General features: G+C 39.7%; 3 protein-coding genes across 7 annotated transcripts; 1 reads left to right on the forward strand and 2 right to left on the reverse strand.

Moving 5' to 3' along the window:
* Positions 1 to 433: 433 nt before the first annotated feature.
* Positions 434 to 10,402, forward strand: SPX (spexin hormone). 4 transcript variants are annotated; one of them, XM_055566162.1, is made up of 6 exons: positions 434 to 583; positions 983 to 1,063; positions 1,275 to 1,332; positions 1,838 to 1,900; positions 3,553 to 3,706; positions 8,915 to 10,402. In XM_055566162.1, exons 1-5 carry the CDS (start codon positions 578 to 580, stop codon positions 3,681 to 3,683), a joined length of 339 nt encoding a protein of 112 aa, XP_055422137.1. In that variant the 5' UTR covers positions 434 to 577; the 3' UTR covers positions 3,684 to 3,706; positions 8,915 to 10,402. The 4 variants fall into 4 exon arrangements, with proteins under 4 accessions (XP_055422137.1, XP_055422135.1, XP_055422138.1 ...); XM_055566160.1 differs by having other exon boundaries at positions 3,553 to 3,636; XM_055566163.1 differs by lacking the exon at positions 1,838 to 1,900 and having other exon boundaries at positions 3,553 to 3,636.
* A 5,001-nt stretch (positions 10,403 to 15,403) lies between these two features.
* On the reverse strand, positions 15,404 to 73,750 carry GYS2 (glycogen synthase 2). 2 transcript variants are annotated; one of them, XM_055566164.1, is made up of 16 exons: positions 73,633 to 73,750; positions 59,436 to 59,617; positions 54,181 to 54,372; positions 51,873 to 52,055; positions 49,960 to 50,104; positions 46,356 to 46,473; positions 46,052 to 46,172; positions 42,512 to 42,618; positions 41,279 to 41,338; positions 38,658 to 38,736; positions 37,340 to 37,453; positions 25,076 to 25,202; positions 21,675 to 21,770; positions 20,267 to 20,430; positions 18,905 to 18,985; positions 15,404 to 16,336 (listed from the first exon to the last, which is right to left on the reverse strand). In XM_055566164.1, exons 1-16 carry the CDS (start codon positions 73,748 to 73,750, stop codon positions 16,115 to 16,117), a joined length of 2,109 nt encoding a protein of 702 aa, XP_055422139.1. In that variant the 3' UTR covers positions 15,404 to 16,114. The 2 variants fall into 2 exon arrangements, with proteins under 2 accessions (XP_055422139.1, XP_055422140.1); XM_055566165.1 differs by having other exon boundaries at positions 51,873 to 52,032; positions 54,164 to 54,372.
* Positions 73,751 to 114,398: 40,648 nt separating this feature from the next.
* LDHB (lactate dehydrogenase B) lies at positions 114,399 to 133,177 on the reverse strand. Its single transcript, XM_055571664.1, has 8 exons — positions 133,021 to 133,177; positions 130,177 to 130,311; positions 122,870 to 122,987; positions 121,233 to 121,406; positions 119,235 to 119,408; positions 118,210 to 118,327; positions 116,039 to 116,162; positions 114,399 to 114,770 (listed from the first exon to the last, which is right to left on the reverse strand). The coding sequence occupies exons 2-8, from the start codon at positions 130,303 to 130,305 to the stop codon at positions 114,603 to 114,605; spliced, it is 1,005 nt and encodes a 334-aa protein (XP_055427639.1). The 5' UTR covers positions 130,306 to 130,311; positions 133,021 to 133,177; the 3' UTR covers positions 114,399 to 114,602.
* Positions 133,178 to 144,179: the final 11,002 nt, after the last annotated feature.

Raw genomic sequence — 144,179 nt, forward strand, 5'->3', positions numbered from 1 at the left:
TTTTTGATTCATGTTTGTGTCCCATGGGATGTCTGATACACAGTAGGCATTCCATAAATATTTGTTAAATAACTGAATTGATAATTAAGTGAATGACTGATGTCATATTCCATTGAGATTCCCTAACCTTTTCATTCCTATCCAAATGACTCATCTTTACTCACTGGTGATAGCTTGATAACTAGTTATCTAAGACAAGTTTTGTTCATTTACTTTTGATTCTGCCTGGGGTTATTAAACATTCTTTTAATGATAATAATAATAATGCCTTGAAAATCTAGTAAGAAAACCAAAGATTATGATGCTGATATACTCAGAATATCTCCTGGCTGATGTGGGCAGTAAATGATGTTCACCCATCAATCATTTTTCCACTTCCTGCAACTGAATCTCCCTGGAGGAGTCATCAGATGCTCTCAATCTTGAAGATTGACAGGAAGTCCCTGCAGACACCAACTCTATGCAACATCAAGAGGGATCCTTGACACTGAGATTTAAAAGCCCCATTCTCAGAACAAGATTTAGAAAACTCACAGGCTAAGTTCTAGTTATCGCAGCTTCTGGAAAGGTGCAGAACATGAAGGTAAGGAAAAGTTTTATTTGAGACTTTCTAGCTATTTTATAAAAAGCTGTATAGTGTTTTTTTTTTTAACTTTCATGTTTAATGTGTTTCAGAGTCAAACATTATGCCCTTAAAATATCAGATTCATTTGATTTTACAAAGAAAAAAATTCACTTATTCTCTTAAATCCTCGTTTGGGTTAAATAATTAAAATAAAATATTTCTAAATAATTTTTTAAAAAGATCTCTTTGTGAATTAACTAGATGATAAACTGGGGAACTCCCTTCCCCCCTACACTCTGAGTGCTAAAACAGAACATAGCAAATAAAAAAAAGGGGGGGGGGTGTAATTGTCCAGGAGCGAAGGAAAAAAGTAGAAGATTCTATAGGCACAGAAATAACTTTGATCTTTTCATGCAGGGATTCAAAAGTCTGGTGGTAATGACCTTGACCCTCTTCCTGGTGTTTTCTTTCATGGGAAATTGCAACAGTGCTCCGCAGGTAATCACAAGCAAAAATTGGGGCTCCTCTATGCGCTGGGTACGTCCTTCCTTCCTTCTTCCCTCCCCTCTATTTCTTCCCTTCTTTTCCTTCTTTCTTCTCCTTCCTTCCCTTCCCTTTCTTTCGTTCCCTCCCCTCCCTTCTGGTTTATTTCTAATGCTGGGCTGGGCAGCAACGCCTCACTAACTGCTTTCCTCTTCTTGGGTTGTAGAGACTCTTTGAGAGAAGGAACTGGACTCCTCAAGCTATGCTCTACCTGAAGGGTGCACGTATGTTCCAAACACTTTGCTCTTCTGACAGTGGTAAAGGGAGAGCCTTAGGGGCGCATGAATCCGTGGGACAGATGGAGACCTGCGGGGAGAGAATACTATCGAGGTTGTTCCCATAAATAATTGAGGTCATCCTGGTCTCAGTTAATCAAGGAGAAATGTCGGGGGTGGAGGTGGGGGTGGGGTGGGGGGGATAATCAGAAATCCTCTAACCAAAACCGGAAGGTAGTTGGCTCTTGCTCAAAGAAAGATTGGGGTTTCCCAGGCACACCGCCCTGGCTGGTGAGCGAGACCGCCACCCCTTCCGAAGCGCTGGGGGAGGCGCGCGGCTTTCCCGGTGGTCTCTTTCCCCTACCGCGCTGGGGACCCGGAGGCCCGGAGGCCCGCAGCCCCGCGCGCCCCGGGTGGGAGCACCGGCCTCGCCGCCCCGGCTCGCCCGCTCCTGGTCCGGAAACTCCCACCGGTCGGGCCGGGCGGGCGCTGAGCCCTTGTCTCGCCTTGGCAGAGGGGCGCCGCTTCCTTTCCGACCAGAGCCGGAGGAAGGACCTCTCCGACCGGCCGCCGCTCGGTGAGTGCGCCGGAGCCAGGAGGCCGCGGGCGCCAGAAGACCGCGCGGGTCGGGAGGGCGCACTACGCCCCCGGGAAAGCGGGCTCCGGGGCCGCCCAAGGGAGAGCCGGCCCCGCCCAGGCCGGCTGACCTTAAGGATAGAGATCCGGTGGCGGGAGCGGGGGTTCCGCTCCAGACAGCCGGGGATGGGGGGAGTGGCGGGGCGGGGGGAAGGGCGGAGAGGTCAGGATGGGTATGAGAGCTGTGCGCCTGCCCCTAGAAATGTGCCTGCCGTTTAACGCAGGGTCTTTTCAAGATTTCCTTTAAACTCTGTTGTTACAAATGTTATCATCGTCGTCATTATTATAATAGTGCTTTGCCTAAAAACTTCAAACGCCTCTGTTTTATTACTGAAAAGAACTATCAAAAGGTTCAAAGCCAGAAATAGTGAAGAAGTGGGGGGCCTTTAAGGATGGAGCCGGAGACTCTTTCATGATAAACTTTCCACGCCGTTGGATTAAAAAATAGCAATATCATTCATTTTGATAAGCATTCAAGATTGCTGAAAATTACCAAGTCTACTCGTTTTGAAAAATACCAAACACTGTTTTGAGCACGTAGTAGGTGCTTATCAAATTTTGATTTACCTTCTTCAAGCCGGCACCTTATTTACTGTAGGAGGGTAAGGTTTGTTTTCCCACTTCTGTAGATCCCCAAAAATCGTGGTTTGTGTTGAATCAGGACGGTCTGTCTTCCATCAACTTAGGTTTGAAATAGTTTTGAATATTTTTCAGATTCTCTTTCAGTCAAATAATTTCCTTATATGTGGCCCAAAAAGTAGATTATTTTCTCAAACTGCTTTGGAAGGAGTAAAAAAGAACTAGACTCCAGGCAGTGTGTGTGTGTGTATGTGTGTGTGTGTGTGTTAGTCATTCAGTCGTGTTTGACTCTTGCAACCCCACCGGGCTTCTCTGTCCAAGGAAATCTCCAAGCAGAAATACTGAGTGAGTTGCCATTTCCTCCTCCAGGCGATCTTCTTGACCCAGGGATCAGACTCCAGGCAGAGTCCCCTCTAAACTTTTCCACTCAGGCATCCCATTTTAACCTCTGAGGGGGAAAATTCCTCCTGGGCTCTTTATCTTAATCCTCCTTGCTTTAGTGAAATTTGCTGTAGTATATAGTTTAAATTCTCTTCCATTCCCTGTCATAATATAACCAACTGTAAGTAATGTCCAAGGAAAGTGTGAAATGTTTCAACTTGTAAAAATCAGTCTGTGCAAGGGGCTCTTTGCTGAGCAATCAAAAAGCTATTTCACAGAGATTTTTCTAGTATTATAGCATAGTGGAATAAGACTTATCTATATAAAAAAAAAAAAAGACTTATCTATATGAATATTTAGGATTCCCTGGTGACAGATGGTAAAGAATCTGCCTGCACTGCAGGAGACCAGGATTTTATCCTAGGGTCGGGAAGATGCCCTGGAGAAGGGAATGGCAACCCACTCTAGTATTCTTGCCTTCTAGTATTCTTGCCTGGGGAATCCCATGGATAGAGGAGCCTGGTGGGCTCCATGAGGTTGTGGAGTTGGACACGACTGAGCAACTAACAGTTACTTACTTATATGAATGTTTAAATGCTAATAGAACCTGTATATGTTTTTTCATTTCTCCAGAAAGACGAAGCCCAAATTCCCAACAACTAACTCTTCCAGAGGCAGCAGCTGTACTATTGGCTTTTTTGCAGAAACCACAAGAAGGTACAAGCATAGTGAACTCTTTTACCTGCAGGACAGAGAAGCTTTGAGTGCTTTGGAGATTCTGTGTTGAGTACGACAACGTTGCTTTTATTTATTTAGATTTTAAAAAATAATTAACAGTTGCCCAGGCCATCAGAAATTCACAGAGATGTTTATTATTTACAGACTACCATATTTCTCATTATAGTGAGTCCCAAGAATGTAAAAACATTTCCTTGATGAGATGGTGGGATTTCATGTTAATTCCATAATCCATAGCCTTTTGGAACTTTTATTTCTCTTAGAACCCTAGAGACTCCAACTTCATTATTTTATATTGGAAAAAACTGAGGCCAAGTAATCACAAATACAATTACTTGCTATTAAAATTTGAAGCAAATGAAATAGCTGAAAATCATTCATGTTTAACTTACAAACAGGGCAGTTTCTTATGGTTCACCCTAAGAGATACGGGCTAGTTCTGATGCTAAATGCTAAACTTGTGTGATTTGTGTTTCACTATTCAACTTCTTGGATTTTCCCAATGGCTCAGTGGTTAAAGAATCTGCCTGCAGTGCAGGAGACACAGGGATACTCAGGTTTGATCTCTGGGTTGGGAAGATCCCCTGTAAGAGGAAAATGGCAACCCACTCCAGTATTCTTTCCTGAAAATTCCATGGACAGAGGAAACTAGTGGGCTACGGTCCACGGGGTCGCAAAGAGTCGGACATGAATGAGCAACTGAGCATGCACACATACAGCTTCTTGCATGCCAGGATTAGGTGTGATCTTCAAATAGAGATTCTCTGTCCCTGTGGCATTAAAACCACTATTTGCATTAAGGCATCTTGTAACACATTAGCCTGGACTTTGGAATATAACAGAACTGGGTTCAAATCCTGGCCTGACTGTTTTTCTATCTGGGTGGCCTTAGTGTCATTATTGCTAAAAAGGAATAATGACATCCATGGGCAGGGTTGCTCTAAGAGCCAAATGAAACAAAGTATGTAATTTTTTATTAGTGTTAACAATAGAGGTCATCAAAGCATAATAAATAGACCTAGACATTTTGCTCTCAAAAACTGTAATGATGCCATATTTATGATATGATTTAAATGATAAAATGTATTTAAAAAATACAGTGAGTAGTGTGTGCTCAGTCGTGCCTGACTCTGAGACCCCATGGACTGTAGCCGACCAGACTCCTCTGTCCATGGGATTTCCCAGGCAAGAATACTAGAGTGGATTGCCATTTCTTCCTCCCAGGGATCTTCCTGACTGAGGGATCGAGCCGGCATCTCCTGAATTGGCAGGTGGATTCTTTACCACTGAGCCACCTGGTAAGCTCCCTGGTGGGTCAGAGCACAAACTGCTGGTCTGCTGCTCTGACCCTTGTGCTGATGAAGAAAACCCTGTGCTCACTGCCTGGTATTGGATGGGCAATGTCTGGGAAAGGAAGAGAGCAGGAGGTTCTTTCTGGCTTCAAACTTATGGCTTTGTTGTGGAAAAACAAAATAAAAACAACCCTACAAGAAGCAAATTGAAGAGACAGGGATAAAGAAGTCTTTTGAACTCAGAGCAAGGTGGGAGTTGACTTGGTTGCGTGGAAGAGGTTATACTACTCAATTCAGCAAATCTGCATTGATGTCTGCTAGGTTCCAGGCACTGTGGCAGATAGAGAAAAAAGTAGGTTAAACAAAAAAGTAAAATGAGTGGTGGTGGTCCAGTGGTTCAGACAGCATCTCCTGCATTGGCAGGCAGATTCTTAACCACTAGCACCACCTGGGAAGCCCAATACATTTATTAATAATTGATTCATCCATACTAAGTGAATACCTCCTAAGATTACCCACCACTATCATCCATACTTTACAGATGAGGAAACAGAAGCACAGAAAGATTGAGTAGCTTGCCCACTCTCAGGAGGCAGGGACATACTAGAACTGGGCTGAGAAATAGGAGGTAGCTGATTCTTCATCAGAGAATTAATCATACGGTCTATGGATTTTTAGCAGAGAGAGAACATGGTAAAGGAAGATGTAACTGGTTATGGCTTATAGGGTAACCATCAGAGCAGGAACAATAGCTATAGTATGAGAACATCTACCGTGTGTCAGATGTTAATGTCATCCTTGAGGCTCGGAAAACTGAACCTTTCTGGGGTGTATAGCCTTTCCTAAGGCCACGCGGTTATTAAGAAGTGATATGGGGAGTTTAACTCACGGCTGTGGGCATCTGTAACTCTTGCCATCTCTCAAATGGATGGTGATAAGAGGAAGGCTGGAGAGGGGAGTCAATGAGAAACTAAGGCAGTCATTCGGGAGCGGAGTCATGAGGTCAGCAGGAATGGAGGCTCTATGCTGAGGCATACCACAAGGAGAGCAGATAACACAGGGTAACTATTTGCTAAAAGCATAACACAGAATGGATAAGCAACCAGGTCTTACTGCATAGCACAGGGAGCTATCAAATATAGCAGAATGCTTAGTAAGAGTACAGAAATCAAAGGAGGAAGAAGATTGTGTTGGGTAGGAAGGGTCGTTAAAGAGGAATGGGATGGGGGCGTGGGAGGGAGGCTCAAGAGGGAGGGGATATATGTATACTTATAACTGATTCACACTGTACAGCAGAAACTAACACAGCATTGTAAAGCAGTCATCCTCCAATTTAAATTTTTTTCAATTAAATAGTAATAAAATAAATTGTAGTTCACAAATCTTTCCCTTGCCCTGCCCAGTGGTAAGATTTACTGCTGCTATGCCCATTCTGAAACCTTGTTTGGAGGGAATTTGGGAAAGGAAATTAAACTGCAGAGTTAAGAGAAAGTGGGCGCTTGCTGGCATGGCCTTCAGAATTCTTGCAATGAAAAGATGAGAAATAGTTGAGTCATGGGTAGAAGATGCTGCATCCAACATTTGGCATTCTTAGTGATTTTTGAAGTCAGTAGGAGGACAGCACAAGTAGAGATGAGGGGATCATGAAGTCTGAGATTTCATTGCTGGGAAGATTTGCAGAGCCAGAAAGGAAAGTGAGCTGGAAGGGAGAAAGGAGAGCTCGTTTTAAAGAGAAAGAGAAGGTAAACTTCCCTGACAGTCCAGTGTCTAAGACTTTGAACTCCCAAGGCAGGGGGCTTCTGGTCAGGGAACTAGATCCCACATGCCACAACTCAGACCTAGCACGGCCAACTAAATTAATAAATATTTTTTAAAAAATAAAGAGGAGGAGAAGGATCTTCATTAAAAACTACAGAAGGATTTGACTCTAGGTCTCCATTTCAAGTCTTTTGGAAAAATAAATTCAATTTAGTTCTTTAAGTTTCTGAAGTGGCTTGTCTCTGATGATGAAATTAGAAAACAAAATTTTATTAGTCTAAATTGATGGGAAATTTTGGATTCTTACATGATAGATTAATCAGTGTTCATCTTTATATTTTTATTCTGAAGTCCCTAGATATGATTTGGACTGACTCTTTGCAATCCCATGGGAATTCTTCAGGCCAGAGTAGATAGACTTACTGGAGTAGATAGACTTTCCCTTTTCCAGGGGATCTTCCCAACCCAGATGAGCCACAAGGGAAGCCCTTATTTTAAGTAGTGGATTATTATTTTAATGGTGGATATACAGGGATGATTCCTTTCTTGGCTTATTTTTCCTTTCCTTTAAATACACTGCTGCTGCTGCCACTAAGTCACTTCAGTCGTGTCAGACTCTGTGTGACCCCATAGATGGCAGCCCACCAGGCTCCCCCGTCCCTGGAATTCTCCAGGCAAGAACACTGGAGTGGGTTGCCATTTACTTCTCCAATGCATGAAAGTGAAAAGTGAAAGTGAAGTCGCTCAGTCGTGTCAGACTCTTAGTGACCCCATGGACTGCAGCCGACCAGGCTCCTCCGTCCATGGGATTTTCCAGGCAAGAGTACTGGAATGGGGTGCCATTGCCTTCTCCCTTTAAATACACACTACCCTATATAAAACAGATAACTATTAAGGACCTACTGTATATCACAGCGGAGAAAGAAATGGCAACCCACTCCAGTGTTCTTGCCTGGAGAATCCCAGGGATGGGGGAGCCTGGTGGGCTGCTGTCTATGGGGTCGCACAGAGTTGGACACGACTGAAGCGACTTAGCAGCAGCAGCAGCAGCAGTATAGCAGAGAACTCTACTCAATACTCTGTAATGACCTGTATGGGAAAAGAAGTGGATACATGTATATGTGTAACTGATTCACTTTGCTATACAGAAGAAACTAACACTATAATAAATTTTTTTTAATGTTTTAATTTAAAGAGTAAATAGAGCAGCTGATTATCTGCAGTACTTTGAAGTTTGATAGCAATTCAGATTAAACTAACTCAGATATTCCAACTATAATGTTACTAACTAGAGGAAAGTGTTTTTCTCTAGAGATGACCTTAGACAAAATGAACAGTGAAATTTTGCCTCTGGTAACTTCCTTTCCCTTCTGCATTGTCAGTTTCAGCCCTTAGACCCAGTTTTAATTCTAGGAACCTAGTGTCCCCTCAGTATGTTCCCACACAAGAGGTGATTCCTCCTGCTCTGAAGTTTTGCAGTCCCATCCAACTAACAAATGTCCCTTCTTTTTGTCTTCCTTCCATCCCAGGCCTCTAGTTGAGCTAATAAGAGAATATGTGTTCCTTTGGCATCTTTCCTAACCAAAGTGCATTTTAATAGGAAATATAGAAACAGTGGGACTTCCCAGGTGGTGCTAGTGGTAAAGAATCTGCCAGCCAGTGCAGGAGATCTAAGAGACTCAGGTTCGATCCCTGGATCAGAAGATCCCCTGGAGGAAGTCATGGCAACCAACTCCAGTATTCTTGCCTGGAGAATCCCATGGACAGAGGAGCCTGGCAGGCTACAGTCCATAGGGTCGCACAGAGTCAGACATGATTAGCATGCAAATTAGCATGCATGCATGCATAGAAACAATACCTTGCTTCGAGTGCATGGTTCCACTAGGGAATATTTTAGACACGAGGCATATTTAGAGAAAGACATGTGGCCATTTTGGATTTCTACTAAACACACCATGTAAATTCATTCACTGTGGCGACCCACATGTTAGATATGAATTCTATGATGGGTCCCAAGCTGAGGGAGGAAATTTTTTAACAAAATCAATCAGAATCCAATTAGGGGGCATTCCGTAGCAGAGGCCATGAGTTGACATAATGTAAGGGGGGCAAATCAAATGTTTACTTCCTGAAATTCTCTTCATCTTGTGTCTTCTTCTTGTAAAAAAACAGGATGTGTTTATGTTATGTATTTTTTTCCCTTACAGCTGGAGATGAAAACTTGGATCAAACCAGATTCCTAGAAGACAGTCTGCTAAACTGGTGAAAATATAACAGATTCCATTCAATTATCATTCTATTCTTGTTGAAAACATGAACCATGTAAATAAAGCCTGTGGACCCTTTTCCCTTCATTTGTAATCTTAGGAACATGTGCAGCCAGTTTTATTCTTCCAGAAGGTAAAGTGATGCTGCGTTCTTAGAACATCACTGCTTTCTCCATGATTTCAGGTCCTATTTAGATCACCTGGTGTCTTACTCTTGAATTTAACCCATTTATAGTTATTAGGTTGAAGACTCTTTAGAGTGTTCCTTCTTTTTGTTACAATACCCATCTTGATTTAATCATTCTTAGTTGTGGTTTTGTTTTTTTTTTTTCCATTTTATTACCCACTTGCATTGTCTTAGCACTCAACAGTGAATCTCTTCTCCTTTCCCCACTTTCTTCACCTCCAAGGAGAGAGAGGTGGGAAGCATGGGAGGATGAGAAAGAGTGAAATGTGATTGTTAGTATCCAGGAGAGGTGAGTTGTCAGGAAGGGAACCAGGGGGGATGACTGGGAAGAAGCCCTGTGATCAGACACGACACTCTGGTTGCTGAGGGAGGGGGACCCTTGGTGAGGCAGGAGCCAGTGGAAGGTTCTACAGTGGGGTGCTCTCCCTGTGCTCTCTGGGGATTTCCGTGAATTCAGTTTAGAAACGAGGATCTAAAAGTTACTGGAAAATAAGATGGAAACATACTCCACTCCTGGATATATTGTACAAAAGAAATGAATCATTTTTTTTAGAGCCATTTTCCTTGGCTAAGCAGATTCAAAGATTGCTTACTCTAACTGTCTAGAACTTTAGGCTTTATTTGCCCCTGGAGGAGGAAACAGCAACCCACTCCAGTGTTCTTGCCTGAGAAATCTCAAGGACAAAGGAGCTTGGCAGGCTGCAGTTCACAGGGTTGCAAAGAGTCAGACATGACTGAGAGACCGAGCACGCACTAGACTTTATTTGCATTAAAACATAACATAAAGGCACTCCGAGAATGTAAGTGCATGATACAAGGCCTAGTTTATTCAGTTTTTAAAGTCAACTATAAAGTCGACAGTTTTTCAGTACTGTCTGAAAAATAAAATATGCACTACCTACAGCAAGCATATGGTATTTATTTGGAATTACAATATGACCAGCATGTCAATTATTTATGACTTAATTAATTGAAAGTTGTTACTGATAATTGTCATAAGTGGAAAGCATTGTCAATTCTTATTATCACCAGTATATAAGCTATTAGTGAGTAGGTAAAGAATATCATTATATGAATGTCTCTGTAACTTGGAATTACAGTTTTACTGTATTAAGTAAACAAAACCCTATATGTAAGATTTGTCTGTATCTCATTTCATAATTGAATAATGAAACTGTTTTCAAGTTAATGTAACACGGATCTCTGCCAAAAACGTAATATGCTAGCATTAAAAAATTCTTTGTGGCATTAAAATAGACGCCTGTCATTAATTATTATTTGATTTTAAAGTGGATTTTCTAGACAGTATAAATGTCCAGTCTGTTGAGAATTATTTACTCAGCTGACATAGACTTGCACATTTGAACTACTTAAATACTACGTCTATTTGGAGAATACATTTAAAGTCTATCTTACAAAGTAATTCTTCCACCTAAAACAATCTCAAGCATTTCTCACTAAAACAGAGCTTTTCAAAGCTGTCTAAATGGCCAACAGCTGTTAAAATATTACCAGCTCCAATATTAGAAGTATTTGAATTTCCTGAACATTTTTCTGTTATAAAGATGTGCTCATTAACACAGTAGTTGCATAAAGACCCCTATGCCTGGTTTGCTATAACTTTGTATCTCTCCTGGAGTGTCTTTGCAATTCTCTTCATTTCTGCCTTTTCAAAACCGAAATGAATTAAGTGATCAGTGGTCAAAATCTTTCACATTGTATGACTTGTATTTTATTTACAATTTTTCAGAATTATTCAACTTTCTGCTTTACTTTTTAAAAAATTTGAGTATAGTTGCTTTATCCCTAAAGAAGGGTATGGCAACCCACTTCAGTATTCTTGCCTGGAGAATCCCATGGACAGAGGAGCCTAGAAGGTTACAGTTGGTATGGTTGCAAAGAGTTGGACACAACTGAAGCGACTTAGCACGCATGCATGCATAGTTGCTTTATAATGTTGTGTTAGTTTCTGCTGTACAACAAAGTGAATCTGCTATATATATATGTATATATGTATATATATATATATATATATATATATATATATATATACATATATCCCCCCTCTTCAGCCTCCCTCCCACCACCCCCCATCCCACACCTCTAGGTCATCATATAGCAACTTCACACTAGCTATCTATTTTGCACATGGGTAATGTATATACATGAGTGTTACTCTCTCAATTCATCCCACCTCCCTTTGAGTAACTCATCTCACCTCTCAATTCATTCCACCCTCCTCTTCCCCCTGCCCCTCATGTCTACAAGGCCATTCTCTACGTCTGCGTCTCTATTCCTACCCTCCACGTAGGATTGTTTGGCTTGTACTTTAAAATTGGGAAATATTTGCCTCCTATCCATGTCCATGTCCTAAAATACCCCACTTGTGGATTGGCCTCGCAGCCACTTTCACACCATCCAGTTGCTCTCTCCCTCTTTGCCTCTATATCCTTCTTCCCCTGTGGCTACGTGGCCTCCAGGTGAGCTCTCAATTATCTTCTGTTTCCCTGGGTTTCCCCAGTGGATGTTTTCTCTCCACCAATCCACACATCACCATGGTGATCCTAAGCAAGGAGAGAAGGAGATAGGTCCTAACAGGTTACCTCCAAGTAGCATTTCTTCTTTATCTGCTGATGAGAAATAAAAGTCTATATCCTACCAACCCTGAGTTACATTATTTTACCTTGGCCTCAGGACAAAGGGCAATTGGGACTGCAACTTGCTGGCTTCCTCTTACTGGACTATAAATTCCTTAAGGAAATGTTCATGTCCGATTTGATTTGATCCTTACAACCACAATGTGAAATGGGCAACTGTGTCTCCCACATTACTTCAGAGAAATTTTGTCTCCCCCTAAGATGTCTCTTTGAATATCTTCAAGTATATACTTAACCAATCCCTCTTCTGAGACCTCCTGAAAAGCTATTTGAATAGCACTTGCAATATTTTATATTCCCATCTGTATATGTAAAGCCAGTTCTATTCACCCTTCTTCCTACCATAGAAGAAAGGGTCGTACAATGCATAAAAAAAAATTCTTGCTGTCAGCTGTTCAAGCACACAATTTTCTATAGTTCCTGACCTCCAGTTTATGGATACATACATTTTTTTCTTTCTTTTTTTTTTTTTTTTTGGCCTCGCTCCATGGCATGTAGGAATGTTGTTCCATAATCAGGGATTGAACCCACATCTGCTGCATTAGAAGCGTAGAGTCTTAACAACTGGACCACCAGGGAAATCCCACACATTCTTTATTTTTTTCTTTTTTTATACATAGATTGTTTAAGAACATCAACTTTCTTATCTTTGTTTCTTTCATTAAAATCGTGTATAAGGCACTGTGATAGGCACAGAGTCATCTAATGATCCCATTGGTTGCTCCTCACTGAGCTTTGACAAACTTGGGAAAATGACAACTAAACACTGAGTTTTGTCAGTCTTGGGGGAACAACAACTAAACACTGAACTTTGTAAGTCTTGGGGAAAGAACAACTAAGCACTGAGCTTTGTCAGTTTTGGGGAAATGACAACTAAGTGCCTGGAGCAAGGGGTTGGAGTCAGATGGCAGCAGCTGTCTGAACAGAGGACCAAATGCAGGGTAGAAATCGATTCCTACACATGCCACTGGAAGCCAAGTGTTTGCAAATCAGTCTTTCCCCATGACCTATACCATCTGTACTCATTTCTAATCAGAAAACTATTCTTTCATTTTAAAAACAACTTGAATTTTAAAGTTTTATATTAAGAAGTTATATCTTCTATAGAGTTCATGCTTTCAACCACTTACCAATCAAGAGGATCACTTGAATACACACATCACAACATCACATCACTTTACCAGGGATATAGTCTCATGGTTATTGCAACAGTGAAACCCATTTTTATCATGAGATCTTTCTGGTGCTTCAGCAAATGGGTATTTGAATTGTAATACAAATCTATTTCATATTTTGTTTTTCTAATCTCCTCTGCAGAGCTTTCCAAACTGCTCTGCAGATGCTGGGTTAGTTGGAATCCATTGGGCATTTTTTAAGGAGTAGGCTTTAGGTAACTTATTTTCCTTCCCCACAAACCTCTAAGTGAGGGAGTTTGCCATGATCTTCCATTTTGGTCTGAGATGTTGCTAATGTCTGTCATTCTTCTACTCTCCTCTAATTATGGGGCAATAGGAGAGCTGGAATTCAGTTTCCACTGGTCTTGCATAATCTGATTCCAGCTTGAGCTTCATGTAGCCCAGCATTTCTCATGATGTACTCTGCATACAAGTTAAATAAGCAGGGTGACAATATACAGCCTTGACGTACTCCTTTGCCTATTTGGAACCAGTCTGTCGTTCATGTCCAGTTCTGTTTCTTCTTGTCCTGCATACAGATATCTCAGGAGGCAGGTCAGATGGTCTGGTATGCCCATCTCTCTAAGAATTTTCCACAGTTTGTTGTGATCCACACAGTCAAAGGCTTTGGCGTAGTCAATAAAGCAGAAATAGATGTTTCTCTGGAACTCTCTTGCTTTTTTGATGATCCACCGGATGTTGGCAATTTGATCTCTGGTTCCTGGCCTTTTCTAAATCCAGCTTGAAGATCTGGAAGTTCTTTTAACTTATTTAACTTATATACAGAGTACATCATGAGAAATGTTGGACTGGATGAAGCACAAGCTGGAATCAAGATTGCTGGGAGAAATATCAATAACTTTAGATATGCAGATAACACCACTCTTATGGCAGAAAGTGAAGAACTAAAGAGCCTCTTGATGAAAGTGAAAGAGGAGAGTGAAAAAGTTGGCTTAAGTTCAACTTTCAGAAAACTAAGATCATGGCATCTTGGTCACATCACTTCATGGCAAATGTATGGGTAAACAAGGAAACAGTGACAGACTTTATCTTTTGGGGCTCCAAAATCACTGTCAATGGTGACTGCAGCCATGAAATTAAAAGATACTTGCTCCTTGGCAGAAAAGTTATGCCCAACCTAGACAGCATATTAAAAAGCAGAGACATTACTTTACCAACAAAGGTCCGTCTAGTCAAAGCTATGGTTTTTCCAGTAGTCATGTATGGATGTGAGAGTTGGACTGTGAAGAAGGCTGAGCGCCGAAGAATTGATGCTTTTGAACTGTGGTGTTGAAGACTCTTGAGAGTCCCTTGGACTGCAAGGAGATCCAACCAGTCCATCCTAAAGGAGATCAGTCCTGAATGTTCGCTTCCAACGAAGGACTGATGCTGAAGCTGAAACTCCAATACTTTGGCCACCTGATGCAAAGAACTGACTCATTGGAAAAGACCCTAATTCTGGGAAAGATTGAAGGCAGGAGGAGAAGGGGTCAATAGAGGATGAAATGGTTGGATGGCATCACTGACTCGATGGACATGAGTTTGAGTAAGCTCCGGGAGTTGGTGTTGGACAGGGAAGCCTGGTGTGCTGCAGTCCATGCGGTCTCAGAGTTGAACATGACTGAGCAACTGAACTGAACTGCATGATCTGATACACTCTCATTGTTTCTTTTCCTTTTTTAAAAAATTACAGGTTATGTATTTATTTATTTTTGGCTGTGCCGGGTCATGATTGCTGCACACAGGCTTTCTCTAGTAGCAGCAAGTGGGGACTACTCTTCTTTGTGGTGCGTGGACTTCTCATTGCAGTGGATCCCTTTGTTGTGGAGCATGGGCTCTAGGCACTTGGACTTCAGTAATTGTGGCCCATGGGCTTAGTTATGCCATGGCATGTGGAATCTCCCAGACCAGAGAACGAACCCATGTCCCCTGCATTGGCAGGAGGATTCTCAACCAATCTCAACCATTCTCAAACATGGACCACCAGAGAAGTCCCTATTTCTCTTCTTTTATTGCCATCAACAACCCAAAATTGAGCAGACCTAAAGAGTCTACAGACCTGGGCCAACCAATAAGCCAACCAAGGCGTTCTCTGTTATGGAAAAATAATCCACAAATGAATTTGGGGTTGGTATGTTTTTTGCCAATTTAGGTTTAACTACATTGAAAACATTAATATGTTTAACTACAACCATTCAACAATGTCTCAGAGACACTGTCCTTATTATAATAGACTCTCTATTTTCTTTTGCTAATATTTTTTAAAGATAGTTTTAAATGTTATCCTTCATAAGGCACTATTTTATAGTAAGTGTTTTTGAACATATTATTTAAATGCCTAAAAGAATTTTAAACAAGACATTATCAATGCAGTTAAACTTTAAATATTCATATATTTATTCATATGGATTTAACAATTTATCCCCTATGGAAGACTAACCAAGTTTTCAAAAAGACTTCCCTTTTACACAGTAGAAAAAACTGACATAGTCAGGTGGCACAGTACAGATGATAACATCTTCCCACCATTAATTTGAGAAGTGACCTTGTACATTAACATAGCAATATCTGGATTTTGGATAGCTATTGTCTTATGGAATTTGATTGTCTGCAAAAGTAAGCTTAAATTCATGGTTCTGATTCATGTGAAAAATAAAAATAATCACTAAAGACCAAATTATTTGAAATATATAGGTAGAACACATTCATGGCTAAGGTCAGGATCCTTTGGGGATGGGATGGCAGACTTGTTTAGCAGGTATAGAAGCTGTATAAACACTAACCAAAGGGTTATGGTGATGATAATTAAAAAATCAACATTAGGAAATGAAAATTCTTACCGCTTAAAGTAACCATTTTTAAAAACACTTCCAGTCTTCTTCCTATAATTAACACTCTTCCTCATGACCTAAATTGATTGGAGAAAAGGAATTGGGGAAAATAACTGGGATTTCATTATAAATTACAAAATTGCCATTGACTTAACCTCCTCCACTTTTTAGGCAAAGAATAAGTCCCAATGTAACACTGAGAGGAAGAGAATGAAACGTGTGGCATTTCCATTTCTATCAATAATCATTCTTACTACGTTCTAAGTTAGCCTGTTGGACTAGGGCGGAATTCAATTCTTGTATTCTCCGTGCTGCTTCTTCTTCTCACGAGGAACCTGACTCAGAGAAAACGGCGACTTGATATTTAACCGATCCCTTTCGGCCTCTTCCTCCTCGTCGTATCTCTCATCCTCATCGTCATCCTCCGCATCGCTGCTCTGAGGACTGGAGGCCTGAGATCCCGACGGAGAAGGTGGTACCGAGGGCGGCCTGGGATACTTAAACCCTTCAGTCTGCCAAAGCCAAAAATAAGACACGAAACATCAGAACGACTTCTTGATTTTTCAGTGAGGTAAACACTTGGCATGTGCATTTAATACAATCACAGCTGGATATTTTTTGTGGTCTGTTCAGGGGCTATTAATTTTTACTTAATTTGACTCTGGTACCACCAAGTTCAAGAGAGATTCTTTAAATAAATAGCTTCATTTTCCTGAGCACTGAAATGTGCCAGGTGCTATGTGTATGTGTGAGGGTATTTAATCTCCAACCAATCTGTTCCTCCTATTTACAGAAGAAAATTGAGGGTCCAAGAGGGTCCAAATGATTTGCTCAAGGTCATACAGCAAATGGTAGAGCAAAGATTGGTTCCAGAAGACCTGAATATTTTCAGAGCCTCTACAGACCTGGGCCAACTAATAGGTCAGTCAAGATGTTCACTGTGATCTAAGTGTAACAATTCTCAATTCTGGAAAAAACTAATCCATGGGTGAATGTGGGGTTTTTTCGGTCAGTTTAGGTTTAACTACATTTAAAACATCGTGCTGCAGTCCATGGGGTCACAAAGAGTCAGACATGACTGAGCGACTGAACTGAACTGAAAACATTGATACGTTTAACCACAATCATTCAGCAATGTCTCAGAGACACTGTCCTTATTATAATTAAGTAGGCTATTTTCTTTTTGCTAATATTTTTAGGATGATTTTTGGGATGATCTGGCTGTGATTACCCGAGAGCCCTTAATATCTACTGCCATGATACCCTGTTGAGATTATCAGTCTCTATTTCATCCTTCAGATTTATTCAACCAAACTGTAGAACATGGGCAGCCTGGATATCCATGGACAGCCACCATTAGAAAGATTCCTGGAAGCCAGGCCACTTCATTGACCTTGACATTCCACCGGTTCCATTTATTTCAGTTAATGAGCATTTATCACTAGGTTTTAATCAATTGCCCTTCTACCTAAGATGCACTGAGATAACTCACTGGATAGACAGGCACTGAGCACCACCTGTAGGACAGACACCCTAATGCCACTGGGGAAACAAAGACGAAAACCATGAGGCTTCATCCATCAGGAAGACAAATGTAACAGCACTTGCCATTCTGAATTTCAACTATTTTTAGACACTATTCTGTCATATATGTACAACCATTTCAAGACTCTGATACTTTACCTGAAAGCAATACAAAACAAGAGAAAAAAAAAAGCTGAGTCCTCTACTTAGCATAGGAGTTCTATACTTATTTAGTTGAATTAGTTGAATAAATGGATGAATATAGCTGAATTATTATTCAGGACAGTGACCGCCTCTAAATACTCTAAGCAAGTCACTCTGAGGACATGGACATGGGAACGGAAACAATCATGGACATGGGAACTGAAATTTATAAACTGAGGGATTTATGAAGCCCTTTCATTTTCTCTATTAGCAAATTTTACCTCAGGTTAGCTTTCTAGATCTGGTCCTAAAATCCCAAATAAAGGTGAATATAAGGTATTGGGAAAAATTGTTTATGGTAAAAACCACTCCTGATTGAAAAACTACATCTACATTTGGAGTATCTATAAATACTTGACAAAGATCTCTAGCTTTTAGAAATCCTTGAATTTGATGACTCGTATAATTGCTCACAATCCTTGCAGAGGCCACAGAAGCTTATCAATGAAGATTTACACGAGATGTTGGCTCTTGTGGGGCGTGGAACTACTAACTAAGCTAAAATAGATCCCATGATCAACGGCAGAGGTTTCATTTTTTTTCACCTAAGTGTTCACCTGATAGGGAGGGGACAGAGAAGTTTAGCTCTTGGACCACTGTGTAGACTTCTGTAAGGACTTATTCCACTGAAGAGAAATGTCTGATACTGCTCTACTTAGAGCTGTGTTTCCTTCTAAGTAAATGGATGACAAGTAGTCTCTTCTAGTCTCATGAATATAAATGTCTAAGGTGACTTTAGAGGAAGACTCCCTGGTGGGCATGGCTGAATGGAACAGAAATGGTCATCTAGTCCAATTTTTCTATGGTGCTTGAAGTCTCTCTATTATTCTTGCTGAGTCATCAACCAATATTTAAACATCTCCTTGAATAGCAAATTCACTTCTGATGAAAGTAGGCCAGTTTACTTTTCGACAGCTCTCAGTAGAACAGATGTCTCAGAGAAGTTTCAGGCACCAAAGCACGAGAGTTTTCATTTGAAAGTGCTTCTCCAGTGACACAAAGTAGCTGACTGCTGATCCTAGGTATGCTGCTACTGCTGCTAAGTCGCTTCAGTCGTGTCCGACTCTGTGCGACCCCATAGACGGCAGCCCACCAGGCTCCCCCGTCCCTGGGATTCTCCAGGCAAGAACACTGGAGTGGGTTGCTATTTCCTTCTCCAAGAGATCCTAAGTATAAACTAACTGAATTGAGGGCTTAGAGATGGTCTGACTTGTCAGTTTCTCTACTTGTTCTGTTGCAACACTATGAAAAAGCATAATAATTTGTGAGTTTAGCTACTTTCAAATAAAAGGACTTACTACACATAAACCATTTAGCTTTTAAAGCAAATAAACAATACATAAACTATTTACCGTTGGTGGTGATGTGGGTTCCATGTGGAATTTTTCTGGAAAGGCTCTGCTTAATGTCAGGTGCCTGGCATGCTGGTAATACTGTGATAGAAAATCAATCCGTGGTTAAAAAAACATTTATAGTTATATATTTATATCTCAGTGGCCAAATTATTATATAAAAATCTTATTCTCCCTCTTATAAATATATATAAAGTGGCAGATATTAGTCATCCTAAACTTAAGAATCAAAAAACCATGACATTGCTGTGTAATACTGGGAACTCAACCTGGTACTCTGTGACAACCTAGAGGGATGAGATGGGGGGTGGGAGGAAGGTCAAGAGGAGGGGATATATGTTTACTTATGGCTGATTCACATTTTATGGCAGAAAGCACCACAACATTCTAAAGCAATTATCCTCCAATTAAAAATAATTTTAAAAATATGGTAATTTATAGGTTTATTACTTTTCAGTGAAAAAGTAAAGAAATATTACCAAAAATTTGAAGGGAAGGCCATCCTTCTAAGTAAATGACTCTTACTTGAACTCTGAATTGAGCACAAAGGTGATTGAAAACACTTGTTTTATTCTCCAGAGAAGCAGTATGGTGTGGAAAAAAGCTGGGGCCTGAATAATCAGACAAAATTTAAATTGTGCTTCAGATATTAAGAAAGAAACATAACTTTTGCATGCCTTATCATCCTGCTTTCATTATAAGATGAAGACAGTAAAATTAATCTTCCAGGTAATAAGCGTAACTGTCAGCATTGGTGTGTGTGTATCCTCAGCTGATGGCTGCATCGTCATTTGTCAGCCAGAGTTCAGCAGTATATAAGCAGCTGCATTATGTGAAGGCAAAGTCAATTTAGTTTTTATTAAATCATCTAGTGCTAAGATGTATGAACATCTATCTGAGTATTTATAAACTTACTTCAGAATAGAAACGAGGTATTTCCTGTACCTGTCATTTGGAGAAACAAGATTAATCCCACTCCCCATTGTACTTGAGAAATGTGGTCATATTATCTCTTAGAGTGAAACAAAACAGGGACTTTCTTCTTGATGTTTTCCTCATCTTCATGAAACAATATCTGTCATGCATTAAGTTAAGCCCTAGCAATAGAATAATTGGTAAGATCATGGCTAGATCTCCCTGAACTGGCTGCTCTGGTCTCAAACTAAATATGCAGAATTGGAGTTAGGACTTTGCAAACTCACATCAAGTTAAAAGTAGTCATAGTAAGTACATGAGAACATCAGTGAGATCCTAACAATGATGATACAGATTGACCTTATAGATGGCAACTCAAATCAGATCTTTTATAGTCCAGGGGGGAATTTTAAAGTGGTCCTCTGTGTAGATCACAGACTTGCTTACTCTGCCTAAGTATCTCCAGTCCAGAAGATCTGAGAGCCTCTCGGTTCGATTCCTTTGAATAATCCTCTGGCGGCGTGACTGTTTGCAAAATCCATAGAGAAACTGAGTCAGCTGATTGCAAGAATCATCAGGTGAGCGGAACCGCCTGTCAACGATGTAAATTCCTGAGGGACACAAATACCAGAGCACAGGTAAAGGCAAGGCTAACCTTGGAGCATTTCTACTCCTGTTCCTTAGGATCCATCATGGACCGCATGCTTGTCCACTCCCTGACTCCCCTGCTGCTTCTGCTTCATCCTTTCCCTTCCAAGACTGTGTTTCTCCTGTGATTTCCTTCTAATAGCTCACAACTGTCACTAACACACAGCCAGCCAAATGAACGTTGCCATAAAAAACCTGGCACACCAGGGCTACCCCAGATCAGTGGTCATCCTTGGGGCTGCTGGCTAACCAGAGTCTCCAGGGTAAGGGCTGAATCTCGGTGCTTTTCAAGTTCCCCAGTGTCCCCACTGTGCACCACGGGGGTGAGACTACAGCTGTCACCCAAGGAAAGACAGCGCTGACAACAGGACTCTAAAAGACCAGAGAATCAGCATGTCCAGGCAGAGCATCCAGCCCATTCTAATTTTTCTTGCTGCTAGGCAACATGGACACAGAGATGGTGACACCATCTGCCATCTTAAATGTGAATTTTGATAACTCGGTAGTTGGAACTTACAAAATAATTATGCTGACCAATACACATACTCTAAAGCAATGGTTATCATAATATCACTTCCAGGTAATACAAGACCAAACCAGTTCAGAAAAATTAAAAGGTGAAAAGGAAAGATTTGTCCAAGTTTAGCACTCCTTTTGGAGAAGGGGATGGCTACCTACTCCAGTATCCTTACCTGGAGAATCTCATGGACAGAGGAACCTGGTGGGGTACAGAGTTGGACACGACTGAGCAACTAACACTTTCACTTTCACACTTTGTAGTTTGAGGCAATATATTCAATATTAATATCATCCTTATCTTTTCTATGGACCATATAAGTAATCTACTTTTAATCAACCAAGAAGTGTAAATATTAATTGGGGTTTCCCTACTGACTCAGCAGTAAAGAATCTGCCTGCAATGCAAGAGACCCAGGTTTGATCCCTGGATCAGGAAAATCCCCTGGAGGAGGGCATGGGAATCCACTCCAGTATTCTTGCCTGGGAAATCCCATGGACAGAGGAGCCTGGCGGGCTACAGTCCATGGGGTCACAGAGTCCAACACAACTTAGCGACTAAACAACAGCAAAAAAAAAAAAAAAACAATCATCATCGGGATAGTGTTAGAGTTGGGCTCTGTAAAGACTCTGTGCTTTGTTTGGTGAGGGGTCCCTTCTCCCTGGTTGGGTTCATGATGAAAAGCCTCACCATATGCAGTGGGGTCAGCCACATGCTCCTGCATGAAACAGCCAAAGCCAGAGAGATTGGTGGTCACACTGGGGATGCCCATCACAGTGCATTCAGCTGCCAGGGGAAACAGAAAAAGGCTTGGCTTCAGACCAGCAATTATACCCTCTTATACATCCAGAGAAGGAAAAAGCTCCAGTCCTAGTAACAGCAATGCTTGTTTTGTGCCAGGCACAGTACTAAGCTCCTTACATGCATGAACAAATTTAATCTTCTCGAGCAACCTGTGAAGTAAGGCTATCATTATCCCCATCTTACAGATGAAGACACTGAGACCCAGGGAGGTTAAATAGCTTGCCCAGCTTCACAAAGCCAGGGGATGTGGTGGAGCTGGGATTTGTAGCCAGGTGCCCAGCCCCAGAGCTGCTCAGAACTGCTACCTTACACTGCCTCTCTCTTTCCAGCTGCTTTTCTTTTGCTCTGTTCTAAGCTTGTGTCTCTAAATATATGGCAAGTTTATGCAGTAAGCCAACTCATTGGGAAAAGACCCTGCTGCTGAGAAAGACTGAGAGCAGGAGGAGAAGCGGATGACAGGAAGAGATGGTAGGATGGCATTACCAACTCAATGGACGTGAGTTTGAGCAAGCTCCAGGAGATGGCAAAGGACAGGGAATCCTGGCATGCTGCAGTCCATGGGGTTGCAAAGAGTCGGGAGACGACTGAGCGACTGAACAACACCAAAATACATTATGGACAAGACCAGTTCCTCCCCTCATTTTCATCTCTTTTGCCACCAATCTCTTCCACTTTCTTGGGTGCTCAGTAAAACCATGGTTTATTTCAATCTTCTATCACCTTTTAGTCAAAACCTTTTCTTTAGACAGTCTCAGATGTTACCACACTCAAGGATGATTGAATTGTTAACATGAAATTTATATTTAATTATGGAATCTTTCTTGGAATTTTTCTTAGTGGGGATGGGTGGATAAAAAAAATTTCCTCATGACCTATGTACTCCTATTCTGCAAGTATTTCCTCTTGGTTTGGCTGCAGAGAGTAGGGGTTTTCAAATTTGGGGGAAGATGGAAGAGGAGAGGAAATTGAATTAGGGATTATTGACTCATTTGAGAATGTGATGAAACCCTAGAACTCCTCCCCAGAAAAATTTTGCCTACAATTCTACAAAACTTCACAGATCCTTAGTTTTATTAAATACTCTTTTACACACAAATAATACAATTTCAGGCACCTTTATAAGCACCGTATGTGTCCACTGAATGAAATTAATGAAGTCAGTGTTTATCGTCATTGGGTTTTCTCAAAACATAAAACACAGATTTTAATACTTTCCAAAGTGAGAGTTAGCACCACATAAAGCAATTTTTCTAAAAAATCATCTAATATGCTAATACCAAACTTATACCACCAGAGTTTCTGCTATTTCTGTAATTCAAGTTAGGAAAGGAGGGGCCAACTTCTTTTAGTTAATTTAAAACAGAGAAGGACTCATTCACTATTTAGGATGTATTTCTCATACCCCCCTTTCCATCTACTTATCTTTTATAACACCTTTACTGGCCTTTATCTTAACAAACTAGATATAGCTCTTCAGGTTAAGTTTACCTTTGTCCTGTAATATTCTGGTGGGAAATAAGTTAGATAACCTTCTCTTTTTCCAGTATAAATGACTTCCCACATTCCGGCTGTCACTCATGTTTTGGTTTTGTCCTTTTTTGTCCTCCATATTTACATTTGAAAATTATATTACTTACTAGAAAGAACAGGAGTAACAAAATTGCCAGTTCATCAAGTGAATTGTTTCAATGTATCTCAAAAGATAGTTACTTTATTAAAAACAATTTAAGGTAACTGTGTGGGCATTTTACAAGTAAGGAGATACTGCCTTCAGGAAAGTGGAATTGGTGCTACAAGAGAAAGAACTGGAGGAGTCAGATTAGTAACTTTACTATGTCGTGTTTCAAGAATGGGTAATTCTTTATCAATCTTTCCCCAAACGTTCTAATGGTTTTACAGCTGCTGGCAAATTATTCTTGCTGGAGCCTAAGGTAATAAAAAAGGAACTTTATCAAAAGATGCAGAGCCTTGTCATTCCTATTGTAAAGATTATAGTATCCTATTTATATAGAATTTAAAATTCTATACTTAAATTCTGGGGTCAGAATGCAAAGATTAGAAAAACCTTTCTCATAATTCAGCCTATGACCGCTCCCACCCTTGCTGCTGCCCCTTACTTAGACCACGATGACACGGAGATGCAGAAGGCAAAATGTATTCATTATAAATAAAAATGTTTTCTGAGCCTTTTATTTTCAATTATAAATAGAATTATAGCTGTACTAGGAGGAAAATCTCTGATTACCAAAAAGATGGAAAAGTCATCAATGTCTTCTTTGCATTGGCATACAAAATAAATGTTTCCTTTTTAATTAGGCATTTCAGTACAAATACAAATTGATGGCTCCTGATGCCATTGACAACCAAGTTAGTAGGATACAGAAAAGAAAAAAAGACAGTGGATCTGAGAATCTACCACCTGTGGAAAAAAAGGGTCTGAATAGAATTACGTCATTGGCATAATGCCTATCACCAAACTGACATGCTATCTTTACCTCTTTTTCTGAGAGACAAGGGTGTGAAGATGACTTTTCACCATACATCTCTTTATACTATTTGTGTCTTTAACCATGTGAATGCATTACGTAATTAAAAGACAAATATATCCTTAACTTAAAAAGGGATTCTTCTGAAATAAATTTTATAACAATTTCAGAAACAATTGTTTCTCATATTAATCTCCTTGTAGTTAGTTTCTCCTTCATATTAATGGATAAGATTGGTGAATTTAACTAAAAAGATATATTCTTTATAAAATAGTCTTTTTCTTTGGAATGCAATAAGGCAAGAATTCAGATACAAAAATATGCCCAACCACAACCTCTTACACTTATATAAAAGATTACGTATTATGTTCTTGGGCTTCCCATGTGGCACTAGTCTTAAAGAACTTGTCTGCCAATTCAAGAGACATAGGAGAGGTGGGTTTGATCCCTGGGCTGGGAAGATCCCCTGAAGGAGGGCACAACAACCCACTCCAGGATTCTTGCCTGGAGAATCTCATGGACAGATGAGCCTGGCGAGCTACAGTCCATAGGGTCACAAAGAATTGGGCACGACTGAAGTGACCTTAGCATGCACACACGCGTTATGTCCTTATGCTTATGTCAGAAGCAACAAAGCGTAAATCTGACCTCTGGGATAGATCCAACCAAAATCACTTTAAAAACAAACAAAACCAGAACCTTAGTAGAAATGACATATCAACTTGGAATACTACATACATGTGTGTAGAATAATATTCTAATACAATTTAAAGCATCTCACAATCTATACATGTCACATACCTGGAGTATAACCCCAGGGTTCATAGTAAGATGGAAATACTCCAAGATGACAACCTCGGACAAACTCTTCATAATCCATGGGTAGCAAGGGGCTGGTGGAGGACAGGAACTCTGGGTGCAAAATCAACTGAAAGAGAAAAAAAATCTAATGAGAAAAAAGAGAAAAGAAAGAAGAAATTAGAGCAAAAAAATCTCCTAAAGTTTTTTTATTTCAGAATTTTGATACTATAGAATCATTGTGTTATAGACTCAGGGGAAAGAAAGAGAGATAAGGAAAAAGAAAAAGGAAAAGGTCTGGGTGCTTTTTCCTCCCTTCTCTATTCTCTGTGGTTATCTACTCCGAGGACTGATTTTCCCTTAAGTTCCCAGGCCTGGATTGGAGGATATAGAGTTGTGTCCATTTTTGTTCTCATGCTAAATTCATCCAACCCAACCTTTATTGACAGTAAAGGTTTTATTTGCTTTTCTAACTGCTGGCCCCTGTCTTGTTTTTCAATTTATTCCCACCAGGAACAGAAAAGAAAGGAGCTACCCTTCCACGCCAAGTGAAATGGAACTGAGGGCCAGTTGCAAGCTACCAAGGCGATGTCCCTGAACTGGAGACAGGAAGAAGAGCAGGACATCCTGATAGGATATTTTCACCATGTGAGTACAATGGTCAAAAATAACCTCCAGAGCAGAGGTTATAGAAAAATGCGGTAAACAACTAAGATGCAATGAATTTGAGCATTGCCTTTCCTTTTAGCATAATTGATTTAAGTTTATGCAATTTGATTTTACACAACAATTGTGTTTAAAACTGGCCCACAGCATTCTGAACAGTTAGCAATTGGCTCCCGGGCACTGGTGTGAGCCTTTTCTTGGACTGCGCAGCCTGTGCATGTGTGTATGCTAGTCACTTCAGTTGTGTCTGACTCTTTGCAACCCCATGGACTGTGTAGCCTGCCATGCTCCACTGTCCACGAGATTCTCCAGGCAAGAATACTGGAGTGAGTTGCCATGCCCTCTTCCAGGGGATCTTCCCAACCCAGGGATCGAATCTGTATCTCTTACGTCTCCTGTATTAGCAGGAGGATTTCCACTAGCGCCACCTAGGAAGCCCCGCAGCCTTTAATTTTCTGCCAAGGCAGAGACCAAACTGCAGCTATACTTGGACAGCTATGACTAGAATAGCTACTTAGCTGGTAACCTAGATAAATGAGTTCTATTTCTCTTATTTGTTAAAATGATGAATTATGAATTTTAATATAATTATCATATATAAATTATATTACTCCAGTACTACAGTACTTTAAAATCAGATTTTTCTAATTCATTTATTAGAATTTAACTTTCATAACTTACTTAGCTATGAGGAGAGGCTGATAGGTAACCTAAAATTGGTTTGGTGAGAACTTTAATAAAATGGAGAAATATAATTATATATATATAATATATATTTTCATATATAGTATGTTTTATATATTTTTATTTGTTTATATGTAAACATGTTTATATATAACTTGAAATAATGTCAAATTTACCGAAAAGTTGCAAGTATAATGTGAAGAGAATTAATATTTTTCCAGATCCATATGAGTATAAATTGCTGACTAGATGCTCATCATCCACAAATACTTAATGTGTGTTTCCTACAAACAAGAATATTCTCCCTTAAAAAACTAAAAATAGAGTAACCATATGATCCTGCAATTCTACTGCTGGGTATGTATCAGGAGAAAACTCGAATTTGAAAAGATACCATGCACCCCAGTGTTTATAGCAGCACTATTCACAATAGCCAAGACATGGAAGAAACCTAAATGTCCACTGATAGATAAATGGATAAATATGAAATATTACTCCATTAAAAAATGAAATAATGCCATTTGCAGCAACATGGATGGACCTAAAGATGATCATATTAAGTGAAGTAAGTCAGATAAAGACAAATATATGATATCACATATGCATAGAATCTAAAAGATGGTACAAATGACCTTATTTACAAAATAGAAATAGACTCATAGCCATAGAAAACAAACTTATGGTCACCAAAGGAAACAGTGAGGGAGAGGGGAAGAGAGATAAACTACAAGTTTGGGATTAACATATATACACTGCTGCTGCTGCTGCTAAGTCGCTTCAGTCGTGTCCGACTCTGTGCGACCCAATAGACGACAGTCCACCAGGCTCCCCCGTCCCTGGGATTCTCCAGGCAAGAACACTGGAGTGGGTTGCCATTTCCTTCTCCAATGCATGAAAGTGAAAAGTGAAAGTGAAGTCTCTCAGTCATGTCTGATTCTGTGCGACCCCATGGACTGCAGCCTTCCAGGCTCCTCTACCCATGCGATTTTCCAGGCAAGAGTACTGGAGTGGGGTGCCATTGCCTTCTCCAATATATACACTACTGTATATAAAATAAGTAAACAATGAGGTCCTACTGTATAGCACAGGAAATGAGACTTATAATACTAATAACTTATAATGGAAAAAACTAAAAAAGAATATATATGTATATAGAGCTGAAACACTTTGCTGTATGGTTGAAATGAACAATTGAAATAAGTGTGCTACTGCTACTGCTAAGTCACTTCAGTCGTGTCTGACTCTGTGCGACCCCATAGACGGCAGCCCCCCAGGCTCCCCCATCCCTGGGATTCTCTAGGCAAGAACACTGGAGTGGGTTGCCATTTCCTTCTCCAATGCATGAAAGTGAAAAGTGAAAGTGAAGTCGCTCAGTCGTGTCCGACTCTTAGTGACCCCATGGACTGCAGCCTTCCAGGCTCCTCTGTCCATGGAATTTTCCAGGCAAGAGTACTGGAGTGGGTGCCATTGCCTTCTCCGGAAAGAAGTGTATATTCTTCCAAAGAGATTATTTTGAAGAAAAAAAAAAATCTAATTTGGGATATACAGCAATAATGATGACAATAGTTGTCCAATACTTTATATATTATAAATCAGTTTCACATATATTACCTCATTTAATCTTAGCAACATTGTGTGATAAGGAGAGTAGACATTCTGATTGTCCTTATTTTATTCTATTTCTAGTTTTAAAAATAAGGAAACTAAGACTTTGCAAGCATATCTCAATAGATCCATAAATAGGAGATATGAAACACTGAAGAAGAAATGAAATGGTAAAATGTCCAAAACTAGTACCTATAAATGATGGTTTATTCAATCACAAGAGTCACAAATTGGCAAAGAAAATGGATAAAGTATTTTCTTCCACAAAACATGATTTTAATTCCTATTACATGCAAAGTGCTGCACTAGGAAAAGAGACCGAAGAGACAGACACTTGGCTGTGTCTACGTCTACAAGTCCGAAGCCCACTGTACTCTGTTGGCAAATATCAGCAAAGAGAGATTTGAAAGGCATTGTGCCTGCTTTTCCAAACTTAGGAAGATTTGTTCTCTTCAAAGCCCATTTGGAAACATGAAAACATCATGGCTCATTCGTTTTGTTCCCAGCCAAAGAGAATAACAGCACAACTAAAATAAGAACACAGCTGTTCTACATCCTAAAACAGCCAATGGCAGAAGCCCAGGGCAGAGGAAGGGATGTTAGAGGTCAGCCCAAGGTCATAGGGAGGATTAAATGAGATCCTGTGTGCAAAGCCCCCCAGCAGAGCAGCTGGTTCACAGCAAGACCTGGATCAGTCAACAGACAACAAAAACTTGTCAGGCTGTATTTTTCCTGGGAGGGAAGCAAGGTCCCCGGAGGTTAGTTTGCTTTCACAGTGAGCAGCACGGAGTCCAGATCTGAAATCTGCAGTCCACTTTTCTCACTATGCCTCAAAACTGAGGCAGGATCAACGATAAATTCAGATTCAAAATTATCTGCAATGCTTCCTGAGTCAAATGGTCACATTAATATAAAAAACTTGTCAATTCAGTTGGAGAGTTAAGAATCACTCTATAGCTGTCTATAAACATGCAGGTAATCCAATAGATACTTACACTGTCAAACTTTTAAAGGGCACTATTAATAAAATAAAATACCTAATTCTTCCAAAGTTTATCACAGTGCTTTGAATGTATATTGTTAGAGCTATTCTTTAGAAAACAAACTTACAGTTACCAGGAGCTAAGGCGGGGAGGGATAAATTTAGAGATGTAGATTGACACATACACACTACTATATAAAAAATAGGCTTCCCTGATAGCTCAAACAGTAAACAATCTGTCTGCAATGCAGGAGACCCGGGTTCGATCCCTGGGTCAGGAAGATCCCCTGGAAAAGAGAATGGCGACCTACTACGGTATTCTTGCCTGGGAAATCCCATGGACAGAAGAGCCTGGAGGGTTACAGTCCACGGGATGGCAAAGAGTTGGAAACAACTGAGCAACTGACACTTCCACTTTCATATATAAAATAGATAACAAGTAAATACCTATTCTATAGTACAAGGACTCTACTCAATATTTTGTAATGACCTATATGGGGAAAGAAGTTTTTTAAAAAAGATCTGATACATGTGTATGTATAACTGATTCAGTTTGCTGTACAGCAGAAACAAACACAACACTGTGAATCAACTATACTCCAATAAAAATTTAAAACAGGTAAAAAGAGGCTATTCTTTTATTTCTTTTCTGTGTGTTTGTCTTATATTGAACAGTGAATATCTGAAAATATTCATGAGCTTAACTACATAAACACAATTTCTTTGAGAAGCCTGCTAAACAGGGTACGTATGATTTATTTAGGGCTTTCTGGTGGCTTAACAGTAGAATCTGCCTGCCAATAGAGGAGACACCGGTTCATTCCCTGGGTTGGAAAGATTCCCTGCAGAAGGAAATGGCAACCACTTCACTATTCTTGCCTGGGAAATCCCATGGACAGAGGAGACTAGAGGGCTATAGTCCATGGGGTGGCAAAGAGTCAGACACGACTGAGGGACTAAACAACAACAGCCTCTTCTTTCCACTTTGCTCTCTCTTCCTTGTGTCTGGCTGCACCTCTCTGCCTGCTCTTCCTTTCCACTTCTTTATCCTTCACAGATATTTCTGTCAATAAGTTTTCATAACTACTCCTGTCTTGATATCTGCTTTTCAGAGGACAAAAATTGAGAAAACAGATGAGACATGATCACCAGCTCAAAAAACCCACAGTCTCTGGAGAAATGGACACATTAAATTAAAATATATAGAATTCAGTGTGATAACTCCTATAATTGCAGGAGATACAGACAAGGAAACAATTGTTCTGTCTGGAGTAGGTAAATGTATATTAAAGAAAAGTGTAAGAAAGAGATGACTCTGAGGTTGGATTCCAAAAGAATTGTTCAAGTAACAGAAATAAGATTATTTCAGAGGGAAAAAATATCAGCAATTACATAGAGGTATCAAAGTGTTTCATATGTTTAGGAAATAAGTTGCTTGTCCATTCCTAGCAATTGCTTGACTGTTATCATACTTTTTTAAAAACATCAATCTGTGTTTATTGTACATAATAAGCATCAAGCACAGACAGATCATCAGAGGAAGAGTCAAAAATTTAGATATGGATGTGACAAGAAATCAAATCACACTGGCCTCCAAAATCAAGTCCCCTGGGGGTTCTCAGTCCCTTTGCCAGATCCCCAGGTTGGGAATTCTGTTGTGGGTCCTAGAACTTTCTTAACAGTGGAGCATTTCTTTGGTATAATTGTTCTGCAGTTTGTGGGTCGTCTGCTCTATGGCTCTGTGGTGGGGCTAATGGCAACCTCCTCTAAGAGGGCTTATGCCACATGCTGTGTGACCCAGGTCTGCTGCACCCAGAGCTCCTGCCTCTGTGGCAGGCCACTGCTGACCCATACCTCAGCAGGAGACACTCAAACACTCAAAGGCAGGTCTGGCTCAGTCTCTGTGGGATCTCTGGGTACTGATGTGCAGAAGATTTTGTTTGAGCCCTCCAAGTGTCTCTGGCAGGTATGGGGTTTGATTCTAAATGCAATTTCACCCCTCCTACCAATCTGTTGGGGCTTCTTCTTTGCCCTTGGATATGGGGTATGTTTTTTTGGTGAGATCCAACATTCTTCTGTCGATGGTTGTTCAGCAGGAAGTTGCAATTTTGGAGTTCTCACAGGAGGAGATGAGCGCATGTCCTTCTACTCCACCATCTTGCTTCCCTCCAGGGAATTTGATTTTGGAGGCCAGTGGGATTTGATTACAGCACTTACACAGGACCAGGGAAACAGACTCTTGGAGGGCACAAACAAAGCCTTGTGCACATCAGCAGCCAGGAGAAAGGAACAGTGTCCTCACAGGAGACTGAGCCAGACTTGCCTGCGAGTGTCCAGGAGTCTCTGGCGGAGATGTGGGTCGACAGCGGCCTGCTGCAGGGTCGGGGCACTGAATACAACAGTGTCTACACACATCCTTTTGAAGGAGGTTTCCATTATCTTCATTACCCCTACCATAGTTTGGCCTCAGTCAAACAACAGGGAAGGAACACAGGCCGACCCATCAAAAGAAAACTAGAATAAAGATTTACCAAGCATGGCCCCATCTATCAGAACAAGACCCAGATTCCCCCACAGTCAATCTCTCTCATCAGTAAACTTCCATAAACCTCTTACTGAGCATGGCCCCATCCATCAGAACAAGACCCAGATTCCCCCACAGTCAATCTCTCCCATCAGAAAACTGCCATAAACCTCTTATCCTTATCCATCAGAGGGCAGACAGAATGAAAACCATAATCACAAAAAATTAACCAAACTGATCACATGGACCACAGCCTGTCTAACTCAATGGAACTATGAGCCATGCTGTGTAGGGCCACCCAAGACAGATGGGTCATAGGGGAGAGTTCTGACAAAACATGGTCCACTGGAGAAGGGAATGGCAAACTACTTCAGTATTCTTGCCTGAGAACCTCATGAACACTATAAAAAAGCAGAAGGATATGACACTGAAAGATGAACTTACCAGGTCTGTAGGTGCCAAATATGCTACTGGAGAAGAGTGGAGAAATAACTCCAGAAAAAAGGAAGAGACAGAGCCAAAGCAAAAACACCCAGCTGTGAATGTGACTGGTGATGGAAGCAAAGTCCAATGCTGTAAAGAAGAATATTGCATAGGAACCTGAATGCTAGGTCCATGAATCAAGGTAAATTGGAAGTGGTCAAACAGGAGATGGCAAGAGTGACAACTGACATTTTAGGAATCAGTGAACTAAAATGGACTGGAATGGGCGAATTTAATTCAGATGACAATTATATCTACTCCTGTGGGCAAGAATCCCACAATAGGCAAGAATCTATTGCTTCTAAGGAAGCAATAGAGCAGACCTCTTAGTCAACAAAAGAGTCCTAAATGCATAAATTAAGAGTCCTAAATCTAAAAAATGACAGAACTATCTCTGTTCGTTTCCAAGGCACACCATTCAATATTACAGTAATCCAAGTCTATGCCCCAACCAGTACACTGAAGAAGTTAAAGTTGAACAGTTCTATGAAGACCTACAAGATCTTCCAGAACTAACACCAAAAAAAGATGTCCCCTTCATCATAGCGGACTGGAATACAAAAGTAAGAAGTCAAGAAATACCTGGAGTAACAGGCGATTTTGGCCTTGGAGTACAGAATGAAGCAGGGCAAAGGGGAACAGAGTTTTGCCAAGAGAACATATTGGTCATAGCAAACACCTTCTTCCAACAACACAAGAGACAACTGTACACGTGGATATCACCGGATGGTCAACACTGAAATCAGATTGATTATATTCTTTGAAGCTGAAGATGTAGAAGCTCTATACTGGCAGCAAAATCAAGGCCAGGAGCTGACTGTGGTTCAGATCATGAACTCCTTATTGCCAAATTCAGACTTAAATTGAAGAAAGTAGGGAAAACCACTAGACCATTCAGATATGACATAAGTCATATCCCTTACGATTATACAGTAGAAGTGACAAATAGATTAAAGAGATTAGATTTGATAGACAGAGTGCCTGAAGAACTATGGACAGAGGTTTGTGACATTGTATAGAAGGCACTGATCAAGACCATCCCCAAGAAAAAGAAATGCAAAAAGGCAAAATGGTTGTCTGAGGAGACCTTACAAATAGCTGAGAAAAGAAGAGAATCTAAAGGCAAAGGAGAAAAGGAAAGATACACCCATCTGAATGCAGAGTTCCAAAGAATAGCAAGGAGAGATAAGAAAGCCTTCTTCAGTGATCAATACAAAGAAATAGAGGAAAACAATACAATGGGAAAGACTAGGGATCTCTTCAAGAAAATTAGAGATACCAAGGGAAAATTTCATGCAAAGATGGGCACAATACGGGACAAGAACGATATGGACCTAACAGAAACAGGAGATATTAAGAAGAGGTGGCAAGAATGCAGAAAACTATACAAAAAAGATCTTCATGACCCAGATAACCACGTTGGTGTGATCACTCAGCTAGAGCCAGACATCCTGGAGTGTGAAGTCATGTGGACCTTAGGGAGCATCACTACAAGCAAAGCTAGTGGAGGTGATGGAATTCCAGTTAATATATTTCAAATTCTAAAAGATGATGCTATGAAAGTGCTGCACTCAATATACCAACATATTTGAAAAACTCAGCAGTGGCCACAGGACTAGAAAAGGTCAGTTTTCATTTCAATCCCAAGGAAAGGTAATGCCAAAGAATATTCAAACTACCCCACAATTGCACTCATCTCATATGCTAGTATAGTAATGCTCAAAATTCTCCAAGCCAGGCTTCAACAATACGTGAACCGTGAACTTCCAGATGTTCAAGCTGGTTTTAGAAAAGGCACAGGAACCAGAGATCAAAATCAAGAGAGCTCCAGAAAAACATGAACTTCTGCTTTACTGACCATGCCAAAGCCTTTGACTGTGTGGATCACAACAAACTGGAAAATTCTTAGAGCTGGAAATACCACACCACCTTACCTGCCTCTTGAGAAATCTGTATGCAGGTCAAGAAGCAATAGTTAGAACTGAACATAGAACAACGGACTGGTTCCAAATTGAGAAGGGAGTACGTCAAGGCTGTATATTATCACCCTGCTTATTTAACTTATATGCAGAGTATATCATGAGAAATGCTGGGCTGGATGAAGCACAAGCTGGAATCAAGACTGCCAGGATAAATAGCAATAACCTCAGATATGCAGATGACACCACCTTTATGGCAGAAAGTGAAGAGGAACTAAAAAGCGTCTTGATGAAAGTGAAAGAGGAGAGTGGAAAAAGTTGGCTTAAAACTCAGCATTCAGAAAACTAAGATCATGGCATCCTGTCCCATCACTCCATGGCAAATAGATGGAGAAACAATGGAAACAGTTACAGAGTTTATTTTGGGGGGCTCCAAAATCACTGCAGATGGGGTGACGGCAGCCATGAAGTTAAAAGACACTTGTTCCTTTGAAAAAAAGCTATGACCAACCTAGACAGCATATTAAAAAGTAAACACATTACTTTGCCAACAAAGGTCCATCTAATCTAAGCTATGGTTTTTCCAGTAGTCATTTATGGATATGAGAGTTGGATGATAAGGAAAGCTGAGTATTGAAGAACTGATACTTTTGAACTGTGGTGTTGGAGAAGACTCATGGACTGCAAGGATATCCAACTAATCAATCCTAAAGGAAATCAGTCCTGAATATTCATTGGAGGGACTGATGCTGAAGCTGAAACTCCAATACTTTGGCCACCTGATGTGAAGAACTGACTCATTGGAAAAGACCCTGATGCTGGGAAAGACTGAAGGCAAGAGGAGAAGGGGACGATGGAGGATGAGATGTTTAGATGGTATCACCGACTCAATGGACATGAGTTTCAGCAAACTCCAGGAGATGGTGATGGACAGGGAAGCCTGGTGTGCTGCAGACTATGGGGTCACAAAGAGTCGGACACAACTGAGTGACTGAACTGAACTGTGACATGAAAGGTTCTGAGAAAAACAGAAATCAAAAGGGAAATAACATGCTTTCTTGCTCCCACTATTTTCTTTCCAAGATACAAAAAACTGAGAAGGACCAGTCTGGAGTAAACTACATGAGAATGATGACAAGTGTGTGTTGACATACTCTGTGGATAGAATCCTGCTGAAAAAATGTAGAGTGGTGCAGTCTTGGCAGCAATAGTCCTGCATTTCCAGGGGGTAATGTGCAGTCTGGCTCTTATATGTGTGCGATGTGTTGAAAATTTGGAAATTCATGAACACAAATGAGAAATTAAAAATCACCCATAATTCTATAGCACAGGGCAATATACACATATATGTGGGTCTATGTGTAGATTGTTTGAAATGAAAGGGTTAACACAATATGGAACATTTTATAAACAGCATGGATCATGTTCTACTATGAGCTCTTTCTACTATTATTAAAATTTCTCCTGCCTTGATTTCTTATGTATTTTCCTCTTTCTTTCTTTCCCTAATCTTTCATCTTTTAATCCTCTCTTGAGGTTTCCTTGTGTCAATATTTTCTTCATTCTTTCCACCTAGTCTTCCAACATGGCAAGGTCATCATTCCTTGGCCCCCACTACTGCCCACATACCAATAGCTCCCCTCACAACTGTCCTTATAAACCCCAGACCTATGTTTTCTAAGTACTTCTTAAGCATCTTAACTTGAATATCCCATATGTAACTTAATCTATGAAAAATTGAACTTCATTTGAGATATGACCCTCAAACCAACTTCTTTTAAAGCTTTTCCTTAGGTTCTAGAAAGTGTGGGTTACATACTGAAGCCTTGCTTTCTGCCTATTTCTCACTATATGTCTACTGGTCACTTAAGTATGGTCTTTTTCTGCAGGCAACCATTTCTTCCATTGTTTCATCCTCTCCAGAACTTCTGAGAAGGCCTTTGGTAGTGGCCCTCAGTATCTCTCACCTGGACTGTTGCTGTTGCTGCTGCTGCTAAGTCACTTCAGTCATGTCCAACTCTGTGCGATCGATCCCATAGACGGCAGCCCACCAGGCTCCCCCATCCCTGGGATTCTCCAGGCAAGAACACTGGAGTGGGTTGCCATTTCCCTCTCCAGTGCAGGAAGTGAAAAGTGAAAGTGAAGTTGCTCAGTCGTGTCCGACTCTTAGCGACCCCATGGACTACAGCCTACCAGGCTCCTCCATCCATGGGATTTTCCAGGCGAGAGTACTGGAGTGGGGTGCCATTGCCTTCTCCGGACTCTTACAGTAGGTCCTTAACTTGTCTCCATGACATCCACTGATGCCTATGTCAACGATTGAGTGCAGGATGAGAAATACATTTAAGAATAGATTGTATTTTCCCAAGAGGCTTTACAGAGAAGAGTAGAAAAACATTTAAAAACATCAAGAGCGGGTAGAGTTAAGGCAAAGCTTGTTTTTTCATGTGGAAAAATTTCAGAAATATTTGTAAACAACAAGGGAAAAAGCTAGTAAGCCTACAATATAGAAAAGGATAAACAGGGTGCATTTCCTAAGAATGTGGGAGGAAATAAGGTCCCAGAAAAACTTACAATCTGAAGGAAAAGAAGTAAAAATGAGTCAAAATCTAGATGTGAGGCCAGTATGAAGGGACTGTGAAGGAATTAGAATTCATATCATCTTAGAATTCATATCATCTGCTAAAGGCAAAAGAAAGAAGGGACACTGGGACCTTCCTTTCGAAAAGATAGGTAAATTCTTGTGACAACTTGATCTTGAATGCTGGTGGATGGAAGTGAGTAGGAATAAGCTATGATCTGTTGACACATTTACCCTTGTCTCCCACACCTAACCCCATGCCTAGAACATAACACACCCTCAGTAAACATCATGGAGATTAAGCTCCACTGCAGCAGAAACCAGGTCTTATTCAACACTGTGCTTCATCACTGGAGAAACTCAAAGAGTCAAAAGAACAAATTAGTCTATAGGAAATTACATAAAACCATCATTAGCCCCATTCTCTGAAACTTGAATCTTCTCATACTATGCCCTTAAATTGAACTTTATGAGGAAGAAACAAAGACAATTTATGTTAATCTCTGAGATTCATTCATTAAACAATTCTTAGACCATATGTGTTTCCTTAAAAATGAGGCCATTTCCTGACAGTATTTTACAATGAAAATGAAAGCTGCATTACAACTCAAAGCCATAAATAGTATTCAATTATTTTTAAGAATGATACCAACATAGTCACTTTTTAATTGCTCAAGACAGGAAACAGAATTAATTTTCCTTTAGAAGTATCATTTACAATATTTCCGATAGATGTTAAAACAAACAAGGGATGCTTCTAACAAATTCTCAAAAACCTGTCCTCTATGATTTTGAAATGTCCTGCATAAACAATGAGTTGTACCTTGACTCTGTCTGTGCGGCTATTGAAGAGCCCAATACGTCTAATGGTGCTGAGGATGGGATCGGTGGAATCATCGATCATGTTGTGAGTGGTCACTGGGGGCAAAGACTGCCGCTGGAGGAGCAGAGGGAAGAAAATGTCAGTTCAGGAAAAGAATTACTAAGTGTGACTAATTTCAGCAATAGGTCATCGGTGATATGTCATCCAACCTTTATGCCTTTATGGTCTGAGATGCCACTTAATGAGGGGTTGTCTGTGTATGTCATAGGAAGACAACAGGTTAAAGAACTTCCTTCCATACTCTGAACACCCGATGCTTTTGTTCACCAGCAGCCACTCTATGGAAAGCCTAGACTTCTTGAAGCTTCCTGAGACTTGAAGTAAGTCCCCAACATACGAACCTTCAAGTTGGGAATTTTCAAAAAGATGCAAAAGCACATTCCATCAGCATCAGATGTGTGTGAAATTGCAGCTTGCCCTCCGTCTCCTATTGCTGGTGGTCCTTCAGCTCTACCATCTCCCACCTCTTCTACCTCCTCCAGTCAGTAACTCCTCTTGCCTGTTCATTTGATGCCAGCCCCCGTACACCAGCTGTTGGACTGTCCTACTTTCAAGGTACTGTATTGTGAGATTAAAAATGTTTATTTTTTGTGTTTGTTTTTATGTGTTATTTGTGTGAAAAGTATTATAAACCTATTACAGTACTGTACTATATAGCCAATTACATTAGCTGGGTACCTAGACTAACTTCATTGGACTATTGAACAAAATGGACTTACGAACATGCTCTCAGAATGTTAGCTCATTCATATGGAGGGGACTGACTGTATTTGGAATAAGAATGGAAGTCCTGGTGAGCTACTCTGCTGGTTCCCACTAGGGGGCTGTTCTCCAATGCCTCCCTGTTAATAATAAGATGGCTATACACGGCTAACACAATTATCTTTTTAACAATTCCACTCGACTGAGAAACATTCACCTTTTCTCTAGAGTGACTCCGAAGTCTATGCTTTTTGAAAACTTTAGGCACTTTTTTTGTCATTGGAATATACATAGTTTTTCAATTGGCATAGAGGTTCCAAATGAATTTTTAAAGTAGATATGAAGACAAGTTCCATGAGATTTGTTTATAGGAGCCTTGAAAAACCACTGGTGAAAGAGAACTCTCAAAGGTGTCCTTTAGGTAAATACCTAAAGATGATTTTTCTAGCTCTTAGGTTTAAAAATTTCCCAAATTAGCCCATTTCAAAAAATTAAGATATTGATCTAAATAGACTAACAATTATGGGAAGTAATGGGCATTTTTTTCCTTTATTACCTGAGTTGAAAAGATAGCTCTTTTCATAATTGTCATATCATCTCGATCCAAAATATTGTTCATGTCAGGAATTTCTCCTCTGTGGGGAAAATAGTTTTAAAAGTCAAAATAAAAACAGCTAGCACTAACCGACTGTTTCCTATGCGTCAAACACCATTTCAAGCAATTTTAAAATAAATCTAAAACATACATAGTTTCCTGATGAAGCTCACAGGCAAATTCCAAAGGGCAAGGAAGTTCGATAAAAGAATACCTTTGCTAGCATAAAAGAAAACTGAAATTAATTTTTAAAGCATTACTGTTGATGACCAGGAGGATACTTTCATAATATTTTGCCTACTTTAACAATTATAGGAAGTGAGTACTATGTTCTACAGTGGCCATAACTTTTCCATCTGTAAGTTGATATTTTAAAAAATTATGTATTTATTTTTGTCTGTGTTGCTGTGCGGGCTTTTCTATTAGTTTCAACGAGAGGCAGCTACTCTAATTGCAGTGCATGGGCTTCTCATTGTGATGACCTTCTCAATGTATACTAACTATACATTAAGTAATGTATATTACTTAAGTAAATGTTACTTAACATTAACTAATATGTTCATTAATAAATATATGTTAATATGTCAATATATATTTTGACTTGAAATCTTTCACAGCTTCAAATTGACATATTAACTCTCAATGAGAATTCCACTGAGGGAGACCCTTATCTGCGGGCTTCCTCAATGCCTTAGCAGGTAAAGAAATCGTCTGCAATGCAGGAAACGTGGGTTCGATTCCTGGATTGAGAAGATCCCCTGGAGGAGAAAATGGCACCCTCCTCCAGTATTCTTGCCTGAAAAATCCTGTTTTCAGGACAGAGGAGCCTGGTGGGCTACAGGCCAAAGTGTCGCAAAAAGTCAGACATGATTGAGTGACTGAGTTCACACACAGATACCTTACCCGCGTATTTAACTATGTTCTCATTTGTACAACCTGTACCTGTCTACAAATATTTGTCAGATGAAGGATTAAACAAAGCCTGCTCATATGATGCAACATATCTTCAGTTCAGTTCAGTTGCTCAGTTGTGTCTGACTCTGCAACCCCATGGACTGCAGCACGCCAGGTCTCCCTGTCCATCACCAACTCTCAGAGCCTACTCAAACTCATGTCTATTGCGTCAGTGATGTCATCCAACCATCTTATCCTCTGTCATCCCCTTCTCCTCCTGCCTTCAATCTTTCCCAGCATCAGGGTCTTTTCCAATGAGTCAGTTCTTCACACCAGTTCAGTTCAGTTCAGTTTAGTCACTCAGTCGTGTCCAACTCTTTGCAACCCATGGACTGCAGCATGCCAGGGCTCCCTGTCCATCACCAACTCCCAGAGTCTACCCAAATTCATGTCCAATGAGTTGATGATGCCATCCAACCATCTCATCCTCTGTCATCCCCTTCTCTGCCTGCCCTCAATCTTATCCAGCATCAGGGTCTTTTCAAATGAGTCAGCTCTTCGCATCAGGTGGCCAAAGTACTGGAGTTTCAGCTTCAGCATCAGTCCTTCCAATGAACACCCAGGACTGATCTCTTTTAGGATGGACTGGTTGGATCTCCTTTCACTCCAAGGGACTTGCAAGAGTCTTCTCCAGCACCACAGTTCAAAAGCATCAATTCTTCTGTGCTCAGCTTTCTTTATAGTCCAACTCTCATATTCATACACGACTACTGGAAAAACCATAGCCTTGACTAGACGAACATTTGTTGGCAAAGTAATGTCTTTGCCTTTTAATATGTTGTCTAGGTTGGTCATAACTTTTCTTCCAAGGAGCAAGTGTCTTTTAATTTCATGGCTGCAGCCACCATCTGCAGTGATTTTGGAGCCCCCCAAAATAAAGTCAGCCACTGTTTCCACTGTTTCTCCATCTATTTGAAGTGATAGGACTGGATGCCATGATCTTAGTTTTCTGAATGTGGAGTTTTAAGCCAACTTTTTCACTCTCCTCTTTCAGTTTCATCAAGAGACTCTTTAGCTCTTCTTTGCTCTCTGCCATAAGTGTGGTGTCATCTGAATATCTGAGGTTATTGATATTTCTCCCGGCAATCTTGATTCCAGGTTGTGCTTCATCCAGCCTGGCATTTTGCATGATGTACTTTGCATATAGGTTAAATAAGCAGCATGATGATATACAGCCTTAATGTACTCCTTTCCCTATTTGGAACCAGTCTGTTGTTCCATGTCCAGTTTTAACTGTTGCTTCCTGACCTGCATACAGATTTCTCAGGAGGCAGGTAAGGTGATCTGCTATTCCCATCTCTAAGAATTTTTCACAATTTGTTGTAATCCACACAGTCAAAGGCTTTGGCGTAGTCAATAAAGCAAAAGTAGATGTTTTTCTGGAACTCTCTCGCTTTTTCTACGATCCAACGGATGTTGGCAATTTGATCTCTGGTTCCTCTGCCTTTTCTAAAACCAGCTTGAACATCTGGAAATTCAAGGTTCAAGTACTGTTGAAGCCTGGCTTGGAGAATCTTCAAAGGCTATTAATTCTTTTATATATGGAACAAAATTAGTATAGTGTCTAAATACTTGTCTCAATAGTGAAGCCCTAAATGTTTGAGCGGTCTAGTGTTCCAAGCTCCTACCTTAATAATGCATCATACAGTTTCTTTCCAAACTTTTCCTTCACAGAATGTGCAGTGTCCCTGTATGAACAGAAAGATATACAACTCAAACAATGTCACCCTTTTAAGTCTTTCTTTGCATGATGGTGTTCTGTCAATGTATTCCTTGAAATTGCAGATCTCTTTTATATAATCTCTTTTGTTCTTTTCTTATTTGCCAATTTAGCCTGAGTTAACACCTCTAGAGCTGAGGCAACTGAACACCCTGACCAGTGCGGGGAGTGTAACTTTCTTTGGCTTGATGATAATCAGAAGGTTGAGGGAAGGGAAAGGGAGTGTATGGTGGTATTCATATAATATGAGGAATTTGTTTATGAGAGATGGAATATTTCCTGCCACATCAGTAAACAAGGATGTCACAGTCATCAGCAATTGCAGTCCCCAGTGTGAGATGGTTGCTGCTAATAAGGAAACTCAGGAAGGAGAAGAATACCTGCTATCTAGCAGCCATCAGACTGCAGTCACTACCTACTGTGAGTCCCAAGGGGGCTCAGAATGTGAAAAACACTGGATACCAGCCACAAATAGGTTGACGTTTCTATCAAAGGAATGCTTTCAGTGAGTCCAGACTCCTGCATCTTCCCATAAAAAGAAAAGCACTAAGTTCCTTAACTGGGGATATCTGATTTTCTTTAATTAGCAAATAATCTTTTGATGTTCAGACTACCTGCCCTTTGTTGCAAAACTGCTATATAACCTGGCTCCTCTCCTGGCCTCCTCAGAGCAGTTTTCTCAGGGCTACTTGAGATGCTGTCTCCTAGACTCAAAGTTCTAAATATTCCCAGCAAATAAAACATAACTCTCAATTTTTAGGTTGCAACAATTTTTTAAGTCAACATTTATCATTGTTGAGTCTGGCCTATGGGGAAGAGGGGGAGCACGATACTAATTTCGTTACTTTGGCATATGTTTTAACATTTCCATAATAAATTTTTAAAAAACCTGACCCATCTTTAAAGATTTCTACAAAGGCCTTTCTTTCCACAGTAGCTTGTTCCAACATTTTTATACGAACACAGTTTTATAGACATGACAAGATTTAACAAAGGAGCCCAAAGAGAAGAGAACCAAGTAGTATGTAAGCTATTATAATCTTAAGGGGGAAATAGTTCAAGGAAATAGATCAGGAATCATGCACTTAAAAAAATCCCTTTACATCTATTGCTTGAGAATATTTACAAGAGGTGAGGTTACCATAGCTGTTTGCGCACTGCCTGGCCTTTCAGGGTTTCCACATTGAAATTATTTGTCTTGGCAGGCATAATGAAAAACACCACCACGGTGACGTCACTTTTATGCATCTAATGAGGGGTTAGAAAACACAACAGAGTCAGCTATCAAAGATAACTGGACATGTGACAGTTGGGCCTTAAACTGTGACAAATAGTGCTTTGAAACATCTTGAAAGAATAAGAATACTTATTTATGACTGACAAAGAAATTATACACCACTGTCTTGAAGCTTCTTCAGAAAATGTAAATATGATGTTCAACTAAGATCTGACAATTAACAATTAAAAATCCACACAGAATAATTTCATGGCATCCATCATCTGAAATATATAGCAATTGCTACTGATATCACTGTGGTTTTCTGTGGTTAAAAAATAACATAAAAGATAACACAAATGTTAAAATTCCAGATTGGAAAGTGAATGAGGATTTCGTTTGGGTTTATTCTACGTCTTATAGCTAATTTACATGGATTTGCACAAATAGATTATTAACATTTTTCCATTAAATGTCTTGATTCTCATGATGTTGCATTTTGATTTTTTTCCGACCATAAAGGAACCAGAATGGGAACTCAGAACTTTTGGTGTAGCAGTTACTGTGTTGGGTGCTTTAAACATGTAAGTTAACCCAAGCCTAACTATCGCTCTCCTCATTAATTTCAAAAGAGAGGCGCAAGAGCTTTGATTCTTCTTCTGAGCTCCTATCACAGGTTATTGGCAAAGCTGGGAGTCAAACTAGTGTTTTGTTTTGTTTTTTTAAAACTCATGTTTTTTTGACTCTACAACCTGTTTACTTTTCGTATTCCAAAATATTATTGACCTGAAGTTTCTCAGAAAGAAATGACATGCCAAACAGCTGTGGGAATGAAAGCGTAAACTTAAAACTGTGAACTGATGAATGCTTTTATATTCTGAAATGACTGACTCTTGAATGTGGGGCACCATCATCTAATCTGTGGTCTCTGCCCTCTGGGACCTTATATTCTATTCAAAACATCTATAGGAACCATAAAACAGGAAACACCCCAGGAGTAGGCAATGTGCTTTTATTAAAGACTAAAGGTACTATATGGAAAGAAAATGTCTTATTTTGATTTTTCCAAGGATTGTAATTATCTTTGATGTCTAGAATAAGAGAAATTCACTTTTTCTTCACATCTAAAAATAAAGCAAATATTTAATAAATGTATGGATAAATTAATAATGTCTCTAGACATGCTACATTTTTATATAGTTGTGAGTCCATCTATAAAGCTTGTTAAATAGATACATATTAGAAAATAGTGTGAAATAAGATTATTTCAGTTTATTCTTGAATAATCTTTCTGATCTTCAATCCTATTTTATAAGCGTGGATGTTTATTAATGTGATTTTAGTAATCTCTTAAAATACTTGGTACAGTGTATGTGCTTAGTCTCTCAGTCATGTTTGATTCTTTGCCACCCTCTGGACTGTAGACTGCTATGTTCCTCTGTTCATGGGATTTCCCAAGCAAGAATACTGGAGTGGGTTGCCAGTTCCTTCTGCAGAGGATCTTCCTGACCCAGGGATCAAACCTGCAACTCCTGTCTCTCCTGCATTTCAGGCAGATTCTTTACCCTCTGAGCCACCCAGGAATATCTGGGCTAAGACAGTGATAAATCTATGTCCAAGAAATAAAAACTGAACGGGAGAGTTATACAGAGCTCAGGAAAATTTAGATGGCCTCAGCATCTCAATAAAATTAGACTTCTACACTGATCTCTTCTATTTTCCTTATGTATTCTATATTTTCCTATGATGGGACAAGAATATAAGCCAATAACTTTCATCAATATCTATGATGCAGTACTTTCGTGGGCACAGGTTTTATTGCTGGATTAGTTCAGAACCTATTTTAAGAATACGCCTGCCAATGCAAGAAACACAAGAGACGTGAGTTTGATCCCTGGGTCGGGAAGATCCTCTGGAGAAGGAAAGAGTAACCCACTCCAGGATTCTTGCCTGGGAAATCCTATGGACAGAGGAGCCTGGTGGGCTACAGTCCATGGGGTCACAAAGAGTCAGACATGACTGAACATGCACACACAACAACAATTCTCAACCTATTTTAAGATTCTGGGCAAATCTAACCTATTGAGCAAAAAATCATTCCATGTTTGGGAGTGGGAAACTCCTCTATGTTTCTGCGTGGTGGGACCTCTCCTAGTTTCATGGTTTGGGGCTTTCGGATCTCAGAGTAGAGGCATGGCTAGTGAGTTGGGAGAGGAATAGAGTTTGTGTGCGTCTTCCCCATTCTACGAGGGCAACTGCTTGGCTGTCAGTCATGTAGCACATGTTTTTCTGAAGGCTTCTGGTTGGAGGGGATGGAAATGGCCAGGGCTGTCTGTGATCAGATGTCTAATACCACAAAGTTTAATACCAAGGCCCAATATTAGGAAGCCTATTAATGCCATGCAACCAAGCCATATCTCCCATTATAGTATTTTTTAAAATTAATTTTATTGGAGTATAGTTGCTTTACAATGTTGCATTAGTTTTTACTGTATAGCAAAGTGAATTAGCCATACATATACATATATCTTCTCTCTTTTAGACTTCCTTCCCATTCAGGTCACCACAGTGCATTAAGTCTATCGATTTTAAAAAAGGCAAGGTTTTGTTCTCTTCACTCTCTGTTTGCTTGATTTCTCTGTATCTTTCCATTGTTTACAAACTCTTGGGGGATAGGTGGGAAAGAGGATGCTATGTGGTCAGCTTAAAACATGGCATATATATAACATATAAAGGAAGAGAATGTAAAATATGAATATATACATTTATATATATATATATGTATAACTGAATCAGGGCTTCCCAGGTGGCACTGGTGTAAAGAACCCGCCTGGCAATGCAGGAGACACAAGAGATCTGGGTTGATCCCTGGATCAGGAAGATCCTCTAGAGAAGGGCATGGCAACCCACTCCAGTGTTCTTGCCGGAGAATCCCACGGACAGAGGAGCCTGGTGAGCTACAGTCCACAGGGTCTCAAAGAGTTAGACACGACTGAAGCGACTGAGCACGCATAACTGTATCACTTTGCCATACACCTGAAACTAACACAGCATTGTAAATCAACTATATATCAGTAGAATTTTGAAAAAAAAATTTAAATTAACATAAAATATCCTTTGGGGTGCATTTCCAATAAAATTTTGCTTCTATGATTCTTAAAAAAAACCCATACTATTATATTGGCTATATACCCAATATAACATGATACGTTTGTAGCTCTCTTTAAAAAATACCTGACATCCTAGACAAATACATGAGCAAAGAATGTGGCAATCATATTTATCATTTTAAATATGATAATTGAAAGACCAAAAGCATTTTAAAAATAAAGCTATCATTTTAAGTCTTCAAAATCATATATATTTTTAAAAGCCATTTAAGAAGCCAGGAAGTTCTTTACTTTCCACAGAACAAAGTTCTCTACAAAAGCATTCTTACCCTCTTGTGTTCTAGAGCATTCTTACCCTCAGCAGGAAGTTTAACCTGGATAAGGATTCTAAGAAGATGTCAGCTCCTTTGTTTGAAAACTCATACCTCCCAGCAATGAAGAGGAACAACGTTTTTTCAAGATCAAAGTCCAGATGACTAAAACAAAACAAAACAGTTTCCAACGAAAAAGAGCAACAGCAACAAAATGTACACATGAGTTCTGTTAAAGTACAAAGGGGACTGGGAAAGGTAAACATTTACTTTAACAATCCTGTTTTCTCTGTACCCCAGATCCCTAACATCACAGGATAATTTTTTTTTTAATAAAGAAAAGCATACCCATAGAAATGACCTCGAACAAACTCTTGGATCCTGGCCTTGTACATAGCATGGAGATTTTGAAACTCATGTACAGCTGAAAATTTCTTAACGTTCAAGCCATTTGGAGTAACTACATCTGGAAAAGCAAAGTAAAATCCTCATGGAAAAATCTCTTTTGAGAGAGGGTAGCATTGCAAAAACAACAGTATTTTGCTAGAGAATACTCTTGAGAGTCCCTTGGACAGCAAGGAAACCAAACCAATCACTCCTAAGGGAAATCAGCCCTGAATATTAATGGGAAGGACAGATGCTGAAGCTGAAGCTCCAATACTTTGGCCACCTGATGCGAAGAGCCCACTCATTAGAAAAGACCCTGATGCTGGGAAAGATTGAAGACAGGAAGAGAAGGAGGAGGCAGAGGATGAGATGGTTGGATGGCATCACCGACTCGATGGACATGAGTTTGTGTAAGCTTCGGGAGTTGGTGATGGACAGGGAAGCCTAAAGTGCTGCAGTCCATGGGGTCACAAAGAGCTGGACACGACTTAGCAACTGAACAACAATAACAAGTTAGGTGTCTATTAACATTTCTAGTTTCTGACTATCATAGAATTGGAAGTTTATAAAAATCCATAATGAATTGCTGACATAGAAAATCAGGAGGATCTGACTGAACTAGCATTGAGTAATGGGTATTATGTAATAGACCAATAGCAAAAATAGTCATTGTTAAGAGTTTTCAGTTACTGATCACTTACTATGCATTAAGTACTGCTCTAAACGCCTTGTAACTCATTTAATCCCTGCAACAACCATTGAAGCAAGGTGATATTTCAGAGGCAGAAACTGAGACACAGAGTTGTTCCAGAATCTGTTCCGGAACACATGGGTAGAGTCCATGCTGTCTGTCTCCACCTGTTTTACTCTTTACTGTGCTGTGTGCTAAACTAACTCCTTTTTGTTTCAATTTTTATTGGCGTAAAGTGGCTTTACAGTGTTGTGTTGGTTTTACTGTATGGCAAAGTGAATCAGCTATATGTGTAAAAATATATTTCCTGTTTTTTTGATTTCTTTCCCACTTAGATCACCACATAGCACTGAGTAGAATTCATGTGATATACAGTAGGTTCTTATTAGTTATCTATTGTATACGTGCATGTGTGCTAAATCACTTCAGTCATGTCCAGCTCTTTGCTACCCAGTGGACACTAGCCCATCAGGCTCCTCTGTCCATGGGATTCTCCAGGTAAGAATACTGGAGTGGTTTGCCATGCCCTCCTCCAGGGCATCTTCCTGACCCAGGGATCAAACCCAGGTCTTTAATGTTTCCTGCGCTGGCCAGTGGGTTCTTTACCCCTAGGGCTACCTGGGAAGTCCATCTGTTTTATACACAGTAGCATAAATATGTCAATCCCAATCTCTCAGTTCCCATCCTCTCCTTTCCCCCTTGGTATCCATATGTTTGTTCTCTATGTCTGTGTCTCTATTTCTCTTTCCTAAATAAAATTATCTATACCAATTTGTCTAGACCCCACATATATGTGTTAATACATGGTATTTGTTTTTCTCTTTCTGACTTACTTCACTCCATATGACAGCCTCTAAGTACGTCCGTGTTAAACTACCTCTTGTCATTTTATTTTAGTCAAATGTGTGAAGTGTTCTGTCCATAAGGAACGTTGGAAAAGTAGCCCTTTATTCCAACACATAACTGATTCTTTCTGCCTAGAAGATTTTGTTGTTGGGTAGGGAGACATTTTTGATTTTTCAGAATATTGGTCTGTGTCAAGAAAGATAAAGACTGCTCAGAATACATGATGGAACTCACCTACTGAGTTGAATCCATGAGTTATTGTATTTAGAAGCAGTAAAAACAGTCAGAAGTTAGTAGAGAAACTATTGAGACATTAGAAAAGAATATTTGAGAAACCTCAAAATGTATAATGTCAAGTAAATAAGGAATGATAGAGGTATCTGCCACCTTTAATTGCTAAAGAATGTCAAGGAACAAAAAAATTACAGAACTGTGAACCTGGTGATTTTTGAAAAAGCAATTTTAGATCAAGGGTTGGAGGTTGGAAGTTAAAGTTGAATAGGCTCTAAGTGGGAAAACTATGGATTATTTTTGTAAAATACTTGATAGCAGAAGGAAGGATGAGATTATGTAGACGTCTAAGAAGGAAGTGGTTTTAAGAGAAATTTTTATTTCAGAATAGGAAAAAACAAAGCATTTTTGTAAGCACAGAAAGGATACTGATGACAGGAAAAAAGTAAGATCCAAGAAACAAGTGAGCATATTGAAGCAAACTCCTGCAAGAGACATGAGCGTGAGAAGCAAAGTGGATTCAAGAGAACCTTTGGAAAGGAAAAAGAATAGCCCAGGATCTTTAGGCTGCCACTATTCAAATTACTTGCTTCCTCTGTAATTATGTAGAACTTTGTTATGCTTTCTCTAGATGTTAAACTGGTATACAGAAGAAAGATTAATTAACTAGAGATAAGACCACAGGAATTAAGCAAGGAAAATGTATTAATCAGGACTGTTTTGTTGCAAGTAAGAGAAATCCGGGCTTCCCTGGTAGCTCAGCTGGTAAAGAAACCGCCTGCAATGCAGGAGACTCTGATTCGATTCCTGGGTTGGGAAGATCCCCTGGAAGAGGGCATCTCAACCCAATCCAGTATTCTTGCCTGGAGAATCCCCATGGACAGAGAAGCCTGGGGGGCTACAGTCCATGGGGTCACAAAGAGTCAGACATGACTGAGTGACTAAGCACAGCACAAGAGAAATCTACTAACACTTGTTTAAGTATTACAAGGAGGAATTATTATTAGGATGCTGGAGTGTTTGATGGCAAAGATGTAGCTGGGCCGCAGGAATTAATTTAAACCTTGGTCTAAATCACTGGAGAATCTAGAGTTCTCTCAATCTGTTTCTGCTTCTTTTTGTACTTCACTGTAGTTTATCTTTCTTTGCATCTCATGCAACATAGGAAGTGGACTCTACCAACAGCTTCCAAGCTTCTATTATACAAGACTATTGAAACAAACTCATCTGTTTAAACTCATTATGAAAGCATTCTGATTGAGCCAACTTATACCAGGTATCCACCTCTGGACCAACCAGCTGTGGCCAGGTGACAGGGTCATGTTTTATGAACATACCTCTTGGCATTGCAACCTTTGAATGGGTCTGGGGCTAGTTCCCAGAAAAACCTGCAAGAAAATCTTGGGAGAAGTAAAACAACAGGTTTCTACTAAACAGGACCAATGAGCCAATGTTCTAAGATGTAGGACTGGTGAAGTCTCACACACATTTCTGATATTTTCCTGACATTCATTTTCTTAAAATAGAGAAGTCAACTCAGCTTGCTTAAACACAGGAAGTCATCATGACAACCCAGCTCAGAATTAGAGTATTTTAAACATAGACTATTCAACAAGCACAGATTGTATACTATTATGTTCCAGATATAGCTTAGTGTTCAACAAAGCTACTGAACATGAGAATTCAAATACATGTAAAGATCTGAGTAGTGATAGTGCAGTTTTCCTCTTATTTTATGCATTTTTGTTTAAAACAAAACTATCGCAGATTGGTGACAAACTCAGGGATAATAATTACCAGGTTTTCTCTTCAGCATGTGTTCTGCCTCTATTGCTGTAATTTCAGAAACTGTGGTGAAAACATGAGCACAGTGGACGGACGCGCGCTCCATGCAATACCGGTGATAAATCTGCCTTTCCCCAGCCTCTTTGTCTATGTTAAACTGTGAAAACAAAACAAACACACACACGTAGACATGTGCTTACACCAATTCTTCTACACAGGCAAAGCAAAACCACATATTTCTCACACTGTTTTTCCTTACGGCTATGTGGAATTTTATGACCACAAAAAAGAAGTGACAAATTTTTATTAAACCCACCACTGAAACACAAAGCCACTTATGCTTACAAAGAGTGCTCTTTACTTTAAGCTGGGGAGATATGCAATCATATTTGAAGACAGTGGGATATGAACACTGACATTTTATTGAAAGGATAAAGTTATAATATTGATATATAACTATATATTATGATTTTGTTTCTTAAAAACAACTAATAAAACCTGATGAATATTATTAGCTGTTTTTATTAATTGCTATATACTATGCTCTTAAGTATTTTGAAGTGAGATATTTGATGTGCTTGAAATATTCGCTATGCCTCTGTAATATTTTCTCTTTCACAAACATCAAAGCCTGCTCTTCTCCAGGAAACACGGTGGTTGAGCTTATCACAGATCACTGGTTTGCCCTTATTAGTCTACTATTAGGAAATCTCCCTGACCTCTTGACCTTTCTGAATTCCTTGGTGACTTTATTTTGAATATACATGTTATGTTTACAATTTGACCTTCAGGTTCAATTGACCTTTTTATAGGCAAGCTCTCCTTAGGACCACTCACTGTTTTGCAAATGTTAAGTTTTGTCCCAAAGAACTTTCCTGCATTCAAAATGCCTCTGAGATGGTGGTATAACTTTCTGCTCTCATTCTCTGAGTAGTATTAATCATGTATTACAAATAGGCACAAAAATACACTCAGAAAAGTATGCAGTCTATTGCATAGACTCCTAGAATTTTTTTAAACGGGAGGGGGGTCAATTTTTCAACTTCCCTAATGTTTCCTCATTTTATAGTGAGACAAAACTATAAAATGCTAAATTGACTTGACTGGCAATATAGACACCAAGTCTGCAAAACTCCTGACTGTATGTTATTCAAATGCTTGACCATGATTTTTTTATTTTAACTTTTTTACATTCTTTCCTTATTTATTTTTAAAATTTGTTTGATTTTAATTGGAGGATAATTGCTTTACAGTGTTATATTGGTCACTTGACCACTACTACTGACAGGATAATATGAAAAACATAGTTACATTAATCTAAACTGATGAAAACTGGAAGAAAGAAGTCAAAACTTTAGGTCATAGAATAGGGCAGTCTTCTAAGATAAGCAAACCCAGCTGTTTGATCACCAGGGATCTACATTCCTGTTTTTGGTAACTGTCTTAACTGGACTCCCCACAAAACTCCACCTATAACTCACTGCAGAGTTACAGCAGAAATCTGACCTTCCTTCACTTGGAGGAGGGAGGAAGTGAGGCTCATAGTACAAGCGGATGCCTAGCGTCCCTGTGGGGTACCTGCCACTCAGAGCTGCGTGAGGATCCCGGGGTCCTCACAGCATTTCCCAAGCAGCTCAACCTCAGGGCCACAGTGGCTGATGTCTTCCAGGCCCCTTTGGATCTTGGGTCTGTTACTTCAAAGTAGACAGACATCTGGCCTGTCCCCGCTACACTCTGCTGCACTCTGAACAAAGTTAAACTTTATGAGCTCTCAGTCCCCTCAGGGGAAGCTGCGTCATGAATATTGATTGGTCAAAAGGGCATTTCTGGCATCTGGATGACAGATGAAAGGTGAAGATCAATACTTCCCATCCTTCAGCTTCAGAGTCGGAAAGAAAGGTGGCGAGGGTGGAAGAGCTAATTACCTTATCAAGGCGGTTGTAGAAATCGATGTTAGCTGCACAGAGATACCGCCCAAGCAGTGTGGCGTGGGTGGTAAAGACTGTAGCAATGGGCAGTTTCCGAGCTCGAGAAAGGATCAGTCCAATCCCAGCTTGCCATTCATGGAACTGGACAATGACATGTCTCCCATCAGCATGGTCCGTCACCTAGGTCAGAAAAGAAGCTTGTAGAAAAGTTCAGGATGAAGTTTGATCTTGCTCATGGTCCACAGAATAAGGAAAGTTGTTATGCTTGTAAATTTTAGCACAATTAAAAGGAATCTAAATATAAACCATGCAGATTTAGCAACTATAAGGGTTTTCTAGAATTTAGCTTCCTGTTCATAAAGCCCATATATGTTTATGGCTTAATCCTCTTTTTCAATATGGATCAGATTTATTTTTGCATTCACAGAGGGGACTCCTAGAATAAATTTATAGTAGATGCTCAATAAATATTCATTGAATGAATGAATGATTAATAGCAATAAAATTTTTGAAGTTTAACTGAGCAGCTGAATCAACTGGGACAAGCCACTTACAATCTTCTTTTTTAAATTAAAAGTAATGACTTCATGTTTTAAGTCAGTCTTACTTGGATTTTCTGCTACTTAGAGCCAAAAACATTTTTGCTGATATATTATTATTATATACATCAAGATTTTATATTATAATAATATTATTTTATATTATTAATATTATTTTTAATATATCTTATTTTGTATATTATTAAGAATATGGGACTGGGGGAAGAAGAGATTTGCTTAGAATCAAATAGAAATTTAGTAACACACTGAGGAGGCAGATCTAATTCCAGGTCTAACACTAGGCAAGGCACCAATTTCTTAGCCTTAAAGTTACTTTGTTTCACTAAAAATAGAGCTATCATAAGATCCAGCAATCCCACTCCTGGGCATATGTCTGGTAAAGATGAAAACTCTAATTTGGAAGGATACACACACCCCAGGGTTCATAGCAGCACTATTTACAATACCCAAGACCCGGAAGCAACCTAAATGTCCATCAGCCAATGAATGGATAAAGACATGGCATACATATACAATGGAGTATTACTCAGTCATAAAAAGAATGAAATACTGTCATTTGCAACAACATAGATGCAGTAGAGATTATCATACTAAGTGAAGTAAATCAGAGATATCATTTATAAGGGAAATTTAAATATCATACACAAATGAATTTGTTTACAAAATGGAAGCAGACTCACATAGAAACAAGCTTAGAGTTACCAAAAGGTAAACAGTGGTGGGTAGGGATAAATTAGGAGAATGGGATTAAGAGATACACAGTACTATATATAAAATAGATAAGCACTAAAGACTCACAAACTGTATTTTATATCTCGCAATAATCTACACGCCCTTTATGGCTGTTGGCTTCGTCAGAAAGAAGTTATACTGGTAAAGGGGCACACAGCCTATACACAGCTCTGTGATTTGTTCTTAGAACACAGTCCCACTTGGCCAGAGATGCTCTTAATTTTTTGATTTTTAAGCAAGGCATAATCATCTTGAGGTAATGCAAGGAATGTGAAGAAATCCTACTGCCATCCTTTCAGGAATTGAGTACAGACTTGGCTCATTTAACAAAGACTGATTTCCAAGGCTCTTATTGTTTTACAGCTACAGCATATTTCACTGCTGTGGACTTAGCAACTGCTGAGATCACTTCGCCCTTTAGTAAATGATTGAAAGATCTAAGGGCCACTGCAGTGACACAAGCACTCATGCATGAACAAAACCAAATATTTCGAGCCATTTTCGACTCCCCTGATGCTCGAACGCATGTACTTAGTCCATGATGTAGAGTATTTTTTCTTGCATATATACTGAATATTACCTAAGTAGCAGGAAATATAATTGGGTGTTTTACCCACATGGTTCTAGTTAAACCTGACATGAGGTAAATATTAATAAGTATGATTATCCCCATGTTTCAAAGACTGGTATTCAGTTACAGGGCTTCCCTGGTGGCTCAGACTGAAAAGAATCTGCCTGCAGTATGTGAGACCTGGGTTCAATCCCTGGGTTGGGAAGATCCCCTGGAGGAGGGAGGGCATGGCAACCCACTCCAGTATTCTTGCCTGGAGAATCCCCATTTAGTTACAAGAAGGCATTTTCTCAGAATCCTTTGATATGTCAATAAAACAATTAATGAAAAAAAAAACAATTAATGATGGTACCATCTCAAAACTAGCTTAAAAACCAGAGGATCATTGCTGGGTACAGCAATGTGCTTCTCCTGTATCATGGGACTCTACAGTAAACAGTACCTCTTTTAAGAACCAGGCAGTTAACGACCCAAAGATCAGCATATCGTTGGCTTCCTGGTCGTGATAAGGAATGCCAACGCTGCATGCTTCCCAGAGGTCTCCTTTCCACTTGTCCAGGTTCCAAGCCGAATAGCCAATGTCAAAGAGAACCACGTAAGGACTCCCTTCTATCAGCCATCTTCCAAAGCGCACCTGCCACAGAAAGGACACACAGCCATGGAGTAACACTAGGCAATGCAGGGGAGGAAAATGTATTTGTACTTAGAAGCTGTACTTGATAGAGACTGTATTTAGAACTCCGGAGATTACACAAGCCATATAGGAAACAATAGCGGTAACACGGAGCATCTCATGTTTGAGACTGAAGAGGAAATGGGCTGCCACCCATTCATCTAGAATTTCCAAGTTCTTGCTTTTCATTAAATTTAGTCATTCAAATGAAGTATGTAGATCATATGATCTTTGTTCTTCTGTCTATCATTACCTTCCCATGACCTTGAGCTCATGGTTTTAGGTTGTTTCTCTAGACAAAGGTATATGATTTCTCCTATTCCTCCTATCCAAAAAAAAAAAAAAAAAGTGATGTTAAGTGTTTCCCAATATGGTTACTGCAAGAAATCTTAACTAAATATATTGACCAAGACATATTTTGGGGGGTTCCCAGGTAGTGCTAGTGGTACAGAACCTACCTGCCAATGCAGGAGACATAAAATGCGGGTTCAATCCCTGGATCAGGAAGATTCTCTGGAGGAGGGCATGGCAACCCACTTGAGTATTCTTAACTGGAGAATCCCACGGACAGAGGAGCCTAGAGGGCTATATGGCCCATATGGTTGCACAGTTGGACACATCTGAAGTGACTTCACGCACACAGGCAAAACACATTTTCTCTTTAAGATAACTACTCTATTATATTCCTCAAATTGATTATTTTATTCCAAAATATTTTACTTTGTAGATGTTTTAATGTAGTAGCTGTTTCAAATTTTTCCAATTAAAAACTATATAGTCATTTGTATGTTTAAATTTTAACTTTCCTTTTGGTATCTACTTTTCTATAGTAATTTACTCATGGTTTTAATTTTATGTTTCTTCTATTATGTGCAAGGCAATTCCATAAATGACTTCAAACCCTTTTTGAAGTTGGCAGAAACTAAGAGCCTCTCTCATTGGGTATCTAGTCCTCTCTAGTAAACTGAATTTACATTGCCGGCATTGACCTTATGACTCCTCCCAAGGCTGAATTTTCCAGAGCGTGAAAGCCCATTTGATCACCATTCCCTTACTTGGGACTCAGGAATTCATGGTGATTTCTTTCTTCCATCCATGTCTTGGTCAATACTGAAAGATCCTCATTACTTGTCAGTTTCATCCACTGCAATTCAGTATTTATAATCATAATTTCCTATTCAGATTTAGTTTTCCTGAGCTCCAAACAACCTTTCAATAGATTCTTTTGGGACATTCATTGATTTATGCATTCATTTAACAAATAGCTCCTGGCTGCCTAATATGGGGCATATGATGTAGTGAGCTATGAGCACAGAGAAGTGTTGAAACTACAGAAAATGTAAGCTAGCTTGTCTTGACTTCCAGTGCATTCTTGCTCATGACAGGAAACATCTTTACATCAGAGATCCACTTGGAATCTTGAGTGCAGTCAGTTTCATCATGACTTTCTTCTCCCTCTTCTTTCACAAGAGCTTCAAATGTGAGGGGCTTCCCTCATAGCTCAGTTGGTGAAGAATCTGCCTGCATTGCAGGAGACCCCGGTTTGATTCCTGGGTTGGGAAGGTTCTCTGCAGAAGGGATAGGCTACCCACTCCAGTATTCTTGGACTTTCCTTGTGGCTCAGCTGGTAAAGAATCCTCCTGCAATGTGGGAGACCTGGGTTTGATCCTTGGGTTGGGAAGATCCCCTGGAGAAGGGAAAGGCTACCCACTGCAGTATTCTGGCCTGGAGAACTCTATGGACTGTATAGTCCATGGGGTCGCAAAGAGTCGGACATGACTGAGAGGCTTTCACTTTTACATTTTCAAATGTGAACCCTTTCTAACATCTCACTCATTTCATCCTAACGGTATAAGCTGCAACTTTTGCTATTCTAATTCTCCACACCATTCTCACTCTGATATGCTTTCAAAGTACCCTCTGGGACTTCAACTTCCCTTTTAAACTAAATGTTCTACACCCTAAACCTCCTAGACACCAACACTCCCATCAACATCTCAATGAAAACTCATTTTTCCACTCTTAGAACTATATTCCTCAGGTGAATGCGAAGGAAAGTTAAGATTTTTTAACATTATACTGAAGCTTTTAAAACCTTATTCTTTCTTTGTATATAAAGACATCTCTGAAATTTACATTATCCAAACATGTTACCTTTCCCTATTCAATGAATCTCCTGGGTACTTTTCTACCTTATTCTGGGAAATTTTAAAATCAGGATTGTATCCTACACACTTACCTCATAGCTATTTGACCTTACTGACTTTAAAGAACTTCATGTCCGCTGCATGTCAGCCACCCAAGCTCAAGGCTGCAATCTTATCCTTGTCAATAGCCAAACTGTTACTCCTCTGAAATGTTTATCCTTCAACACAACTTCCATAACTTCTCTCACTGAGTTTTTCCCAGTGTATGTATTCTTTCATTTTCCTCTTCAGCATCTCCAGTTTCTAGGATCCTCCTTCTTGTCCTACATTATCACCATTTTTTTCCTTTCATCACTTCCTTTCCTGTCCATTTCAGACCCAACCATCCAGCAACTCAACCATTAATTCAGTCAATTGCACAGTTACCTCCAAGACTTACGCGACCTTGCCCTGTTGCACACCTGCTGAAATTAAATGACACTGAATCTCCAACTATTTAACTTCTAACACTTTCACTCAGGCTGCTGACTGCAGTAAAGCCCCTCTACATATCAACCTTCAAGTTGTGAACTTTCAGAGATGCAAACGTGCATTCACATGTCCAATCACATAAATTAGTTCACATGTGTGGCATACATTGCCATGTGTGCCTCCTCTACAAGTGGTTATGCTTTTGTGTACTTTACTGTACAGTACTGTATAGAATACACTAGTCTAGTACTTTATTTCAGGCCCCAGACCCTATGCCATCAACATCAGGCATGCATGAAATTGCAGCTCACCTTCTATCTCCTATTGCTGATGATCCTTCAGCTCTACCATCTCCAACTTCCCTCCTCCAGTCAGTAAATCTTCTTGTCTCTTCACCTGATGCCAGCCCTTGAATGCTAGCTGTGGGACCATACTACTGTACTTTTCAAGGCGCTGTACTGTAAGGTTAAAAATGTTTTCCTTTTTGTGTTCATTTTTCACGTATTGTTTGTGTGAAAAGTATCATAAACCTATTACAAAACAGCGCTATATAGCCAATTGTGTTAGTTGGGTACCTAGGCTAACTTTGGTGAACAAACAATTGAACTTGAGAATGTGCTCTCAAAACAGAACTCATTCATGTATAGAAGACTGCTGGAGAAAGTCACAGTTGTGTATATTTGTGCCATTAAAAAAGCAATGACTATACCTTAAGGAGGGGCTTCTCTGGTGGCTCAGTCGGTAAAGAATCTGCCTACAATGCAGGAGACCTGGGTTCAATCCCTGAGTTAGGAAGATCCCCTGGAAATGGCAACCCACTCCAGTATTCTTGCCTGGAGAATTCCATGGACAGAGGAGCCTGGTGGGCTACAGTCCATGAGGTCACAAAGAGTCAGACACGACTAATCCACTAACACACACATATACCTTAATGATGTCTGGAAATTCTTTTCCCTATTCCTTAAACACTTTTCCAGAATTTCTTTCTTCACACTCTCTTATATTAATACTTGCATTCTAACTCTCAGAAGCTTGTCTTGAGCACTTAAGATCACTGAAAACACGGAATGAGATGATCTTGAATTCCTCAGTAACTCATTTCTGTTTGCATTTATCCTTTGTTTCCAGTTTGAGCAAAAGGAATGAAGAACAATCCTTTCAACAGGGCTTTGGATCTCATTTCTTCTCCTGTTCTCAGTGACCTTACTCTCTTTCATCATCTATTCCTTCTAAACTTTCAGTTTCTCTCTGTCCTCTGGATGCTTCTTTTTGGAATATAAATATGCTGACTCATATTTAAGAAAACACGAATTCTCAGAGCCATATCACTTGAAATGACTTTTATCCTTCCTCTTCGTAGAAAAACCTCCCAGCCACATTTCTGTATCCTTTATCTCACTACTCATTCATTCCTCAAGCTACTGCAATCTGCTTTAACCCCACTTTCTCCTCTGAAGTTGTCATTAGCAAGATGACCACAAATGATCTGAGTATTACTCAACCCAACTGACCTGGGTTCAATCCTTGGTTGATCCAATCCCTCCTTTATACTTGAAACTCTCTCCTTCCTTGTCTTGACATCTCTATTCCTATTGAGGTGGCAAAAATTACTGCAAATTTAGTAGCTTAAAATGGCACAATTTATTATCTTACAGATTTAGGGGTTAGCCCTCTGAAATGGGTCTTATGAGTTAAAACTGACATGTTGGCAGAGGTGCATTTCATCAGCAGTCTCTTGGGGAGAATCTGTCTTCTAGCCTTGCCCAGTTTCCAGAGGCCATGTGCATTCCTTGGCTTGTGGCCCCTTTCCTCCACCTCAAAGCTTTCATCACTTCAATTTCTGCTCACTTCGTCATATCTCCTCTCTGATTCTAATTCTACTGCCCCCCTCTTACTAATATCAGGATACTTATGATTACATTGGATCCACCCAGATAATCCGGGATAATCTTCCCATCTCAAGAACCTTAACACTGTCACAACTACAAAGCCCTTCTGGTTCTTATCACTAGCTGAGCTTCTACTTTTGCAGTCCATGACTTCTTTTCATGTGGATGTTCTAACACATTGACATTGCCCAGGTTTTGCCTCTTGGTCTATACTCTTCCACTGAATAATGTTATAAACACCCATAATGTCAGCTACAATTTAGACACAACTGACTTTTCCCCAAGCATCTCTATTCTATACCCTCTGCTGAGTTCCAAACCTACTACACTACTAGGTTTTCATAAGGTGTCTCAGATGTAACCTATTTAAAATCAAGTTCATCATCTTTCTCATAATCCAACTTCTTTGGCCTAAGAAGATGAGTGGTCTTTGCTCGTGAGTTCATGTAAAGTGTGGTGTGTTTCCACAACAGTTTACTAAGACTTGCTGAATGAAGCATCAGACGGTGTCTTTTACCTGGCAGCCGTGTTTGTTCATTGTGTCCATGGCTCTTCTAACAGCATCATTCACAGGTTCACACTGTTCCACCTGAGTCTTCATATTATGCTCAAAATATGGACCAATCAGAAAATAGTTGTCTCCCCATTCATCTGCTGTTGTTTTGGCCTTTGTCTGAATCACAGTATAGATGCCACCGACTGTTAAAAAGAAAAGGTCCCATTACCATTCAGGCTAATAGCTCATGTTAAGTGATAAAGGGTTAGAAACAAGTCCTCAATTTTTCTATGTTGCTTAAGTAAACTTTTTTTTTTTTTTCCCTGTGCAATGCAGCATGTGGGATCTTATTTCCTTGACCAGGGATTGAACCCATGCCCTCTGAATCCGTGCATTGGAAGGGTGGAGTCTCAACCACTGAACCACCAGGAAAGTCCAAGCCAACTTTTTTTTGAAGTATAGTTGATCTACAATATTGTGTTAGTCCTCATTTTTAAGTTAGCACCTGGAATCAAGCACATGGATTTATTTAGCTTTGTAAAAGAAAGTTTTTAAGGAATACTATCAAGGAGTTAGTCTTTGTTTCAATTCCATGCTGGGTACAGAGCAGCAGATTGGCAGCAGCAAATCATAAATATTTAAAGGAAACCTGAAGAGACAATTGGGATAAAGCAGTACCTGGCTTAAAGCTCTATCTACATGGATGTGTCAAAGGTGGGAGAAACAGCTATTGTCATGGCATGTGCCCTCAGCAGGAGTAATCATCTTTCACCTCTTCTCCTTCAGTGGCCCAAGGGCATAAGATAAGACCAAGTATCAGCTACTGCTCAAATTATGATCAAATTTGGTGGCTAAGATGGTAAAGAGTCTGCTTGCAATGCAGGAGACCTGGGTTCAATCCCTAGGTCAGGAAGATCCCCTGGAGAAAGGAATGGCAACCCACTCCAGTATTCTTGCCTGGAGAATTCCATGGACCAAGGAGCCTGGTGGGCTACAGTTCATAGCTGCAAAGAGTTGGACATGACTGAGTGACTAACACTTTCACTTTTTTTACTTTCTCCCAGAATAAAGAACCACTTCCCTTCTAGGGACCAAGCAAGTACCTTTTGACAAGGGGAAAAACCTGACAGATCTTAAAGGCGGATGCTTGGTCCAACTCACATGACATAAATCCAATATAGTACTTCATTTTAGCTCCCTGCCATTGCTGCCACTACTATTAAAACACAAAGCCAAAAAGTAGTATACTTTTTGAAAATATGCCTACTGTTAGAGCCAGCATGTCTACATCTGGAAAATTATCCTGGGGGGAAAATAAGATATGCATTTAAGGATATTTGGGTTTCCCAGGTGGCTCAGATAGTATAGAATCCACCTGTCAATACAGGAGACCCAGGTTCGATCCCTGGGTCAGGAAGATCCCCTGGAGGAAGGAATGACAACCCACTCCAGTATTCTTGGCTGGATAATTCCATGGACAGAGGAGCCTGGCGGGCTACAGTCCATAGGGTCGCACAGAGTCAGACATGACTAAAGTGACTTAATATGCATGCATAAGGATATTTATTAAAGAATTATAAAGGTGAAAAATTGTAACTAGCTTAAATTGAACTCATTAACTCATTTAACCTCTCTGAGGCTCCATTAGCTCACCTGTTCAAGGGGGATACAATAGTACTGAGTTGGCCAAAAAGTTCATTCAGATTTGTCCCTAAGATGTTACAGAAAAAAAAACCTCAATGCAAAACCTCCTTTTGGCCAACCCAATACTTCACCTGGGGAGAAAGGACAGGTTGGAGCAGCAATATTAAAAATTATGCCTCATTGGGAAAAGGTGATATTTAAAGTAAGTACTTAAAAGAGTAAGGGAATCAAGCAAGTTGGTTCATGAGGAAGAATTTTTTAGGCAGAGGGAACAGTTAGAGCCAAGGCGCTACTTTTGGAGCAGAGGGTACCAGCAGAGTCATAGGCATTCCCCTCCCTCATAGGAGGGATGGGGAAGGTCAAGGGGAAGAAAACCCTTAGTAAACTGCACAGGGTAATTCTTATGCCAGCTCAGAGCAATCACCTAGTATGAGAATATGAAAACAGTCTAAATCAGTTTCTTGAGTGATACTTTGCCCATGAACCATAGGCAAAGGAATGACTCAAGAAATTCTATGTAAAATCCCCCAAACTAATACAGATTCTGGCATTAATCATCAACTCTACTTCGAAGAACAATTTTGTTACTTGTACACGAAAAAGAAAAAGTCTTATTTTTCATCATGGTTTTTCATAATGTATTTCAGTTCTTCAGCATATGGAGTTTGATAGCTACTGCTGCTGCTACTGCTGCTAAGTCGCTTCAGTCGTGTCTGACTCTGTGTGACCCCATACACAGCAGCCCATCAGGCTCCCTCATCCCTGGGATTCTCCAGGCAAGAACACTGGAGTGGGCTTCCATTTCCTTCTCCAATGCATGAAAGTGAAAAGTGAAAGTGAAGTTGCTCAGTCGTATCCGACTCTTCACAATCCCATGGACTGCAGCCTACCAGGCTCCCCCACCCATTGGATTTTCCAGGCAAGAGTACTGATAGCTACTATATTTCTTAAATTTCTTATTTCAATCATTCAGACCTTAAGTAATATTTACTTGTATTATATGACTTACAATGATAGTCATAATTGACAGCCAAAAGGTAGAATTGCCATCTGCAAATTTCTTGAACCACTCAAAACATACTTTTTGATAAGTTGCTTTTTGAGAAGTGAGACACAAAAGGCAAATATAAATACTACTACTACCTGACAAGAGAAGGTTCAGTAATTTAGAAAAGAGCTAATATAACTTCCAAAATGTAAATATTACATGTAGATTTCATATAAGCCTACATAAGTTTATTGTCCTTTGAAACTCGATCTTTAAGAAAAAGCTTTTTGACCATACCTAAAAGAAATTGAAATGGCCAGTTGAGCAGAGTCTGATAATTAAGATATTATCAATCCCAGCTACCATTGGCTGATGAATGCAGCATGGGACACAAGAAGATGATCTGCAAATCTACAAGCAGAGCCTTCCAGACTGGATCAGAACAGACGGGGTTCACTTAACCATTCAATGATGAATCTGATTGATGCCAACATCAAGGACACCTACGCACTTCGCCAAATTCTATAAAAGTTTAGGAACCATTGAAACCATTTGTTGAGAAAAAAAAAATTAGACAAACAGTTTGCAAGGGTTACTAAATAGAATTTTTCTCTAAAGTCTGAGTCACATCTTAGCAACATATTTAAATATATATTTATTTATATAAGCTTTATTCAAGCCCACTATCAAAATAATTTAAAATCTTCAAATAATTTCTCCTCTTTGTAGACTTACTTCCTTAATTTGTATCTAATCCAGGGGAATACATGTTCAGGTTCTGATGGCATACACTTCTTAAATGTCTTACATTTCTATTCTGGGACAATCTTTTTTTTAATGGTAAACTTAAAAAAAAATTAATTAGTTGATTTGTTATTGGCTGTGTTGGATTTTCGTTGCTGCCCACAGGCTTTTTCTAGTTGTGGGGGGCAGGGACTACTCTTCGTTGTGGTGTTTGAGCTTCTCATTGTGGTGGTTTCTCTTGTTGCAGAGCACCGGCTCTAGGGCAAGGGCTCAGTAGTTGTGGTCCAACTGCCTTAGTTGGCCCGAGGCATGTGGAATCTTCCTGGATCAGGGATTGAACCTGTGTCTGCTGAGTTGGCAGGTGGATTCTTAACCACTGGACCACCAGGGAAGTCCCTTGAATACTCTCTTTTATTTGCAACTATGTATCTTGACCAGAGATTTTAGAACATCCTTCCTTGTTTGTTCGATTTTGTGTTGCAAATTCAAATACAATTGGGTTAATGCAAACAAAACATTTTTATTTGCTAAAGGATATAAGGGAGAAGAGAAATTCTTTATTTCAAAAAAAGGTAGGATTTGAGAATTGAAATGCAAAGATAAACACAATTAATTTGCTACTTCTTTTTCCCATTTGAGACTTTCAGTTTTGAAATAAAATAGTCCCCGAATACCCTTAGAGTGCTTATAAATACTATGACTATATTATTTCAGTCTCAGGAATAGAAGAATAAAACTAAAAAAAAATTTTTTCATCCCATATTGGTTGAGACCTGATTGTAAATAAATTTTCCCCCATCCCCCAGACTTCACTCCTTACAGTCTTTCTGTGAGGAGGTTCTCCTACTGCTAATGTATATGCTAAGGCTTCATTTCAGGCCCTCTCTATCCTTCCCAGATTTATATGCCAACTACTCTCCTTAGTTTTCACTCTATTTACCATCTTTAACCCAACTCCCCACTCAGCTTGCTAATTATAGATAAGTATGATAGCTTAGAAACAGGGTCATTCCTATTTTTAAATTTGGAGTATAGACCAAGGGTTCACTAAAATCTATTTTTTAATGAATTATTGTTTTTCCACAGTGTAGGTCATTGAATTTGGACTGACTCTTCACTTTCAAACATGTACTTTGCATTTTATTGATCTCTACTTTCCTGAAACAACATGGGAGCTATCTCTCATGTGAGGGCAAAGTAAAGAAAGAAAAGATGAGCTCTCATAAACATATGTGTCAGTGAAGTAGCTAAAACCTCAAGTCATCATCTAGAAGTACTGCCGACATTGTTAAAAGCAGAACTCCAAGGCGGTATGGAAGGTGGGAGCCAGTCATAAAAAGGATTTTTTGTTGAGTTGATAAGCCATGGCCAACTCTTTCTTGACTCCATAGACTGTATGTAGCCCACTAAATGACTCTTTCCATGGGATTTCCCAGGCAAGAATACTGGAGCGGGTTTCTTTCTCCAGGGGACCTTCCTGACCCAGGGATCGAACCCTCATCTCCTGCATTGACAGGCAGAGTCTTTATCAATGAACCACCAGGAAAGCCATAAAAAGGAGATACATATAATAATATATAAGTATGTATATAAAGAGACTCTTCACTATTTTTAAGTGATTAAAAGTCAGAGAATTTAGAAGTCTATGATTTCAGTGTGCATAGCTACTCATCTGACTCCTATCCCAAGAAACAGTTGCAGAAACAGGGACAGTCATTACAGAGTTAGACATCATTCTCTGAGGCAGCAGGTCTGGTGGGAAAGAGACTAAATGCTACCACTGACGATGGTCACCAAATGTTTGTGTGCCTGGCAATCAACTAGGTCTGAGGTTCCAATCAGAGCAATAGTACAGGGCAGTGGGAGATGACAGACTTGGAGAAAGCCCACAGGCATGCCCTCCCTTATTCTATCCACGATGGCAGATCTGAATGCTTTATGCAAGAAGGGCTTAGTCATGGCAATCTGAATGAAAGGCAAGTGCGGAGACTAGTGCTCTTCTTGAACCTATGTGCGTGCCAAACATAGTTCTTACAGAGACTGTGTGTTTCATGTGGTGTGACTTGGGGTGCCTTTGAGATGACATGGCTGTGCATATCCACAGCAGGCAAAGCAACCCCAACCTCTAATTTTAGTGTTGCCCATGATTATACTCTTTGCAGCCAAAGATGGAGAAGCTCTATACAGTCAACAAAAACAAGACCAGGAGCTGACTGTGGCTCAGATCATGAACTCTTATTGCCAACTTCTGACTTAAATTGAAGAAAGTAGGGAAAACCACTAGACCATTCAGGTATGACCTAAATCAAATCCCTTATGATTACACAGTGGAAGTGAGAAATAGATTTAAGGGACTAGATCTGATAGAGAGAGTGCCTGATGAACTATGGACTGAGGTTCGTGTCATTGTACAAGAGACAGGGATCAAGACCATCCCCATGGAAAAGAAATGCAAAAAAGCAAAATGGCTGTCTGGGGAGGCCTTACAAATAGCTATGAAAAGAAGAGACGCGAAAAGCAAGGAGAAAAGGAAAGATATAAGCATCTGAATGCAGAGTTCCAAAGAATAGCAAGAAGAGATAAGAAAGCCTTCCTCAGCGATCAATGCAAAGAAATAGAGGAAAACAACAGAATGGGAAAGACTAGAGATCTCTTCAAGAAAATTAGAGATACCAAGGGAACATTTCATGCAAAGATGGGCTCGATAGAGGACATAAATGGTATGGACCTAACAGAAGCAGAAGATATTAAGAAGAGGTGGCAAGAATACACAGAACTGTACAAAAAAGATCTTCACGACCCAGATAATCACGATGGTGTGATCACTCACCTAGAGCCAGACATCCTGGAATGTGAAGTCAAGTGGGCCTCAGAAAGCATCACTACAAATAAAGCTAGTGGAGGTGATGGAATTCCAGTTGAGCTATTTCAAATCCTGAAAGATGATGCTGTGGAAGTGCTGCACTCAATATGCCCGCAAATTTGGAAAACTTAGCAGTGGCCACAGGACTGGAAAAGGTCAGTTTTTATTCCAATCCCAAAGAAAGGCAGTGCCAAAGAATGCTCAAACTACCGCACAATTGCACTCATCTCACATGTTAGTAAAGTAATGCTCAAAATTCTCCAAGCCAGGCTTCAGCAATATGTGAACCATGAACTTCCAGTTGTTCAAGCTGGTTTTAGAAAAGGCAGAGGAACCATAGACCAAATTGCCAACATCTGCTGGATCATCGAAAAAGCAAGAGAGTTCCCGAAAAACATCTATTTCTGCTTTATTGACTATGCCAAAGCCATTGACTGTGTGGATCACACTAAACTGTGGAAAATTCTGAAAGAGATGGGAATACCAGACCACCTGACCTGCCTCTTGAGAAATTCGTATGCAGGTCAGGAAGCAACAGTTAGAACTGGACATGGAACAACAGACTGGTTCCAAATAGGAAAAGGAGTACGTCAAGGCTGTATATTGTCACCCTGCTTATTTAACTTCTATGCAGAGTACATCATGAGAAACGCTGGGCTGGAAGAAGCACAAGCTGGAATCAAGATTGCCAGGAGAAATCTCAATCACCTCAGATATGCAGATGACACCACCCTTATGGCAAAAAGTGAAGAGGAACTCAAAAGCCTCTTGATGAAAGTGAAAGAGAAGAGTGAAAAAGTTGGCTTAAAACTCAACATTCAGAAAACGAGGATCATGGCATCTGGTCCCATCACTTCATGGGAAATAGATGGGGAAACAGTGGAAACAATGTCAGACTTTATTTTTCTGGGCTCCAAAATCACTGCAGATGGTGACTGCAGCCATGAAATTAAAAGATGCTTACTCCTTGGAAGAAAAATTATGACCAACCTAGATAGCATATTGAAAAGGAGAGACATTACTGCCAACAAAGGTCCTTCTAGTCAAGGCTATGGTTTTTCCTGTGGTCATGGATGGATGTGAGAGTTGGACTGGGAAGAAAGCTGAGCGTCTAAGAATTGATGCTTTTTGAACTGTGGTGTTGGAGAATACTCTTGAGAGTCCCTTGGACTGCAAGGAGATCCAACCAGTCCATTCTGAAGGAGTTCAGCCCTGGGATTCCTTTGGAAGGAATGATGCGAAAGCTGAAAGTCCAGTACTTTGGCCACTTCATGCGAAGAGTTGACTCATTGGAAAAGTCTCTGATGCTGGGAGGGATTGGGGGCAGGAGGAGAATGGGACGACAGAGAATGAGATGGTTGGATGGCATCACTGACTCGATGGACGGGAGTCTGAGTGAACTCTGGGAGTTGGTGATGGACAGGGAGGCCTGGTGTGCTGCGATTCATGGGGTCTCAAAGAGTCAGTCAGACACAACTGAGCGACTAAACTGAACTGAACTGACTGATGACTATAGTAATCCTGAATCATGTGTTTCTTCCTTTTTTCCTGCTTTTGCCTTTAAGAACAGAATCATGCAATTGTTCAGACTGAGAGTCGTCGTGAAAATGAATGATTCAAGGTCCCCATTTTATGAATAAATTTTGTAAGAAATAATAATAAGCTAACAGTAATTAAGGAATAGGCACTGTTCTAAGTGAGTTACAGTTGGTATTTTCTTTTAGTTTTCACCACGTTGTTAAGGAAGATGCTATTATTATCTTCTTTTTTTTTTTTTTTTTTTTAGGTGGGGAAACTGAGACATAGAGGCTGCGAGATGGATCCAATATTAGACATGTAATGATGGAGCTGGGATTCCAATCCAGGCACTCTGACTCCAGACTTACAGGCCTTGGATAGCAGCATTGTAAGTAGAATTGTCCCTTGGTATCCACAGCAGGTTGGGTTTGGGACACAACTCCCTGACCACTACTCTGGATACCAAAATCCTAGATGCTCAAGTCCTATATATAAAATGACATAATATTTGCATATAACCTATGCACATCCTCCCACATACTTTAAATCATCTCTAGGTTACTTGTAACATCTAACACAATGTAAATGCGGTATGGTCAATCTGCTGGTGTGTGGTAAAGTTTTGCTTTTTGGAGCTTTCTGGAATCTTTTTTCAACTATTTGTGATCCAGAGTTGGTTCAATCCACAGATATGGAACCACGGATATGGAGGGCTGCCTTTAACTCTATGGAGCAACATATTGATGAATCTTTGAAAGTGGTGGTGGGAGGGACAGAAGGAGAAAGTGAGCAGGGTCACACAAAGATAAGAATCTTTAGGTCTTGGAGAGGGTGGAATCATTTCTACTCTGCTTTAGAGAAGGCCCATCTGGAAAACAACACTTAGGGGAAACGACTTTTTTACTTTGGCTCTAAACATTCTGATCTAAAAAAAACAACTGGGTTTTATGGGAACTTGGGTTAAGGGAACTTCAGAGCAGTGGTTCTCACATTGATTATAGAGCCCTTTGAAAATATAATGAAATCACTCAGATCTTGACTCTGAAAAAACACATATACATAATGAGAAAAAATTGCTATATATCTTGGCTCTTCTTTTACCACTTTGGAGCAGTCCCTTGAAGCAATCTGACAGGCTGTATCCCAGGCTATATTCCTCAGAAAGTCCACTGAATAAAACACAATTCTCAACTTTTAGATTGTGCAATCTTTTTTTTTTTTTAGCCAACACTGGCTTAGGGCTAAAACAAGTTGTTTTTAATCAGTTTTTAGAGGGGAGCATCTATTTAGTGACTAAATTTCAGAATGGTTCACATTTATTAAATTAGCATACACTATTTTTGATAACATTCATTAAGCTCTTTTTAATGACTCCAGAAATTCTCAACATGATCGTTGGTCCACAGTTTTCAATGATTCAGGCAAGTTTGTACAAAAGAAACAATTGTAGCAAAGAAGTTGAAAGTAAAGCTTATTTCCAGTGCTTGGGCAAAGCCTCCTTCCTAGACCATAGTACAGTCTCTTACTGTACATTCTTGCTAACCTGTCCCCCAACTAGTTATAGTGCTTTTTGTGGTGTATATTAATATATACAGGCTTCCCTCCTGGCTCAGATGGTAAAGAATCCACCTGCAATGAGAGAGACCTGGGTTAGTTCCCTGGGTTGGGACGATCCCCTGGAGAAGGAAATGGCAACCCACTCCAGTATTCTTGCCTAGAGAATCCCCACGGACAGAGGAGCCTAGCAGGCTACAGTCCTTGGGGTTGCAAAGAGTCAGATATGGCTGAGCGACTAAGCACAGCACAGCACAGCATTAATATACATAATGGAATATTACTCAGCCAGAAAGAAAGAAAGAAATTTTGCCATTTGCAACGAAATGGATGGGCTTGGAAGGCATTGTGATAAGTGAATTAAGTCAGACAAAAAAAGACAAATACTGTACTGTATGATACCACTTATATGTGGAATCTAAAAATGACAGCAAACTAGTGAACAAAAAGAAAGGAAGCAGGCTCACAGATAAAGAGAACAAATTAGTGGTTACTTGTGGAGGGAGAGAGGGGAAGAGGAGCAATGTAGGGCCAGGGGGGAAGTTATTGTAGGATTACATGAAATCACATGTGTGAGACTTGAAAATTATAAAGCATGCTAGAATTTAAAGAATCTTTCATTCAGCAAAAAAAATAAAAAATTAAAAGACACATCTCACTCCTTACCGCCTCCCACTATCTAGAACTTCAATGGCTTCCCACGCTTCTTGGTTGGAAATGTAACCTCTTAAGGCTATTAACTCACTCTACATTTCACAATCCAGCCCTTGTTGGTGTCTCCCATCTCCTCTCAGGCTCCACTCCTCTTAGCCTTTCTGAGCTTCCCTCAGATCCTTGAACAGAGTTCACTTTCTCACTTCTGTATCTTGGTATGTACAGTTCCCACACACTGAACACTGTCTGCTCTTTATCGCCACTTCCTCATCTCTACCCAACAGCTATTTATCCTTCAGGAACCAGCTCAAACGTCTCTCTGTTAAAGGTTTTTCCCAAGCCTCCAATTAGACAGAAACCTCACCTCCCCCCACTAAAGCACAGGCTGACCTTAGAGATATTACAGGTTCTTATCCAGACCATCCCAATAAAATGAAATTGCAATAAAGAGAATCATGAATTTTTTGGTTTCCCAAGTGCATATAAAAGTGTTGTTTATACTATAACACAGTCTATTAAGCATGCAATAGTATTTTGTCTAAAAATATAATGTACCTGCCTTAATGTAAAAGTATATTATTGTTAAAAAGGCTACCCACCACCTGAGCCTTCAGTGAGTTATAACCATTTTGTAATAGTAATGATAAATCACCATAACAAATACATTAATAATGAAAAAGTTTGAAATATCATGAGAATTAATAGAATCTGACACAGAGACAAAAAGTGATTAAATGCCATTGGAAAAATGGACTTGCATGATGCAAGATTGCCACAAACATTCAACTTGTCAAAAAAAATGCAATATTGGCTAAGCACAATAAAATGAAACACAATAAAATCAGGTCTGCCTGTACACTTCTAGAGCACCTTGTTCTCATTCTTACACTCATTACAGTTGACTATAATTGCATGTTTAATGTCTGTAAATTCTGAAAGATTGGGAATCACTTCTGTGTTGTTGAATTCTACTTTCATTTCCCAGTGTCTGATATCCAATAGATAGTTGATGAATCTTTATTGAATAAGAATGAATGAATGCATAAAAGCAACATATTACAAGGTTAATAAAGTAGAAAAGGTAATTTTGAAGTCTGAGAATTAACACCCAATAATTTAACCATGACTCTCTCATTTGTTATATTTTACACATTTCCATTGTTTATAGTCAAAATTCTGTCAGGAAGGAATTTTCCCCTTCTCTAAAAAATCTTTTGTTTTCTTGGATATAAGTATGTTTTCTTGTTTGCCATGAAACATTTGTAAGATGGCTGGAGCATACGTACTATGTACATTTCATCATGAAGAAACTGATGTTCAAGCAGTTTAAGGGATTTTTTTCTAAGTCTCAGAAAACCCTGACCTTTTTGGACTGCAACTCTTGTGTTCTTATACCTACAGGATATTTCATTAGACAGTGGACATTTAATTTTTTATTCTTGCATGCTAATAAAAAAGAGAAGTGGACTCAGGAGACCAAAATGCTAGTCCCAACCTTGCTATGTACTTGACCATTTAATGTATCCTTGTAGGCATCCTTTTCATTTATTAAGTAGAGAAGTTGGATTTATGATCTTGAAGATGTCTCCTATATTGCTATGAACAGCAGGGAAATAAAAACTCGAAGTGAAATTTTCAAAGAAACTATAGTGTCAATGTCTTGTCAGAGATGCACACAGTAATTGTCCATTTATATAAAAATGTCATAAATCAGACTAATAAATATTGAAGCTATGTTGGAGAAAATGTCAACTTGGGTAAATCACTTTAATGGGTTTCCTCTCGACAAGAAAATTCCCTTTATTCCCTCAGTTCCCATTCCCTTGCATGGGAAACGAAAGAAAAATAGTATCAAAGGCAGCTTAGAAGTTGAAAAATAAATGTATTCATTCCTTCATTCAGAAGAAAAAATATCCATTGAGCATTTTCTATGCACTGTCCCAGGCCCTGAGAGCATCATGCATGTCATCAGGCTAGAAGATTCAGCGCGGGGGTTAGGGATCAGTCAGTGCCACCATTGTGTGCCCAGCACCAGGAAACAATACCCTGTCAACATTTGCTAAAAGGCGAGAAAAGGAAGGAAGGGGAAGCATTCTGCTCAGAAGAACCCACACAAGGGCTTCCCTGTTGGCTCAGTGGCAGAGATTGCAGGAGACATGGGTTCAATCCCTTATCCAGGAAGATCCCACGTGCCACGGAGCAACTTGGCCCGTGTACCGCAACTATTGAGCCTCTGCCCTAGAACCCCGGAGCCAAAGCTACTGAGCCCACATGCCGCAACTACTGAAGCCTACGTTCCCTAGAGCCCGTGCTCTGGAACAAGAGAAGCTCGAGCACCACAGCTCGAGAGTAGCTTCCGCCCTCTGCAGCTAGAGAAAAGCCCGCGCAACAATGAAGATCCAGCACAGCCGAAAGTAGTAAAAATAAACAAATGAATAACTATTTAAAAACAAACAAAAAAGAAGAGACCACACAGAACTCTTCTGAACAGATTCCTGGTGCAAAAGAGGCCCCCCACCCCGTTTCTTTTCCACCAATAAGCTATATCCTTGAATGCCTGCTTGCTAGGCAGAGAAAATCTCTATTTCAAGTCACAGTCTGGGATTTACGTGTAGCAAAGATGGCTCTACTCCCAGGAGCTTTGGGCATATTTAAAAATCTTGTGACTGGAAAAAGAACATTAGGAACAAGCTGACTGAAAAACACTTCGCTTTTCCATATTAAGGTTTCTGTCCTCTTTGCCTGTTCCTCAGTAAACTACAGAGAGGAAGATAGTGCTTTGTTCTCTTACATTCATTCTGTGCATTTCTACCTAGGGAGAATTTATTTTTATTTATGAGTTTATGAATTTTATGAATGCATATGCGTGAGAATGAACACTGAGCATAAGGTAAAAATCAGAACAGATGCTAAGTGTAATTTCTTTGATTTTGAGGTTTTGCTGGTTCTGATTAGCTAAAAGGAAAATGTAATTTTCACATTCATGTATATTTCAGATCCTTTAAATTATTGTAATAAACATGTTATAAGTAACAAAAACAAAAAATATAATTTCCCCCAAAATGAATATATAATAGATCACATCACATATTTTCATTTCAGATCCTTTAAATTCCACACATTATCACTGCCTTTGGTGGCTCAGAGGGTAAAGTGTCTGCCTGCAATGCAGGAGACCTGGGTTTGATCCCTGGGTAGGGAATATCCCCTGGAGAAGGAAATGGCAACCCACTCCAGTATTCTTGCCTGGAGAATCCCATGGACAGAGGAGCCTGGTGGGCTACAGTCCACGGGGTTGCAAAGAGTTGGACATGACTGAGCAACTTCACTCACTTCATCCAACAATCATTTGGGCTGGTTTTCCTTAATCTTGAAAAACTCAACCTTCGCAACTGTTGCTTTTTCTCTACCAATATTCCCTTAATATTAGTAGTAATAATCTACTAGTAGTAGTCTTAGGACTTTTAAACTTATCAATTATTTTAAACTTATCAATTATCAATCCATAGGGAATTGTTTTTTTAACAATTTTACAGGTACCTTTATCATTAAAAAAGTTTAGGCTGCAGTTCTCTGCCTTACTTTCTCTAGTCCAGCATAAAAGAGGTTACATCTTACTAGGAAATTGTTCTAATTTTGTTAATTTGATTTCCTTTATCTTATAATTTCTATGTTTATATAGTATTGAAGAAAAAACTACATGCATTCTTCTTAATAGGAGGTCAATATTATACCTTCAGAACTTCTTCTAAGTTAAAACTCTAATTCCAATCTAATCTTGAATTATTAGAGATGTTATTAAATATTTCACATACTTGCTAACAGAGCACATGTATATTTCAGATCCTTTCAACAGGGGTTGAAATTTCTGATTAGTCCAGATCAGGCACAGTTCTTCCTAAAATAAACTACAAAACTGAACTTTGTTCCTGAAAAAAATAATCATGAAACCCAAAAAGTAAATATTAATTCTATATTTCTGTTTTGTCATAACATGAATTTGTAATTTTAATTTAAATGCGCATTCCCTGACCAAGACTAATATTTTCAGTTTTCTCTCCCTTCAACACGTAGACCAGTGTAAGTTTTCATTGCCTGTTGAAATAGACAAGGTTAAACCTCGTCTAAACCTATACTTTGAATACTTTCCTCACTCACAAGGGCAGTTCATTCTCACTAGAGTGTGTTCTGTGAATTCCTAATCTACATTCTTCAGTGACCTGGCAAATAGATGCCTCAGGGGCAGTACAAACCTTTATTGGTCACTTCCCAAGAGACTTCAAAGAGCAGTAAATTCTCCACAGGAAGTCCGGCTTCCCACCGAGGCAGCCCACCTAGGGATGTCACAGATAGCGATCGACCTCGAAGCATTCTTCCTTCAGTTCTCCGGCACTTTTGGTCTCTCTTTCGGTGAACTGTTATCCTAGGAGTGATGCGTGTTAGAGACGCAGAGGTTCAGACCTGGGAGATGGCAGACTTTGGTAGCTTCTCATATGAAGTAAACCAGCAGAAATAAATCTCATGGACTTCCCAGAGAATTCCCAATGGAAGGTGGAATCCTCAGCTCCTTTTACACTCTTTCTGGGGAGGTCCAGTGAGGACACTATCTCTGATCGATATCTACCCAAATAACCCAGAACAATCACAAGTAAAACCCACCAGCTTAGGGCTTAGGTAAACACTCTTAGGATAACAGAATCTTTACAGGCTCATCGTGACGTTAGTACGGACCTTTAACCCTTGTCCTCTAGAACAAACTCGTAGACTCACACAGTCACTGGTACTTATTTCATCACCTTCAAAGTGATCCAAGAATAGCAATTTCACTTATAAAGTATGCAGATCATTGTAGGTTACATATAGAATTGACTGGGACATGTTTCTAAGCTTCAAATCTCTTTAGATTTCCTACGTGTTATTTTTTCTTTTGATTCCCATTTTTAGATCAATAAAAACATTATTTCTAGTTGTTTTATTCCACATTGACAAACTGAATTTTGATGATAAATGTTGATCTTGGTTCCCCTTTCCTTTTACTTTTCTTAAAAATTTTCTTATGAAAAAGTATAAATACCAGGATGTCTTTAGGTATAATATACAAAGAATATAATTTTGATCAATGATCATTAGATCATTTTAATGAGGTTGTAGAAATTAATTTTAGTCAATTTACCTCAAATATTATCAAATTGATAAAGAATAATTCAATGGATGGGAAAGATTGGAATAAATATAAACAAAATTCTTACAATGGTTTTCTTTAGATGGTAGTGATGACGATTAATATTTAGGTGATCTTTTCTGTTTACTGTTATCCTACAAATTTTCTGCGATAAACACATGTACATATAGTCATACCATACACAGAACAAGGAAAGAATTTTTGAAAGCACAATCAGATCACCTCCTGATTATTTCACTCTCACTCTCATTACTTTGGATTTTTGAAATTCCTGGCTGTTGGCTTTCACCTGGGGCTTTACCTCAAATACCAACACTCTCAACAACCCTTCATTTCCTAACAATCCCTCAAAGTAAACTAACCCTTGTAAATACTAACCCAAAGTAATATAACCCTTGAACCTATTATTCCTGACACAAGGGCACACTTTGTCAATTCTTTGCTTTTTAGCAGTGAATGTCTTTTTCAAAATTGCTCCCTGAGTCAACAGAAGTGAAATAAATGAACTATATTTTCCCACTGAGGCAGCCCACCTAGGGATGTCACAGATAACGATTAACCTTGAAGCACTCTTCCTTCAGTTCTCTGGAACTTTCAGTCCCTCTTTTGGTGAACTGTAATCCTAGGAGTGGTGCGTGTTAGGGATGCAGAGGTTCAGAGCTGGTAGATCACAGGCATTGGTAGATTCTCATATGAGGTAAACCAGCAGAAATAAATCTCATGGACTTCCCAGAGAATTCCAAATGGAAGGCAGAATTCTCAGCTCCTTTTACACTCTTTCAGGAAAAATATATATATATATTTTTTCCATGGACATACTTCCATGGAAATATGTCCATGGAAAATATCTTTATCCATCCACATTTATCTGGATGAATTTGCTTTCCTTCAGATATATATGAAAAGAATGCAGTCATTTATGCAATAAGATTTAAAGGAGAATCAGAGAAAGTTCTTTGTTTCCTATATTCCTGAATACTCTCCTTTAAGATTTGTGCTAAAAGGGCAAACTGATTAACTGGGAGCCAAAAGAGGACAGATATCTAGATGGAAAGGGAGGTGGGATTTCTCCAAGACGGGAGAAAGACTCTCAACAGTTCCTGAGCTCTAATTTTACACTCACACCAACATTTTATCATTCAGTAAAAAGAGGTGATATACACCTTAATATCTAAAAGCCAAACAACCCAATCAAAAAAATGGGTGGAAGACCTAAACAGACATTTCTCCAAAGAAGATAGACAGACTGCCAACAGGCACATGAAAGGGTGTGTATGTGTGCTAAGTCGCTTCAGGCGTGTCCGACTCTTTGCAACCCCATGGACTGTAGCCCACCAGGCTCCCCTGTCCATGGGATTCTACAGGCAAGAACACTGGAGGGGGTTGCCATGCCCTCCTCCAGAGGATCCTCCCCTCACAGGGATTGAACCCATGTCTCCTGTATTGCAGGTGGATTCTTTACTGCTGAGCCACTGGGGAAGCCCTACATGAAAGGATGCTCAGTTGATAATCACTAGAGAAATGCAAATCAGGACTACAATGAGGTATCATCTCATACCAATCAGAATGTCCATCATTAAAAAGTCTACAAATAAATGCTGGAGAGGGTGTGGAAAAAACGCAACACTCCCACACTGTTTGTAGGAATGTAGATTGGCACAGCCTCTATGCAGAACAGTATGGAGATTCCTTAAAAAGCTAAAAATTGTTACCACAATTCTGTAATTCCACTCCTAGGCATATATCTGGAGAAAACTCTGATTCAAAAAGATAACATAAATCACTGTGCTGTTCACCTGAAACTAACACAACATTGTAAATTAACTATTCTTTAAGGACTTCCCTGGTGGTCATACTCTGCGCTTCCACTGCAGGGGGCTGGCATTTGATCCCTGGTCAGGGAAGTAAGGGCTTTCTGGTGGCTCAGTGGTAAAGAATCCGCCTGCCAATGCAGGGGACATGTGTTCAATCCCTGGGTCAGGAAGAACCCCTGGAGAAGGAAATGGCAACCCACTTCAGTATTCTTGCCTGGGAAATCCCATAGAGAGAGGAGCCTTGTGGGTTACAGTCTATGGGGTCACAAAAGAGTCGGACATGACTTAGTAACTAAACAATACCAGGAAAGTTAAGATCTTGCAGCTACATGTAGCATGGCCAAAAAAAAAACCCCAAAACACTATACATTCAATTAAAAAGTTTAAACAAATAAGAACTCTGAACAACAAGGCTCAGGTGGGCTTCCCTAGTGACAATATTCCATGTGTTGCACACAGATCCCAGGAAAATAACAAGTACAAGATTCCATGGGGAGAGGACAACGGGAGCTCCATATTTATTAACAGTACTTTTCCTAGGCTCTGCCTTATGCTGTTCTTCTCTTGGTTGATTTTAATCTCTGTGTTTTCCCTGTAATAAACCATAACTGTGAGGATAACCAAAAAGAGACAGGTCAGAGGGAAATTAAGAGGAAAAAAAAGGATTCCTAGCTGGTTTCCTTGGTAAGTATTCCAGCAGAGGTCACTAGATACATTTAGAAAACCACGCATCTGCTTTGCAATTTTGCAATCTTCTTGGAAGTCTTTAGGATTTCAAAGGCTTGATTAGCCCTCACCTGCATATCCAGAAGGATTCTATTAACACATATATGGAGCACCTACTGTGTATTACTGTTGTAGGAGCTGAAGGTATTTTCTATAAACAGTAGACAAGTCCCTGCCTCTGTGTGAATGCTGCTGCTGCTGCTAAGTTGCTTTAGTCATGTCCAACTCTGTGCGACCCCATAGATGGCAGTCCACCAGGCTCCCCTGTCCCTGGGATTCTCCAGGCAAGAACACTGGAGTGGGTTGCCATTTCCGTCTCCAATGCATGAAAGTGAAAAATGAAAGTGAAGTCACTCAGTCGTGTCCAACTCTTAGCAACCTCAAGGACTGCAGCCTACCAGGCTCCTCCGTCCATAGCATTTTCCAGGCAAGAGTACTGGAGTGGGGTGCCATTGCCTTCTCTGGCCTCTGTGTGAATAGATAGACATTAATCATGTAAGCCAAAGTTTCCAAAGAAGAAACACCACAATGGTAGAGGGTTCCATTTATTAGAAATGGGTGCTTCAGCTGAAGAGGGCAAGGAAGATGACTCTGAGGAAGTGTTACATGAATTGAGACACAAATAATGAAAAGAGGCTACACCTGAAGATCTGGGAGAAGAGAGAGTAATGCCTTTAAGTCACACAGCAACAGAACGACCAATGTGCTTAGGGCCCAGAGTGAAATGAATGAGAAGTCTGAAAGGGAAAAAGAGACAAAACCAGAGAACAAATCAAAGAAATGTTGGTTGAGAACTTTTATTTTGGTTGATTTGGAAAATCATTGACTGATTTTATGCAGAGTAACAATGTGATCTTATTTATGCTCTGAAAAGATTTCTCAGTTTTCTCTACAAAAAAGAAAAAAAAAAAGGAATATCAGGAAGGGCAAGAGAAGAGGCTTGGAATCTGAGGTTATGAAGCTTTCCTATCATTCACAAATTCTAGAATGTAGTACTTTACCCCTTCCATAGATAATCTCGTTTTCTTCTCAACAAGGTATTAACATTTGATCTTTTTCTTCTTAAAGTATATAGAGTGCCTTTCCAAGGTGGCATCTCTCTATAGTTCACTTCTACACTCTCACTTGTCCATTGTCTGTAGCTTATTATGCATGGGTTGCTGCTGTAACTACAGAAATAAGATTAAAATAGAGAATTAAATGCAATGTCTCAAGGACTGTGACCAGAATCCTTGACTTCATGAAGTTTACATTCTAGCAGGGAAAGTCAATGAAACAAGTAATTAAAGGACTTTGAAAGTGATAAATTAAATACAGGTAACAGTAGAATTAACACAACTAGATATTGAGAATAAGCTCCCAGGAAAGAGAAACGGAAGGAAATCAGAAAAGAAGTAAAACTGTCACTATTTGAGGATGACATGATATTATATACAGAAAACCCTAAAAACTCCAGCAAAAATACGTTAGCACTAATAAATGAATTCAGTAAAGCTGAAGGATAAAAAAATCAATACCAAATCTGTTGCATTTCTATACACTAGTAATAAACTGTGAGAAAGAGAAGTTAAGAAAACAATTCTGATTATAATTGCATCAGAAAGGGACTTCCCTGGTGGTCCAGTGGTTTAGAATCCACTGGATTCTAAATGCAGGGGACCGGGTTCAATTCCTGGTCAGGGAACTAGGATCCCACAGGCCGTAGGGCAACTTAGCCCACGCAGTGCAGCTACTGAGCCCGTGCACTGTGGAGCCCGTGTGCTGCAGCTGGAGAGCCAGGGTGCTGCAACCAAGGCCCAACACAGACAAATAAACAAATACATAAATATTTTTTTAAAAGACAATTGCTTCAGAAAGAATAAAATCCAGAAATAAATTTATGACAAAGGAACCAAGAATAAGCAATGGGCATAGGACGGTCTTAATAAACGGTGTTGAGAAAGCTGACAGCCACATGCAAAAGAATGACACTAGGCTGCTCTCTCATATCATACTCAAAAGTTAACCCCAAATGGATTAAAGACTTAAATATAAGACCTGAAACCATAAAACTCCTAGAAGAAAGCATAATAAATAAGCTTCTTGACATCAGTCTTGACAATGTTTTTTTGGATTTAACAACAAGAGCAAAAGCAACAAAAGCAAAAATGAAGAAGTGGGATTATTTCAAATTAAAAAGCTTCTTCACAGGAAAGGAAACCATCAACAAAATAAAAAAGCAAACTATGAAGGACAGAAAATATTTGCAAATCATATATGTGATAGTATATAAGAAACTCATGCATCTGAATACCAAAAAAAAAACCTGATTTAAAAATTGGCAGAGGATCTGAATAGACATTTTTCCAAACAGGATGAAAGGTTGTTGCTGAACCACGGAAAACACCAGGATTCTTGGCCTCCGCTTGATCGCTCAGAGCTTTGTGTAATAAAGTTTTATTAAAGTATAAAGGAGATAGAGAAAGCTTCTGACATAGGCATCAGAAGGGGGTATAAAGAGTACCCCCTTGCTAGTGTTAGCAATGGAATTATATACTCTCTAATTAATTATTACAGTGAATCAAGAGAATGTCTGGAGTTTGTAAAGACCTCACTAGACCTAGTCCCATAATTTACATTTTAAGATAATAGGATTAGCCAGAAGGTTTTTTCCAGAGACTGTCCTCAAGCAGGATACATTATTGTTATATAATCCTAAGGAATGTAGAGGGACAAAAAAGTTTGTCCTTTCTTCCTCCTTGAGAATTCCAGACCCCTCTCTCCTTGGGGACCCCTAGAATTCTTATCAACCTGCCTAGGAAATGACTCAAAGACATACAGGTGGCCATCAGGTACATGAGAATGTACTCAACATCACTAATCATCAAGGAAATGCAAGTCAAAACCACTATGAGACACCACCTCGCACCTGTTAGAACAGCTATTATCAAACGGACCAAAAATGACTAGTCCTGGTGAGGATGTGGAGAAAACGAAATCCTCAGATACTGATGACGGGAATGTAAATCAATGTAGGCACTGTGGAAAACAGTTCAAAAAACTGAAAACTACCATATAATTCAGCAATTGCACTCTGGGTATTTATCTGAAGAAAACAGAAATGCTAACTGGAAAAGATAACTGCATCCTCATGTTCTTTGGAGCATTATTTACCATAGCCAAGATGTGAAAACGACCTTAGTATTCACTGATGGATGAATAGACAAAGAAAATGTGATATATATATATATATATATATATAGTGTGTGTGTGTGTGTGTGTGTGTGCACAATGGAATATTAACTGTGAGAAAGAAGGGAAGTTTGCCATTTTTAACAACATGGATGGATCTTGAAGGCATTATGCTAAGTGAAAGAAGTCAGACAGAAAAACACAATTACCACATGTGCGATCTAAAAAAAGCCAGACTTACAGAAACAGTGTTGATTGGTGATTGCCAGGGGCTAGGGGCTGGGAAAAATGGGGAGATGTTGGTCAAAGGATACATATTTCCAGTTACAAAATGAATAAGTTCTGGGGGTCAAAAGTAAAGTATGATGATTATAGTTAGCAATGCTATTACATGCCTGATGTTGGTAGAGGAGTAGATCTTGAATGCTATAACCAAGATAATAATGTGAGGTGAAACAGGTATTAATTACTCCTACTGCAGTAATGATTTCACAATACATAAATTCATCAAATCATCATGTAAAACTTAAACTTACCCAATGTTATGTGTCAATTACATCTCAATAAAGTTGGTAAAAAAAAAAAAGAGAGAGAGAGAAAAGGAGTTATGAATTTATCATGAAAGCAAAGGAAAACCATGATTGAATTATTTTTTAAATTTAGTTTTAATTTAATTTTTACATATTTTTAAATTTTAAGTTGAAACAGAGTACACACATGGGCTTCCCAAGATGGTCCTGGTGGTAAAGAACCCGGGTGCCAATGCAGGAGACGTAAGAAACGTGGGTTCAATCCCTGGGTTGGGAAAACCCCCTGGAGGAGGTCATGGTGACCCACTCTAGTATTCTTGCCTGGAGAATCCCCCACAGACAGAGGAGCCTGGTGGGCTACAGTCCATAGAGCCGAAAAAAGTCAGACATGAGTGAAGTGACTTAGCAAACACACATACACACACTAGAGTGCGTAAATTGTAAACCCAATGAACTCTCACAAAGTAAATACCCTTGTGTGATAGCTTAATGAAAAATTAGAACATGGGAGAAGATAATAGCAAATGAAGCAACTGACAAACAACTAATCTCGAGAATATACAAGCAACTCCTACAGCTCAACTCCAGAAAAATAAATGACCCAATCAAAAAATGGGCCAAAGAACTAAATAGACATTTTTCCAAAGAAGACATACAGATGGCTAACAAACACATGAAAAGATGCTCAACATCACTCATTATCAGAGAAATGCAAATCAAAACCACTATGAGGTACCATTTCACACCAGTCAGAATGGCTGCGATCCAAAAGTCTACAAGGAATAAATGCTGGAGAGGGTGTGGAGAAAAGGGAACCCTCTTCCACTGTTGGTGGGAATGCAAACTAGTACAGCCACTATGGAGAACAGTGTGGAGATTCCTTAAAAAACTGGAAATAGAACTGCCTTATGATCCAGCAATCCCACTGCTGGGCATACACACTGAGGAAACCAGAAGGGAAAGAGACACGTGTACCCCAATGTTCATCGCAGCACTGTTTATAATAGCCAGGACATGGAAGCAACCTAGATGTCCATCAGCAGATGAATGGATAAGAAAGCTGTGGTACATATACACAATGGAGTATTACTCAGCCATTAAAAAGAATACATTTGAATCAGTTCTAATGAGGTGGATGAAACTGGAGCCTATTATACAGAGTGAAGTAAGCCAGAAAGAAAAACACCAATACAGTATACTAACGCATATATATGGAATTTAGAAAGATGGTAACAATAACCCTGTGTACAAGACAGCAAAAGAGACACTGATGTATAGCACAGTCTTATGGACTCTGTGAGAGAGGGAGAGGGTGGGGAGATTTGGGAGAATGGCATTGAAACATGTAAAATATCATGTATGAAACGAGTTGCCAGTCCAGGTTCGATGCACGATACTGGATGCTTGGGGCTGGTGCACTGGGACGACCCAGAGGGATGGAATGGGGAGGGAGGAGGGAGGAGGGTTCAGGATGGGGAACACATGTATACCTGTGGCGGATTCATTTTGATATTTGGCAAATCTAATACAATTATGTAAAGTTTAAAAAATAAAATAAAATTTTTTAAAAAAAAAAAGAAAAATTAGAACAAACCACATAGGAGTGTGGGAATTTTTTTTCAGACAAGTTTTGTGAGTGGCTTCTGATTCTATGGTGTGCCAATTTGAAAGTGGAATCATTCTGATTTATGTTTTCCAAATATCACTCTCACTGAACACTGGAGAATACATTATGGAGGGAAGAGACTAAAGATGTGTCTGTAGTTTTTGAATACCGATAAATGAACATCTAAATTCTTAAAATTCAATTATACCTGCAAGAAGAAGAGAAGCTAGACCAAGAGAGAATAATTTAAATAGCTTGGGAGGATCCCAAGTGAGAAGAGAGGATGCTTTAGAATGGGAAGGAACTAGAAGGTTGTATTTCCTACAACTGGTCTTTTCAGAGTCTGAGCATCTCACTGGTTGAATGTGCCTGAGGGTTGACACATACCTTTTGACCTAGATGTTCCACTTATATGCTGGCTAGGAAACCCAATCTCAGTTTAAAAAAAAAAAAAATGACTCCAATGTAATCTATGCAAGTATTCAGTCACGTCTGACTCTTTGTGACTCTATGGACTGTAGCCCACCAGGCTCCTCTGTCCATGGGGAATCTCCAGGCAAGAATACTGGAGTGGGTTGCCATGCCCTTCTGCAGGGGATCCTGCAGACCTAGGGATCAAACCCAGGTATCCTGCCTTGTGGGCAAATTCTTTACCATCTGAGCCACCAGGGAAGCCCAAATCTATGCAAGAGTTGGTGATAATTTGTATTAGAGTGATAGCAAGGAAAGTTCAGAGACCTGGATAGTGGGATGTGTTTAAGAATTGACAAAGAAGATGTGGTACAGACATAAAATGGAATATTACTCAGCTGTAAAAAAAAAAAAAAAAAAAAAAAAGAATGAAATAATGCCGTTTGCAACATGGCCCAGAAATTATCATAATAAGTCATGCAAGTCAGACAAAGACAAATATCTTGTGATATGGCTTATATGTGGAATATAAAAACTGATACAAATGAATTTATTTATAAAATAGAAACATACCCACAGACATAGAAAATAAACTGATGGTTACCACATGGGAAAGTGAGAGGGAGGGATGAACTAGTTTGGAATTAGCATATAACACTACTATGTGTATCCATGGGGTCACAAAGAGTCGGACATGACTGAGCAACTGAACTGACTGATATATAAAATTGATAATCAACAAGAACCTACTGTATAACACAGGTAACTATACTCAACATTTTGTAATAACCTATTAGGGAAAAGAATCTGGAAAAGAATATATATATATATATATATAAAGTATATATATATATACACTGCTAAGTCGCTTCAGTTATGTCTGACTCTGTGCGACCCCATAGATGGCAGCCCACCAGGCTCCCCCGTCCCTGGGATTCTCCAGGCAAGAACACTGGAATGGGTTGCCACTTCCTTCTCCAATGCATGAAAGTGAAAAGTGAAAGTGAAGTCACTCAGTCGTGTCCAACTCTTAGCGACCCCATGGAGTGCAGCCTACCAGACTCTTCCATCCATGGGATTTTCCAGGCAAGAGTACTGGAGTGGGGTGCCATTGCCATCTCCAATATATATATATTTATATATATATAAATTCAAAGCTAACACAACACTGTAAAGCAACTATCAGTTCAGGTCAGTCGCTCATTGTGTCCAAGTCTTTGCAAAACCACAGACTGCAGCATGCCAGGCTTCCCTGTCCATTACCAATTCCTGAAGCTTGCTCAAACTCATGTCCATTGAGTCAGTGATGGCATCCAACCATCTCATCCTCTGTCATCGCCTTTTCATCCTGCTGTCAACCTTTCCCAGCATCAGGGTCTTTTCCAATGAATCAGTTCTTCATATCAGGTGGCCAAAGTATTGGAGTTTCAGCTACAACATCAGTCCTTCCTATGAATATTCAGGACTCATTTCCTTTAGGATTGACTGGTTTAATCTGCTTGCAGTCCAAGGGACTCTCAAGAGTCTTCTCCAACACCACAGTTGGAAAGCATCCATTCTTCGGTGCTCAGCTTTCTTTATAGTCCAACTCTCACAGCCATACATGACTACTGGAAAAACCATAGCTTTGACTAGATGGACCTTTGTTGGCAAAGTAACGTCACTGCTTTTTAATATGCTGACAAGGTTAGTCATAGCTTTTCTTTCAAAGAGCAAGCATCTTTTAATTTCATGGTTGCAGTCACCATCTGCAGTGATTTTGGAGCCCCCTAAAATAAAATCTGTCACTCTTTCCATTGTGAAAGAAAGTGAAGTAGATCAGCCGTGTCCGACTCTTTGTGACCCCATGGACTATAGCCCACCAGGCTCCTCTGTCCATGGAATTTTCTAGGCAAGAGTACTCGAGTGGGTTGCCGTTTCCTTCTCCAGGGGATCTTTCCAACCTAGGGATCGAACTCTGGTCTCCCACATTGTGGGTAGAGGCTTTACTGTCTGAACTACCAGGGAATCCCCATCTATTTGCCATGAAGCAATGGGACCAGATGCCATGATCTTTGTTTTCTGAATGTTGAGTTTTAAGGTTTTTTTGAATGTTGAGTTTTACTCTCCTCTTTCACTTTCATCAAGAGACTTTTTAATTCCTCTTCACTTTCTGCCATAACGGTGGTGTCATCTGCATATCTGAGGTTATTGATATTTCTCCCGGCAATCTTGATTCCAGCTTGTGCTTCATCCAGCCAGGCATTTTGCCTGATGTACTCTGCATATAAATTAAATAAGCAGAGTGACAATATAGAGGCTTGAGGCAATCCTTTCCCAATTTGGAAACTGTCTGTTGTTCCATGTCCAGTTCTAACTGTTGCTTCTTGACCTGCATACAGGTTTCTCAAGAGGCAGGTAAGGTGGTCTGTACTCTCATCTCTTTAATTATTTTCCACAGTTTGGTGTGATCCACCCAGTCAAAGGCTTTGGCGTGGTCAATAAAGAAGAAGTAGATATTTTTCTGGAACTCTCTTGCTTTTTCTATGATCCAACAGATGTTGGCAATTTGATCTCTGGTTCCTCTGCATTTTCCAAATCCAGCTTGAACATCTGGAAGCTCTTAGTTCAGGTACTGTTGAAGCCTGCCTTGGAGAATTTTGAGCATTACTTTGCTAATGTATAAGATCAGTGCCATTGTGGAGTAGTCTGAACATTCTTTGGCATTGCCTTTCTTTGGGATTGGAATGAAAACTGACCTTTTCCAGTCCTGTGGCCACTACTGAGTTTTCCAAATTTGCTGGCATATTGAGTGCAGCACTTTCACAGCAGCATCTTTCAGGAGTTGAAATAGCTCAACTGGAATTCCATCACCTCCACTTTGTTCATAGTGATGCTTCTGAAGGCCCACTTGACTTTGCACTCCAGGATGTCTGGCTCTAGGTGAGTGATCACACCATCATGGCTATCTGGGTCATGAAGATCTTTCTTATATAGTTTTTCTCTGCATTCTTGCCGCTTCTGCTTAATATCTTCTGCTTGTTTTAAGTCCACACCATTTCTGTCCTTTATTGAGCCCATCTTTGCATGAAATGTTCCCTTGGTATCTCTAATTTTCTTGAAGAGATCTCTAGTCTTTCCCATTCTATTGTTTTCCTCTATTTCTTTGCATTGATCACTGAGGAAGGCTTTCTTATCTATCCTTGCCATTCTTTGAAACTCTGCATTCAGATGGGTATATCTTTCCTTTTCTCCTTTGCCTTTAGCTTCTCTTCTTCTCTCAGCTATTTGTAAGGACTCTTCAGACAGCCATTTTCCCTTTTTGCATTTCTTTTTCTTGGGGATGGTCTTGATCCCTGCCTCCTGTACAATGTCACAAACTTTCATCCATAGTTCTTCAGGCACTCTATCAGATCTAATCCCTTGAATCTATTTGTCACTTCCACTGTATAATTGTAAGGGATTTGATTTAGGTCATACCTGAATGGTCTAGTGGTTTTCCCTACTTTCTTCAATTTAAGTCCAAATTTTACAATAAGGAGTTTATGATCTGAGGCACAGTTAGCCCCCAGTCTTGATTTTGCTGACTGTATAGTGCTTCTTCATCTTTGGCTGCAAAGAATATAATCAATCTGATTTCTGTATTGACCATCTGGTGATGTCCATGTGTAGTCTTCTCTTGTGTTGTTGGAAGAGGGTGTTTGCTATGACCAGTGTGTTCTCTTGGCAAAACTCTGTTTGCCTTTGCCCTGCTTCATTTTGTACTTCAAGGCCAAATTTGCCTGTTACTCCAGGTATCTTTTGACTTGTTTCTTTTGCATTCCAGTCCTCTATGATGAAAGGGATATCTTTGGGAGTGTGTTAGTTCTAGAAGGTCTTGTAGGTCTTCATAGAACCATTCAACTTCAGCTTCTTCAGCATTTCTGCTTGAGACAAGATGGCAGAGTAGAAGGATGTGTGCTCATCTTCTTCTGTGAGAATTCCAAAATTACAACTCGGTGGTGAACAACCATCGACAGGAGAGTTTTGCATCCCACCAAAAAAAGATTCTCCATGTCCAGTGGCAAAGGAGAAGGCCCAGCAAGATAGTAGGAGGGGCGAAATCGCATTTAGAATCAAATTCCATACCCACCAGAGATGCTCAGAAGGCTCAAAGAAAATCTTGTGTACACCAGGACCCAGAGACCCCACAGAGACTGAGCCAGACCTGCCTTTGAGTGTTTGAGTGTCTTCTGTAGAGGTACGGGTCAGCAGTGTCCTGATGCAGGGGCAAGGGCTCTGAGTGCATCAGACCTGGGTCACACAGCATGTGGCATAAGCCCTCTTGGAGGAGGTCACCATTAGCCCCACCATAGAGCCATAGAGCAGATGACCCAGAAACTGCAGAACAATTATACCAAAGAAATTCTCGCACTGTTAAGAAAGTTCTAGCACCCTCAACAGATCTCCCAACCTGGGGATCTGGCAAAGGGACTGAGAACCCCCAGGGAATTTGACTTTAGAGGCCAGTGGGATTTGATTACAGAATTTACACAGGACTGGGGAAACAGACTCTTGGAGGGCACAAACAAAACCTTGTGTGTGCCAGGACCCAGGAGAAATCAACTATACTTCAGTATAAATAAATAATAAACAAATAGTGGAAACAACTGGCAAAAAAAATAAAAAAGATTTCACAGGATCACAAGACCTGGAGTTCTGGTAGTGGAGAAGGGTTGCTTGGTGCCTAGCCTGGCATCTATGCAGATGGTTATGCAGTATACCAAAATAAGAAACACTGAGAGGAAGAATAGATTTACTTGAGAGATTAGATTGACTTCAGTTTTAGCCATGGTGAGTTTGAAATAGCATCCAGATGTTCAAAAAAATGTTAGATATACTCCCTACTCAGAACCTCAGAGGACTGACCTCAGACATAACTGTTAACTGAGGTTATGAGAACAGTAAGATCCTAGGAAGAGGGATTGCAGAGTGTTAAAACAGAGCTCCAGAAAATTCAGCTTTTAAGGCAGAAGTCACAATATGGTCCCCTGAATTTTACTTGGTGTGAAAGTGAAAGTGTTAGTTGCTTGGTTGTGTCTGACTTTTTGTGACCCCATGGACTATAGTTCACCAACCTCCCCTGTCCATGGAATTCTCCAGGCAAGAATACTGGAGAGGGTAGTCATTCTCTTTGCCAGAGGATCTTCCTGACCTGGGATCAAACCCGGGTCTCTCACATTGCAGGCAGATTCTTAGTCCTTAATATAAAAGGAGTAATTATTTCTCAAAAAAGGGAAATTTAACATAAAACTTTGGATTTCTATTTTCTCCTAAAAAATCTAGATCCTATTTGCATACCTTCACAGCACCAGTCACTGGAACTGGAGAACCCTGTCTTAGTTTAGCAGTCACCATAGTTACCTTGTCTCCACAGGGCTATTTTACTCTTTTAGGTTAACTGTAAATGACTCCTTAAAAACACAGGAATCTTAGGCTTTTAATTTTTATTTTTTACTGTGCACATTTGGAGTTGCTGATCAGGAAATGGTCAAAAAAAGAAGTTATTCTAAAATTAACCTTGTAATCTAAGTTGACAATGCCCATTGTCATGCTTATTGATGACAACGAGAAAGATTTTTGACCTTGATCATTGAGATGATTTTAGGGGAGCATAAATGGAGTTTTGCTTAGACACCCAGAACTTGTTTTAGAAATACAACTTTTACTTCACTGTGCTCTCTTCTCTGGCTTTATTTTAAACTCTTCTTTCCTGAGTCTATTATACAAGATGAAGAAATTCGGAGGAGGAGCTTTAGCTCCTGTGAATGAAGAGCTGAAAGAATGGGATTTGGGGGAAAACAGAAGGCAGAGAGAGGATTTCTCTCTGGCGAGAGAGTAAGTCACCCTGAGATGTTCAATCGAATTTTGTGATTTTTTTTTTCACTGTGTACCCATCCTCTTTTTTCCTATTAAAATTTTAATAGAATCAATATGATCAATATTTTAAAAATATCAGTTAAAAAAATCAGAATCGAAGCAAAGGAGTGTAAAGTTGATGACAAAATCTGCCAAGAGGAGAAACCAAAACCTGATGAGACTGTACACATATTGGATTGCTGGAGAGGTAGTAGAGTGAAATTTTTTTAAAAAGGGGGAGCTTTGGCGGACTTCCCTGGTGGTCCAGTGGTTAAGACTCTGTACTTCCAATGTAGAATTCGAGGGTTCTATCCCTGGTCAGGGAACTAACATCTCACATGCCTCAAGGTGCATAAAATAAGTAAAAACAAAATAAAAATACAAAGAGCTTTGGAGTCAGGCTAGTTTCCATTAGAAATGAACTACTCACTAGCCTGTGACATGGGGGTAATAACATTTACCTCATGAGGTTGTTGTGAGGATTACTTAAGAGAACGTAAGCACCTCTCTCGTAGGGTCTGTCGAATCCTGCTTTGGCTCAGAGTCCAGGGACTGCAGTCTTGATGCGTGAAGTTGACCTGTGGCTGGCCAAGATGCAAAGTTGCCTCTGCCCCAGTCTCCACTTAGGAGACCACTGGTTGGCTGCCAGTTAGACTCCCTTTTGCATCCGAGCTCTACTTGGATGCAAGGCCACTGGTGTGGAGGTTAGAAATAATTGACAGGCTTTCTTTTCTGACATTCTTCACCCAAATCAGGAAATAAAATATGGCCACAACTTTTTACATAGTGATTTTACACTAAATATATATATATATATATATATATGTTTATATTGAAAAGGTTCTTTTTTTTAAAAAAAATCATATCTTTCACAAGATCAGTACCAGGCTATTTCTCAATCACTGCACTTGGAGGAGAAACAGTACTTATTACTTTGTGTGGATGGCAATTGCATGCACACTTCGACTAGAAAAAAAGTTGTTCTTGTGACCCAGAAATGTTCCCAAGGAATACCGTGGAATCACTTTCTTGATACGATTGCAAAGCTGTTTAATGTTGATTTAAACTGAACGTTTAAGAGGAAAGTGTTATTAGAAAATGTGAAGATATTTTTTTCTAAGTCCATCCATAGGTCCCATGTTTCCACATATGGCAAATAAGTACTGTGTTTGTTTTCAGAGGTCTTTCTAATGCAAGGCAACGAAAATAAACATTGTTGCAGGCATATATATTCTTCAGCATATTGGTACCTTAGTGATTAAGAGCATGGGTTTGATTTTTGAGGTTGTCCTTTTTTTTTTTTTTTTTGATGCTTGATCCCAGGTGTTTTAAATGAAGTCGGTGTTTCGCCAAACATGTGTATATCTATCTAGTTAAAAATCATATATGAATAAATAAATCAAAGATGAATAAGAAAGTGAATGATAAAGGTAGTCCTGTCATCTCTACTATCCACAGAATGTGTTAACATTATTATAATTTTTAAAAAATTTTTTCTTTTCTTTTTTTTTGTGACAATACTTAGAAACTTTAGCTTGGTTTGCAAAATCAAAAGTTTATTTCTTGGATAGCTTACTTTTTAGATTGTGTGCTGAATTGATTTTCCCATTCATTCTGGGAATTTGGCCACCTGACTGAGGCACACTTCCTAGTTTTTCTGGAGACCAGGCATAGACATGGAAGTAATTTTCCACCAAAGGAATGTGAACAGAACTGATTTATGTCCCAGACTTTAGAAAATCCCAGAATTCATGAAAATTTTTCTTCTTGGAAGTATACCATATAGCATCATAATTAGCTGAATAGTAAGGGACGACATTTTATAATGAACAAATCAGAGAAGAAAAGTTAACTACAATGCAAAGTAGATAGTGCTCAGGTAGGCTCAGGAAATGAATAATCAGAATGAATATAAGCAAGCAATGTCTTCTAAGATAACCAAGGAAGAGTTAAAATTAAAAGCAATTTATCATCTCTTGCAGTTAGCCTAGCAGTTCTTACCTTCAAGGGACAGATGAGCAAAATACACTAGGTTCAGTATCAGTTCAGTCACTAAGCTGTGTCCAACTCTTCACAACACCATGGACTGCAGCATGCCAGTCTTCCCTGTCCATCACCAACTCCTGGAGCTTTCTCAAACTCATGTCCATCGAGTTGGTGATGCCATCCAACCATCTCATCCTCCCTTCTCCTCCTGCCTTCAATCTTTCCCAGCATCAGGATCTTTTCCAATGAGTCAGTTCTTCACATCAGGTGGCCAAAGTATTAGAGCTTCAGCTTCAGCATCAGTCCTTCCAATGAATAGACAGGACTGATTTCCTTCAGGATTGACTGGTTTGATCTAGGTTACTTTTCCTTTGGTGGAAAATTACTTCCATGTCTATACCTGGCCTCTGGAAAAATTGGGAAATTGTGTCTCAGTCAGGTGGCCAAATTCCCAGAATGAATGAGAAAATCAGTTTGGCACTAGGTACAGTTTTGCAATTAAAAACTGATGTTGAGTCTTTCTGTCCAAGACCAGATAAACTTCTGGATGGAAGCTCAAAGATACTGCTGGTTCAGAAAGCATTTATTTTCTCATCTTTGCACCTCGTTAAAATTAGGCCTTGAGGGACTTCTCTGGTGGTCCAGTGGTTAAGAATCCACCTTCCAATGCAGGGAATGTGAGATCAATCCCTGGTCTGGGAACAAAGATCCCAGATACAGTGGGACAACTTAGCGTACCCAACTAGAGAAAGCCCACACACTTCCAGTGAAGATCCCAGAGCAGCCAAAAAAAAAAAAAAAAAAATTAAGCCTGGATTCAGGAATAGAGCACACAGTTTTCACAAGATCACTTGTGGAAAAATAGAAAAAGACCTTGACTCTTGTTCTTAAAGTTTATTTTGTCTCAAATCACAAAAATTTTAATTAGGAATTGTAAGGTATCCAAATACTACTACAAGAAGCTTTGCAGATAACCTGGGACATGTGTACCAGTCTGTGAGTATATATGTGAAGTTAAGAATGTTATCTTCATTGTAAAAAAAAAAACAAAACAAAACAGAACTTTATCTTCATTGTGCAAAATTTAAAAAATTTACCTCTACCAAAATATATAATTTAAAATGAAAACTTTTTCTCTTTCAGTGAGAAGCAGAGCAATTTCTAGAATAACAGGGAGAGAAAGTTATTATCTGTCTTAAGCATCTGTTTCTTTCTCTTTTGATTTTTTTTTAAGAGATTCAGAAGATTGTTATGGCTAGGCTTTTATTCTTATTTGTGATGGTAATTATTTGCCAAAATGATACTTTTAAAAAACATTCTCGTGGAGAATTGACCTCTTTAAACCTTCCTGAGAAGTCAAGAGAAAGGAATTGATCCTCCCCTAGGGAAAATAATTCCTTCTCTGAAATCAACACAGAATACAGGAATTGGACCTGGCAAAAGAAAACTCTATGAGAAATACTGCTCACACAGTTTTCTTACTCTGGATAGCAGAAGCTTGAGTGTAATTCTTGTGGCATCTACCTAGTCGAGATATTTAATGTGTATCAGCCTCTGGAAGATTTCATTATTTAGGATTTTATGAAGACAACAGGATTAGATTGTGACTGAATTCAAGTATGAAATGAACAACGTTTAAACACTTCAGCATAACCTTTGCAGCAGATACAAATGAAAGTTCCAGTATTAACTTCTGGTTTTCTCTTTGCAGGGAGCTACTGAAAGCCCAGCATTAGCTAGATTCAGATGAGAGCAGAGTCTCTCATCATTTCTGAGTCTTAGTCTTTTTGAGATGTCCATGTGGGCTTTCCCTAATGCTTCCTAGCAATCAGTCTGTTTCATGGCATTCCTTTTAGAAATCACTATCTCATGTCAGGATCCTTATTATTAATAATACTTCCAAATTTTTCATTCTGCATCTGAAAATGTTCATAGTTTAAACCTTCAGTTCAGTTCAGTTGCTCAGTCGTGTCTGACTCTTTGCAACCCCATGAATCGCAGCACACCAGGCCTCCCTGTCCATCACCAATTCCCGGAGTTCACCCAGACTCACGTCTATCGAGTCAGTGATGCCATCCAGCCATCTCATCCTCTGTCGTCCCCTTCTCCTCCTGCCCTCAATCCCTCCCAGCATCAGAGTCTTTTCCAATGAGTCAACTCTTCGTATGAGGTGGCCAAAATACTGGAGTTTCAGCTTTAGCATCATTCCTTCCAAAGAAATCCCAGGGCTGATCTCCTTCAGAATGGACTGGTTGGATCTTCTTGCAGTCCAAGGGACTCTCAAGAGTCTTCTCCAACACCACAGTTCAAAAGCATCAATTCTTTGGTGCTCAGCTTTCTTCACAGTCCAACTCTCACATCCATACATGACCACTGGAAAAAACATAGCCTTGACTAGATGGACCTTTGTTGGCAAAGTAATGTCTCTGCTATCTAGGTTGGTCATAACTTTCCTTCCAAGGAGTAAGTGTCTTTTAATTTCATGGCTGCAATCACCATCTGCAGTGATTTTGGAGCCCCCAAAAATAAAGTCTGACACTGTTTCCACTGTTTCACCATCTATTTGCCATGAAGTGATGGGACCAGATGCCATGATCTTCGTTTTCTGAATGTTGAGCTTTAAGCCAACTTTTTCACTCTCCTCTTTCACTTTCATCAAGAGGCTTTTTAGTTCCACTTTCTGCCATAAGGGTGTCATCTGCATATCTGAGGTTATTGATATTTAAACCTTGAGTCCTATCAATTTTTTTTCCTCATAATTATATATCGACGGAGTCCATTTCTCTCCTCTACCTTGGCCACCACTGCAGTACATGCTGCCGTTAACTATAACCTTTAAACTGCTTTTTTGCTGTTGCTGTTATTATTGTTGTTTAGTCACTAAATCATGTCCGACTCTTTGCCACCCCTTGGACTGTAGCCCGCCAGACTCCTCTGTCCATGAAATTTTCCAGGTGAGAATACTGGCGTGGGTTGCCATTTCCTTCTCCGGGGGATTTTCCCAATCCAGGGATCAAACCTGCATCTCCAGCATTGCAGGAGGATTCTTTACCACTGAGTTACCCACCTGGGGAATCCCTTAAACTGCCTTAGCCTTATATTTTTTTCTTTTTTTGATTTATAATCTCATTACAATATTCTGTTAGTTTCTGCAGTACAATACATATATTCCCTCCATCTTGGACCTTCTTACTCCTCCTATCTAGGTTCCTTGCATTTCCCCAGCCCTCCTCGCCACAAATATACACAGTCTATTTTCCACTCAGCAGTAAAAGTGGCCATTTAAACATAAAACTATGACCATATTACTATCTTACTTTAAATGTATCATATAATTCCATTGCATTTGGATGAATCTATCACCACCAAAACGGTCACCTTCCCCTCACAGCTCTCACCCCACCAAGCCAAAAACCAAAACATTAGTTCATTCAGATTTTGCCTGGAATTCAAGTTATTTTATATTGGTAAGGCAGGTGGAGAAGAGGATGACTGAGGATGAGATGGTTGGATGGCATCACTGACTCGATGGACATGAGTTTGAGCAAGCTCTGGGAGTTGGCGATGGACAGGAAAGCCTGGCGTGCTACTGTCCATGGGGGTCGCAAAGAGTCAGACATGACTGAGTGACTGAAGTGAACTGAAGGATGGATATCTTTAGGATATTGTCTTTCCACCCAGAAATATAAATTTCTCTGAAATTAGATCCTTTCATTAATACATTTTATCAATTATAAAGTTATTTTATTATGATTTATAATTAGTAAATTTATAATTTTCATCGTATAAGATTTTACTTTTATTTCACCTTCTCATTTAATTTATTCATGGGTATTTTAAATTCTTTTATTTATTTATTTTTATTTATTTTAATTGGAGGCTAATTACTTTACAATATTGTGGTGGTTTTTGCCATACACTGACATGAATCAGCCATGGGTGTACATGTGTCCCCCATTCTGAACCCCCCTCCCACCTCCCTCCCCATCTCACCCTCAGAGTCATCCCAGTGCACTAGCTCTGAGCACCCTGTCTTATGCATCGAATCTGGACTGGCAATCTATTTCACATATGATAATATACATGTTTCAATGCTATTCTCTCAAATCATCCCACCCTTGCCTTCTCCCACAGAGTCCAAAGTCTGTTCTTTACATCTGTGTCTCTTTTGCTGTCTCTTATATAGGGTCATTGTTACCATCTTTCTAAATTCCATATATATGCGTTAATATACTGTATTGGTGTTTTTTTTCCTGACTTACTTCACTCTGTATAATAGGCTCCAGTTTCATCCACCTCATTAGAACTGAGTCAAATGTATTCTTTTCAATAGCTGAGTAATACTCCATTCTGTATATGTACCACAGCTTTCTTATCCTTTCATCTGCTGATGGACATCTAGGTTGCTTCCATGTCCTGGCTATTGTAAACAGTGCTGCAATGAACATTGGGGTACACGTGTCTCTTTCACTTCTGGTTTCCTCGGTGTATATGCCCAGCAGTGGGATTGGTGGGTCGTATGGCAGTTCTATTTCCAGTTCTTTAAGGAATCTCCACACTGTTCTCCATAGTGGCTGTACTAGTTTGCATTCCCACCAACAGTGTAAGAGGCTTCCTTTTTCTCCGCACCCTCTCCAGCATGTATTGTTTGTAGACCTTTGGATAGCAGCCATTCTGACCGGTGTGAGATGGTACCTCGCTGTGGTTTTGATTTGCATTTCTCTGATAATGAGTAATGTTGAGCATCTTTTCATGTGTTATTTTAAATTCTTTATCTTTAGTGTGATATGTGAAATGAATTTTAAGTTTAAACTTCGAGTATAAAGAAATGTAGTTGATGTTTACAGTTCTCTTGTATCTGCCATATTACATTGTGTTATTAGCACTGATAGGTTTTTTAATGGTGTTTCTTGAATATTTTTAGGTAGGTAATCATATCAAGATGGAGATTCTTTCTTAATATTTATAGCACATCTCATTTTTCTTTGATTGCAAGAGCTAGAATATACTAAGCATTGCCAAATAATCATGACAAGTGTCTATCAGTGACTCTTATGAGACTGCTTTAAGTATTAATATTTTAATAGAATGTTTGCTCTTGAACTCTGAAACACAGCCCTTATTGTGTTTAGTAACTTCCTATTTTTCCTCATTTTTTCTTTATCAATTTTATTTCCTTTTTAAATTTGTTAATTTCAGGTATAGTGTTTTATTTAAAATAATCCCTTGGATTTGCCTAATGCTTCCATACTAATCTTCACTAATCTGTTGTGACAAGGTTATAACAGACAAAACTCTGTTGTAGTCACTTCCGTATGCTGCACTTCACAAATTGCCTGACATGTTGCACACACTCCGGAAGTATTTCTGAAAGGGTGGATGACTGAGTGTGTCAATAGCTTTCTAAGGAAGTTGCCGCTACTTCCTTATTTCCTGAGGTAATAAGGGGACCCACTTGTGATTTTTCTCTTTGATGTTCAACGTTCCTCAGATAAATCAAGTTCTATTGTTTTAAATCACTTTTTGAAAGGAGAGTAATTTCCTCTTTGGGGTCTGAACTGAAAAAAAGCTTCTCTCCTTCAGCACAACACAGATCATTTCTCAAAACTGCTGCCAGTTTAGAGACTAACAATTTCATGTTCCTTTGTGATTCCTCCTAAACCAATTCAAGTCATATTTGAATGCACTGAATGTATTTGTGAGTAGCCTCCGGGGCACCTCCCTTTTCTCCACTGACCTACTTTGTATCTAGGCTGAGAGCATCACACATTTCTAGAGCTCTGGTGTCAGCCAATGGACTAGGTGCTTTATGTCTCTTAAGTATTTAGTTCTCACAACAACCCTGGGTGGGAAGGACCAATGTTTTGCCCATTTTACACATGAGGAAAATGAGGCAAAGGTTAATGGATTGATTCAACATCACACAGGTAACAGGTGTCAGAGCCATGACTTAACATCAGGAGGTCTGGCTCTAGAAGCTGCTCTGCTTGTTCTTCTTAAGCCCTTGTCAATGCAGCCTGGTAAAAATCTCCAAAATTCTCCAGCTTCTCTGCCATCACCATCCTAGTCTAAGTGAAAGTGAAAGTCGCTCAGTCATGTCCAACTCTCTGTGACCTCATGGACTATACTGTCCATGGAATTCTCCAGGCCAGAATACTGGAGTGAGTAGCCTTTCCCTACTCCAGGGGATCTTCCCAACCCAGGTCTCCTGCATTGCAGGCAGATTCTTTACCAACTGAGCTACCCTAGTCTAAGTTACAGTCATCTCTTGTAATTGTTTCCAGGATTCACTCTTGCCACTTGACAACTAAAGTGTTGTGCTGTTTGTTTGGTGTTTTTTTTTTTTTTTTTGAAAAGTGAAAATTGGATCAAGTCACACTCAAACTCAGAACTCTCAATTCCCTTCAAGTTCTTAGGCTACATATTCTGATCAGAAGCCCGACTTATAAGTTCTTCCAGAATCTAGCTCTTGTGTACTTACGCAGCTTCTTTTTTATCCCTTTTTTTTTCCCTTTGAGCCCCCTCCTCACTGGCTTTCTTTCAGTTTCTTAAATAGATCATGGTTCTTTCTGCCCAAGTCTTGGTTGTACATACTTTGCTCTCTGCCTACAATGCTCCTCAAATCTTTCCCCTTCAGATCAAGTGTAACTGTCCCAGAGGGAAGCCCTCTATGGTTCCCTGAAGCAAGACACGTTTTCCTCATAATAGGTACTGGTGCTAAGTCGCTTCAGTCGTGTCTGACTCTGTGCGACTCCATAGACGGCAGCCCACCAGGCTCCCCTGTCCCTGGGATTCTCCAGGCAAGAACACTGGAGTGGGTTGCCATTTCCTTCTCCAATGCATGAAAGTGAAAAGTGAAAGTGAAGTCGCTCAGTCATGTCCGACTCTTAGCGACCCCATGGACTGCAGCCCACCAGGCTCCTCCATCCATGGGATTTTCCAGGCAAGAGTACTGGAGTGGAGTGCCATTGCCTTCTCCATACAGTTTGTAAGTATACATTCAATATGTCTAACTGTGTAATTATTTGAGTGGCATCTTTTTGTCCACTAGGCTCATGTCTGTGGTTTTCCACTCCTTCTGCAGTGCCTGTTACATTGCCTGGTACTCAGTAACTGAAAGGTGCTCAGTCCTGTCCAACTCTGTAATCCTGTGGACTATACAGTCCATGGAATTCTCCAGGCCAGAATACTGGAGTGGGTAGCCATTCCCTTCTCCAGAGGATCTTCCCAACCCAGGGATCGAACCCAGGTCTCCCACATTGCAGGTGGATTTCTTTACCAGCTGAATCACAAGGGAAGTTAGTACTCATTTGAAATTAATGGTTAGATTCATGAATGTATAAATCTGTTTCTGGAGGGAGGCCTAGGCTGATTTTTTCATATTTAGGCACTTTCTAGAAGCAAAATCAGGAAAGTTTCAGTTATCAAGTATGAGTGAAATGTTGAAATGGCACAATTTAAAATATAATAGGGAAAATATAGACGATGCGGAATGGATTAAGGGAACGAGGGAAAGAGGCGGGGAAAGGACAATGCAGAGATGCAGCCATCTTTTTAAGCCACTACTGGCAACACAAGGGAATTGGAAGAATTAGTACTTGGTAAAAACCAGGAGCTCTGCCTTCCTTAGAAAATCCTTCCTTTGGAAATGACATGTTTCTCACTTGAGTCTGGGGTCTCTGTGTGTACTTGCAGTCCATTCTCAGGTTAAGGAATGGAGGAAGAAGAGGAAAGAGATCATTTTTCTTTATAAAAATACATGTAAATCAATGAATATCTTTATTTAGAGTTTAACAGATACATTATTCATAAACCCAATAAAGCCCAAAGTCCATAATTTTTCAGCGTCTAAATAATGCCTATTGTGGTCCATGCATGGGTTGGAAAAAAATTTTCAGACATGAGCAGAATGAGAGGATAATAGAGTTTATTAGAGCAGGAGACGCCATTAGAACAGTGGGCTGGCTCAAGGGAAAATCCACACTTTTCAAGAGCTGGTAGCTAATTTTTATAGCCTCAAGACAAAGAATATGCCTGCTGGAAGGGTGGCAGTAAGTGATTTGTCAGGGTGCTAAAGTCAGGGAACTGACCGGTTTAGATCAGGAGGCTCATGGCAACAGTTGTTATGGGTCTCAGTCAATGCTGGAGACTTTTGTCTTGTGACCTTGGTACCGGGCTCCACAATGTCAGCACTCACTGTCGATTTTGTGATGGCCTGTGTTTTGTGGCCACTTTTAGTACTGGAATCTCTATGAAATAGCCACCTTCCCTCACCTGCCCCAGCCTCACCATCTAACACACAGAACCTAGAATCTGATGCTCCAGGGCTATTAGGCTGCATTTCAAAACCCCCAGACCTGATTCTCTCCCTGGGCAGTTACTGTCCCCTTTGCCAGGAATAGTCTGAGGGCTGCTCATTCTGGGCCCCCAGCCAGCACCTCTAAATGACCTCAAGATATCCTTTAAGGAAGAATATCTAAGGAAACCTTAGGAAAGTGGAGCTTCAGAAAGCCTTGGTCCAGCTGTTTCTTTAATGCCCTGTGTATCCCTGGCTACTTTGTCACATTGTATTTTATAGCAACTTCCTGTTTGCCTCTATTTCTTCTCTTATAAGATGGTTAAAGGCAGAATTGTGCTGTTTTCTAAAAACCCTTAAATTCTCAGCCCCTAGCATAATGTCTGGAACATGACAGTCAATAAAAGTCTGAAGATTTTGCTTGTTACTGTTCTTTGTATAGTTTGACTTATTTAAAGTATACATTTTTTAGACAATATTTCACATGACTTATAATGATCCATATAACAGTGTGAAGGTAGCACAATTCTGAAGTAGGATTGAAAAAAAAATAAGAATGAGGATAAAGGATATTCAGGACTAAAGTGAAAACTGGCTACTATCATAGACAAAATTCCTTGCAGTATAATTTAGCCTTTAATATGTCCACATAAAACAAGACATCATCTCTCATTCCATTCTTGATGCTTACAAAATAAAAAGCAAAACCAATTTCTTAGCAGATTTTTTTTCTCTTTAAAACACTTTAGAATATTCAAAGACATTATTACTATTAAAATTTTAAAGATCTGACTAGTGTATGGGTTGAAACATGGAGGAAACCATTTAATAGGCATCTAATTTAAAATGAGTTTGAGCAAGCTCCAGGAGTTGGTGATGGACATGCAAACCTGACTTGCTGCAGTCCATGGGGTCCAAAGAGTCGGACTCGACTGAGCGACTGAACTGAACAGAATTGAATTTAAAGCTGAGATGTAATTATATTACTGAGTTTGCAAGGTGTCCAAAATTAACATACAGAGAAAACATACATGTCTTTTATGTATCTGTATGGAATGGACATAGATATAATATTTATGTATAAAATAGGCCTTTTAAACTAAAAATCTGTCCTGTAAATATACAAGTGAACTAACATTCATCCTGCTCGTGTAAAGCTTTTTGCACAAATTTTTTAGCACACTTTTTTTCCCTCTCCCATCTCCCCTCCTTCACATTATTTTTAGAGCTAGAAACAAAATATAATAAATCTTTAAATTTTAAATAAGCTCATGATGCTTCCTTGTAAAGCCCTTGGCTAATATATGTGTGTTATTTTTGTCTACCGTTAAAAATATCCTGTGCATTGTTCTAGAATTATGTAATTGATTAGAAATGACCACGTACGTCTTTAACAAGAATTGAAAGCACCAGCTGCCTGGTATCAGGTGGGTGTCATAATCTTCAGCCAGCTAGCTAGTTCCTCATGGCTAAGAGGACGTGCCCAGCAACCTTGAGTGTTTGGTAATGCAGGCGGCCAAATACCATCCAGTAGAATAAACAAGAGATAACGTGAAAAGTGAGTTGTCATCACCTTCTGTTTGAATTTTTTTCCCTTGGAAGGAAAACTCTCTGTGTATTTAACCCTTCTAAAAACCTCAGTATTTTCTATATTTCTTAGAAAGCTGTTTTCACCCCAAACCAGATTTATCTCAGAATAATCTCATCATGTGGATTTGAAGTAGAAGATCCATGGCTTTGGAAGTGTAACATTTGAACACACGTGTAGTGTTATATGCCTTAGGCTAAACATAAAAATGTCATATCAATATACACATATATGTTTTATTTCTCTGATCTCTAGTAAAATTTCTTGGTTGTTTCAAATTAAATTAAATCTGTCTTCTAGGATGTTAGAATTCATTTTTCCTCCATATCATTCAGTTAAATCTATTAACTTAGGATGATAAAATTTGTTCTTTATTATCTGAGCATAGATAAAGTAATACCGAATATTTAAAGAGAATGGTGATTCTTTAACCATTAGCTTCTATTAATCTAGAAATAAGAAAACAAGGGTCTCAATGCTAGACTCTGAAAAACAGTGTCTATTCAAAATGAGCCTGTTCCATGGGCTTGAAAGGAGACACAGAATTTGTCTTATAAGACTGCTTATAACTTGTCTTACAATGAAAATACCTTATGTTCTATAGAATCTCAAAAATTTCCCAAAGAAAATTGGTAAATCTAGAAAAAGCTTTGTGAACTCTGACTTTTATAAACAATAGCAAATAGCTCTTACAATCTAATGACCTGAGTGTCATGGGTTGTTTAACTTTATGATCTAGGCAAGAACATTATTTAAAAAAAAAAAAATCACTAGAGACCTCAGAATGTTTGTAAAGAACACTTCATAAAAGATTATATTGTTCTTTGAGTTTATGCTTGCTGGGGGGAGAGATAGGGGAATGGATAGTTAGAGAGCTTGGGATGGACATGTACACACTGCTTTATTTAAAATGGAGAACCAACAGGGACCTACGGTATAGCACATGGAACTCTGCTCAAGTTACGTGGCGGCCTGGGTGGGAGGAGGGTTTGGGAGAGAATGGATCCATGTATCTGTATGGTTGAGTCCCTTCACTGTTTCCCTGAGACTATCACAACATTTTTTGTTAATTGACTACATTGACATTGAAGTCGCTCAGTTGTGTCTGACTGTTTTCCACCCCATGGACTGTAGCCTACCAGGCTCCTCCATCCATGGAATTTTCCAGGAAAAAGTACTGGAGTGAGTTGCCATTTCCTTCTCCAATTGTAATTGACTACACCCTAATACAAAATTAAAAGTTTTACAAAAAGATGGTCTTATTCTTGCTATTTTCCCACAGTGTAGGAGGCTGGAGAAAAGATGAAAACATAAGACAAAATTAATGTATAAAAATTTCTGAAGATTTTAATGTCTTTGCTGTATTTTTTTTACATTGAAACCAATTTTAACAATTTTTTATTTAAAAAACTTTAATTCACTTTAATCAACAATACATTCATCTGGTTCAAAAGCCATAAAAGTATAAAAATTATACCCTAAAATGCTCTTTCATATGCCCAGGTCTTACCACAGCCCCTCTTCCCGTCCACAATCATTACCAGTTAACTGTAAAGATACATAGGATATTTTTTATAACCTTACAGCTTTTTAAAAAATTGAAGTATAGTTAATTTACAATGTTGGGACTTCCCTAGTGGTTCAGTGGTTAAGAATCCACCCTGCAATGCGGGGGACACAGGTTCGATCCCTGGTTGGGGAACTAAGAACCCGCACGCCATGGAGAAACTAAGCCTGGGAGCCCCCACTACTGAGTGTGCACCACAACCACAGAGTCCATTCACTGCCGTGAAAGATGCCCCGTGCCACAGCCAGGACCGGAGGCAGCCAAATAAATAAACACTGAAAAAGGCTGCTTTAGTCCTAACTGTACAGCAAAGTGTTTCAATTATATGTATTCTTTTCCAGATTATTTTCCATTTTAGGTTATTGCAACATATTGAGTACAGTTCCCTGTGCTATACAGTAGGTCCTTGTTGTTTACCAGTTTTATATATAGCAGTGTGTTTATGTTAATCCCACACTCCTAACTTATCTCTCTCCCTTATTCTCAATGTACATGTACTCAATATCAAATATGGCCTTTTGTTCCCTCCATTTTTCTGCAAGCTATTTTCACCTATCAATCCATCTTCTTGTATTGATATGTGGACAGGATGCTGATTCATTTGCACAATAGAGTAATATTCCATGGAGTGAAATGATATACTTTAACAGTCTTCCACTGATAGATACTTCAATTGTTTTCCATCTTTTGCTATTATAGACAATGTTGCCTGACTAAACTAACACATGCATTGTGTCCTTGTGCTAACAAGCAGGATTAAGTTTCAAAACCAGACCTTCTGAATCAAAGTCATTCGCTTTCACAACCTGATTGACGTTGCTCAATTGCCCTTCATAAGTATTATATCAATTCATGCTCCTTCCAGCAGTATATGAGTTCCACTTCCCCACCCTATAGGCATGTTATTATTACAGAGTGTGAGCAAACATTGGGATTTTTCCTCATAGGTGAAAAGTGGTATATCAGTTTACTTTTAACCTGCACTTCTTTAAAAAAAAAAGTTTGGCTGTTCTGGGTCTTCGTTGTGGTGCACCAGCTTTCTCTAGTCAAGCCTTGTGGGGGAGCCTTAACTTGTTACGGAGTACCAGCTCTAGAGTGCTCAGACTCTCGCCGCAGTGCTCAGGCTTAGTTGCCCTGGGGTATGCGGGATCTTAATTCCCTGACAAGGGCTCGAACCTGCATCCCCTGCATTGGAGGGCTGATTCTTAACCACTGGACCACCAGGGAAGTCCTTCACCTGAACTTCTTAAATGAAGCTGACAATTTTTTTCACATATTTCATAGTAATTTTCTTTATTTTTTGTGAACAGTTCATGCTCATCTTTGATTCTTTTCCTATGGCATTTAAAAAATCAATTTCTAAGAAGTCCACATACATTAGAGATATTAACCCTTTGCCTGAGATTTTAGTTGATATTTTCCCCCAGCATGTTGTTGTTTTTTAACTTTGTTTGCATTGTATTTCCAAGCAGGTTTTTCTTTTTCTCTGTGGTTGAATTGGACCAATATTTTATTTAATGACTCTAGATTTGGAGACTTAATTAGAAAGATCCTCCGAAGCCAAGGTAATAAAGGAATGTACTATTTTCTTTTAGAACATGCATTTTTTTTTCTGCATTTAAATCTTTGATTCATTTATAGATTATCATGTTTTAGGGTGTGGGGCATGTATATAACATTTTTCCAGTTATGCTGTTGATTATTCATAATCTTTTCCACTTACTAAATCTTATTATCTAAATCATCTCCATAAAGTATCTCTTAATCCACTGAGATTTACTTTTAAGAACTGTCATGGCGCTTGGGGTTTTACCACTGTACTGTGGTTTTATCATAATAATGTACATGTGTAGGTTTTGACAATTTGGGGGACTCATTTCCTACATTTATGTCCTTATTCACTACAACTTAAATGGAAGAATATGACATTGTGATCACATGGATTTGAGTAAGAACTATGACTCCCTCTGCAAGTGTGACATTTGGACCCAAGTGTAATTTTCTGTGTACTATACTAAACACACAAATTACTACACTACTATATGTTTTATTTCCGTTAGACGTGGACTTTGTCTTTTGACTTTCACCATGCCAGCTAGAAGCTACTTATGCTAAATAAACACTCAATAAACATTTGTTTCTTGGCTAAGTTAGTGTTGTATGGCTTCTTCTTTTAATTTTTGCCTTAATTTTATTCATAGACCTGTTTGCTCCAAAACAGTGCAGAATTCCTACTTTCCTTTGATTTTTCAGTTTTCTTAAGTACTCACTAGTGTTTCTATGTGGGAGCTCCAGTAAAAATAGAAACCGGGTTGAGTCAGACATTACAGTGGAAAATGTCGTAGTTTCCCCTTATAAGATCTGCAATTGACCTAAAAAAAAAACCCCAAACCAAAACAAAAAAACCTTCACTAAGGCAGAATCCAGATATAACTGAAAGCACTTCTTACCTTGGCCATTGCTGCTTAGTCGCTCAGTCATATCTGACTCTTTGTGACCCCATGGATTCTAGCACACCAGGCTCCTCTGCCCATGGAATTTTCCAGACAAGAATACAGGAGCGGGTTGCCATTTCCTCCTCCAGGAGATCTTCCCGACCCAAGGATCGAACCCACGTCTCTTACGTCTCCTGCACTGGTGATTCTTTACAGTGTCACCTGGGAAGCCCACGCTAGCTATTGGAGGACAGTAATACTAGGCAATAAAATAGGGTGTTGGAAAAGATCACAGATTAGGTGTTGAGATTTGACATCTATTGTTTTCATCATTTACCATCTATTTTCCCCCAATGTCTGGTAAGAATATCTTAAATCTCTTCTCAGACACTTCCCTCTACCACTCTCAGCTTTCATGGGCTTTGGCTCCAGAAAAACGAAGTCAGTGTGAGCACAGCATCTTCTAGGCCATGGAGATAGGTCCAGGGATGTGCATTTGACTCAGTGAGAGTAGGATACAATGAGATATTTCCTGAAGTTTCTAGGAAAGCAGTAGGGTAGTTTCCAACTAGATCTCATTAGGGGATTACGTGAGACTGAACTTTTACACCACACAGAACCTCAAAAGCAAACACATAGACCAAGGAGGGAAAAGTTAGAGGGTTGGAGAAAACCTTGAATATTCTGGTAACATTTTTTTGTTCCTGAATATAATCTTGCTTAATGTCAGTTCCACTTCTACGCTTTTCAGTTGGGTGCACCAATAAATCATCCCTCTTTTTTGTTTTGTTTTGTTTTGTTTTAGCTAGTTTGAAAGATCACTAACTGATAGATCAGTTCCATGAACTAGTTTGGTCACATTTAGGTAAATCAGATTAGCACATGGGTCTCAGTGGCTCTAGAAATGCTTGAGCCAAGGTCATTTCCGACCTTAATATTATATGAGACAAAATTAGCTTTTTGGGTAAGTTACCAATGTCAGTCCCAAACAGTCCATGAGTTTTGCATTTTGGATACTGACCTGTGGAATCAGTTTAGGTCAGTTCAGTTGCTCAGTGTCTGACTCTTTGCAACCCCATGGACTGCAGCACGCCAGGCCTCCCTGTCCATCACCAACTCCTGGAGTTTACTCAAACTCATGTCCATTGAGTCGGTGATGCCATCCAACCATCTCATCTTCTGTCGTCACCTTCTCCTCCTGCCTTCAATCTTTCCCAGCATCAGGGTCTTTCTGAGTCTATATATTAACCAGTCAGGAGCTCACTGGTGATCTGCTCTATCCCTAAGGAATCTTTGCAATTCCGTTTTTCATTTCCCCATAGAAACAACCAAAGAGCTCCAACTGCACGAGTGAAGACTCAATTTTTTTTCTTGATTTTACTGTACTTTGTTTTGCTATTTATCATTCATATCTATCTCCTTCATTAGATACAAGGTTATTTTCTGGACTTTCCTGGTGGTCCAGTGATTGTGGTTCCACCTGCTGATTCAGGGGACATGGGTTTGACCTCTGCTCTGGGAAGATTCCACATGCCTCGGGGCAGCTGGGCCCCTGCGCCCCAAATACTGATGGCCACGGGCCTAGAGCCCATGCTCCACAACAAGAGAAGCCACAACAATGAGAAGCCCACGCACTGCAGCTAGAGAGTAGTCCCTGCCCGCTGCAAGTGGAGAAAGCCCACACTTAGCAACGAAGACCCAGGGCTGCCAGAATAAATAAATAAATTTTTAAAAAGTTATTTGCTAGCAGGTGCTTTGCCTTATGGTAATTTTCCCAATAAAGTCTTACAGAATGTGTTACTAAATTAAATTTGGCTGCTGAGATACACACCCAAAATAACAGCAACAGGCGTCTGTTTCCTCCTCAGGCAAAAGCAAGCTGGAAGCAGGCAGTCTGTAGCCAGAAGAGCAGCTCCATGAACTCCAAAGACCCAGACTTCTTCCAGCTCTTGGCTCCTCCAGAGCAAGGGTTTTGCTTTTCTGCTCATGGTTCAGGACAGCTGATAAATTTGATTGCAATGTTTTTCTTCTTTTGGCATTAAAATATCTATTCTTCTGTATAATGGTAAGAATACATGGTCTTTTTTCCCTCCATGTCTTTATCTGGGTATGTTGAGGCCCCAGATCTCCCTCCACACAAAGACTCATTTCTATCCCCAATGAAGTTTAAAAAATTTTAAACTGGTCTATGAAATGCAAGCTTGGGAACCATTGGCTTGTTGTAAATTTAGTATTCACAAATAAATTGGAACAATGAATTACAAATTAAAATAACCTTTTTCCTTACATCTAGCTAGATATGATTATCATCCTAAGATTGTCATTTTTAAAAACTGAAGTATGGTTGATTTACAGTACTGCGTTGAGCTTCATATGGCATAGTAATTCAGGTATGTATTTTTCAGTTTCTTTTCCTTTATAGGTTATTGCAAAATGGTACATACAGTATCCTGTTCTGTTCAGCAGATTGAGTCATTTAAAAATTGAATCATTTAAAAAATGTGACCTGAGAAGTATACTTAGTACCTGCGGTTTAGACTCCCTTTCTGTAAAAATTCTGGTATAATTCAAGGTTGGTATCTTGAGCCAGGTACAGACACATATAACCTGTTAATTTCTTCAAATATATGTAAATTATAAGTGACATTTGATGTCCCTGCATAATAAAATGTTAATGTTGAAAGTAAAAAACAAAAACAAAAACAAAAAAAGACAGTGTAAGTTGGAGTTATCCCTAGGATGCAAGAATAGTGAACACATGCAAATCGATAAATATATTACACCAAATTAAAAAAAAAAAAAGGAACATCCTCATAGTATGCTGGAACATTTAATGAAACAATGATTTTGACATTATTTTATGTTAAAGATACAAAAATGTAACAATAAGTGTTAATATTTACATCAATAGTAGCACAGGACAGATTAAGAAGCTGTGGTGCTTAGGTTGAACCTCAACTCTGCTACTGAGAGAGTCAATTCCTAGGCAGGTTGGTAAGAAGTCCGGGGATCCCTAAGGAGAGAGGAGTCTGGAATTCTCAAGGAGGAAAGGACAAACATTTTTTTTTCCTCTGCATTCCTTAGGATTATATAACAATAATGTATCCTGCTTGAGGACAGTTTCTGGAAAAAACCTTCTGGCTAATCCTATTATCTTAAAATGTAAATTATGGGAGTGGGTCTAGTAAGGTCTTTACAACCTCCTGACACTGACTCGATGGACATGAGTCTGAGTGAACTCCGGGAGTTGGTGATGGACAGGGAGGCCTGGCATGCTGCGATTCATGGGGTCGCAAAGAGTCGGACACGACTGAGCGACTGAACTGAAAACTGAAATGACATTCTTTTGATTCACTGTAATAAGTAATTAAGAGATCATTCTGTCGTTTTTGAGATTGCATCCAAGTACTGCATTTCGGAGTCTTTTGTTGACCATGATGGCTACTCCATTTCTTCTAAGGAATTCCTGCCCACAGTAGTAGATACAATGGTCATCTGAGTTAAATTCACCCATTCCAGTCCATTTTAGTTGCTGATTCCTAAAATGTCAACGTTCACTCTTGCCATCTCCTGTTTAACCACTTCCAATTTGCCTTGATTCATGGACCTAACATTCCAGGTTCTTGTGCAATATTGCTCTTTACAGTATCGGACCTTGCTTCTATCACCAGTCACATCCACAACTGAGTATTGTTTTTGCTTTGGCTCCATCCCTTCACTCTTTCTGGAGTTATTTCTCCACTGATCTCCAGTAGCATATTGGGCATCTACTGACCTGGGGAGTTCCTCTTTCAGTATCTTATCATTTTGCATTTTCATACTGTTCATGGGGTTCTCAAGGCAAGAATGCTGAAGTGGTTTGCCATTCCCTTCTCCAGTGGACCACATTCTGTCAGCCCTCTCCACCATGATCTGCCCGTCTTGGGTGGCCCCACATGGCATGGCTTAGTTTCATTAAGTTAAACAAGCTGTGGTTCATGTCATCAGATTGGCTAGTTTTCTGTGATTATGGTTTCAGTGTGTCTGCCCTCTGATGCTCTCTCACAACACCAACCAGTAATGCTGAAGAAGCTAAAGTTGAACGGTTCTATGAAGACCTACAAGACCTTTTAGAACTAACACCCCCCCCAAAATATCCTTTTCATTATAGGGGAATGGAATGCAAAAGTAGGAAGTCAAGAAACACCTGGAGTAACAGGCAAATTTGGCCTTGGAGTACGGAATGAAGCAGGGCAAAGGCTAATAGAGTTTTGCCAAGAGAATGCACTGGTCATAACAAAACCCTCTTCCAACAACACAAGAGAAGACTCTACAGATGGACATTACCAGATGCTCAACACTGAAATCAGATTGATTATATTCCTTGCAGCCAAAGATGGAGAAGCTCTATACAGTCAGCAAAAACAAGACCAGGACCTGACTGTGGCTCAGATCATGAACTCCTTATTGTCAAATTCAGATTTAAATTGAAGAAAGTAGGGGAAACCACTAGACCATTCTGGTATGACCTAAATCTAATCCCTTATAATTTTACAGTGGAAGTGAGAAATAGATTTAAGGGACTAGATCTGATAGATTGCCTGTTGAACTATGGAATGAGGTTCGTGACATTGTACAGGAGACAGGGATCAAGACCATACCCATGAAAAAGAAATGCAAAAAAGCAAAATGGCTGTTTGAGGAGGCCTTACAAATGGCTGTGAAAAGAAGAGAAGTGAAAAGCAAAGGAGAAAAGGAAAGATATTCCCATTTGAATGCAGAGTTCCAAAGAATAGCAAGGAGAGATAAAAAAGACTTCCTCAGAGATCAATGCAAAGAATTAGAGGAAAACAACAGAATGGGAAATCAAGAGATCTCTAGATTTCTCTTCAAAAAAATTAGAGATCTCTTCAAGAAAATTAGAGATACCAAGGGAACATTTCATGCAAAGATGGGCTCAATAAAGGACAGAAATGGTATGGACCTAACAGAAGCAGAAGATATTAAGAAGAGGTGGGAAGAATACACAGAACTGTACAAAAAAGAGTTTCACGACCAAGATAATCACGATGGTGTGATCACTCACCTAGAGCCAGACATCCTGGAATGTGAAGTCAAGTGGGCCTTAGGAAGCATCACTATGAACAAAGCTAGTGGAGGTGATGGAATTCCAGTTGAGCTATTTCAAATCCTGAAAGATGATGCTGTGAAAGTGCTGCACTCAATATGCCAGCAAATTTGGAAAACTCAGCAGTGGCCACAGGACTGGAAAAGGTCAGTTTTCATTCCAATCCCAAAGAAAGGCAATGCCAAAGATTGCTTAAACTACCGCACAATTGCATTCATCTCACACGCTAGTAAAGTAATGCTCAAAATTCTCCAAGCCAGGCTTCAGCAATACATGAACTGTGAACTTGCAGATGTTCAAGCTGGTTTTCAAAAAGGCAGAGGAACCAGAGATCAAATTGCCAACATCTGCTGGATCATTGAAAAAGCAAGAGAGTTCCAGAAAAACATCTATTTCTGCTTTATTGACTATGCCAAAGCCATTGACTGTGTGGATCACACTAAACTGTGGAAAATTCTGAAAGAGATGGGAATACCAGACCACCTGACCTGCCTCTTGAGAAATCTGTATGCAGGTCAGGAAGCAACAGTTAGAACTGGACATGGAACAACAGACTGGTTCCAAATAGGAAAAGGAGTACGTCAAGGCTGTATATTGTCACCCTGCTTATTTAACTTCTATGCAGAGTACATCATGAGAAACGCTGGGCTGGAAGAAGCACAAGCTGGAATCAAGATTGCAGGGAGAAATATCAATCACCTCAGATATGCAGATGACACCACCCTTATGGCAGAAAGTGAAGAGGAACTCAAAAGCCTCTAGATGAAAGTGAAAGAGGAGAGTGAAAAAGTTGGCTTAAAGCTCAACATTCAGAAAACTAAGATCATGGCATCTGGTCCCATCACTTCATGGGAAATAGATGGGGAAACAGTGGAAACAGGGTCAGACTTTATTTTTGGGGGCTCCAGAATCACTCCAGATGGCGATTGCAGCCATGAGATTAAAAGATGTTTATTCCTTGGAAGGAAAGTTATGACCTAGATAGCATATTAAGAAACAGAGACATTACTTTGCCAACAAAGGTCTGTCTAGTCAAGGCTATGGTTTTTCCACTGGTCATGTATGGATGTGAGAGTTGGACTGTGAAGAAAGCTGAGGGCCAAAGAATTGATGCTTTTGAACTGTGGTGTTGGAGAAGACTCTTGAGAGTCCCTTGGGCTGCAAGGAGGTCCAACCAGTCCATCCTAAAGGAGATCAGTCCTGGGTGTTCATTGGAAGGACTGATGCTGAAGCTGAAACTCCAATACTTTGGCTACCTCATGCGAAGTGTTGATTCATTGGAAAAGATCTTGATGCTGGGAGGGATTGGAGGCAGGATGAGAGGAGGACAGAGGATGAGATGGCTGGATGGTATCACCAACTTGATGGACATGAGTTTGAGTAGACTCCGGGAGTTGCTGATGGACAGAAAGGCCTGGTGTGCTGTGCTTCTTGGGGTTGCAGAATCGGACACGACTGAGCAACTGAACTGAATAAGTAATTAAAAAGTATATAACTGCATTGCTAATACTAGCGAGGGGGTACTCTTTCTGCCCCCTTCTGATGTTTATGTCAGAAGCTTTCTCTATCCCTTTTATACTGTAATAAAACTCTATTACACAAAGCTCTGAGCAATCAAGCCTCTTCTCTGGCCCCGGCGTGAATTCTTCTCCAGAGGCCAAGAATCCTGGCGTCTTTTGTGGTTCAGCAATAACTTTTCACTACTTAGCAGCTGTGTGACTCTCTGTGTGTGTTTCAGTTTTATCTGTAAAATGAGGATTCAAATACTTTAGAGCAGTGGTTCTCAACCGGGGGTGATTTTGCTCCCAGGAGAAATTTAACATGTCTGCAGACATTTTGGGTTGACAAAACTGGGGAGAGGGGTATGTAACTGGCATCAAGAGGGTAGATGCCACAGATGCTAGCAAACATCCTGTGATGCACTGTGTGTTAGTTGCTCATTCATGCCCTACTCTTTACAACCCATGGACTGCAGCCCACCAGGCTTTCTGTCCATGGGATCTTCCAGGCAAGGATACTGGAGTGGTTTGCCATTTCCTTCTCCAGGGAATTTTCCTGACCCAGCGATCGAACCGGGTCTCTTGCACTGCAGGCAGATTCTTTACCGAATGAGCTACCAGGGACCTTCCCACAATACAGAATATTCCAGACCCAAATCATAGTGCCAAGGTGCAGAAACACTACATTATGGCTCAGTTCAGTTGCTCAGTCGTGCCCAACTCTTTGCAATCTCATGGATTGCAGCACACCATGCATCCCTGTCCATCACCAACTCCTAGAGCTTACTCAAACTCATGTCCATCGAGTCAGTGATGCCATCCAACCATCTCATCCTCTGTCATCCTCTTCTCCTCCTGCCTTCAATCTTTCCTAGTATCAGGGTCTTTTCAAGTGAGTCAGATTCTTCACATCAGGTGGCCAAGGTATCAGAGCTTCAGCTTCAGCATCAGTCCTTCCAATGAGTATTTAGGACTGATTTCCTTTAGGATGGACTGGTTGGATCTCCTTTCAGTCCAAGGGACTCAAGAGTCTTCTCCAACACCACAGTTCAAAAGCATCAATTCTTCTCGGCTCAGCTGTCTTTACGGTCCAATTGACATCTGTACATGACGACCGGAAAAACCATCTTTGACTAGACGGACCTATGTTGGCAAGCTAAGGTCTCTGCTTTTTAACGTGCTGCCTAGGTTTGTCATAGCTTTTCTTCCAAGGAGCAAGCATCTTCTAATTTCATGGCTGTAGTCACTGTCCATAGTGATTTTGCACCCCAAGAAGTCTGTCACTGTTCCTATTTTTTCCCCATCTATTTGCCATGAAGTGATGGGACCTGATGCCATAATCTTCGTTTTTTGAATGTTGAGTTTTAAGCCAGCTTAGGATGACTTAAATGAGTTAATATATATGTAAATCACATATATTATATATATGTTATATATATGCAAATCACATTGGCCACCTGATGCAAAGAGCTCATTTGAAAAGACCCTGATGCTGGGGAAGATTGAAGGCAGAAGGGGACGACAGAGGATGAGATGGTTGCTGGCATCATCGACTCAATGGACAAGAGTTTGAGTAAGCTCCGGGAATTGGTGGACAGGGAGGCCTGGCATGCTGCATTTCATAGGGTTGCAGAGTTGGACATGACTGAGCGACTGAACTGAACTGAACTGAAATCACTTATAAGAGTAAGCACTAAAATACTATTAGACTCAAGCATTGTGCTTTAAGTTTTACATTTTCTGATTTAATTCATATACCATATTGAAGAGGTACCATTATTACCACTACTTCATAGGTAAGAAAATTGAGGCTTAGGGGTAGTTAAGGTAACTTGCCCCAAACTGCAGTTAATCAATGAAATCCAGGTTTACATGATAACAAATTCCATGCTTTTAACACTATCAAAACTGACCCCTAGATATTACATGTAAACTCTATGTTTTAAAGGAAGTCTGCATTAAGGCCCCCTCCTAACCCCTGTATTAAGCTGTCTCCCAGTAGCCTGGATGTGAATAATTCAGCCCACTTTCATTTTTCATTATCAAATTGAACCAACTGTAACAAAGTTAATCCCAATTTTAGAAAGCCGTTTTAGAGGCTTTTCCTTTGAGAGAAATAAAATGGACTTCTTTGTGTCATCCATGGGTTCTAGTTCTTTCTTCAGTGGTAAACCTACAGTGGTACCCTCAGTATTTTCAGGGCTGTGAAAATACTGGGTACGTGTCACTTGACATTTGTCCAAGCCCATAGAATGCATACCAAGACTGAACCGTAACATAAATGACGGGCTTTGGATGTCATAGCAATGTTGGTTCATTGACTATAACAAACACACCACTCTGAGTGATGCTGGTAACAGGGGAAGCTATGAATATGTGTTCATATACATATATTCATAGACAGATTTCCCATAAACACAAGGGCAAGTGTTAATGGGAAATCTCTGCATCAATTTTGCTGTGAAACCACTCTCAAAAAAAAAAAAAAAAATCCTTGCGACTTCCCTGGCAGTCCAATGGTTAAGAATTTATTTGCCTTATAATGCAGGGATGGAGAAGGCAATGGCACCCCACTCCAGTACTCTTGCCTGGAAAATCCCATGGATGGAGGAGCCTGGTGGGCTGCAGCCCATGGGGTCGCTAAGAGTTGGCACTACTGAGCGACTTCACTTTCGCGTTTCACTTTCATGCACTGGAGAAGGAAATGGCAACCCACTCCGGTGTTCTTGCCTGGAGAATCCCAGGGACGGGGGAGCCTGGTGGGCTGCCGTCCATGGGGTCGCACAGAGTCAGACATGACTGAAGCGACTTAGCAGCAGCAGCAGCAGCATAATGCAGAGAATGCAGGTTCAATCCCTGGTGGGGAACGAAGATCCCACATGCTACGGAGCAGTTAAACCAGTGAGCCACAACTAGAGCCTACGTGCTGCACCAAAAGATCCCACATGACACAAGAATGATCCCGCATGTCATCGTTAAGATCTGACACAGCCAAATAAATTTAAAATAAATGAAACCAAAAAATGGTAACATATTCTTAGGACAACAAAATCACAGCACATGTTGTGACAAAGAATTGTAGTGCTGTTTGGTGGAAGAAGTACAGGATGAAATGTAGATGACAGAATTTAAGGAAATTTATGATATGGGGGAAGAACTATCATTTTTAAAAAAAAGAGACAGATGGAAATCTTTTAGAAATTAAAAAATTCGAGAGACAGGAGCACACTACGCTAGGTGGTTTATTTTATTTGTTCAAGGACTCATCTTGCAAGCATTAAAGCAAGCATGGGCTTTGATTCTGGGAGCCCAGATTCACAGACTTAGGAAGACAAAAGCGAACTGTGCTCCATGTACATGGATGCAAACTAAAGGCTCGTAGTTAATCAAACTGTAGTTTTAAGTTTCTACAGCCTTGCACCCGGAAGTCACAGGTCCTTCAGGTCCTTTTGGATGCCCCAGAGGGTATCTGCACTTTTCTTGAGTTGGGCAACCTCTTCATCCTTTAGCTTCTGGTTGATAACACTGGTTAACCCTCGAGCATTCAGGATACATGGAAGGCTCAGGAAGACTTCATTCTCAATGCCATACATGCCCTGCCAGAACAAGAAAAGCACCAAAATTAAGAAATGAAACCACAGGTAAGAATGACCGCAGGGCCTGGGGTTGAACAGGACGAACTGCAAGAAATTTGATAAGCATAAACTCCTTTAGTTTTTATCACTGACAGGCCTATCTAATATTTGTATTTCAAATTTGATTTTGTACAAAGAATATACAAATAGACACTATGATAAAACTAGAATTTTTAAAGTACTTTATCAAACTCATTGACACCTCTCTGCTTGTATGTCTTCAAATTAAATCACATTCAAATGTGGTTCTTATTGAGCTTTTTTTCATGAAATTTTAAGTATCCTGAAAAATCTTTAGTTAAGTAGAAGATTTTAGGTAGTAGTTGACCTACAAGGTCCAGGAGAGTAACTGGAAGTCACACAAAGGCAAGATTCTTGGAATACTCAAGAATTGCTGGGAAAAAAAAACAACACACAATTCCTCAAACACTGTACCGGTTTGTATTAAGTAATTTACTCACAGGATTAATTTAATTATACAATTATTTTAGTACATTAATCAAGGGAGTTTAAGATTTTCTTAAATTAGCTCTGAAAGTTTTTGTACATACACCAAAGTGGAGGCAATAAACAAATTTTTATATATGGACTCGGCAATTATCCAATTTTGCCATACTTGCTTTTAATTTTTTTTGCCATAGTATCAAAAAGCCAAACAACAATAACAAAAAAACCTTCAAAACATCTGATACCATGATTTATCCCCAAATACTTCTATATTTACCTCTTGTTTATTTCAGTCTACTGCATTTTCTCCCTTACTTTTTCACTCCTGCTGTTGACTTGCAGAAAATGAATCAGTTATCTCAGTTTTATTTAAAAATAATCAGTTTCTACTTAACTGTTTCATAGCTTCTGAATTAAACTAAACTTGCTAAGGTATCAGTGCTATATACCACAAAGCCAAGCTATAGTTTAGAATACACCAACTTGAAATGAAATTATTAAACTTATTCAAATAATCATCTAAGAATATGCTGAATAAGACTCAGAGTTAATATTTAATTTGGCACATTATACAAAGGAGAATTATAAAAACACATTTGATGTCTCAGCTTCTATAAACTTTTGCTCTTTTGGCCTAAGCTTCTGACAGAAAGGAGTAAAGTTTCCATAAAACTTTGAGATGAAAACTAACTGTGGACTGAGACATTATCTCATCCTTCTTAAAATTAATCTACTTATGGAATGCTCAATGAGAAACCACCTAATATTCTGTAATAGTTTACCTTCACCATTGTTGACACTGGGTGAATCCTGGATAGATTTTTCAACATGGATTCAATAAGGTCAGCCACACTTAATCCAATAGCCCAGTTGGTATATCCTTTTAGCTTGATGACCTCATAGGCACTAAGAAAAAAAAAACCATAAAGGAGATAATTGACCAGATGCTTTGGTGGTTTGATTCCTACTGTCTCTTAACCCTGTCATGCTGAGAACATGATTTAGACTACCTATCTCAGGGTCTACTTCTGTAAAATAAGGGTAACAATGGTATCTACTTCATAAGTTTGTTAAATGAGTTAATATATATGTAAAATATTTACAACTTTAAAACTACATGGTTGGTAGTATGTAAATGCTTTGACAAATTTAAGTAGTTTATTGTATAAATAGGCATTTTTAAAATCACAGTGGTAGCATGTACATTTGCAACCAATCTTATTTATAAACACAAATATTTCCAAAGATATTAATAAAATCAGGGAACAATGAAAGTAAAAGAACCTTCACATTCACATTCAAAGGACAAATTACACCTTGATTTTCAGGTCCCTTTGAGGCCACTAATCACTGTTACCTAAAATACTACGACCAACTAACTTAAGAGCAAAGTGATGTCAAAACCTTGCAGACAACTATCTGAGCACAAATTATATACACTCTGAACCCACAAAGGCACTTGTACTTGAGAATTAGGTAGCAGGAGTAACTGAGTACTAGAAAAATGGGACTTAACGCAATCTATCACTAATTAAAAGACCTTGGGTGAGCTACACTGGGTTTATCTTAATGAAATCCTAAGAACTCTTTCAACTTTTTAAAGATCCTTTTTCTCCATATACAGGTCAAATTCTTGGGGGAAAAAATCTTTAAAATTGAACTAAATTAAAGGATTCCATATTTGAGAAAACAGTTAGACTTATAAACACCTTAAGACTTTGTAGAGGAGAAAACTGAGATTCAGCTTAAAAGTTAAATGGCTTCCCAATATTATACAGTGTCTCTAGATAGCATATTGAAAAGCAGAGACATTACTTTGCTAACAAAGGTCAGTCTAGTCAAGGCTATGGTTTTTCCAGTGGTCAAGTATGGATGTGAGAGTTGGACTGTGAAGAAAGCTGAGCACCGAAGAATTGATGCTTTTGAACTGTGGTGTTGGAGAAGACTCTTGAGAGTCCCTTGGACTGCAAGGAGATCCAACCAGTCCATTCTGAAGGAGATCAGCCCTGGGATTTCTTTGGAAGGAATGATGCTAAAGCTGAAACTCCAGTACTTTGGCCACCTCATGCGAAGAGTTGACTCATTGGAAAAGACTCTGATGCTGGGAGGGACTGAGGGCAGGATGAGAGGGGGACGACAGAGGATGAGATGGCTGGATGGCATCACTGACTCGATGGACGTGAGTCTGAGTGAAGTCCGGGAGATGGTGATGGACAGGGAGGCCTGGCGTGCTGCGATTCATGGGGTCGCGAAGAGTAGGACACGACTGAGCAACTGAACTGAACTGAACAGAAAAGACCCATAATTTCAATCTAAGCCCACAGTGTTTACTCTGGTCCAAAATGATACCTTATTTTATGATAAACATGAGGGTCATAGAGAGAATGGTTAGTCACAAAAGGCAGTTTTAAAAAACAGGGGAAAGGGGACATCCTCGGTTGGGTGTGGAGAGACACTGAATCAGTGTTCAAGCTGCTGATTGCTAATAGCTTGAAAACCATTAACAATCAATCAGTAAGTATCTTTCTAGTCAATTATGATGCAACAGTGCCTAGGTTTACTTTTCTAAATAAGCCACCTTTGTCATCTGTGAATTCCATGTTTCACTCCTATTACAACAGAATTTCTCTGGAAAAATATTTGCTTTCCCTAGGGGCACCAGCATAGCAAGTTTGACCAGTGTTAAGTCAGTCTTGCCTCTTTCAGAAGATAACAGCTGCATATTTGCTATGCTGAGTCTATCTAAAAGAAAAAAATAATTAAAAAATGAAAAAAAAAGGGGAAAAAAGCACTCTCCCTCAAACAAACAAAAAAAAAGAGTAAATTTTTTTTTAAAAAGGAAAACAAAATTTTGGAAACAGTTTATCTGAATAGGCAGCCATGGAAAGTGTTCTCGATTTTGTCTAAGATGATATTAATTGTCTTCAATCAAGCCCCCCTCCCCCCCGCTTACCTCTCAACCACCATCTTATGCACTTCCTTCCAATTTTCACTATCATTGTCTGTTCCCATTTCTGGATTCAGTTCCTGGAGAGAAACGCCTGCCACATTCACTCCACTCCACACAGCCACTATTGGGAGTTGGGGAAAGATAAGCATTTTATCTCTGACATTGTTTTTAAAAAATCTTTCCTTCTCTTAGTTCAGATTTCACCCTTGATGCAAGTTATCCACTAACTGGTCCAATGACAATTCACTCCCATTCACTTCCCCCCAGAGACTAACATTTGCCTTCAAATCTGACCTTTTACCTTTCAACCATTTTGATGCAAACAGAATTACTGTGTCAGACTAACAGGCGTTATGAAATTCTTCGCTTTCTGCGGGTTTGTGAAATCGTGAGGGACTCTAGTTCGGGACTATCCTAAACTCTGGGTTTGAGGAACTCTGAACTTTCCACCTGCTTATATTTTAAAAAATAAGTAATAATTTTAAGACCTAATTCTTCCACTACCAAAGTTCACTCTACCAGAATTACACTACTGATTTTTCAAAGAAAAATGTACACCTTAACCTTTAGGGAGAAAATAGCCCCTTGCATATTGGGCAGAGGTGGATTTAGTAAAACCAATATTATCATTATGTCTTAGATTATTACAGTTTTATACAATAAGCCTAATCATTGTATAATATTCAATGTTTAAGATGAAATGATGGAATTAGAATGTTTCAAAACTATCATAGTAATAATTTTTAACTATTTTTAAACCATTATTATCTAAATAATATTTAACTAAGAATCATTCATGGATACTAAACTTATGAGGCAATAAACTGATAAGGAATCAGATATTTACCTAGTCAGTATCAAAGTATTCTCTCACAATTACTTATCTATAATGTGATGCATGTGAAAATATAAACTACAATTAAAAACAAACAAAAAATTCAGAATGGCAAGAACAATATCCTCAGAATGGCAAGAACAATATCCTAAGTACACAGCAAACGCTGTCTGTGTTTTGTTTTGTTTTTTACCGCTTGAGTCGCCGTGTTCCCCCAAAATCCATCCGTGGCAGCTGCTGGGATGAATGCCAAGTTTTTCAGCCATAAGGTAGCGAAATCTAGCCGAATCCAGGTTACATCCACTCCCAATCACACGGTGCTTGGGTAATCCACTTAGTTTCCAGGTAACATATGTGAGAATATCCACTAAAATTTTTAAAAATAATATATGTAAGTACATCAAAACTGATGTCAACTGCTATGTCGAGCAGTGGTACCCTGGTTTTCTCCTCTCCCCTCTGCTCCATCCCCCAAATGAGATGTGGCCAGAAAGATGTGAATATTTGACTTTTCGGAATTAGGGACCATGGGGGCTAGAAAGATAAGAAAAACTTTTAAGCTGTATAGTCAAGAGATTGTAAAACATGGAAAATGCAATGTTGTGGTTTTAATCTACATTATCATTGGAAACAAGAATATATGAGTCCTGCAGATTAATTTACTAAATATAGAAAGAAAGAGAAAAAGGGCTGAATTCGATCATCACTTAAGTTTCTTCCAATTCTAACATTCCAGGATTGTAACAACTGTTTTCAGAAACCGAAAGCTATAGGTTACTAAACAACCAAGGCACGCGGCTAAAAGTTACCTTTGGGAACAAGACAGTACTCAGTAAACAATTATTATAATAGGAGGAAATGGCAACCCCCTCCAGTGTTCTTGCCTGGAGAATCCCAGGGACGGGGGAGCCTGCTGGGCTGCCGTCTATGGGGTCGCAGAGTCGGACACGACTGAAGCGACTTAGCAGCAGCAGTATTGAACAGAAAGAATTTAATGACAGAGCCTTTATTCTGGTGTGGCACAGAGGTAAAACCTGCCGGGCTAGAAAAGATCAGAGCATTTATACAGGCTAAGCTGTAAAAAGTAGGAAAATGTGCACACCAGGAAGGCAAGTCTCCACCTCCACTCTCATATACAGACACTGGATGGGATATCTTAAGGTCATTTTGGCCTGGATATTATAACCTCTTCCTTGGCAACAGTGACTCAGTAGGAGTGACTCCCTGGAGACTTAAGACTTTGAAGCTATACCTGGAAAAGTTGTATAACCAGTTAATAATGTCTGCCTTAAGCACAGGATGTAGCAACTTCATATGTGTCTGCTGTCTGTCACTCATGCTCTGCATCTATTTGCCACTCTCTATTTATGAGAAATTTTAGATACAAGGTTGACCAGGAAACTCCAAGCCAAGATGGTCTTGCTGGCTCCAAACTCTCAATATCCCATAAATTGTAAGGACTTTCCTGGCTCTTACAATGTTTCTCTAAGTGAAGTATCAGAGATAATCAGCTTTACCATTTAACAACATATTTATCTACTGTGCTTACCAATAAAAAGTAAGTTTGGTGGCAAACTATAGGCAAAAGAAGTGTGAAACTGAATTTTGACTCTTTGGGCTGAAAAAGTACAATTCTTTCTAATCAGAAATTTTAAGTTACAACATTTGGTGTTAAACATGTATTTGTCCATCAACAGGCTACTTTCCATCTTTAAACCTAGACTAATTAATGGCTTTCTTTAACTCCTTAAAAAAAAAAAAATCAGTCAACTTAATTTTCAAGAATTTTAGAAGACTAAAGTGCATTTTCTGGAAAACAGATGGTCACATAGGCTAAAATACTTCTTCCAAACTGGAGCCACATTCAAATTTTGTATCCCAGTATAATCTTGATAGAAAATTTTAAAACCTTTTAGACTTTCCAACAAACCCAGATAAAATAAGGAGATGAAACTGCTTTATATAAAACTCTTCTCACATTCTTCAGCATGTGGCCTGGGAATGTGCCAGGGGTTTTGCAAACATCACTCTCTGTGGCCAATTAATGGAAGACACATGAATTGCTTAGGCCAAACACCAGAAAAGACTTTTCATAAGTTAAAAAAGAAAAAAAAAAAAGGAAAAGAAAAAAAAAATCCCAAAGTACTGAATTGAACAGAACTGAACCTTAAGGCATCACAATGATTGATACCTGGGTTGGAAACCACAATGATGATGCAGTCAGGACTGTACTTGACGATCTGAGGAATGATGAACTTGAAGACGTTAACGTTCCTTTGCACCAAATTCAGGCGACTCTCCCCTTCTTGCTGGCGAACTCCTGCAGTTACCACCACGATCTTGGAATTGGCAGTGACAGAGTAATCTTGAAGGAGAGGGGAGAAAAGGACTTCACATACAACTCTGCATCAAAACATGCCGTATGAGATGCTCTAGGGACCCAAACATACGTAAGCTCATGGAACGTATGTGAGGAACGTTATGTGAGAATTACATTTTCTGTATAACGTGTTGAGTTGCAACACCAGTGTTCCATGGCTTCTTCCTCCTTGAGTGATGTGGAACCATTCCGACCACAACACTGGCTCAGAAAATGAACCCAGGAAACAAAGACAGCCTTAAATTATGTTTCTTGCTAACGGATTCAAAATTCTATTGGCTTTAGAGAATACTGGATTGTCAGTAATAACACAAAGTATAAACAGTGAGTGCCAAGTTCAACTGGCAGTCATCCAACAAAAAGGCAATTGGAAGCTAACTGTAGACTTGTAATGTTAATTCAATCTATGAAGGCAAAGGGAGGCACTCAAGTGTTTGTTCTTGGCTAGAATTTAATTTCTAATACTCAATGTTTTAAAGAAGCTTATTGTTTTTAGCAATGAGTTTCTCTACAGAGTATTTTATTTTTTTCCCCAAGCAAGTGAATCCTTTCTCAAATTACAGACATTTTGACTTGATGTGGTCATTAGACTCAATACTTATGGATGACTCATACAATTAAACCATGTTGCTATGTGACTTTTGACAGTTACTAATAATTTATCAGCTTCCTCTTCCATAAAACGGGGGTAATAGGACCCACTTTTCACAGGGCTGCAGTGAAGATGAGACATGCAACAAGTTTCACAGTACCCAGAATGCTAATAATTCAGTAAGTAACAGCTGTTTATTATTAGTAGTGGACTTGCCCTGTAGCTCAGATGGTAAAGAATCTGCCTGCAATGCAGGAGACCCAGGTTCGATCCCTGGGTTGGGAAGATCCCCTGGAGAATGGAATGGCAACCCATTCCAGTATTCTTGCCTGGAAAATCCCCTGGACAGAGGACCCTGGGGGGCTACAGAGGAGTCCATGCAGTTGCAAAGAGTTGGACATGACTGAGTGATTGACACATACACTATTAGTAGTAATATTGTTAGAAATTATTTTGGAGGCTGGACATTACTATATCTGTAGGCACAGCCATTAATGCATAAATGCATTAATCCAGAACAAAGACGGCTAGAATACAAATTTATTTAGTTTCTTTGAGACACTCAAATTATTTTGTGCAAATATTTCTTCGGATTTAAAACATCCCTGTTCTCAGGTATGTGTAAGCAAGCATTTGGATCCAATTTCCTAAAATGTTATGCACTGTATATGTGCAAGGCACCGGGGGGAGGCTTTACAGAGATAACAATTATGATTGTCCCTGAGGATGAACTGGACCCAGAAGGAAACAAGAAACTGCTGACATTAGATTCACCAGGATGGGAAAACCTGTTTCCTCTCAGGGAGTGAGGATATCAGTTTATTATTTGATCACTTCAGGCATGAAAGGAGCCTACCTTTGTCTGCCACAATTTTTGGCGTCTGAAGGAATAAGCTCCCGTGCTGCAGGTCCATCATTTCTCCTTTGAGTTTATCTTCCAAAACATCCACAAGAGCAAGCTCATCAGCCAGAGACTATAAACACAAAAGGAGCTGTTAGGACCCCAAGCTACTCAAGGACACCTCAGTTCACAGTATTTCAGTCAAAATACCCTTGAAATGGGAATGCCCAATGTCTAAAAACTTAGGGAAGAGTTTTTACCATGGAATTAGGTGTGCTTTCAACAATTTGATGAGGAAACGTTTTGAATAATGAACTATTAATATTTGATACCATTTTTTAAAAAAAAAGAATTTCACCTCTAGTACTCAGTGGACATTCAATGAGCTTGATGTAATTAAGAATCTAAACGTGCAAGTATCGTGGTTCAACAGTGGCCTCAGGGTGCTCGTCTTCATATTAAAGGGGACTGATGGTAAAAAAAGTAGAGACTCACAAAGAGCTAGAAACAGTCTTGGGCACTGTGTCCATCTTGAAGGTCACTCCTAGTTTGGAGGGATTTAGAGAGGGCAGATTTCATTTAAAACACGAGGCAGAGTTCACTTCAGAGCAGGCTTTGAAGGCCTGCTTGAAGCTAGGAACCCTCAGGTTGGCTCTGACCAACTCGAATGTCCTGCTGGTGAAAGATAAGAGTCAGGGGCACAGGGCTCCAGGGCTAGTGAATTCTCCATACATTTTCAAGGCAAACTTGGTCAGTCTCAATGTTTTTTTATTTTCTATTCCGACTGTCATCTTGTGCCATCCATCCCAAGTAATACCCTCAATCAGTCATCCTATCTGCTTTTCAGCAAGTCCTCAATCTTTTCTTCCCAGGAAAAGGGAGCTGTTATCTGTTGTTGTTAGGTCGCTCAGTGGTGTCTGACTCTGTGGCCCCACGGACTGAAGCATGTCAGGCTTTCCTGTCCTTTACCATCTCCTGCAGTTTGCTCAGATTCATGTGCATTAAGTCAGTGATGCTATCTAACCACCTAATTCTCTATCACCCCCTTCTCCTTTTGCCTTCCATCTTTCCCAGCATCAGAGTCTTTTCCAGTGAATCAACTCTTTGCATCAAGAGATCTAGTTGTGTTTAAATAACCTTTCAGCTTTTAACATCAGTATGCCTCCAATGCAGAAGGCACAGGTTTGATCCTTGGTCAGGGAACTAAGACCCTGCATGCCGTGCAACATGGCCCAAAAACTTAAAAAATAAATAAGTCAGTTGTCTTGTGAAAACTCATAATTTACAAACTCTATTTTTTTTAAAAAATTATATTTTTGACCATGCCCTGTAGCATGTGGGATCTTAGTTCCCCAACCAGAGGTCAAACCCATGCCTCCTACACTGGGAGCATGGAGTCTTAACCACTGGACCACCAGGGAAGTCCCTACAAACTCTTTTAAAAAGTAATTACCCTTCCCATTGACCTATCACCCAAATCCTGGCCTTTATTGCTTTTCAGGCTGTTAGCAAAATAATTAGCCTAGTAATTATTAGAAACGATCCACAACAATTTAGAACTTAATACAGTTCCTCTATTATTAGGAACTATCCTCTGTGAAGGAGAGTTTGATAAGTTATATAAAGGGAAAAAATATAAAGTAACTCAGGTTCAGAAAGTGCTAAGATAAAATAATCCATGTGGAATTGGGAGGGGTCAGGAAGGCTCTGAGCAGCAGAGGGGGAGGCAGAGGAAGAGAGGTGAGGTGGCCAATAAGAAAACTTGATCCAGTTAACTTGCCAGCAAAGCAGGTCCTGCTCCAGGTAGTGGCCTAGGAATAAAGACTGTCACCTGTTTCTAGAAAACCAGTGTCGGCTGGCCTGAAGCAGCGAGCTACAATAGGCTTGCTTGGGAGGGTTTCTCTGAGACTCAAACTTCCATGCGACTGAATGCATTCTTAGTTCCAAGCAGTTGATTCACTTGCCAACTTCAAAAGACCCTTTTATGACCTGGGGGTTGCTTTGTTGTTGCTCAGTCACGGAGTCGTGTTCGACTCTTTGTGACCCCATGGACTGCAGCACGCCAGGCTTCCCTGTCAAGTATTTTCTCCTTCCATGTATGTCAAATGCAGGCATTAATGTTCACCCCTTTTCACTTACATACATTTTTAACACTTAAAATGGTTTCGTTCCTCTGCAAGATCACACAAAGCCCTCGCTTGTGTTTCTGGAGCCCTAAATTCATTCCAGAGAACTTCATAACCATTCCTTTCAGGTGCCAAGTACTGGGGATGTCACTCTTATTTTGGGGACATCACATGTGCGCTGTTGAAGTCAAGGGGCACAACAATTTGGGGCTTAAGTGGAAAAGGATGTCACAGGATCTCAGATCCTCTGTTTTGTTTCAGTGGGTAGAGAATTGGCAGAGAAGTGCATAGTCAGCTGGCAAGGAAGGAAGAGACCAACACTTGGAGAAAATAATTGCAGCGCTGAATTTAGCTGCATTTATGCGACTGAATATCCTCCCAGTGGGAGGCAGGCAAATGAAGATGTGTGACTAAGTACTGACACTTGGGCTTAAATAAATCTTTCTGTATTCACATAGTGTATATAACCAATGAATTTACCACATGTATATTCCACTTAAGCTGCATATTTTAAAATGATCAATACATCAAGGCTTAGATTAGCTGCAAAAGCACTAACTCATTGAGGAACAAGATCAGTTAGAAGCCAGGAACAACACTACACTTGTTGATAGTGTGTTTAACATAAGACACAAATGGTCTCTTTGGACTTTCCTGGTGGTTCAGTGGTGAAGACTCTGTACTTCCACTATAGTGGACACAGGTTCAAACCCTGGTTGAGAAACTAAGATCCTGAATGCTGGACGGCTTGGCCAAAAAAAAAAAATTATCTCTTAATCTAAGTCCTGTGTGGACCAGATACAGCCACAACCTACCTCTTGGTCCCTGAGCTAGCAAACTTGTTTTTGTTGCTGTTTAGTTGCTAAGCCACATCCAACTCTGCTACCAGTGCCTTAATATTTGATGGCTGCATTCTGCATTTTTATATTCAAGTGTTTAGTCTGCATGACATTTTGTGGGAGGAAAAGGTATAACTTTTCCCAAATAGCTAAATGGACAAGCACCGCTTATTCAATAATTTGTTTTTCTTCTCTGGCATGTCACTTTGTATTAAATATTCTTTGGTTTTGTGTCTGGGTTTTGAGTCTGTTCCATTAGCCTGTCTTTGCTTGTACAAACACCACATTCTAATTAAGTTTCACTTTTAGGCCAAGTCTTGCACTGCAAAAAGTACTCTGCAGTATGTCTGTAATTACATTGCTCTGTATGCTGTGTTTGTAGAAGAATGTGACTGCAGCTGACTGACAGACACTCAAACCCAAAACAGCTGGTCAGAGGCTAAGGGCAGAATAATCACATGGATACTCTATATGACCTTGACAACGTGATGGGGCCTTGGCAGCCAAAGCACATGTAGGGGCGACAGGAGAAACCATGAAAAAGGAAAAGCTCTGATCAAAATTTGACCAAACATAAGTGCCATTTCTTAGTAAGAGGAATATCCATTATTTAATACATGTTCACTACTCAATGTGCCAGGCATTATTCTACTAGTGAGGACTATAGTAATGAACAAATCTGACAAGGTTCCTGCTTTCGTGGAATGTACCAGGAAGGGGAGAGGAGTGAAGCAAACAATTTAAGATGGTTCTGATCATGGAAATGCTATAAACAGTGCAAGGCAGAGTGAAGTTAAAGGAAATGGAAGGAAGCTTACTTGGTATTGGATGCTCAAGGAAGACCAGTACGCAAAGGCCTGATATGAACGACAGGAGGGAGTTAACTCTGATGATCCAAGGCAGTCATTCCAGAGGAAGGGAAATCAAGTTCTAAAAGGGTTTAAGGGACTTCCCTGGTAGTTAAGAATCTGCCTCCCATGCAGGGGGTACAGGTTCGATCCCTGGTCAGGGAACTAAGATCCCACATGCCACAGAGCTACTAAGCTCATGCACTGCAACCACTGAGCCCGTGTAATCCAGAGCCCATGTGCCACAACTAGAGAGCCTACGCCACAACAAAAGATCCTGCAGGCTGCAACTAAGACCTGACACAGCCAAGTAAATGAAGTAATTTTAAAAATGCTTTTTAAAAATAAAAAGATTTAAGCCATAGGCTTCCCTGGTGGCTCAAACAGTAAATAATCTGCCTGCAGTGTAGCAGACCCAGGTTCGATCTCCGGGTTGGGAAGATCCCCTGGAGAAGGAAATGGCAACCCACTCCAGTTTTCTTGCCTAGAGAATTCCATGGACAGAGGAGCCTGATGGGCTATAGTCCTTGGGGTTGCAGAGTTGGATACGACTGAGTGGCTAATACTGAGGCCATGATGATCTTAGTGCTTTGAAGAGGGGAGAAGGTAAGAGATGAAGTCAGAGGTGGCACCAGCCACCGCACACCACTGGAAGGAATCCACGACATTCTGAATGGTACCTCCTGGAGGTGCGTACCCTGCCTTGCTCTGAGAAACAGGCAGAGAAAAGATCCTCCCTGTATTTCATTTATGTGTGCAGTTCTAAGCAGGGGAGCTATTTTTATAAAAGCTCACTATGGTTTCCATGTTGGCAATTAGGATGTGGAAAATGGGCAAGAGAAGCAGAAAACATCAGCATCTTTGTCATGGTGGACGTTGGACTCTGGTGCCTCCATGAGCCCAGTCAAGGTACGGACCTTCTCAACCAATCTGATGCCCTAGCTCATCTCCTTTCTGGGCCAAAGTGGTATCCTCTGAAAACCACACCAGGGATGTAAGATCTCTGAGATCTTAATCAAGGCACTTAATCTTTCTGAGTTTGTGTTTTTCCACCAGTAGTATAGAGATGACAACATTCCCTAGAAATTTTGTAGAGGAATAAAGTAACATATAGATACTTAGCAAAATAGAATTGGCTAGTTTCCTTTCTCTCTCTCTCTTTTTGGGTATCTTTCTTATTAAAGGAGTGGGGCTTATAATCCTTACCAAACAGTAATAACAACTTTGACTCTAATCCTTCCCCGTTACAAGAAGATTTAAACATTTTTAATTAGTAAAATGGTCTTTGAACAAGGCAGTCCTTCCTTCACAGAAGCTCAGCTGAAAGATTCCTACTGTGCTAGGAGCCTGGTTAGTTCTCAAGCACTTGAATTGGGCCAAAGTATTATATAACAGCAGAGTCTCAATTACATTATTTATCAAAGAGGACTTTAAATTTACAATTAAAAAATCAGAGAGGTTCTGAGAGAATCATGATAGCTCAGATATATTGCTGATTTCCTAAAAAGTTCAAGGTTTGGGTTTAGCTTAAGGAATGGAAAATCTTTAATACTCTACAATGAGGAAGAACCCGGAAAAAAATATACATATATATAAGTGAATCAGTTTGCTGTACACTTGAAACTAGCACAACACTGTAAACCAACTATACTTCAATTAAAGAAAAAAATTGTCTTTAATTGCCCCCATACTAGCATAGAATAAAAAGAAATGGCAGAGTTACTGTGGTTAAGAGTTCAGAGTCTGGGCTCAAATACAGCTCAACCATTACCAACTGTGTGATAACAGGCAGGCCACTTAATCTAGTCAAGCCTCAACTACTGTATCAGGAAATAGGATATGAACAGTTTCCATTTATTGAGATTACTGTTTAAATAAAGCATTTTAAACAAAACACTTAAAACATGGTACACAGTAAATATTTTAAAAGAAAAGTAAGCTGGAATATTTTTTCCCATTTTTATTGGTATGAATGGTAAACATTAAATTGTGATTATTTAATTCCCCTGTAATTTGGGGAGCAGCTATTCTCCTAAATTAGGGAAACCTAGTCAATTAAACCAACCAGAAAAAAATTCAAAAGAATAAAACTTTAATTGGCATGCGCTACACATTTTAATTGATTTCTCTGATGATGTTTTTCCTCAGTGAAAAAATTCTGAAGATTCAGAATTTGCCCCTTTAGAATTTAAATTCTGTAGATAGAAATACACTCGGCTAGGAGTTATTCCAGCAGCCTTCGCATACGGTACAAAAAGACAGTGTGTTCTACCGAAGGCCCAACAGCATTTTTTGAGGCAGGGGTTCCCCCTAAAAAACATTTAAGACAGCCTTCAGAAAGTATGGATCAGTTCAATGAATAAGAAGAGAGGAGGCAAACTAGAAGTCTATGGAGGTATGGAGGGAAATATAATCTAGAGGAGTGGAAGGTGTTAGAAGCATGTTATCAGTATTAAAGCTTCTGATGTTGATAACTGAACTGATTATGTTAGAATATGTCCTATTCCGAGGAAAAGTACTCAGACAGAAGAAAATGAAAGGCGTATATGCATGTATTCTCAAAGGGTTCAGAAAAAAAGCCCCATATGCACATGTGCACACACATGCATACACCCATACACACAGGCACACACTTGTGTGCACACACAAACAGAAATACATTAAGAATTGGTAAATCTGGGTGAAGTGAATATGGAAGTTTTACTTTTTAAAAAATATTCTTGCACGTTTTCTGTAGATTTGAAATTACTTTAAAATTAAACAACTGAGTGAAGGTTTGAGGGGAATAATATAGGATATTTCCATGACCTCAAAAAGCAACCGTGCTGATAACGAGGCAAGATAACATTACACACCTCCTGATGTGATGCACTGTGAAGGACAGGGCATCACCTGGTCATAATGTCACCCCCAAATATAACCTGAACTCAGTTACAAATACCAGACCAACATAAATCGAGGGGCATCCTACAAAACTGATGTCTCTACAAACTCACCGGTAACATGAGAGATGAAGGAAGGCTAAATTCCAGGTTAAGGAAGAATAAAGAGACACGACAAGTATATAAAAATATGATCTTGGACTAGGGGAGAAAAAGTATGATTCTGATAACTGGAGAACTATAATCTGGGTACTGTATAGTAGATAATAGTGTTTAATCAGTATTACTGAGTACAGTAAGTCTATTGTATCAGATAAGAATGTCATTCTCTCAGGAAATATTTGCTAATGTGTTTAAAGATAAAGTATCACCAGGTCTACAACTTATGTTGATGTATGGCAAAACCAAGACAATAATGTAAAGTAAAAAATAATAATAATAATAATAAAAAGTTAAAATAAATAAATATATAACAGCAGAAACTTAATTTTCTAAAAAAAAAAAAAAAAAAATTTTTTTTCAGGGGAAAAAAAAAACCTTTTAAAGATACAATCAAATTCTCAAAAGCCTAAAGAGATTGCATACACATGATGAAACTACCTATCACGTATGAAGTTTCGAAAGTACCTTTCCCAGAATGCTGATGGCACATGCCATACCAACTTGTCCAACACCCACTACAGTGATCTTATTGTTTGGGATCGTTTTCTCTTCTTCCGCAACTGGTGCAATCAGTTTTTCCTTAAGAGTTGCCATTGTGCCCTGAAAGAAAATAATCAAAATATGATAACATGTATCCACCTGAGAAACAGGAAGGGGAACTTGTAATGTTACTGTTGCAAGTTTGAATTGAAACACATTTTTAAAATGAGCTTAATGGTATTCCAGAACACAGAGTTTCTTTAAAAAAAAAAAAAAAAAAAAGTGACCCACTAACAAAAATTTAAAGACAAAAATCTCCATGAAGCCCATTAGAGTTTGGGTTCTTCTCTTCAGTCTATGACTATCTAGCAGTAATTAACAAAGCTGTAATAACTGTCTTCTGGCTATTCATTTACTGGATAAACAACATTTATATTTAGATTAGCTGACTGGTTTCCATGCTCCCTACAAAATATTTATTTAAGTTAGGGCCCAGTATTAACCCATATTTAAGCTTGGTCTAAAAGAGCTACTTATGAATATAATTTCTACTACCAATGGTTATTATCACTCTTAGAAGATAGGGACCAACTGGTTTATCTATTTTCTTCTTCTACTGAGGTCTCACTGATGACAAAATAGTGACAAATAATGTTTGCATAAAATCTGTAAAACTTATTACTTTGAATTCCTTTTAGTGTGCCTTGGAAGCTTACTGGAAGGTGGGTAGATACGCAATACATTTTCCCCCAAGGGGACCACATAAGGAAAACACCAGCCTTTGAGTCAGTTTCTTTCCAGCCATTAAAAAAAAAAAATTAAAGTTAAAAAAAAAAGGAAACTGTTAGGAAGCATTTATACAAGTAACACCAATTGTATCTGTGTCATCAGCTTATCAGGTGAGTTTTCTGGATAAATAAAACAAATGGTGAAACTTACTGTATCAATCCGCATTCTTAAAGAGAGGATTCAGATGATATTTTTTTTAAAAGCCCTTTCTTCAAAATTAAGTATCATTTATAATTATAACCCATTAAAATGTCTATTATTTATGTCTGCCTTTTACTTTTGCTGCAGACAGCCACGTGGCAGGGCAAGGTCCCTCTTTCAAATTGTACTGCTGCTTCCCAGTCTCTTTTTTTATTTCTCATCTGCTAAGGACTAAGTAACAAAACCTGGTTGAGTAACTGTATATATTAGGTAAGAGTCAGTAAGACTCCTAGTTGTAATAAAGTTAATTGAATTTGGAGACAACTGTTTTGTTCTATAGCTATTTTCCCCCAAAAAACATTCCCCCCCAGGTCATTAGGGTCTATACAGGGAGATTATTTTGCCTTTCCAAAGCACATTGGCAGTTTTCTCCTGGATGCTAGAGAAAAAAGAAATATACAATGGTGCGCAAATGTTTCCACAAATAGATGACCTTGTAGTGAAATTTACACGTCCTACATTTTGAGCAGTTGAGCAGAATCCGGAGAATGAATGCTGCCTCTCCTGCTGAACTGAGATACAAACGCATAGCTTCTCTTCATCATGGCATTTTCACTAATTGGTTTAAGATCTTCTAGGTATAGAGGATCCAGCAAAGCAGTGGAAAATAAAAATCCAGAAAGACTGCTCTAGAAATACAGATTAGTTGATCAGACAGACCTTTTAAACTATCTGGGGAATTTCAGAAATGACATTGTAGAGGCTTGAGCCAGTACAGATTTTCTTTCAGATCTTTCTACAGAAATGTGATTTAAATTTTTTTTTTTCTTTAACAGGGGTTCTTTAATAGGGTTGTAAGACATGACAAGAAAATGTTTTATATCATACACAGGCCTGTTTCAAGATCAGTGGAGGCTTTTAAGGGCAAAGAATGAAAATCAGGGTGAAAATAATCAATATTTGGTCCTTTTCATGCCCATGCTCCTGCCCCTTCTGTGGATATAAATCACTAGAAAAGAACCCGTGCCTTAAGTTCAGAACAAAGCTCCACTTTGCAGACTCTCTCGATTCTAACCTTTTAAACAGCCAATTTTTGCCCTGCACTTCTTCCACTGAGAGCCGGCTCTCCCCTCCCCCGCTCCATCCCTCCAGCCCGCATTGCCGGCCGCCCACGGGCCACCTCTTCCTCTTCGCGCCGCAGCGCTGAGCTCAGGTCACGAGGGGAGGCAGCCACCACGGATCTCCCCAGAGAAGGTCTCCAGCGGGGAAAAATCTAGGCCTTTCTAAACTCTCAACACCCAAAGCTGGTAAATAAACAGCATCCGAAGCATCAAGGGAAAAAAAAGGCCAGAAACGAGCCGGCCCACCGCTCCAGGAAGGGCTGGGGAGAGGCTAAGGGCAGGGTCAAGATCATCCTTCACTCTCATCCCCAAAAAGCCGGGCCTTTCTCCAGGTCCAAGGTGGTGGGCGCCAACAACCACCCCACCCCCCAGCTTCACGGGTCGCCTGGCCCCTTCTCCCTCCCCCGGCTCCTCCGGCACGTGTCCGGGCGCCCGCCAGCAGGCACTGAGGGTGATGCGGCCGCCATGAACCCATCAAGGACACGTAGAACCGGGATGTAGCCGCAAGTGCCACAAATCCGTCCCCCGGGAGGGCACAGGCTGGCCGGGAGCTTCGAAGAGCGGCCGACACAGCCCAGAGATCGGGCACAGGCCCTCGGCTCCGTCGGGTCCCCCAGCCCCGGGACAGGGCCCCCGCCCCAACCCGATCCGGATGCTCAGGGCTCCAGGCCCGCGAGCTCAGATGTCCTTCCTGGTCCTTCCCCCGCTGAGTCTTGCTGCACAAGTCCCACCAGGTCTTTCCGCAGAGCCAGGATGCAGGGTCCCAGCTGAAACCTACCAGGGGAGAGAAAGTTCTCCAGAGAGTGATAAGGGGTGCAGGAAGACAAAGTCAGCAGCGTGCGTCTCCTTCGGCGCAGGATCCGCAAGGAGGGAGGAAGAGCAGGCGAGACCCGCCCCTTGGCCGCCTCCGAGCTTCCTCTATTGTGATTGGAAACCCGAGCACCGCCCATCCCTCCCCTCGGCTCGCTCAATCCTCTTCAAGGACAAGGGCTCGGGTGCGCCCACGCCCTCCCTCGGCCTAATTGAGGAGGTCACCTTCTGGCCGCTAAGGCGGCCGCGGTCACTGCTAGCCTCCGGGCTTAAAGACTCGTGCACACAGAGGGTGCGTTATTTCTGAAACCTGGCCGTCTTCAACCCTTTGGACTCTCACGCTCTTGATTGGATAAATTTAGTCCCAGTAGTAGTACATTTCTCTTTGGCATTCCAGGTCAACTTTAGAGGACCACTCTTCTAATCTGAGATGCTGCTGGTGTGTGTAGTTCCTCTGGAATAATATTCCTGCTTCTGGATGTTTTTAAAAATAAAGCTAGATTTTCATTTCTTCTCATCTCTGATATAAAGTTCTTTTGATGTAAGGGTTTTTCCCACCTTAACTCAGCAAATACGCAATAACTGCCTACTGGTGGCTCAGGGGTAAAGAATTCGCCTGCTAATACAGGAGATGCAAGAGAGGCAGCTTTGATCTCTGGGTTGGAAAGGTGCCTTAGAGGAGGAAATGGAAATGGCAACCCACTCCAGTATTCTTGCCTGGAAAATTCCTTGGACAGAGAAACCTGGCAGGCTAGAGTCCACGGGGTCACAAAGAGACACAACTGAGCGTGTGTGTGTATGTGTGTGTGTGTGCGCGCGCGCACACACACGTACAAACACACACTTGCTTGTGAAGTCAGTGAGGCCTAGTGCCTGCATTTTAAAGTTCTCTACCAATCTGTATAGTCTCAAGGGCATATAATTGGGCTACTAGTGAGTGAAATGCAGTTTCTCTTAGTCCCTGAGCGACTCCAAGGCTTCATGTGTTCATTCACTCTGTGTCTCCAACACCCAGCCCCGTGCCTGGTACCTCAGTACAGTGTTGGTGAATGAGTGAATGAATGAGTGAGTGAATGAATAATTAAGCAGGTGAAAGTTTCCTAAAGATTTGGATTCAGTTGTGTGTGTTTATTAATATGTTTTCAGGTACAGAAATCTCAGAAACCTCTTGCATTTGAAAGGGAGTTTTTTCTTGCCAGCCCTGCTACTGCGTATCTTTGGGAAGGAGACGGGACGAGAAAAAATAAGAGGTTGTAGCTCTTCCTCTACCATATCTCCATCCCCTCCCTCCACAATCAGTTACTGAGCTCTCCATCTGCAGCTCTGAGTGCCAGGAGGGGACACGCCCCTGCATCAAAGATTTTTGAGAATTGTATAACTAGACCAGTGATCTTTTTATGTATGAAGTGTGAAAGACAATTTTATATACTATGATTCATACAATAAAATCCTTTGGTAGGGTTCAGGACACACCACCCTCAAAATATGGTACCTTAGCATCTTGAATATCTTAAACTGAAGGGGTGAGGAAACAGTAGGATCAAGAAGTTTTCTCTGACCTCCCCTCCCCCTATATCACCCTTCTTCCCTGAGAGCAAGTGACCAATCTCTCCTGTGATAGGTACCTTTCCTTTACCAGGAGGAAGGGAAATGTGTATAAACAAACTTTTGTTAAGCTAACCTTTCACTTTCTAACCACTTTTTCACTATCCGCTACTCCTAGCCCAAATCCCTGTCTTGTCAAATTCTTCACAAATTTATTGTTTCTTGGTCTAAAAGTTATAAAACTTCTCTCCTCTGGGTCAATTTTTTGGAGCTTCTTTTTGTGAGGGTTCCCATGTATGTGTAAAAGTTTAATAAAATTTAATTAAATGCTTTTAACAAAATTTTAATGATTCAATAAATGCTTTTCCCTTGTTAACCTGTTTTTGTCAGTTTACTTTTCAGACCCAGCCAGGGAGCCTTAAGAGCGTGGAGGAAAAGTTACTTCTCCCCTATGTGCGTGTGTGCTAAGGGCTTCCCTGGTGGTAAGGAATCTGCCTGCAATGTGGGAGACCCAGGTTCAATCCCTGGGTCAGGAAGATCCCCTGGAGGAGGAAATGGCAACCCACTCCAGTATTCTTACTGGAGAATCCCATGGACTGAGGAGCCTGGTGGGCTACAGTCCATGGATCACAAAGAATCAGACATGATTGAGCGACTAACTCTTACCCCTTGTGTGCACATGTGCTAAGTTGCTTTAATTGTGTCCAACTCTGCAACCCTGTGGACTGTAGCCTGCCAGGCTCCTCTGTCCATGGGATTCTCCAGGTAAGAATACTGTAGTAGGGTGCCCTTTTCTCCTCCAGGGGATCTTCTCAACCCAGGGATTGAACCTGAGTCCCTGCATCTCCTGCATTGGCAGGCGGATTCTTTACCACTGAGCCACCTAGGAAGCCCTGTCACCAGATTATCAACTGTTTCTAAAACCAAATTCATAGAATTTTAGAATAGAATAGAAACCTTGACATCATGTCATCCAAATGAATACCCAGAGTCTGAGTGCCTGGCCTCAAGTTATTCTGTGAGTTAAGAATAGAACCAGAAAGAGCTTTGGTCTTGCCACTGTCTGTGTGCCTGCCTGTGGGAATCCTTTCAATTCTATTTTTTTTTCTGTTTTTGTTCTTCTGTGGTTATGAAACCAGATTAATCTTATTAGAATTATAAATTACTTGAGGTTTTTTTTTCATCTTTTTATATACAAATAACATAGTATCTGAAAGATACCTTTGTCTCTCATAGCTAGATACTTGTTAAACTTGGGATACAATATGAGCAAGGATTTAAGATTCAGACTTGATTCAGACTCTTTTACACACACACAAACACACACATACATTATATGTCTGTGTATATATATATATGTATATATAGATACACACACATATATATGTATATATGTACACACATATAGGTGTATATATATATATATATATATAGAGAGAGAGAGAGAGAGAGAGAGAGTGTCATTTTTCTTTATTTCCCATCTCTTAGGCATGTTTCCAGTACTTAAACTTCTTGAAGCTGAGTTCCCAGTGGGTGGGTTGTCACTCAAGTTGAAACTGTACTAGCAGCATCTGTTTATAAAATGAAGAACTAACGTTGCTGGTTATCTCTAACTACAAGAAACAGATGTGGCCAGGGAGAGAAATCAATGCCTGCGGGAAAAGAAGAGAAAGGAAAGTTTCATTGTCTGACCACTTATTGGATAATTGTAACATGGAGTGACTTTTCTGTGTACATATCAGCTGTTCCTTTTTAAAGGAAGGTAATGATATTCTAAGTTATACTAGTAGTCTTGAAATGACCTATTTTGGAATCTAGTTGGGTATGAACTGGTTAGTTCTAACCAGCATAGGGTCCCTTGGTGCATCTGAGTGTTAGGCGTTTAGAAGTAGTGTCCTTGGTGACAAGTTCCTGGACTCTAACCAAAAATCAGGCATGCAGTTTTACTTCCCTTGCCCTTGGAGGATGTTTTCTCTGGGTGTCTGAAAAACGGCAGTGATACCTTTTTGACTAACCATGTCCCACTCATGGAAAAACTTCATTTTGCCCTTCTGCTGGGGGAAGGGGATAAATCTCTGAAAGGCACCTCTGGTGAGTCTTGCCTTGGTAAGGGTTCACTCCGATTAACTTGATATTGAGAAGAAAATATTCACACAGAGTGAATTATACACCAGATAAGAGCTTACAACTTTTGCCTGAAGGTGAGCTTTCCGGCCGGCCAGCTCCAGCACAGCCAATCAGAAAGCAGAATGTTCCTACAGCTTACAAGGAGATGCCCTTGAATTTGCCTGGGTGCTGCTTCCGCATGCCCTTAAGAGCATTGCCAAGGTCTTCATTGTGTGAAAGTCCTCCATCCATGTTTCCCATTCCTGGAATCATGGCCTCTTACTGTTTGTGCTGCCACGGGTTTTCTTGATAGCTTCTTTTCTTATTTTAGAGACCCTGAAGAAGATGAGTAGTTTTTCTGCATTCTGGCCATTTTTTGTTGTTGTTCACTCTCTAAGTCCTGTCCGACTCTTTGTGACCCAATGAACTGCAACATGCCAGGCACGCTGTCCTCTACTATCTTCTGGAATTTGCTCAGACTCATGTTCATTGAGTCAATGATGCCATCCAACCATCTCATCCTCAGTTGCCCCCTTCTCCTTCTGCCTTTAATCTTTCCCAGCATCAGAGTCTTTTCCAATGAGTCGGCTCTTCACATCAGGTGGCCAAAGTACTGGAGCTTCAGCTTCAGCATCAGTCCTTCCAATGAATATTCAAGGTTGATTTCCATTAGAATTGACTGGTTTGATCCCCTTGCTGTCCAAGGGACTCTCAAGAGTCTTCTCCAGCACCATAGTTCGAAAGCATTATTCTTTGGTGCTCAGACTTCTTTATGGTCCAACCCTCACATCTGTATATGACTACTGGAAAAAACACAGGTTTGACTGTATGGACTTTGGTTGGGAAAGTGATGTCTCTGCTTTTTAATACACTGTCTAGGTTTGTCATAGCTTTCCTTTCAAGGAGCAAGTTTTTGTTAATTTCATGGCTGCAGTCACTGTGTGCAGGATTTTGGAGCCCAAGAAAATAAAAGCTGTCACTGTTTCCACTTTTCCCCCATCTATTTGCCATGAAGTGATGGTATTGGATATCATGATGTTTTAGCAAATAAAAGATAGATAATTAAATGGAATGAAAATGCTTGTACTAACAATGAAATAAATGGTCTCCTGCCCCTTCCTTGTCATGCCCAGTCCAGATCCAACTGTGTCGTCTTCCTAAATTCTTGATTTCTTCTGAAGCCTACCTGCTCCTTCCCTTCTTTCTTTGCACTCATTAAAATATGAACAATAATATACTTCTTTAAAGCATATCCATTTGCAAGGTGCAAAGTGTTGCCGGGAGCCGGTGAGGCATTCCACTCGTGACAAAGGTCATGAGGAAGGAGGCTCGGCATACACAAAGGCAGGATCGAGCCTCAGGAGTCCCCCTGCATATTCTCGAGCATCTACCCCCAAAAAACCAGAGTCTGCCTACTTTATTGCTTTGTGCTCTCACCTCTGACTTTACTGGGGGCTGTCCCCCACTACCATCTTGCTCTTTCTGTCAAAGAGTTAACTTACAGCTCCAATTAATAAAAGTTCCTGGGCAATTAGGAGTGTTTAAATCCAAACCCCTCAGATAGCTCTCTAACTCACCTAACAAGTTTACCCGGACTCCTACAGCTATGCATACGATTGTTTACAGAGGCACGGGAAGCTTAAGATATTCAAATAGGTTAGAGCCTTTCAGAGAGTTAGAAACTGTCAGAATAAAACTAGTAAAAGATTTCATTGATGAGCCAATGCTTGTTGCCAAGTTTTCACATCCCTTGAATTGTATCCTTGAATGTGTATTAATTAATATAGTTGGTATGTAGAAAAAATAAGTAGTGGCCTTGGTGTTAGTAACTTTAGACCCTTAAGGTAATAAATTCTTTCCTTTGTTGTAAACCCATTACACATCCGCCCTATAGGAATGCAATTTTATCTTCGGAAGATGGCACCAAACCTTAAAATAATTACTCTTAAAGAAAATAAGTCTTTGTTGATAAGTCTTTGTCAAGAGTCATAAAATGTTAATAAGCCTTCTGGCCAGAAGATGATGTAAATCACCTAAACCATTTGTATACGACAAATTTGCAGGAAAGAAACCCTGGTTTTTGATAAGGATCAAAGACTGCTGAGTTTGCATCCCCTATTATCGTTTATGTGTAACTTAGGGTATATAAGCCCCTGTTGAAAATAAAGCTACGGGCCTTGCTCACCAAAGCTTGGTCTCCCCATGTCATTCTTCCCCTCAATTCCCAGCTGAGTCTCCACCTGGAGCGCGGAAATCTTCTGTGACCATTTATTTGCCTGGGCTTCTAAGACCCACTAGAGAAGGTGTCTAAGGTGGGGCACCTTCCGCTATTCGAGAGGGCGCCTGAGGCCTCCGTGGTCAGAGCTAACCTGGTGTCACAGGTTATATTGATCTTCCGCGTAAACCAAGCTACTCAGCCTCTTTTCTGCACTGAATTTTCCTACTGAGCTATCCTCATTCTATTATTCTTTATATCTTTGATGAGTAAATAAATAAATAGGTCGCCGAAGCCGTCTCCCCTTCGAATACCCTGGATCAGCCGGGGCTGGACCCCAGCAAAGTATTATCAGGCTTCCCTGGTGGCTTAGAAGGTAAAAGAATCTGCCTTCTGGAGACCTGGGTTTGATTCCTGGGTTGGGAAGATCTCCTGGAGAAGGGAATGGCAACCCACTCCAGTATTCTTGCCTGGAGAATTTCATGGTCAGAGGAGCCTAGTGGGCTACAGTCCATGGGGTCGCAAAGAGTTGCACACAACTGAGTGACTAATACACATGCACAAAGTGAGATATTTAACTGGGAAACCCTGGAGTCCCCTATGTTTTCTTAGAGTCCTATAAATCAATATTCATCAAGGAGTTTGTTTTATATAATTAAAAAAACTTTCATTTATTGTAAAAAGTACTGTGTGCCAGACACGTAATACATCAAAGAAGCATGTAATACATGCAATTACACAAATTAACAATTTAATACTTATTTTACTAGTAGTAACGAATTTAATCCTCATTTCAAGCTTATATTGCACTCTTATTATCCTCATTCTACAGATGAGATAACTGAGACACAGAGAGGTTAATATTCTGACCAAGATCAGACAGATAGAAAGCAAACTGTTTTAAAATTTGAAGATCATTCTTAAATTTATAAATCTACAGATTTATATGTACTTGTTTCTTATAAAATATATTACTTTAAATATTACAAGAAATCTGGAAGTTTACAAACATTCAGTCATTCAGAAATATCAAGTTCTTATTCACCTACCCCCATATTTTGAGGCATATGTTTTTTACTATGAAAAAAAAATCTTGCATAGATACCTCTTGTACATAGTCATTATGCATATTTTTAGTTCCTTCCTTACAATCACTGAAAATGAAATTAGCAAAGCCTATGAATGCACTGTTTTCTAGAAGGCTTGTGCCCTTTTATGCTTCCCAGCCCTTGTATATCTTAATGGTTTTTTTTTCCAGTTTGTTGTATGAAAATGGAATATGTTGTAAGTTTACATAATTTTGATTATTTGTTAAGATATATATCTTTTGAATATTTGTGGAGAATGTGGTTTTGAGGGAGTTGTTTGTTTAACTTTTTGTATCTCTGCTCATCTACTGAAGCGGACATTTGCTTATTTCCACTTAGCAGCTATTTACCTTGTAAAACCAGCCTGGAGTTCTCTGTCCTGTTCTCACCCCATCCTCTCCTAGGATCCATTGGAACTGCTCAAGAGAAGAGTCTGTCTGAAACTAGAACCAATCAACAGAAATAAAAATTGGGGGATGATGGGTAAGAGAAAAAAAACAGATGATAGCATTTGAACCCCTAGTCTGGAATTTTTCAGGTAAACAAATCACTGACCAAAGAAAGGGTCTGTACTGATACATTCTTTTGTTCTCTTTTTTAACCACACTGATCTTATATTTGTTTCAACACCAAAATATCAAAAGTATAGCTGATTTTTAAAACCTTCTTATTTTGAAATAATTTTAGACTCACAAAATGTTGCAGAATCATTTGGAAAGCTCCCACTTCTTCATCACTCAGCTTCCTCTGATTAACATCTGATTTAACCTTTGTACATTGTTAAGACATGGAGATTGGTACACTTCTATAAATAAAATTACAAAAATTAAACTATTCATTCAGGTTTCACTGGATTTTATATGCATTTCACTGTTTTTAAAATATATACATTTCTTTATATTGAACAATTTGTGCAATGTCCACAGATAATTTCTTTAACTAGAAAACAAACATAATACATACTGTATGTATACTTTAAATATATCAAGCTCTACCAAGGTTTCTAGGCAATGTCAATAGACTTGAACAATGTCTTTCTGTTATAGAGTAGAAATGTTGTAAAGAGCACATGCTTCAGGCATTTTGGCATGGAATGTGCATTTAAGTTAGTTATTATGCCTTTTTGCTTATCTAGGGCAGGTTAAAATGCAACTTTCTGCAGTGCTCTTGTGTACCATAAAGGAATTTATCTCTACCACTCATCCATCTGGCTATAATTGGTTCTCTTAATGGGTTTTTGAAAGCAGTTTTCCTGCAGCTGTGTTTACCTTTCACTCCAAAACAAAAATAGGGTAAGAAATACTTTTCTCATCTGCATTTAAAATTTTAAAAGCCTTTAAAAATATCTCATTTTGTTTTCTCAGATACTAGCTTATAGAGAAAAAAAAGAAATAAAAATAAAAAACAAAACAAAACTGAAAAAACAAATTGCAGAAAAACAGGTACAGAGACTTGCCTGGCTGTCCAGTGATTAAGACTGCATGCTTTCAATGCAGAGGACAAAGTTTCGATCCCTGGTTAGGGAATTAAGATCCCACATGGTATGGCCAACAAACAAACAAAAACATCTAATTAAGAAAAACAGGTGCACCAAAAGCAACACCTAAAATCCAGAAACTTGACATTGCTCATTAAATGGGAAAAAAAAGGGGAGGGGTGCTATTTGGGAGTATAGCATAAGGGAATTAGTATTTATTAAGACCTGTGTATGTTAGATGCCACACTGATTGCTTTGAACAGCCCAACGTAATCTTGGCAATATCATCAATAGTGAACTGATGCTACTGATCTTGAGACAATCATCTAATAGTATTTAATGAAGAAGGAAGGGTGATGATCTAAGGAGGCAACAGAATCATAGTAAAGTCAGAGGTGGAAGAAAATATCAAGCAGTTTATGGCTAGTCATTAATACACTGTCAAGTCATCTTATTTCACTTGTCTTACTTTTTTATATAAACGGTGACTAATACTAGAAAGACCTTCTAGAACTAACACTCAAAAAAGGTGTCCTTTTCATCATAGGAAACTGGAATGCAAAAGTAAAAGTCGAGATACCTGGACTAACAGGCAAATTTTGCTTTGGAGTACAAAATAAAACAGGGCAAAGGCAAACAGAGTTTTCCCAAGAGAACTCACTGGTCATAGCAAACACTCTCTTCCAATAGCACAAGAGATGACTCAACACATGGACATCTCTAGGTGGTCAATACTGAAATCAGTTTGATTATATTCTTTGCTGCCAAAGATGGAGAAGCTCTATACGGTTAGCAAAAACAAGACCAAGAGCTGACTGTGGCTCAGATCATTAACTCCTTATTGCCAACTTCTGACTTAAATTGAAGAAAGTAGGGAAAACCACTAGACCATTCAGGTATGACCTAAATCAAATCTCTTACGATTTATACAGTGGAAGTGACAAAGAGATTCAAGGGATTAGATCTGATAGAGTGCCTGAAGAACTATGGATGGAGGTTCATGACATTGTGCAGGAGGCAGTGATCAAGGCCATCCCCAAGAAAAAGAAATGCAAAAAGGCAAAATGGTGTGTGAGGTGGCCTTACAAATAGCTGAGAAAGGAAGAGAAGCTAAAGGCAAAGGAGAAAAGCAAAGATATTCCCATTTGAATGCAGAGTTCCAAAGAATGGCAAGGAGAGATAAGAAAGCCTGTCTCACTAATCAATGCAAAGAAATAGAGGAAAACAACAGAATGCGAAAGACTAGAGATCTCTTCAAGAAAATTAGAGATACCAAGGGAACATTTCATGCAAAGATGGGCACAATAAACGACAGAAATGGTATGGACCTAACAGAAGCAGAAGATATTAAGAAGAGGTGGCAAGAATACACAGAAGAACTGTACAAAAAAGAGCTTCACAACCCAGATAATCACGATGGTGTGATCACTCACCTAGAGCCAGACTCCTGGAATGTGAAGTCAAGTGGGCCTTAGGAAACATCACTATGAACAAAGCTAGTGGAGGTGATGGAATTCCAGATGAGGTATTTCAACTCCTAAAAGATAACGCTGTGCAAGTGCTGCACTCAAAATGCCAGCAAATTTGGAAAACACAGCAGTGGCCACAGAACTGGAAAAGGTCAGTTTTCATTCCAATCCCAAAGAAAGGCAATGCCAAAGAATGCTCAAACTACCGCACAATTGCACTCATCTCATACACTAGTAAAGTAATGCTCAAAATTCTCCAAGCCAGGCTTTAACAGTACATGAACTGAGAACTTCCAGATGTTCAAGCTGGTTTTAGAAAAGGCAGCAGAACCAGATATCAAACTGCCAATATCCATTGGGTCATAGAAAAAGCAAGAGAGTTCCAGAAAAACATCTACTTCTGCTTCATTGACTATGCCAAAGCCTTTGTGTGGATCACAACACATTGTGGAGAATTCTTAAGAAGATGGAAACACCAGACCACCTTACCTGCCTCCTGAGAAATCTGTGTCCAGGTCAAGAAGCAACAGTTAGAATTGGGCATGGAACAACAGACTGGTTCTAAATCAAGAAAGGAGTATGCCAAGGCTGTATATTTTCACCCTGCTTATTTAGCTTATTTAATTTATATGCAGAGTACATCATGTGAAATGCCAGGCTGGATGAAGCACAAGCTGGAATCAAGATTGCCAAGAGAAATAGCAATAACCTCAGATATGCAGATGACACCATCCTTATGGCAGAAAGCAAAGAACTACAGAGTCTCTTAATGAAAGTGAGAGAGGGAAAAAGTTGGCTTAAAACTCAACATTCAAAAAACTAAATCATGGCACCTGGTCCCATCACTTCATGGCAAATATATGGGGAAGCAATGGAAATAGTGACAGACGTTATTTTCTTGGGCTCCAAAATCACTGCAGATGGTGACTGCAGCCATGAAATTGAAAGATGCTTGCTCCTTAGAAGAAAAGCAATGACCAACCTAAATAGCATATTAAAAGGGCAGAGACATTACTTTCCCAACAAAGGTCCATCTAGTCAAAGCTATAGTTTTTCCAGTAGGCATGTATGGATGGGAGAGTTGGACTGTAAAGAAAGCTGAGCACCAAAGAACTGATGCTTTTGAACTGTGTTGTTGGAGAAGACTCTTGAGAGTCCCTTGGACTGCAAAGAGATCCAACTCATCAATCCTAAAGGAAATCAGTCCTGAATATTCATTGGAAGGAC

The sequence above is a fragment of the Bubalus kerabau genome, chromosome 1 (genome assembly GCF_029407905.1).
Source record: "Bubalus kerabau isolate K-KA32 ecotype Philippines breed swamp buffalo chromosome 1, PCC_UOA_SB_1v2, whole genome shotgun sequence".
Taxonomy (NCBI): domain Eukaryota; kingdom Metazoa; phylum Chordata; class Mammalia; order Artiodactyla; family Bovidae; genus Bubalus; species Bubalus kerabau.

Excerpts from the sequence above, each read along its gene's own strand:
- GYS2 (XM_055566164.1), bottom strand. The coding sequence starts at position 73,750 with ATGCTTCGAGGTCGATCGCTATCTGTGACATCCCTAGGTGGGCTGCCT. Across the intron at positions 52,056-54,180 it reads CTGCCTGGTTCTTAAAAGAG|GTGACGGACCATGCTGATGG; the intron begins GTACTGTTTACT and ends TTTCTGACCTAG. Across the intron at positions 18,986-20,266 it reads ACTGGAGATACTTAGGCAGA|TATTACCAGCATGCCAGGCA; the intron begins GTAAGCAAGTCT and ends TTTCTATCACAG.
- SPX (XM_055566160.1), top strand. Across the intron at positions 1,901-3,552 it reads CTCCGACCGGCCGCCGCTCG|AAAGACGAAGCCCAAATTCC; the intron begins GTGAGTGCGCCG and ends TCATTTCTCCAG. Across the intron at positions 3,637-8,914 it reads TTTGCAGAAACCACAAGAAG|CTGGAGATGAAAACTTGGAT; the intron begins GTACAAGCATAG and ends TTTCCCTTACAG.
- LDHB (XM_055571664.1), bottom strand. The coding sequence starts at position 130,305 with ATGGCAACTCTTAAGGAAAAACTGATTGCACCAGTTGCGGAAGAAGAG. Across the intron at positions 122,988-130,176 it reads CCATCAGCATTCTGGGAAAG|TCTCTGGCTGATGAGCTTGC; the intron begins GTACTTTCGAAA and ends TTGTGTTTATAG. Across the intron at positions 114,771-116,038 it reads CAGTGTCAACAATGGTGAAG|GGCATGTATGGCATTGAGAA; the intron begins GTAAACTATTAC and ends TTGTTCTGGCAG.